The sequence below is a fragment of the Limanda limanda genome, chromosome 8 (assembly GCF_963576545.1).
Source record: "Limanda limanda chromosome 8, fLimLim1.1, whole genome shotgun sequence".
Taxonomy (NCBI): domain Eukaryota; kingdom Metazoa; phylum Chordata; class Actinopteri; order Pleuronectiformes; family Pleuronectidae; genus Limanda; species Limanda limanda.
Genome location: NC_083643.1, coordinates 25,845,927 through 25,967,427, shown reverse-complemented (window position 1 = coordinate 25,967,427; position 121,501 = coordinate 25,845,927). Strand labels below are relative to the sequence as shown.

The window sequence follows — 121,501 nt, the reverse complement described above, 5'->3', positions numbered from 1 at the left end:
CCTTCCCTTTTCCTTCTGTAAGCTACTTTTCAAAGAAATAATTGTAACATAGGCTTCTCATAACATAAAAAACAAGGATGCTGCTGACCCTTATTACCATCACAGCCAGTGTGTTTGTGTGTGTGTTTGTGTGTGTGTGTGTGTCTCTTGAATAATCTCTAGCCATGAGCACTCACTCCTTCGGGCCGTCACCCTGCAAATCAGCTGATAAACAGCAGTTGTTTCCAAAGTGTCATCACTCACCTCATTCAGAATTTGATGATTTAAATCACAGGTCTTCACATTTCGTATCTCTGTATCTGATGAGGCTGATTATCCGCTGTCCTCTGCTCTCCATGTTCCATTACTTCTAATAGCTACAGTTTATGATCATCTGCAGGTTCTGTGTCTTTACTTGCAGTATAATCTTGCTACCCACACTTTTGTACAATATAAACTGATAAGCCACACATTAGCTCTGACCTTTGTATTGTCCTGTCCACTGTTTCTGGAGCTTTGAGCTGGATCCTACTGTTTTCAGAGCTGTTTCAAGAGACTATGAGGGTCCCAGGCAAAAGGGATAGGGGCAACATCCTAGTGTATGTTAAGGTTTCGGATACTTACCATTCATATACAATTGCTTACATGCATAACCACAAAAGGTTAATTAAATGTTCAATAAAAAGTTGTGATTGCTAGTATAAGTCACAATAAACACACTCAAAAACATGCATACACACTCTTAAGGCTCCAGTATGCTTCTACGTATCCGTTTCTCGGAGAGGGCTCCACGGAGGGGGAGAAGAGTCTTTTTTATTTTTACCTCTCCGTCCACTGTACGTCGAAAAAAATTCACCGCCAAACCCATAGGTGGCGCAACGGAAGACGAGCTCAGAGAAGCCTACCCCATTTGGGAAGAAGAAGTCCACGTGTGTCTGTTTACCTCTGTTAGCTTGCCTCCCACACACTGAACCATGGCAACTAACAGAACTAAATAAAGTGACGCTCTCGTTTCTTAGCGCAGCGGTTCCCCGGTCTTGTTTCCGAACTGTGTTGCTGATTCCACAGCTTGAAGCTCCGTGTAGCTTGAAGCTTGCTCCCCCCCAGCTTCCACACACAGTCAGCAGGGACTCCCGGCACTAACTACTACTATCCAGTGTTTGCTTCTAACCTGGCGGTATTATAGAAACAGTGTCATAATAGAAGTGGAATTAAAGTCGTGACAGCGGGTTTTTGCTCTGTTACCACCGCAGTTAGCATGGTGGCTAGCCCGCTAGCCTAGCCCGCTAGCGCCGTTTTGAAAGCTCGTTATAACCGTATGTGACCGTGCACGCATGCCGTCAGTGCTCTAACGAGCCACCGTCAGCCGGACAACTCCGCTGGCTTAACACACACGTCACATTAATCGTAGAATCTTAGTTGTGTTTGGGTTTATTGTCAAGCAGGACGTTTAAGGTCCGGAAATGTGAAATCCAGAAATTACGTCGTAGGGAAATGATGTCGTTCGCGGACCAATCACAGCCAAGGTCTGTCCGTGGGCTCTCCAACATAAACACGGACAGTTAGAAAAATCAGAGGTGTACGAAAAGCTCTCCGAGGCGCTCGGAGAGGGCGTTCCACGACGGATAGGGCGGTCTTATCTGTCCGTAATAGAAAAGACGTAGAAGCATAAATTGGCCTTCAGTGGGTGAGGAGTGGTGGCTCTATGTTAAAGTTATGGTACAATACCATAGTTTTTGATAATAATCCAAAAGCAGTTACACTTTTCATATGTGAAGTCAGTGTCCTTTCCATGCTCAAAGCAGATTAGAAACTCATTCAAACAGGGACACAGTTTAAATTAGGGATGCACCGAATATTCGGCCACCGAATACATTCGGCCGAATATTGCAAAAAAGGCCACATTCGGCCACATTCGGTATCCGGTAAAATGAGTGAAAAACAAGGCCGAATATTAGCGGCGCGTTTTAATGACGCAAGCAAACAGCATCTAGTGACGCGGTAAACGTAAACAAAGTCCGCGGTGTGGTCATGTTTTAAAGTGTCGGAGAGCGACACAAGAATTGCAGTTTGAAAGCAGTGTTTAGCCGAAATATCTAGACCTTTGGCACTACTGCCTTAATTAACCACCTTAAAGCCAAACACCCCGAGCAGCATGCTCAGTTTGAGCGAGCGACGGCTACAGTAGCATCAAAGAGGAAAGCTCCGAGCAGCACCCACACTCCGTCCGTGGCGGCGGTCTTTGAAAAGACAAAAAAGTTCGCAAAGCACATCGCACAGGATTGATGTGGAGAAAAAACAGAGGGTTAGGGAAATGGTCCAGGCTGAATTGGACTTATTAAAGCCACTTGGAGACAGTGAAGTGACGCACAGAGAGGGGGGAGAGGGTGCAGAGAAAAAAAGAATCCGCACCACGGAGGCAGTACGTGTGCCCTCACTCTCTGACATGTTTGAAGAGATCCTCCAGGAAAACAACCCAGATGCCAGGCAGACAACGAGTGCCACTGCTCAACAGCTGGACTCTTACTTGTCAGAAGTCCCCATCCCCAGGAGTGACAATCCTCTAACATATTGGAGGACCAATCAAGGCCGCTTTCCTGACTTAGCACAGATGGCACGCAGGTAATAACAGTCAATAATTTTTACAGCACCTTTCAAAACATACTTACAAAGTGGTTTACAGTGGTAAAACAAAATGTATAATGTAATTAATGCAACAGAAAACAATATAGGAATACTACAATGCAAGTGCACAAGAGTAATGGTGATGTACAGTAACATTTAAAACAATAAGCTAAAAGTATGGGAAAGGATTGGTTTTCTTTTTCTCTTTATTACTATTTTTTTATTGCTTGATAACAATGAACTGAACCTACAATGTTGTTTCCATTCCAAGGTACCTGGCTGCTCCATGCACAAGCACTGATAGTGAGAGGCTGTTTAGTGCTGCATCACATGTCCTTGATGAGAAGAGGAACAGACTGACATGTGATAAAGCAGAGAAGCTTCTCTTCATAAAGAAGAACCTGCCACTGTTCCTGTAGGAGTAGGCTAAGTAGACCTATGGCTTGATACAGGCACAGTTGTTTTGTTTTAATGTTTTTGTCTGTAAAGCAATTTGGGTTGTCTTGTCTCAGATGTCAGTTTCTTTCTGATGACAAATCTGTTCTGGTCAGGGATATGTTATGTACCTGTAAGTGTTTGATGTTACAAGCACACTTGCTATTTACCTCAGCCATTACATTATTGTTTACATTATAGCCTACTGTTACTTAGTAGACTTGTGCCAACTTTTGCACTTTTTTGCACTACATGTCAGAAATGTTAAATAAACATTTACTTTCTTTGAAAATCATGTCTATGTATTTTATTTTTGCAAATTAAAAAAAAAAAAAAATGAAAAACTTAACAACCACATTCGGTATTCGGTATTCGGCCAAGCGTTTGATTATTATTCGGCTTCGGCTTCGGCCACAAATTCTCTATTCGGTGCATCCCTAGTTTAAATAAATGCATGGATATAACTCTTAAATAATTTGTGTGTAATCACGGCAGAGAAGAAACTCAGTGTGAAATGTAGTTCCCTTAATCGCCTATTGATAAAAGGCTGTATGTGTGTTCTGTTGTCAGACATGAGAGTTTCCTCTGACAGGGTTCCCGCTGCTCCTTAAAAAAGTCTTAAAGAGTCTTAAATTACAATCTAGGAAATTAAAGTCTTTAATTTTTTATAAATTGACTGCAAAGTATTACATTTTCATGTGTTTAATATTCATGTTTCTAACCACCAACAGTGATGATTTACTCTATGCTCAATGTTAAGTATTCATGTGGGCAGGACAACACATTGCCACACAATTTCCAGTCTTTTAAATCAGTGGTCAGCTATGGAACTGCAATGTCATGCATGACAGTAATGTCTATCCATTCAGGTGTAGTGTGTTAACCATTTAACAGCAGAGTTTCTTAACACACGACTACAAATTTAAGAAAGAAGCCGTGTGAAGCAGTCAGACACAGCGATGTATCATTTATATTTCTTTAGACTGCACTGTGGTTTTAGAGCGAAAACAACCATTACACAGGAGGAAAAGATCTGTGTGGCAAGCAGCGCAGATGCTAAAGAAATAGTTAAAAATCATACTTTAAATGTCCTCATATTTTAGCACTCCTTAAGGAAGTGTTACAATTTTACTTTAATTGCAATTTCTTAAATTGGATAAGAAAAAGCAAAAGAATAAAAAATCTAAATCAAAAAGCCAGAGTAAATCTTACACAGGGAATAGGTCTATTACCAGGCAGCCGTCACATTTCTATGAAATTTATTTTTCCATTTTTGCAAACAAAAGGCAAAGGCGTCTGCTGTTAAAAAAAATAGGAACTTCTCCCGGTATCTGGCTGCTCATGCCCCTCTAACCCTAATAACCCCTGGTGCTCAGAACCTTAAAAAAAAAAAGCATAAACTACCAAAACTAACTAAAAATAGCTACAACAATGTTACTATTGTTTTTTATTAATATTATTTTCAGAGCATAATCTACCTAGTTATATTAAACAAAACAAAAAGCTAAAAAAACAAATGTTTACCTTACCCTCACTAAATGTTATTAATCTTTTATCCTATTAAGCTTATTAATAGGTTTAAATTAATTATCTTCTCTATCAACGAAAATGTTTTTTTGGGGTCTTAAATTACAACGATAAGTGAGTGAATGAGTTTTTAAAAAGGTCTTAAAAAGCATTAAATTTGACTTTACTTATGGTGCAGAAACCCTGTCTGAGCGTCTGAGAGCTGACGGGCAGCGTCCTGCATCACAAAACCAAACCACCTTCTCTCCTCTCCTGCGTTCTGGCTGACGGGTTTGAGACAAGTCAGTCTGCTCCCTGAAAAACGGCTGTGTCTGGTCTGTGGGTTTTCTCCTCTTTCGGGAACTCGTTCTGCAGCTGGACAGCAGAATGAACAGCTGCTCTCTGATCGCTGGAGCGTCGCTTCACGGCCGCTCGACGACACAGAGGGACGAAGAAACACAACTGTAACTACAGCACATCTCAGAGGAGGGACATGTTTGAGGAGTTAGTCTTTCCTTCATCTGCGACTTTTTCATTCTGCCCTGACTGAAACATAAAATCATTTGTTCTGCCTGTTTCTATTTGTTTAGTCACTATCTTTTAACGTGTTAATGTTTCATTGTTTTATTTTATGGCACTGAATTGATGTAGATTTAAAGGGGTTTTGAAGGCAGAAATATCCTTGTAAATAACGTAATTAAGAATATTAAAGGGATCAAATATTATATTATTTGATTCTACAATGTGCATTTTCACATTTTGATAATTCTGTAATTTAAACCGAAGTGATTTGTGAAAGAAATCACTTCATTTACATGTAACCCTGCATGTGTCCATGAATTAATCTTCTAAAAGCTCACACTTTTTGTAACTGAATAATTTATGTTAATTTAATGAGGACATTAAGAACATTTTAGGCATAAATAACCCTAAACCAGGCCTGACAAGTGGTTTGTGATTTAACTGTGTTCCTAAACCTGTACCATGATTCCGACCCCTAGACTACGTCTCCCCGGGCTCCGACACACAACACTGCTCTCCTCTCTCGTCTTCTTTCCGTTGAAAGATAGCGGCACACTGTTGCGTCTCCTGCTTCTGGCTCCCAGACAAAAGAATCTCCCTTTTTTTAAAGGAGCTTCACACAAACAAGCTCCACTGCTAATGAAGGACAGCGGATCTGATTGCCTCGCTGTAAGGCAAATTAAATTACAGAGAGACGCAGCGCTGAGTGGGCGGACCGACACGATGCTCTACTGTGTTTACACGAGGAGAGGAGCCAGCGTTCATTAAAACTCAGAAAGCGAGATCAGAGGAACAAATGACGTTCAATTAGCCCTGAGGAGGTAGTAGAGATAGAGTAGAGGATGAATCTGGTGATAATGAGTGTGGATGAGGGTTTGCTCCTTCACACAGTCTTTACCGACTCATCACTGGAGAAGCAGCTGTTGTGTATTGATCCACTTTTCAACATTGGGAACATTGAGAGTTGTGAGAGAAACGCATGAGTCTGAAATGTGGCCAGCGAATACCTCCTTCACAACAAAACTAGAAGGCAAACATACATACAAACAGAATTTCTCCGTTTTCAATGACAGACATGAAGGTAGACTACACAATAGTGTACCGGTTCTTTTAATTCTGGACCAGAAGTTTGTTTTTAATATTTGAGTTAAATGTTAAATTTGAATTTAGAATGGTAGTCTGCTGTCAAGTCAAATGGCCAAGTATGAACATGAATTAACCAGTGGGATTTGGTTGAAGCATTTGCTTCAACCACAATGTTTGCAGTTGTTTCAAAAGTAGTAAAGTAATGAGTAATGTAACATATTTCTTTGACTGTAGAGTAATAAGTAATATACTTACTCTTTCAAAGAGCATTATATACCCAGAGAGTGATTACATTAGAAAGGTGACAAATCTACAAACAACCGCATCTGTGAGGCCAGAGAGCAAGAGGTTTTGGACCCTGCGTCACAAGTTTTATTCTCGATGTAACAGAGAGAAGACTCAAAGAAGAGCTGAAGTCTACACACCCTAAAACCTCTCCTGCTCTGCGGACTGTGATTCCTCAGGAGCATTTTAAACATCCGTAGACTGGAGTAAATCAAAAATAGGTTCATGGCTCCCTTTAATGTTTTTAAGAAGCCGCAGCTTTGCAATATTCATGAGGTGATTTCTGGCTTGTTTTTGCTTTGGATGTGAAATAAATAGGAACAGAGAGCATTGTTTCTCATCACCAGCCACTATTCATCATAAAGCAATTATTCTGGAAACAAGGACGCCTGCTTCCCACTTTACTCCCAGCTGCAGTGTTTATCATAAGATGAGCAAATAACACACACAGCTCTGATAACTGGGTCTGTGTTTGCCTTTGTACAGCAGTAATGTGATTTGAACTGATATGGTACTAACAACATGGTGAAGCTCACGTCATCTGATTGTTTATGCCACAGATTTAATTTATTTTTAATATTTTCTCTCTCTGTAAACATGGTTTACTCTCTTCCGAGACGCTGGTGTTATCTGATTCTGTTTCATCCGCCTTCTGTTAATCTGTTTAAAGTTTTGAAAACTAAATATTTTGAAATCAACTGTTGCTGTTCTTTTATTAACGCCGGACTTCTTACTTTGTGATCCTTTGTCTTTATGTCTGGCAATCAGGTGTTTTCTTTACCATCCAATACAGACTCTTGGCTTTTTCAACATCTGAGTGTTTGTAAAATATAAGCCAAATAACAAGTGGTTCTGAAGTAATTTGACGGTTCACCCTCTAAAATATCTTTGGGCAGTTTTGTGTCATCTATACTTTTTCCAGTAATCTCTGTGTTTGGCTCTGTTATCTCCAGAACTGTTCATCTTATCAGCTGCACACTGTGTATTGCTAAGGGCCCAGTGCAGTTTCAAATTTGGTGTGATACTGTATGTCAAATCAACTTTGAATAATACCAGTGCTCTTAGCAGCCACAGCTCATCATGACAACAGTGTGTTCATGAAATGGCAAAGACAGCTGATTTCCAGTCCACGGCTCTGCTTGCTTTGTTAAGCTTCACTAATACATCCTTTTAAAGGTTCAGAAAAAAAGCTGCAACCAGCATCAACATAAGTAAAACAAACAGCCCATTCACGACTGGCAGGTTTAGAGCATGCAAAAACCTGACCTATAGTTGACAGAGTCTGTGAGTTCAAATAAATATTAAGAAGCTAAAAGAGTTACACTTTAACGAAGACATTTTTTACTTGCATTTTCACAAATCAGCATTTGCCTCATAGGGCTTAACAGGCGGAAACAAAGCAGAAACCCCAGATACCAAAATATGTCAGAGGTAGCTAATCAACAGTTTCTAAAATAAAGCAGGAAAACTAGGAAGTTGAGGAAAATCCCATTGAATAGATTCCTATGCTGAAAATCTGAAGAGCTAAAATTGTGTAACTGTCCAAATATTTAAAGTTTTAAATATAAAATCTAACTCAGTTATTTAAGTATTTTTTACCTCCAAAAATCTGTTACAGAAATGCCGTGTGTGTGTGTAAAAAATGTCCTGTGTCTATCTCTCTGTCGTTTTGAAATTATAAAAATATATCACTCAGCAGAGCAAGTAGCTGCACCTGCCCAACAGTTGCCTAAAATTCAATCAAGCTGCAAAAAATTACACACTCTACAAATGAAATATTTTCTTGGAAGTAAGTAAAATACTGTATAATGCACAATGTTTGTCCGTATGCCTGCAAAAATTGATTGGGTTATTCTTGTCCCATGTTCCATCCTTCCACAAAGGAAATCCATTCTGCAGTTTCTGTGCACTCCTACTGACAAACCAGAAAACAAACAAACACTCAAAACATAACCACCAAGGCGGAGGTGATGAAACTGTATGCTGTTGCATTAAGATTTCTCTTTCTTAGAACAAATGGGCTTAGACCAAACCATTTCGAAAACAAGACTAGTGGATGAGCAGTGAACCTCTGGTTGTTTCCTCTGATCACCCTCAGCTCTAAATATAATAAACTTGCCAGCAGCTTCTGCATGGCAGCTCAGCTCTCTCTCTCATGTCTCTCTTCAGGTCTCTTTGTGTTTTTGTCCTCTCGTCGCTGGCTCTTCAACCTGAGGAATACTCAGCCAGCAGCCCTCAGCCACCCTCTTTACTCCCCAGGTCCAGGAGGAGGTGCTCACTGGGCCTCCTTCATGCCCACAGTGGCCCTATCATAGGGGCAAAGGAGAATACAATGCATGACAGGTGCTGGTTTCCCATCCTCTTCCTGTAATTGATCCCATTGGGCCATCAGGCTTTAACAAGAGCCAATCGAGCAGAGTATAACTGTGTGGCCGCAGCTGTTGGTGTGAAGTCGACAAGAGGTGACAGGGAATGTCTGAAGATGACCGCACTCACCACAGAGGTGCGGAGTGAGGCCCAGATCTGTCAGGTCAGTCCTGCTGATGACAAGATCACCTGCTGACATCCAGCGGTTCTGAACATCTGGGGCTCTACTTTAACAATGTGAGCACATGGAACAGGAGCATTTAGGGTGCTGTTACTTTAATAGAGGGTCACTGCTGCATGGATTAAAAGATCTGTAGTACTCATAGTTTTGGCAGGTAGAGATAAAACTTGGTTTCACTTTTTACATGAGCAGATCATTTTTATTTGTGTAAGAAACAGAGTGCATGTTTGTGCACCTGCTGCTGTCGGGACACACTGTATAACGTGTCCCAAAATAACAGGGAAATACTGACTCCAGACCAGGTTTTTGTTGTTCATTTGCTCTCCACTGCCTCAAGAACGCAATGCACCAACACTGCACCTGACAACACCACATTTCAAGAGCAGGTCAGCGCAAGTACATTTGCTACTTAGACACCACTAGTGCAAACCTTCCTGTTTTGAATGGGCTGTATGCTTTAGCCTGTGCTACTCCTGCAGAGCTGCTCCTTGTCATTTGTGAATCCTCCTCAAAGAGTTCCACAATATACTGTCACTTTTTCTTCTTTGTTTGCTGGACGTTGTTTGGAAAATATTTATAAACAGTCTATGGTTCAGAGGGAAGTAACAAAACTTTGCGTTCATCCTCTTTGTTTTATCTGCAATGAATCCGTTATGCATCCATGATCAACCGGACTCAAATGAAGTTCAGTTTGTATGATTCACTGAACTGCTTTTATTTTCTTTATTAAGCAAACAACACAATCTTAAAATAAAATAAAAGCTTCAATAGAGTATTTACAGCAACCGAATATCCTTTTCTTTGAAGAATAATTCCTAAAGAATGTTGTTGCCATGACATAGATCAGTACCACATTTGAATGTCTGTCTCAGTCCACTATATATTGATAGAAATAATGTAATTATGACCTATGAATTACGTTGGGGCCCACAGGTTGCCAGTTGCCAACCACTGCTGTGGGGTGGGCGAGGACGTTGAAAAGGACACGTTCAGCTCGGCTCACTAACTGAAGGCACACTGCCATGCCGCCACTGAAAGGGGCGGTTCATCTGTTTCACCAGTTTCTATTAATAACTAACATATCCAATGTCCATATCGCCCTAATTCGACACTGCAGTTTCTTGGGCCATTAACAAAACACAGGCAAAGTGTGAAGCCTATAAGATGAATGGTTCCCGAGATATAAGTTCCATATACAGACAGACAGATGTAGATTTGTGGAATTAAATGGCTTGTAATTGGTTAATGGTCTGTATCTGCATAGTCTTGATGACCACTCAAAGCACTTTACAGTACAGTTTTAAATTCACCCATTCACACACACAGTCATTTCAATCAGACAACTCATGTTCAAACGTTTATTGCAGCAGTAGAACAGGTTTAGTGTTTGGCGTCTAGGCTCCGACTTAATCACTCCCCCATATGATTACACAGGAATGATGGGAGTGATGAGCAAGTACTTGTGGTTACTAAGTACTTGCTCATCACTCCCATCGGAGTCTACAGGTAGATGTTGGGGTGGTGGAGAGGCTGAAGCAACTGGTGGCAAAACTGCAGCAGCAGTGCGAGCAAAGGGGATGATGGAAAATGTCTCTCTGCTAAAATAGACCACCTGATAAGGTGGGTGTGTATTATAGATTGTTGTGGAGAGTGAGGTATGTCACATGATGTATGTCACGTGATTGGACCAGCACAGCTCGAGTTGGCTGCCTGAACTAGCTCGCAGGTGTCGCTCCCTTTATGTGCAGCAAAAAGCCTGCAACAAACCTGAGATATATTCAAATTGGGGGAAAGATCCAGCGTGTACATCATGTAGAGACTCACCCAAGAAGACTGGAGGATGCTGCCATTGCAGTTTTATGTACTGAATAAAATGTCTGAATGTTTTTGTAAATGAGAGATTTAATTGTCTGATTCTCTTTGTCATTATGGGTCACTGAGTGTAGGTTGATAGGCAAAAGTGGCAATTTGATCCATTTCAAATAAATTTGACAACACAAGAGAGCGTGAAAAAGGCTCTGAAGGTTTTCTGAATCAACTCTATATAATTCACATCCTCCAGCCCATTTGCACTTCTGCACATACGGCAGCATAAATGGACCAGAACAATAAGTGGGGAGGGTTATGCAGTGTGTGTACCCATCATTTTCAAGATCATAAAGAGTTTTAGGTTCATATTTAATATGTACACCCCGTCTGTGTAAAAATCTCTGGGATATTGAACAACATCAGTCTGTTATGATGACAGTGTTTTCAGGTGGAGGAGAAGAGGTTAAAACTGCAGAATACTGTTCATCTCTTTAAGAAAAGAAGAAATTATTTCAGAGAAGTTGAAAGTTGTTTTCATTTCATTTCCAGCGCTCCTACGTGATCATTATAGTGTGTGGAGCCAGGGTGTAATTTTCTGTCGCAAAGGTGTAATCAGGCGTAGTAAGCAGAAAGCAGAACTCATTTGTGGCTCGCCGCATCGACTCCCCCTGGAGTTTTTCTTTTCTTTTTTCTCGCACATAACTGTCCTTGAAAAAAGAGTGTCTGACCTTCCTGTACGTTTTTGTGTGGAAGCCTCCTGTGTGGTCCAAACCTGCAGAGGTCCATTTATTTCCGGGTCACACCAGGAGAAAAGGCAGGGGCAGATCACAGGCTGCTCATTCAGGCAGGAATGCAACGCTCCCTGGAGAAGGAGAACAACGATTTACTTTCTCAGGCAGAAACTCTTGGGGGTTAGTAAGACTGAAACCTGCATTAAACACTCAAATAGTTTGAGGAGGTGATGGAGCAGTCACATTACGTCCTCAGTCAGCGCTTTGGTGAGGTGCTAACATAAAGGTAGCATAACAATCCAAATGCATAAAGTAAATAATTCAAGTCATTTTTATGTTTGGGTTGCCTTTTGGTTCATTTGACAAACATCAGCAGCTGCAGATGAAATCGTTATTCATGTTATGTCTGCAATGTTCTCTCTGCAGTCTCTGCCTGTGAACACAGATTTGTTACAAGGCAAAGGAAACATCATCATCTTTTCTGTTGTTCATATTATCCATGATCCAGCTGTGATCCATCTCACAATTGTGAACTAGGACTTCAAGCACTTGGATCAAGAAGCTGGCGATGAGTCGGTCGGCTGCAGCAGTTTTCAGGTGCATCAGTTACATCATGGGTTGGAGACATATTTAATCTCCTGCTGCTCAGCTCATTTTCACGTTGGAGTCACAGGTTGTCATAAATGAATTATAATGACACCTTGACAACATCCAGTAAGGTTCAAATGCATTTGCATGGACTGTGGGAACTGTGATTCGAACTGGGAACCCTTGAAGTGACAGTGCTTACCTTTGCATCACAGTGAATCAGTGTGTCTAATAATGTATTGATGAGAAACTTAAATCTGAAAGGTAGTTGTAGTTTTTGTTTTGAGTGGTTATTGCATTGTTCACTCTGCAGCGAGAAAGACAGCAGCAGTGAAAACTCTGAGTGTTACCTCCTGTTCCTTCAGAGACATTTCATGTGTGCGCTGACTGCAGGAGTTTAAGCGACACATCTGAAATGTTACTAACACACCTTCACCTCCGTGTTTAATCGTCTGCGAGCGGAGCGTTTAGGGACGGTCTGAATGTTGATGCTGTTTCAGAGTGATGTATGGTTCTCAGTGTAATCCAAGTCGTCCTTGTCTGACTCCTCCGGCTCTTTTAGGATTCCAGCTGCAGTCAAACACGATGGACATGAATAATTCAGAGGTGAGCGGCTCAGAGGTGCCGCCACGGCTGCTGTTTCTTCTTCTTCTTCTCCATGTGAGTCTTCACCTGGAAGCAATTACAGAGAGCTCTGCCTCCGCCAAGGGGACAGAAATGAAGTGTCCTTTCTCGTCCCCAGAGTTTGGTGTTTTTAATCAGAGTCTCAGAGCCGTCAGCGGGACATGTCCACACGCTGTGAGAGTCAGACTCTACATGCTGAGTGCAGCCACCATCTCATGAATGTGCAGCATAGTTTAGCATCAAAAACCCCGAACTTGTGTTGCATTTCACAAAGCAAAAGTAAGCATCTTTAACATTTAAATGTTAAATCAACTACAGCTTCATTCCTTGATGAATAATATATAAACTATTATGAGGACTTATTTCCTGTCTCCATTACTTAAAGAATGAAATTTAAGTTGAAGACCTGTTTTAAGGTTTATGGTTAAGGTTAGGTTATGGGTATCTGTGAGACAAATGATATATATACGCTGTGAGAGTTGTGATGTTATTTGATGTTATTTCAGGTTAGAAAACGTGTTAGAAAAAAAACAGGCATCAATGTAATGTGTGTGTGTGTGCGTAATGTGCGTAATGTGTCTAATTATTTCCGACCTAAAGAGCTTCATGTTGCCCAGAAACTATTAAAACACACTAATGAGCCACACCGTTGCACTGGGTGACATTTCCGTTCATCAAATTGAACACACACAGTTTATTTTGACTCAATCACACACACATTGTCCTGCTGCAAGGATAACTCAAATGCAGTGGTCAACTAATGCAAGTCTGTTTGTAAACAAAGAAACAATATATGTGTGACATTTTGTTGTGAGGAAGTCAAATGGACAAAGACATTGGTTGATTGTTCTTTTTAATCAGGGAAGGTTGTTTGAGATGTGACTCTGTGTCTTTGCTTTGTAGTGAGTTGTACTTTAACTCTGTTCCTGTTAATGTTTCGGATTCTTTTGAGTCAATATTTCAGCGCCTCATTTACCTTGCTTGTTCCCTGCTCCTGCTGTGTCTCCAACATGCAGAGACGTGTAGTTGTATGAATTCTCATCCTGTCAGATGTGGCTCTGGGCTCAGTTTGAGTTCCAGCTCAGCTGCTTTAATTGGACAAAGGACTGCGTGGGTTTCTAATTCTGCCGTCTGCGTGCAGCTCATTTCCTCTAATGAAGCCCAGCCGAGTCGCTCGAGTCTCTGGAAGAACTCGCAGACACCACCAGCTGGGAGGAAAATATTTTGTAATGGGACAGAATGAGCGTCGCCAATGCTTTTTGTATGAATTATTTGTACCTATTTTATTTATAGAAGCTTAATTCACGGTACATAATGATTTGATGCACTGATTTAAAATGCAATATTTTCTAATCCTATTCACACACACACACACACACACACATATATATACATATTTACATAAACATATATTCATATATATACACATGCTTGGCTGCTGAGCGTATAATTCACTATTGTTCACTTTTTTTAGATATTTGTATTCACTGTTGATTTATCTAAACATTTGTGGTTTTGGGTGCTGTTGAATCAACACCTCTCTTTCTACAACTAAATGTTATAAGCTAAATGTTTTTAAATTCTAAGTTTTTATTCTAATTTTCTACTTTAATTTATAAAATGTTATTGAAACAGTTTTAGAGTGGTGTTGATTTAATAATACCAAACCTTTAGTTAAATCGTCGCCTCTTTAAAACTTTCTACATCAACATTTCTACATTTTCTTACATGTTGATTCTAATTCCTCAACTTAATCTTGGTTTATGTAGAGGATTTTCAACCATTTTATTTATGTGGAAGACCACAAGGAAGATAAGACTTTAGAGTGGCTGTGGCTCAGCTCTCGATCCCCGGCCAGACACTGAACCCCAAATTGCCCCAGACTGTGCTGGCAGTGTCAGAATGATGTTTCAAAGAAAATCACTATTTATACAAGTGCTGTATGTGTGTGATTGGGTGAATATGACTTGAGAGTTGTCAAGACTTAATAGGGCAAAATAAATACAGATCATTTAGATAAGAACAGACAGAGATAACCAATTTTTAACAGTAATAATTCAGTTAAGACATAGAACCCCACAGTGAACTAAATCATTAATACTAAACTATTTTAAAGTGGTGATTCCAGGGACTAGAAACGCCACATCTTCAAAAATAACTATGTTTGCTGTGTGTTGAAAACCAAAACCAAATACAAGAAACAAACTGTGGACGAAGTCATAGCATAGAAGATGCAGCGTATTATTTCATATTTAATCAAATGTTTTGTTGTTAGGATGTAAAATCTGGTTGATGAAGCTTCCCAGTCAGCTCGCTGTCACTGGCTATTGGCAGGTTTCTGCTCAATATTCCATTGCTGTTCATTTTACCCTTCAGGATTGTTTAATATTTATGATTCCAAACATTCAGAGCATGTCTTGAGACTCCTCTCACTACTACCCATTTCCTCCAGTGTGGGGTCAGCATTCTTCCATAAAGCAACATGACCTCATCTGGCTCATGTAGCAAAATATTTTTTGATGCTGGTCTCAGACCAGCAGACACTCTGACTCCCAATGATTTGTCTAACGCTGCTTATTTCTGTCCTCCAGGTCTCCTGACAGCGGCGGCAATGACAGACGCTCCCCATATAAGATTGGATTCCATCGTCCATCACCCATTGTCCCTGAGCGGAGCATTGGCTGCTGCTGACGTCCAATCGTCAGCCACTATCAGGGCGTCTGCGCATGTTGCTACATTCATGGCTGAACTGTGGAAACTTCTGGCTGAAGTTCTTTCTGAGGAACTTGACTCACTTTATTTTCAAAGAGATTTGACTAATAGAGCATGGAGAAGCTGCTGGATCGATTCCCTCTGTTTGGAACCAAACTCTGTTTCGTTTTTACAGACCAAAGATGAACAGAGCTACAACAATAAGACGTTTTATGGGGAAGGGACTCTCAGAACTCCCCGGCAACACATTATTCATGTAAAGAAATGAACACATTGTGATATATAAATAACTGAATTGAGAAATATTATTGTACACAAGTTGATAAAAGATGTATCTGTGTGAAGAACGGCTGTTGATGTTTCTGTTGGCACTGTCCATCTGCTTATGTGTGGAACATCAGGCTGGTGGAGAAGGTAAAAATTCATATCACGCATTTTTGTGATAAGAACATATAAATGTGTGCACTTTTAGCAGATGCCCGAGGACATATTTCAAAATGTCATTAAACCAGAGTCATTAAATCAGATCTCTGAGGAACAACGTCCTAACTAGGTGAATGTACTTTATAGAAAGTATGTAAACCGATACAGATAGAAAGAGTTTGGGCCCAGTTTGATTTTATTATACACATGAAAATGTTTCTGTTTTCCATAGTTTCACTACGGTTTTATTTAACCAATATAGCTGATGAAAGAGCCACTGATGAACACTCAGTGTTGATTTGATCACAATATACACTATATACACTATATAAGAGATAAATCAATCCTGTAGAAGATAGCAAGGCTGCACATGACTCTAGTCCCAGGCAGGGTGCACGTAGGCAGGTCGGTTAGTGACAGACAGGTAGGCCATTCCTACACACTGGACCTTTAACCATGGTGAAGCTTGTGTTGCGTCACCTGCAGACCAACATTAGTTTAGCAGCACAACAAAGTCTATCACCGACAAATGAGACTGGCTGACCAACATAGACTTTACAAAGTATCCAACTTCTCTGGCTGTTCACCACCACTGGAGGTGTAACACGGACAAAATAACGCAACAACCCTTTTAATTCAAACAAGAAGAGGCCTGTAAGAAATAAACTTTAAATAAAGCTTCAATAAAAATATCTGCACACTGTTGAACACATGTCCTATTTTTTTCTGCAAGTCAGTAATCATCCTTACTGATGTATGTCACCTCTGATGAGTTCATACACTGTAGACAAAGCATTTTTTTCAAGTGCAGTGCCTCCAAGTGGACAGATGATGCACACTATTTTTGTGCTTGAAATATTCTTCAAGATGTTTGATATTGGTGTGCAAAGTTTCCATTTCTTATCATAAAAACTGCAGAATATCTGACTCTTCTCCACCAGACCACATTACGCTTTACATCGTATTTCACATTTTCCAGTGTCAAACATCATGCAGTCGGCATGGCAGGTTATAATGAAACGACAAGCAAACCATTTCACCCTTTGAAGCCAAGATGTTTTGTCTGTTTGGGGGGAAGAAGCATTAAATGTATTTTCAAAAGCCTAAAGTTCTATATTTAACTATTTCATATGTTGTATCTTTGTAGAAACTCTTATTTAACGTTAATGTTGCTCATTATACACTGGATTCACAGCAGTCTGCATCAGATGGAGCCTTGTTGCTGCTCAAAGTTCACTTATGATTTCTCAGCAGGGATATTATTCCACTTTTTACAAAAGATACCCTGACCAAATAAAGATCAGTCCGATTTCTAAACTTAATAAATATATATCATATCTAATAAAGACATTAGTTACAAATATTAAAGCATTTTATGAGGATGGGCCACAGAGTTTTCCTTCAGTTTTTTTGGGTAGTGTACGACAAATCCCAAAATGCAGTGTGTCTGTAGGTGATCGCCTTAGTTATGTTAGTCTCGATCAGCTGGAGATTAACAGCTTCTCTGTTTTGATGCTCTGCCATTATGCACCATGTTTTTTATTAAAGAGAAGACACAAGTTCAACCATTTTGATCTCAAAGTTTTAGAGTTTTTGTGAAAGAAAAAGGCAATGAAATGAATCAAAGTGATAATGCATAACCATTGAATTGAGGCTAATACATATCCGCTATATATACTACAGTTGTTCAACCAGTTTCATAAAGCTACCTTTTTCACAACATCAAAGATCTCTATCTTAGTGTTTTGTGACATTGCTTCATTGCACAATAAAAATGTGGAGCTTATCAATTACAGGGTTTGGGACACAACCTCACAAACACACACACACACACACACACACACACACACACACACACACACAGATTAGCAGCACCAGATGGAATAATGCCCATGTCAGTGGCCTGTTAAGACATCCATAAAGTTTTCACAATCTTGGTAGGTATTGCTTTCTCTGTGAACGCAGGCGTATAGTTCTCAGCAGGTATGCAGACCTCATCTTAACATTGACCCTGTGATAGTGTGCTGTGTGTGTGTGTGTGTGTGTGTGTGTGTGTGTGTGTGTGTGTGTGTGTGTGTGTGTGTGTGTGTGTGTGTGTGTGTGTGTGTGTGTGTGTGTGTGTGTGTGTGTGTGTGTGTGTGTGTGTGTGTGTCCCAAACCAGTCAGTTGATCAGCTCCAAAGGTTCATCATCTGGAGATACCCTCTCAAGTGATATTGCCAACAAGTTTGGTGAAATTCTTTCCTCACACTTTAGAAATATTTTGCACACACAAACATGTTAAGGTGTGTGTGGCTGTTAAATAACTGTGATTAGGATTCTGACAATTGAAATATTTTGCCATACAATTTTGCAACAGTTAACAATGCCGTCGTATGTTGGGGTCTGAAACTCTTTTGCTCCACCCTCGGTCACCCCTTGTACGAAGGCAGCGTGTAGTTGGTCACATTTCCACAGAGGAGAAATATACTTTCTAAAGTTCTTTTCAGTTTACTTCTCTTGTGGAAAATTCAAGCGTTTTCTTGTTAGTATTTATCTGAATTATTCAAGTATCCACTGAGCTGAAAGTGCCAAGTAGAACGTTAAAGGTCACTTGAATTTTAACACTTGGAAGGTGTTGAAATGTCAGTTGAAAAATAAGTGAAAAAGGAGCTGAATGTGTCACTGATGTGTTTATTGAAAATATGGCCTGTAAAATGTGCTGAAAGGACTTTAATTTTAAATTAAAACTGAACCACTGAAGAATAAGTGAAATGGGGATGACTGTAGAAGTGTAACTGTTGACTAAAGTTGAAGTGACAGATTTAGCCCCTTCACCACTGAAAGAAGATGAAGTCTAAATCAAATCGCTTCGTGCCCAGTTAACTTTAATATCAGTTGAAGAGTATCTGATAAAATCTGTGTTGGCAGTTTCAATGTAAGAACTAAGTGCTGATTAAAAAACCCAAGGTAATGAGAAAATGGTGAAGTGTCAGCTGATGAACACACAATAAAAGTCGATATTTAAAATTAAGTGTGACTGGTGTCTGATGTTGAAAGATCACTTAAAAGAGCTTAACGCAGTTGAAGTTACAGTGAAGTTCATGAAAGGAGATTTTGATAAATAAATGATTGCAAGGCTTAGAGGTTTAAGATGTTGTAAAATGAAGTGTTGGCTTTGGTTTAACCACAAGAGCTGTCGCTTATTTTTTTAAATGTGAACTTGACTTTGTAACGACCAGTTCAAAATGACACAAGGTGGGGTCAGAACCTGTATGGCTGGACCCTACGTTCATAGTTCAAAGGTTTTGAGGCACTGCGCTACAGTAATTACCATATACATGAAACTTTACATGTCTGCATAATGCTTAAGGTTAGCTGGTTTCAGGCATTTATATGTGTGTTCCTGCTACTCTCTGTCAACCAGAGGAGTCACTGCAAGCGAGTAGGTGTGTTGATAACGTATCTAACACGCGACAAATTACAAAAGCACAAAAAGAATACACAAATCGGAAAAATATATGAATATATGAAAAAGCTGTGACATACACGAAGAAGACACCAACGGAGATGTCAAGAGTTGTCAGTGACAACACTCCGGAGATTAGTGGAGAATCACATGCTGTGTTGTTTGTGTGTAAAGTCGTGTCTAAAAGCTGCTTATTTTAACAATCTAAGCAGACAGTCAATAAATGCATTTAGGGCGTGTCGAAATCCACTTTTGCAAGTTGAACACCTGAAAAAAGGTCAAAGCACCAGGAAAATGGCTTAAAAGGGTTTCACTTTCCAGATTATATGAAAGAATGCTTCCCTGCACAGAAAACGGATTTGCTTGAGAAAGTAAAATCTCTCAAGCATATGATCTGTGTCTGTAACACGCAGAATGTACAAATGTGTGCACCCGCCTCAGCATAAATGTCTATCTTGATAATGCACCAGGTGGCCAGTCACAAAATTGTTTTCTGCTGTCTCGAGATAGCAAAGCAGCAACAATCCAACGGATTTAAGAGGAGCACACCCATGGCTGCTCTCACAGGTGCAAGTGCACTGGCCATTCAACAATGTGGGAGCTCTGTGAAATGTCAAATGTGTGAAAGTTGCATCAGTCTTTCAAGGAGCTTGGCACTGATTTCTCCAGGTTTAAGAGAGGGTCCTAAATGTTAACCAGCAGGGTTAAGTCATTTCCAAGCTGCAGCTCCGCTCTGCTTAAATCCTGATTTTTATAATCGTGTCATCAGCTGGCAAGATGAGTAGACACAAAAATCAAAATCACAGGCTATGATTTGGGCTGTATATATGTTAACGTAAAATGATCCATCAGAGAGAAATTTAGGATCAACATTACTTATTTTCACTGTCACGCAGAGTTTACCTTCTATCTGGGTAATAAACTTGTATTTGTCTGGTAGTCCTGGAGAGGGTGCTTTGAAAAAAATCACTTTTAACTTGACTCACCATTAGGTTAACAAACATATTTCTTTTTAAATTGCATTCATAAAACTTGCATTCATTAAAACTGATGCAAAAATTGCAGTTTTCAAATGAAATGTTTGAATAGTGGTAAAAGGAGCTGACCTTATGAAAGGAGAGGAAGTGGCAGTTCAACAGTCAAAATTCACAATCTTTAACATTTTTTGCACAATTTGTTAATAAATGATGAAGTTGTGAACTGTTGATATCTCTACATAATGAGCCGATTAATAAGCAGATGATGATTTGTTTTACTATTTGTTTAATCAAGTGATTACATCCAGAAAACACAGAAAAGCACAAATCATAGTCTGTAAATCCTGGTTTTCAGCAGTGCAGTGATAGTTTATGAAAACACTATATGAATAAAGTAGATACATATTCAAAGCTGGTTCCCCAGGTCCTCAGACTGACGGCTGATACACAGTCAGTCTTTTTCCCGCTGAGTTCACCGAGTGAACGTGTCAGTTTTCAGGCTTCACATGAACTAAAAATACTAAGCAGAATGTGGGCAGATCTCTCTGTGGCTTCGCTGTTTTTACATTATCCTCTTTTATTTATTAACTTTCTATCCTGGCCTACTTCTTCTCCTCGGCTCTATTAGCCCACTTCTTACACACAGAAGAGGAAATCACCCCAGTTCTGCCCCCCTCCAACTTTCTTGATTTTTGAAATCAGGATCAGTTCCCTGCACCTTCAGACGTGTGGACTTGATGAGTACAGTCCTGGGAAGTTTAATTCATAATTCATCAAGTCATGAAGGAGCCTCAAGACCTCTCTCATGTGGACATTCACATGTGTCAGACTTCACCACACTTCATTTGGATAATTAGCCATAAGTAATTATGTGACATTATTAAAGAAAGAAATAGCCATGGGTCTGCTCGTCTTAAACGAAAAACAGCATCGATGACACTGAAAAGATGCATGAAGTGAATTTTTCCACCTAATGTACTTACTTAGTTTAACCTTATTTCTAACTGTTTGTTTTAATAGTAAAGCTCTTAACATAACACCTTACTTTCAAAACTTGATTAGTTTCATCTAACCAGTTTTTCCTGTTTTAACCAAAATACTTTCAGTCAAACACATTCAATTACTTTCACCTGATTTGATAAGGATTATATTAGTTAAAGCCATTCATTTTTCCCTTGGCTACATTATAATAGTAAACAATAATATGTTATCTTATGTATTAACATATTGAAGACACAAAACTCATAAACATAATACTATCAGGTTGTAATTTGCTGTTGCTGTGGTGTTATCACAAGCAAGCGTTGCATGATCATAATAATCAAGTTAATAACGTTTCAGAAAACATGTTTGAGGCAGATCATGGTGTCATGGTCACAGCTCAGCATTTGTCAGTGATTGGTTGCCAAGCGTCAAGAAATGTGGTTTCAGCCAACGTGAGTGTGTCGGAGAGTAGTGGGAGGAAAAGGAAGACGGCGTCCTGCCGACAGTGAAGAATTATTTCCGTTAAGACTGTGATGAGCAATGAATGATAACCCTCATACCTGAAGAGTTTCAGTTTGGTTTATGTTTGGCAACCTTAATTACATGACCTGCATCCTTTGTTGTTGGAAACCAAATGCGTTTAACATCTGTTGTGGCCTGTGAGCAGCTTGTACAGCCTAAACCCCTTGAAGTGCGCTCACACAAAATACACCGATGTCCTGGGCCATCAGCCTCTGACTGAACTCAGGAGAACCTCCACAGCCTTTGTCACTGCCCTTCACTCGCTCTCCTTGTCAATCTCTTCTCTGTGTGATCGGAAAGCTCGGAAAAAGCAAACGTTTTTCTCAAGTTGAAACATTCTCAACTTTTGCAGACATCTTTCAATTGGCCATGTGTAGAGTTGTGCCTCCTCTAAAATTCAAGTTTTAAAGAATATGAAAATTAATGAAAAAAGTCTCATCTGATGGCACATTTTATTCCCTTGTATAACTTGATGTGACGCTGCTGAGAAAATCTAAAAAAAATCCATGTGCGTCCAATTGACCTGTCTGTGACATTTGGAATAAAACAGACAGCAATTGATTTAAATCATTTATTTGATCATCAGTCGGCCAACCAACAGGACACATGCTCTTCATGTCACTTATTTATCAAGTGAAGCTCGAAAAAATGCTCTGGTTTTATCTTCACACATTAGAGGTTATGCTGCTTTTCTTTGTTTCATGTTCTTGTAAACTGAACATCAAAACTCACTAAAATGATGATTAACAGTATTTTCTGATGTTTTATGGATCAAACACTGTATGTATAAGATGAGGGACAGATTAGTCAATAATGGAAATAATTGTTAGTTACAACCTTGGAAGGAAGAGAAATTTAGTTGCTTTTTAAGTTGCTCCAAGATAATAACAGATTTCTGTCTGCAGATTAATGCAAACCAAAAGTAAGAGAGTTGACTGGACTGGTTGCTCTTGTTTCTGTAGCTAACTGACTTCTTCTTCAACAGTGTGTGTGTGTGTGTGTGTGTGTGTGTGTGTGTGTGTGTGTGTGTGTGTGTGTGTGTGTGTGTGTGTGTGTGTGTGTGTGTGTTTGTGTGGATATTCCACTAGTTTTGGCTTTGAGCTGCTCATAAGGACTCTTACTCTGAAAATCAGATCCACTGTGACATTCAAGAGCAGTGAGGAGATCTTACAGACTAAAATATCCACAAGTTTATGCATGGCGGTCCACCACTTTTGTTACATTGTTTAGTAAAATTCACGCCCCGGATAAATTGTGATAACTTTGTCGATCTTCTCAATTTTCATCTAACCTGCAACCTTCCTCAGAACTGCTACGACACAACTATTAAACTGTGCCTCGAAGCATCACTGTGATGTCATGTCTCCGCCACAGAACAGCCACAGCCTCTGAACGCTCATCTGACACATTAATGAGAATAATGAGCAGCTCTGCCAGCTCCTTTAAAAGCTCATTTCCATCCCGTCAGCTCTTATTAAAACACAGAGCAGGGATGTGACACTGTTCTGCCCCGCCCACTAACTAGGACCTCATTGACTCCTGTAACAAAACACACTTTCGTATATAGTGGATCTGCTTTGCTGCTTTACTTATAATGACCCTTGTGTCCACTGGATATGTCAGAGTCTCCTCTCTGCTGTGGCTCCAACATCGATTATTTGAAAAGCGCCAATATAAAAGGATTTCAGAGGTAAAAAGTATCTCCTTGAGACACGAATGTTGTTGCACCGAGTTGTTCGAATGAAGAGCGACAGAGGTGATCGTGTAAGTAAAATGAAAAGAGACCGCAGAGGCGTTCACACTCTGCCCACTTTTTATATCCCCACATACCCCAAGGATCTGGGACGTACTATGTGTCTGTCATGTTCAGAGTTTTAGTAGCAGCTGTGTGCAGCCATGTGAAGCTCAGGAAGCAGAGGGTTAAAGATTCAGCGTATCTGAATTAACTGTGTTGACGTGAACCCTGATCGGTGTTTCGGAAAGCCTCTGCACTCGCAACTGAGATGCAGAGAAGCACGTGTACATTTGTCCTTCGAGAGACAATGACTTGATCCAGGTTCGCTTGTGAACTGGTCGTCAGTAGGTGGCTGTCACATGCTGTCGTCTTTTCGGCTTCCAACAAAGGTCCTCCTCAACCTCACTTCAAAATCAATAAAAAATACTCCTTAGAAATCCAGAATGGAATACCTTACTGACAGGTTGGTTTATATTTCCTCTACCTTTTAATGCAAAAACTTTAGGCTTTGTTTTATTTGGTTCTGAAACTGACTCTCCATGTAGAGTCATCATCCGAGGGAAAAACCAATTCTTTTTTAGTCCACCAAATAAAAGTGTCAAGACCATATAGCATACGTGTGGTGCTATTTATTGATTTAGAATATTTTCTGAGTTTTAATGGCATTGCTGTTTTTACACTGATAAAAGCTTAACCCAGGTTTAAGAGATGTAATACTGAGTCACGTATCTTATTTGATCAACTGATGTTGTATATGAGAGGAGCATCATCTCCTCGTTGCACCCACTGAAAAGCAAGATCAGGGAATTTGAAGCAAACGCATCTTTAAAAACCTTTAATATGGTTTATGACAATTTATGCCTGAACAAAGTTATGTCTCTGGGCCTCTGCAGGAATCCTTAGGATCAGGATGTATTTAGGTTGAAATACCCATCGTGTCCCTGGCATTGGGATAAGATGATTTAAAAGTGGAAGTGGAATTAAAAGGATGAAATTGTTTGATTATCTGTAGCAGCTATATTATTGACTCTGTCCCTCTTTTGAATTTGTTAATCCTAATAATATATTAATATAACAAATTGCTCTAATTCAGTGTGTTTCTCTTGAAGTCACTGCATGTGTCTGTGTCTAAGTTTGCTGTGTATATAGCTGTATAATTATTTTCAGTAATCTATGACACATTGTTAATATGTCTTGTAGATATTTAGGTCTGACCATGGATTGAACTTTATTACAACGAATATTAAACTGTTAATAGAGACTTGATGGTATGACGCTGTAAGTCTGAGAGATGGTCAGCTTCTCAGGCATCCATTTATCTTTCACTATGGAACTAGACAATAGTCGTGAAATGTACAAATATGAGCTGGTAGCTCAATCAATGTGAGGAACGATACTTTCCACCCACCACAGCAAACAGCATGGCATAGCTGCGAGAATATAAAGAAAGCAAACTGGTCTCAGGTCAGTGTCCGGACTAACAGAACGACTCCGTTGAAAACACCGGCAGGCTGGTACAGCACACTAACTCTTGTTTGTTCTCATCCTGTCGCTCTGCAGCCTCAGCAGCTGCTGCTGGTCACATTGAGTCTGCAGGACGAAGCCGAGGCTCCTCGCCACAGAAGATAAACGACCACTGAATCAGCCTCAGAGCGGAGAGCGGAGAGCGGGGATGGAGGCAGGAGGCATGAAAAATGCAGCAGTTTCCCCTAAAACTCTCATCCTATATGTAACATTAGCATGATGAGATACTCTCTCACACACACACACATGCCCCCAGGCATGCATGCACAGACACACACACAAGCACACACACATATTCTTGTATTCTTATACTACCTTGTGAGGACACTATAGACATAATGCATTCCCTAGCCCATTCCCCCGACCTTAACCTAATTCTAACCTGAACCCTTACTGGTCCTGACAAAGATAGAAGTACAACAACACACACACACATACTCATACACGAACAATTCAAATAACATGTAGGCTTTTCACAGCAGGTTAATGCCACCTCCCATTAGCCTGAGTCATGTTACTGTATACATTACATACATAACATGTTTGTGTGTGTGTGTCGCAGGATTTGAATAATTGAAAGGTTGCAGGATGTGATGCACATACTATATTTTTACATTATGTTAACACACACACAGTATCTTGACAGTGTATATCTGTGGAAGTGCATTTTCATGTTGAAACTCTTTTTCAAGTCATTCATGTGTAACATGCGACTTGAAATGTCGGATGCTGCGATTATTCCACACAATAATAAAATATTTTTTAACCCTCTCAAGTCTGAGTCTTCCTGGTTTTCGTTTGGGACTCTAAGAAACAAATAATTGGATTATTCAATACTTTCTGACATTTAACAAACAAACATTATTGTTAGATTAATCAGCAGTTAAAACTAGAACGACACAATGGAGTGCATATCTTGACTTCCATAGGAAAGTTTTAAAAAGATTCCCGCATCCGCCTGCTGATCTGAATCAGAGGCAAATTAAATGGGTTATTTTGTGACCCATAATGCACCCTTCCAACAAGGTTACTGGGGATACACCTGGTAATTCTGCCAACTAATAGACAGACAAACAAACAAACAAAGACAAACCCACCCTGATGAAGGTCAGGTGCAGCCCTGCTAGTCAATCAGGATGTTCTCATCCAGGTTTCGTGGGAAATTACGCTAAGTCAATTTTTGTTTGATGCTGAGTCTACACAGTAAAATAAAAGGAAAGTCAGTGTTGGTTAAAGTGTCTCGCACAAAACACTTATTTTTTTATTAACTACTTGATCCAAATTTGAAAGGGAGGCTGATTTTCTTAATGGAAAAAGACAGTAAGTAGGTATGGTGTTTATACACTCTCAGTGGACAGCTGAATTGAAAATCTGAACCTCCCAGTGGCATTTGTAACATAACTAAAAACTTACATACAAAGTCTGTAAACAGGATGTTGAGAGGCTCATGTTTAAGTTTGTTGATTTGTTTTCGTGTTTTTTGTTGATGAGCTTTAAGAAGATGGACACGATATGATAGTGTCTCTTCTGTTCCTTTGACTAATTTATTTTTCTCTCTTTCTACAAATACATATGTCAATGTGTGTTTTGCTTTTATTCTGGAAAGGACTTTGTTTTACATTGTTTGAATGAAAAAGTCTATGAATGAAGTCTGATTGATTGAATGATTGAAGACATTAGTAGTTTAAAGTTTCTGTTCCTCCTGTGCTCACATTTAAATCATTGTTTGACTTGATGCTGCAGTTGGAGTTTTGTCACACTGAGTGTGCTATATTGAAAGTAAACAACAGGCGCGAGCTTACATTTTCCAGAAACACATATGATAAATGGTGAACAGTCCATATTTATATAGTGAGGACCACTCAAAGCACTTTACAGTACAATTTTGCCATTCACACACACACGTTCATACAGTGCATCTATGTGCAGCACTTTCTCCTTTACACGTTACTTGCACACTGCTGGCTCAGCCATCAGAGGGAAATGTGAGTTCAGTGTCTTGCCTTAAGACACTTCAGCCCATAGAAAGGGATCAAACCTTGTTAGTGAATAACTAACTAGAGCAACAACCATATTGAGTTACAGCAGCTGATGGGTTCGGCCTGACGTAACACCATGACTGTGCTTGTCTGTTGCGTGTTAAAGAGTGGAGCATCTTCCCAACAAACAATCTTTGGCAGAACTTAGTGGCCACGCTGAATGGTGGCCAGTTGATGATAGCTGCTGTGATGTGTTCACCCGGTGACAGTGATGGTTGTGTTTTGTGCATGCAGAAACAGTAGATTCACTGATAGATCTGTTTGCAAAGGAGCCTAACAGATCTGTTCATATTATCAACCTGAGTGTGAGACTGACTCAGAAACACTTGTTCCCTCTCACAATATACTGTTCACTTGCATACAACATATGCAACTCAATGTTGGTGCTGTGTATGAAGGTTGAACAGTGTCAATGTAAATGTCCCTGTGATGTTCAGTGAATCAGAGGGGAAGGTGACATTCAGGAGTCTCCACTCGGATGTGAATCAATCAGTTTTGGTCTCAGGCGCTCTGGAACAACCTACTTCACTTGCCATCTCCACCCTGATGTTGTAATCCTGTTACTATACCTCTGCTGTATTGTCCCTCCAACACCCAGAGCGAAGGAAGGGGGGTTTACTATCCGTACAGGATGGAAGGTCACAGGGACTTCCTGAGAAAATGGGTTTGTATTGTCAGACAGGAGCTGAGGTGTCAGTGTGTCGCTCTATCGGCTTCACCTCATATTAACAACAAGATGAACCATCTAAGCGTTATGTACACACACACACACACACACACACACACACACACACCTCTCACTTTTCCTATCCAAACCCATTATTAATTGTGTCATGGTACACTTGAAGGTGACGATTGTGTAGACACACTGGACCGTGGAAAAGGTCATAAAAAGGAATTCATTCAATAGGTGGAAGGTAACAAAATGTGTGTGTGTGTGTGTATGTGTGTATTTGTTTGTTGAGGGGGGGTTAAACGATGTAATCATGTCGTTCATATTCCGAAAATCTCATCATATGTTTTAGTAATGCATTGGTTATTGCAATTGTCTCAAGTTTTGCAAGTCATTAATACAATATAAAAAGTTATCACTGCATGAGTGGGGTATTTGCAGTGCCTGCACCCCTCTGTGCATGTCTGAGAGGGGCACAAACAGACAATTGCTCCAGGAAAATCGCTTTTCATGTATTCAAAACAAGATGGTAAACGGAATGAGAGTAATGTGTTTGTTTCTCCCGTGTTGCTGTTATAATGTTGGTTGATAACAGTTGTTAGTTGATATTGTATATCACTGTAATAATGTTGGTTGGCTGCTGATGACGTAGTGAGTGGTGTCCCAATTCCAAGAGGACGATTTTGTTGCCCGCCTCCGAGGAGCTCTGTTTGAAGGGAGACGCTCCCAGCAGGGGCACTTCATATGTAGGGGTCGGGCCAAGGGAGAGGAATTGGGACAGGGCATGGTGAAGCAATAACAGCTCTATTAGTGTCTAAGCCGCTTGTATCTGATGCTCGCTGTATATGTCACATACTAGACAGAACCCAAAAGACGGACCAGCAACCAGGTACGATTATTTCAAATATTTTTATGAAAAAGTCAGATTTTGTTGGCTGGCAGATGCAGTTCTAGTAAGTTGCTGACTGGTAGATTGAACGACTTACAGGGCTGGTCTTCTGAATCCTGTAAACTGACCAGTATGAGCTGTCAAGCAAGGTAGTTGCCATGAACTCCTCACAGTGTCCTCACAATAGGCTCCAGAGTTTGAGCTCCGGAGCCTTTCATACAGGGCAGGAGATGCACTACTTTCACAACAACACAAAAATCTTCAGAGTGTTGGGGTAAGGGGTGGTGCATCCTCGAGAGGCAGGATGCAACTTATAAATTCTACATTATCCAGAGTTTTTTTGCAGGAGGCTGGCAAGAGAAAAGAGGAAAGGATAGTTATTCTTTACCTTCTTATAAAGGCTGTCAACACATAGAGCCACTGACACTCACTTTGATTTGACAGGGAGACATAGTGAGCATAAAGGAAGGATGATTGGTCAAACATGTGAGGAACAGTGATCTGGTAACATGGGACCTCTGCTAATTTTCATGTCAAAACATTTCTGTCATTACCCATCTGTCTAAAGGAAGGCTGAATACGCGTGGACGCAAACAGGTCATATGACAGCCTTATGGTGTCAGGTTGGGTGAGGTCAGTAGAATTGAACAGAGGGATCCTGAAGGACGAGGAGGATCGGGGAACACTAACAGAAGAATAAGGCAAGCTACTGGGAGGAGGAGGAGGAGGATAGGTACGACAGGGCCGGCTCGAGTCTCGGAGGAGGTTACGACAGCGGGGGTTGGCCCCTCTGAGGTATGTCAAGGGAAACAGAGAGACACCACCGCCTGCAGATGATTAATGTCGGGATCACAGTGGTTTGTTGAAGGTTAGATGAGGACTGAGGCGGGTGAACCAGTCCCAGCTTGCCGCCATGACATCTATGGACGGGCACAGGGAGGCGACTCGTTCGCTGGACTCCCAGCAGGCCGCCGCCAAAGCTTCACATGTATCCCCTGAGCTTTCCTTGCCTCAGTTTTCCCTCCACTATACACACTAAATTACATCCCAGACACATTTATCATCGGTAGAACTGTCTCGTTTCCTAATTTAAACCTTCTTTGACATCGGTGGATTTTTTAAAAAGCTGATGTAATTTTTCTTGCGGTCTTGTCCAAAGTCAGGGAAGAATCAAACAAGACAAAGAATCATCAGACTTCTTGAAATGTGTTGTATTCATTACAGACTTATGTTATCTAAACTCAGTGTTACCACAGATACCATAACTTACGATGTAGTGTGAGGACCAAGAAGAGAAAAAATCCTGAAATAACAAGAATGAAGTCGTAATATTACGAGAAGACAGTTGTAAATTTATAATAAATTTGTATTACATAATCCTAATTATTGGGACTTTGAAAAGACCGTGCACCAAACTCAGTCCATTCCACACAGACTTGAAGGAATTTGGCTCCTCTGTGGAGGAGTAAATGTTTGGTCATGGTCGATTGTATAACGTTGGTTTTAAACTCTGTCGAACAAGTTCTTCTTGCTGCTTATTTTCTACAATATATTGTTACTTTATATTGTAATATAATGTCTATTTTTCACATTAGATCACAACTTTATTCTTGAAATATATGACTTTATTCTTGTAAAAGGTTTTTCTAAATTCACAACTTTACAATGTATTTGTACTATTACGTCTTGAATCTCAAAATATAAAAAAAATTCCCCTATAACTGGCCCCATCGTAAGACCTTAACAGTGGAGCTTTGGAAAAATACAATGTCTAAATCATGCAACTGATATGTAAAGTAGTTTCCCTATCAGTCTTCCATCATTATTTGGCAATCCTTGCTTTCTTCATTAACTTAATTTATTCCACCTTTCCTTTCTTCCTATTCCTGCCTTCCTTCCTTCCATTGATTTCTCCCTTCTTCTTGTCCATCCCCTTTTTCAGTTTTAAATGTCACCTCTATTTTTCTTTCATTTTTTTTTCATTTGTTTGTTTTATTTGCAACTCTTTTTTTGTTACATTCCCTCTTTCTTTTCGTTTTCATGGAATCATTCTCTCCCTTCCCACCTTGTGTCTTTCATTTCATTTTGTTATTTTGTTAAAGTCTACCTTTTTCTTTCTTGACTGCATATCAATCCTCATTCCCTTCCTTACCTTTTGTTCCCTTATTTTTTTGATTCGTTCCTTCCTTAAATAATGAAGGATAAAGAAGGAAGGTGGGAGAGAATGAAGGAAGGCAAGAAAATGTGCTTCAAGGAATAGAAAAGAGAAGGAATGAAAAGAGGGACATCAGTAAAGAAAGAAGGACAAATAAATGAATAAGCAAGAAATGGGAAGTAGAAGATGGAGGAATGGAGGGAAGGAAGGAAGACTAAATAAAATGAAAGAAGACAGTAATACTACAGATAGTGTAAAGGGGGAAGACATTAATGGAGGGAGAGAATAGGCTACTCCAAGCAACAGAAAAAGGAGAGAATAGGAAGGCAATTGAAAAATGGGAGGAATACAGAGAAGTAAGAAATTAATTAAAGTGAGAAATGTAGGCAGTGAGAAAGGAAGGTAGGAATGAGGATGGAATGAAGGAGTGAATTAAAGAAAGGACGGATTAATGGGGAAAGAAATGAAAACAATAATGAGGCTTCGAAAGAAAAGGAATTAAGAAATTCAAAGAATAGAAAAGGGGAAAAAGGAGATTAAATTAATGAACAGAGTAAAGGAATGAATAGATGGAGGGAAAGAAGGAAGATAGAAAGAAAGGAAAGAAAGCAACAAAGAGGAAAGTAACTGAACGTGAAGGGTTCTTGTAAAAAGTACGATAAACTTCGGTGAACAGTTAGATGTGAAACGCTTCCATCCTTTAACAGCTGTTTCTTCCTTCTGCTGCAGCGTGGCTGTGAAAATGTGCAGATGGACCAGAAATCAACATGAATGATTCATCCCTCCTCTTTGCAGATGCTTAGCGAGGAGGCGAGCTGACCGTCAGTTCGTTTCACTGCCGACCACGAGTGACGAGCGGCCGGCTTTAAAAGGGAAAATATGTTTCCTTCATTGGCCCATAGGGTAACGTGAACTGATGTCAAGCCATGTCACGGCACATGTGGAAATAATCCCCATAAATAAATAAAGTGCAGGTGTCCAAGAGCTGTCGGAATCGTTCAGTCAGAAGGAAGACATGATTTTTTTGTTTTACTGCTCTGGGATCAACACAAGTTTTGCTCCGTGAGCTATTTACCTTGATTTCAGTATTTTCCACACTTTTCTGCTTCTGGTTTCTACATTTGAGTTGTAATTAATCATACACGTTTTTGTTTTAAATATCCAGGGCATCAAAACAACTTATACATTTTCAGAGATGAAAGGAGTATCTAAAAAGGTTATTTATCTGAATCGGATGAATAAAAGTAAAGATACACAGATACAGTTTTTGATTGGATCTGAATAGTGCTATCCCATCTTGTCCATCTGTGTTTCTCTGCAGAGACTTTTTAAATTATGCCCCAACCTGAGATCGGTTCAATAGTTTTTTTGTAATCCAGCAAATAAACAAACAGGAACACATAATAAACTCTGTGGACCGTCCAGATTTAGAACACTGGGACATTAACATCTGATATTCGTTGAGATTAAGACCTGGCTATGCAGAGATCCCCCCCGCTGATGTCTCCTGCTGGCTAATTCTCTGTAGTATCATTTAAATACCTTACTGTGGCATAAAGAAGAATGACACGTGGAAACAGATCACTGAGACGGTTTATAATAGCATTACTTAAACAGGTTTTTAGACACATATCTAAATATGGACCAAATCTAAATTTTGACCAGGTGACTCTGAATGAAAAGCTCAGGAATCCAAGTGATCAAATGTTAATTCATCTACAAAGTTTTTGTTCACAACCTCAAACCTGAGAAGAGCAGACGTTCGCTATCAGAAATACAACAAAGGAACACAACAAACACTTTATCAAAACCAGGACAGGAATCATGAGAAAAATCTGATAACAAAGATTTAAAATGTAAGATACCACTTGTTTTCAGATTACTTTCTTTCAGAGTAAAGGTCCACATTCTGCAGTAAAATGACCTGAATGACAAATCATTCTGTTCGACATTATTGGATTATTGACACTGATGCAAATGCTTCAGCAGCATTTTACTGTTAAAGCTGCAGAGGTTGAGCATTTTTCAACTACTACACATGATGTTTCCTGTTTGGACACTCAAATGTTGAATGTTCCATTTTATGCAGGTATTTCCAAAAGAATTTCGGTTATTTGTGTTGTTATTATACTTTATACTTCCATTTAAAGTAAGAAAATGATTCAATTGAGAGAAAGGAAGGAATTAAAGACAGGAGGGTACAATGAGAAAAGAAATAAAAACAACAACGGAAGAAAGGAAAGAAGAAACCACAAGAATAGTTAAATATTTAAATTAAATTAAGCAGAATGAAGTAATAGATGATGGGAGAGAAGTTGCATAGAAAGACAATAAAGATAGGAAACAACAAAGAGGAGACAGAAAAAAGAATACACTTTGATGAATATTTGAATAGGAACTTATTGACGTTTATTGTTGTGTCATTGATATTGTACAAACTGCTTCTTTTTCAGATTTTTATCTGAACTGTCAGACATCAGACATTTGTTCCAGCTCTGTAGTGAGTGCTGTTTAACCTGCACTGAGACGCTAGGCCTCCTGGGAAACGTGTCCTCCTCTTCTCCTACATCATCCATCATGGCCGCCGAGGGAGGCAGTGGGCTGTCGGGTCCCTGGAGGAATGCGTCCGGCTCTGCAGGTCTCCGTTTTAAATCCACACAGAGCAGAAGGACACTAGTTCCTGAGATAAATAAACGTTTTGTGTGAAATAAATCAGCGCGGGGAGTTTCATCGTTCAGTGTTGCAGCTCAAAGGACCCAGACGCTGGACCTGTTCTGATTCTATCATCTGGGAAAACACCCAAACCAGGTTTAATCCAATGACATTAATCATTGCAGAGAAAAAACTGTTTCCTTGTACTCAAGTTAGTTGTTTATACATAAATGTAAATATTTTTGTCGAATGAATTATTCAGTCAAACAGCATTTTATTAAGCATATACTGCGTTTTATGAATGTGAATCTTTTCTTTATTTTGAATTATTTGTATTATGGCTATTTTATTCTGGCTTTATACTGTCAGTTCTATTTAATTCACATATTAAATTTAATTACATAAATAATATGATTCTGTAATAGGAGTTTTAGCTGTTTCTCTAAATTTCAGTAGAAAAATATGATTTGCAACATTTTCTTTAGGTTTCACCATGTGCTTCTGAAAACTTTAAATATAAAACATGATTTAAAACACAACACACTAACACAACAACTAAACAAAATTAATCTTTACATTACATTTCATTTAGCTGACGCTTTTATCCAAAGCAACCTACCCTTTAGGCGAAGAATTATACAGAATTGTGACTAATCTCTCCAAATGTAGCAGCCACATCTTCTCCAAACTTCTGGATGAAGTATTACTCAATGTGCAACAGATAAATAATATATAACAAGAGTTTAGAAAACCTTTCTGGTGTCTCAACACATCCCGGAGCTAAGGCTTTGCATTACAATATGGAAGTGTGAAGTATCAAGGGAATCCAGGGGGGAAATGCAGTGCCTCTGATACATTCTAATACTACTATCCCTGCTGATTTTAATGATTGTATTTTTTATGCGTTTTCCCTGATTGTAAGGTAAAATAGGAATAAATTAAGAATGATCATTCACCTTGTTTCACACAAACCAGGAGGAAATCCCCCAGAGACAAGATAGAGACAGAGACATGATTTCAGAGGATATGCAGAGGCAGACGTACTTTAACTGACCAAAAATAAACCAGAGTTCTCAGTAAGTGATTAAGATGAAGCAAAGTGATAACACCATGTCAGTGTTACATTTACTTAGTAATAACATTGATCCTTGAAGGTTTTCACGTGCATGCAAATGTAAGGTCAGCCATAGAACGGTAGTCACTAATGATAGCTTGCTTAGCCAACTACCCACACATTGTAATTTGTGTTTTAAGACACAAAACCAGCCCGAGTGAAAGGTGAACAAAATAAAATTGGTCTAAAATGCTGCTTTTGATTAGCCTGGGTGCCAGACGAACTTAGCCCCGCCCACAACATTTGTTGTTCGGGAAGTTCGGTCTGGAGTCGCTCCGTTGGGGAGAAACTATGGCCGATCAGGAGCTGATTGGACCAATCAAATCGTCAGGGCGGGCTTTATACGATGATTGACAGATGATCTACAGTGACGTAATCAACCACGTCACCAGAGAGCGCTGCCTGCAGAGCTGAGAAGTGTCAATGCTGCCATCGAGTCTGTTCCAGCAGACATCGACAGCGCATTCATTTTGAAAGAGGAAGAGAGGAACGTGATCAAGGCATTTGTAGATCGAAAAGATGTTTTCGCCGTCCTCCTACGGGATTCATAAAAAGTTTAATGTATCAGCTGGCCCCGATGCTGCGGCCACACAAGCAGTCATATAAATAAAAAGAGAGTGGGGGGGCGGGTCGGCCCGGTCACGGTCCCGGGCCGGTCGCGAGGCTCTGAGAGAGATCCGTAGCGGGCTTCTTCACGCCGCCGCCGGCCGGGGCTCTCACAAGCAGCCCTGGTCACCAGCTGCTTCCTGGGGGCTTTGCCTCCGGTGGATATACGAGCGGCATTAGCAGCATTTCCATTGATTTATTTAGAGAGTAAATAAACTCGTGAAACAGACAACTCACAACAACTATGCGTCGCTTGACATACGTCACATACTACGTTGCTCTGATTGGTTGTAGGTCTATCCAATTGAGCGAAGAGGCATTTTGTTTCCTGGTTCTGTTGAAACACGCCCCATAATCACAGCCCAATGGAGCGGTCTCAGACTCATATTCTGACTAGAATAATGAGTATGACAACGTCAGGCTAGCTTTTGAAACAATGTCAGAAAAAGTTAATTATGTGAGTATGAGAGGAGAAAAGAGCGTCTGAAAACTTCTAATTCATTTGAAATGAGTAGGGGGTGGGCGTGGCATTTCATAGACACCAAAACTTCAGTTTTTGTATTAACTCTGAGAGAGTTCATGTACTTTGACTCTGTGTAGTTTATACCTGAAGAGTACCACATATTTTAACTCTGAATATTTTCATTAAAACATCTTACTCTTGCTGTTGTTTTAACTCTGAAAGAGTCAATACTTCGACAAAGCATATTTAACACTGGGAAATTTATAACAGCAGAATTTTCCAGGTCATCTATATGCTAACATTAATTTGAATCGCTTCAGTATTTCCGAGTCATATTACATTAGTCTAAACTCTCTGTTGCGCTCTGAACATCCGCCCTGCAGCTGTGAGAGTATTTTCTGAAGACAATTCCCTCACCTTCCTCTCACGGTCAGGAGGAGAAAAAAAAAAAAAAAAGAACTGACGAAGTCGGTGTAGCGTCGTGGTGACACTGAGAACAATGACACTGAGCAGACCTGGCTCCCATAATGCATCAGCTGTCCTCAAATATCAATTTTGCACTTGACTACACACGGCTGGCTCCCCATCAAGTGCTCCTCCGGCTCGTTCTATCCATTTGTCATTAGTAGATCAGCAGCGGGGCCGATACTGTATTAACACTGCAGGCAGTCCTCTATACAGCACGATTTGAGTCTGGATTCACAGAGATGTTTGCAAAGAAGTGACCAAACAAGAGGTGGAATATAGACACAATGCAGTTTCTATTGATACCAGGCAACACCAGCGTCACAACCACTGACATCAGTGTCTCCACTTTATATCATGACAAGCAGCTCATCAACTGAAGTGTCAAGATAAGCATGTCAGGCTATTGTATTAAAATGACAAGCATGACACTTTTCTCTTTGACTTTTCTGTTATCTATTAAATCACATGCATGTTTCAGCTTCTCTAGTCTTGATCACCACTCAAAGCATTTTAACAGAGATCTGCCAATCACCCATTCGTATGCAGATTCATTCAGTGCATCTATCACATTTTACTCACACAGCAGTCTGATAACAATTTGTAAATTATTTGATGATCAACAAAATAAAATCTCATGGTTTTAGATGCCATATTTGGTTGAATGAAATATGAGGATTTCCTTATTTCTGGAAATTTGACATGACAATTTTTCATTGTTTTCAGATTTATAAGTCTCCGTGGCTGCTAGCAATTAAAAGAAATGCTAAAACCCCAACCAACTCCAAGCTCACATCTACACACAGTAAACTATATCAAAGACAATAATACTATCATAATACTAATAATAATATCTGAAATATCTGAAATTCACAACAGTAGCACAGATGTCCATTTTGCAAAACTAAGAAGACTTCATGTGATGGGTAAATTAAAAACAATTATTTTATTCTGCCTCCGTCAGGACTGAGACAGCACATCAGCAGGACTGGTCAATTCCCAGTGGGGGGGACATTGCTTGTTGGGAATCGGGGGCCAGTGACAGGTTTGGTAAGCACAATATGTTTTTAGACGATCATATATCTGCTTTAAGTCGTAGGTTAAAATAACCACAATTACCACCACTTGGCTGTATGTGCCGTGAACTCCTGCACTAAAGTGTTACGATGTTGGCTGTCCCGAGCATAAGAGAATAGAAAGAGAAAAGGACTAGAGATAAAAATGCAAAGCTTTACAAGCACATGCAGCACTTGTGCCTAACTCAGCATTTAGTTTAAAACAAGATCACAGCTCAGTCAAGTTACAGAACAAGAATGAGAAGTAGATGTTAATTGGTTGGCAAAAGCGTAAACGAGACTGGTATGGTAAAGTTTCACAATACAAGTATAAACATAAGTGCTTTGTGAAATACAACATGGTGTGTTGTGACACCAACAGAGTATGTGAGTTTATCTTTTGTCTCCACGCAGCAGCCAGTTCACTCCAGTTTGCTGAAGAAGGGGCAGAACCAAGCACCATGCCAAGACTGCATAGTGGAGGGGTAGGATTGGAAAGACCATCAGATGACTTATGCTAGAGCGCTGATTATCTTCAGTTATTCATTGGCATGGAAAATAGATTCAGTTGATCTAAACATCAGCTGTTTTCAGACATGAACGCCACATCCAGATTTTCGAGAGTTTGCCTTTCACACATGAACAACGCAGCAGGAGAATGTTTCAGTCTCTAGAGAGGTAAGGCGAGGGGTGGCACCTGAGTAGAGCATGCAGGGGGCAGGACATTGTGTTTTAATTCTGCTGCGGAATTCACGTTTTATGTTTACAGCACATTGAAACTGGCCTCTGCCCTTTTCACCAAAAGCTCTCTATTATCATTGTTTTTCCATGTTTGTCTGGGTTTTCAACATGTGTGGCTCCTCTTTTTCATCCTGAGATATTTGTAATCTTTTTTATATTTTTTTTTCGTCCATTGCGTGTTATAAAACACAGATAAATGCAGGGTGTATCAGTGAATGTTTGAAACAGCTATTGAAAGGTGGTAGATAACAGTGCAATTCATATCTAAGTTGTTGTAAAGCTACACCGTTTTGCACTGAAGGAGAAATTATGATGTTCTAAGATGCTGCAGCATACTTGCATATTAAATATGTAATCATACACATATTGCTAATCATGGTCAAGGTGAAGGCTACAAGATCGTCTCTAAGCAGCTTGTTGTTTCTGCCAGTCTCAGCAACAAGAGTTTATAGACGGGGAAAGTTTAAATGATGAAAAAGGTATCAAGGAAAATGAACAGGGAAACATCTTGACCTCTGTGATCAAGTACAATGTGTCCTGTTGCCCCATGTATAGCTTTCTTAATTCAAGTGGGCTCCACGTCAGAAGACCCAGGAACACACCAAGGAAGGAGAAAAATTAAAAAGGCAGACTGGAGTTTGACAAGACACAATGCTTCTGCAAGACTGTCGTGTGGACACAAGGAGCCGAATGGGAGCTTTTGATAAGTAACTTCAGCTGCATGCTCACAGAAGAAAAAATCATGGGAGCACTCAGGAACAGATCTCATTTCCAAACTAACATGCACCACCATTCTCAATAATCTTCAATCTGTACTTCAACATTTTTTCTCCCTTTGCTCACAGGATTTAAGCTACAAATTGGTTTATTCTGTATGAAAATAATGAATAATAATAAAGTGCCTATGCAGTTGATTAGTGTTAACCATCTTTGCTTGGATTAAAAAGTATAAAGTCCTTCCAGTTTTACGTTTCACGTCTTTGTTTTACCTAATTTCTTTCTAAAAGGCCTGTTATGAGTCCTGATCTTAATCTAATTCAATCTTAATCTAACATTTATTGGGCAGAAAGTTAAAATTTGAGAAAACACCCATCACACTGGAGAGAACCATAGCAGATTGCTCAAGAGAAGCTTGGTCAGCTGAGGAGTGTCAAAGTCTCCTACAACATAACAGCTAAAGAGTCTTGAGGTTTTAGTCCATGCTATTTTTATTCACCTTATTATTTGTGTTACATTAAAAGTCACTTCTGCTCCCATGTTTTTGGTTTTGAAAAAGGAGATGATAAGATATGATACCCCCAAACTATTAGGAATCGTTGGTGTACCATACAAAGTTACTGCTATAACTTGACTTCTACACTGTGTCTCATGATAGTCAGTTGTTACAAAAACACCAATAGCTGATGGTTGCTTACACCAACACCTCTCTTGACCTTACATTGGCTATTAGCTTCCTATGTTAATCCTTTGAGTTATCACTGATCTGACCCACTTTTAAAGTTAAACAGAACTGTCAGCCAACATGAACCAAACTGCTCTCTCGGCTAAACTGAATGTTGAGCTGACCTGACTCGACTGCTCAACAGTTTTAGATGTTGCACTGAATTTTGGGCTTTGGGGTTGGTGGAGATCATCCTTTAGCCAACTTTTCTTTCTGAAGACTGACAAAATACTTGCTAAGCTAGGTTAAACATCTACCTAGCTGACATGGAAGACCTCTTGGAGAAATCCGGCAGTAGTTTGGTGATTAAGAAAGAATCATATTACAAAATCACAATGAACAATTGTAACATGCATTTTATGATCCAAACCTTAGAGAAGCCAACCTAAAGTGTTTCGGATTTTCAGGTAGAGGTCCTAAAACTGTGGCCATGTGGCCAACGCAACTGAAGCTCAGCATGTTCAACTTGAGGTGCCTGAAAAAAGTTGAAACAAAGAGAAAACAAAGTTTTATTAGACTTTCGCTATGCAAACGTTCTCTCCTGCAGCGACGGCAAAGCGCCACGATCTGTTGTACAAACGGGAGAAAAATTACTTTTGTTCATGAAGCCAAATAGCCCCGACGCTTTCATCGAGTCATCTAATTATTCCTCTGGAGGTCCAATTAGCCCGGTGGTGGCTGGACATGAAGCAAATCGCTTGTCCAGCAAGGATCCGATGGATTGGCGGTCTTTACACAGGATACAAAAGAAACTAAAAAAAGACTGCTTTAGATTCCTCATTCAAATTTGGAGCTAATGGTATGATTCAATAAAGAGTAAAAGTTTCTAAGTAAACTTTTAGCCGTCATGAGGGTGGCACACAAATGTGACGACTTTTTCACGTGACATGAAATTGGAACAACATGCTAAAGACAACACAGCTTGTCTTGTTTTAGCAGGTGACTGAAGGCTGTTCTGTCATTTAGCACAGACGGCAAAACAATAAACAATTCGAGAACATTCCGAATATAGCTCAATATTGTTAGGTAGTACCAGAGCCTAACTAAAGTTTTAGAGTTCAAAAAGCGAAGGGAATTATAACAAAAGCAAAGACAACATGTAAATATCAATTTAAATTAGTGTAAAGCAAAGGTTTAAATGAATAAACTGGGATAAGATAGAGCAGTAAAGCTGGTGCAGGACGCCTGGGCTCAGTTCGTATTCAGCACAGAATATGAGATTTCAGACTGGAACCAAATGGCTGAGGGAAAAAAATAACACTAGAACTCAAACATTTCATAGATCATAAGGGCTACATGCACCAGCATATTGCATGTAAGCATGACGCATACAAAAATTAACATTGAGAGGAAATACAATGCAAATCCATCAAAGTTACACATCAACAGGTATGAAGGAGCGCTACTGCATAAGCATAGTTGTAAAAAATATTTTGTGGCAGCCTCAGGAATTTCTAGCAACCTAGGTCATTGTTAATTTTGTGTGCAATGGGAGATAAGGTAATGGAAAAACTTGGACGGATGTATGTGTGCTCAGGAAACACTGCGACAACAATGCAACACTACATGACAAGGCCACTGTCTCAGTGTTAAAATTCTCCTGGAAAATGAAAGAAAATGCAAAAAAAATCGTCTGAATCATTTTCCACATCAGTGATTTTGTCAGCTATTCAAATCAGGTCTAATGTTTGAGTATTTGTCTGTAATTGGAGAAACAGCCGAGCCAATCGGAGCATTGGGTGGTGATCTTGCTACATCTACCTAGTTTCATCCAATTGAAGAGAACCTCAAAACATTATGATTCACTGGGAGTGGTGTTTGTGTCCACCTGATGAGTCTGAGTCCATGCATCACTCCTCTTTTATCTCTGTTTTTGGTCTCCTCCACTTCCTAAAGGAAAAGTGTGTCTCAGGAACTTGCTGTTGTGTTTGAAAACAGCTGTGTGGTGTGACTGAGAACAGCACTATGTGAGTAGTGAGAGAGAACCAAAACAGTTAAGCTTTGGGGGCGAATGGATAAACAATGAGCTGAAACTACAAAGCTCTGTAAAACCGTCAGAGGGTGCAGCTTCCCCTGATCATTTCCTCTGGGTTCATTACAAAGTTTTTTCCAACATGGCTTTAACTCTGCGAAAGTATTCCTTTTTAAAATAAATTGAACAGTTTCCTTTTAACAGATCTAATCTAGACAGATTTCTAACTATTCATAGGAGATTATCATGACAAATTCAAGCTTTTTGAAATCTCCTGTGAGTCTCTGACGCCTTTAATAAACAACATTTTCTCAGGAGAATTATAAATACTACAAATCAGCATTCCCTAATTTCTCCCCAACTCAAATGAACATCCATCTTATCTCCTTTCTTTCTTTGTCTCCTCCTCCTCCTCCTTGCTGTGCTGTGACCGGCCAACATTCAGGACTGCATGTTAAGCAAAGTTTCTTTTACAATTGATCCCGGCGAGTCTAAAGCACAGACAAATGGGCCTGGATGTGCATCATCCATCACACCAAGAGAAGACTTATTGTTTGCAGATTTTAACCTAGAGAAGTTCCTCCCGTTCCTCTCCTGTGAGACCCACAAATCACGAGCTGACAAGGAGTGCCGAGCTGGGCCAAGCTGAGCTGGGCTGGGCCTGGAGAGGGAGCTTGTACAGGAAAGATTCCTTAGTTCTGGCTGTTTGATCAGGAATCTGCCATACCTACCCCAGCAGCTTGCTAACAGCAATTTGTTTAATCAAGAAAGTTTCACTTTGAGTCTTTTTATTTCTTTTTGTCCGTCTCTTAGTTTGAAGAGGTAGTGAAGGTTTAAAAACACACTCTCTGCCAAGCAAACTGGAAATCTAAAGTCACTGCATGCAACATTTACCTTAAAACCCTAACAGCAGTGTGACTGAGTGAATGAACGAAAACACAATAAAAGCTCCCAACAGCGAAAGCTTCACACGGAGTGTGGGTTCGATGTCTTTGGACTTGTCTCGGCCGGGGTGTTTTGCAGATGTTGATGGAGCAGCAGTGGTGATGTAACCAACTTGGAAATTTCCACGGGGATGGTGAATCTTCGGGACAGCTGGAGAACAGAGAGCTGGTGAACATGAGCCAAAACCTGAGAGCTTTCTCCAGAGATCAGAGATTGATGAAGCTGCTGCAGGACCAGCAGAGTTTGGGAAGTTTGAATTATTCCGCAGCAATCCAACTATCTCTTTTTCACTTTCTTCATTCAATTACTTCCTATCTATTCATGTCTATTTTTATGACCGAGAGAATAAGGTGAAATACTTTATAAGAACGAAGTGGTGCTTTTCTGCAAAGGATGTTTTAAAACTGGTTTCACTTAAAAGTAATGAAAGTGGTTTGAATTTTATTACACTAGTGCCTGTTTTAAACCTGCCTGCTTAGAATGGGCTGTTTGCTTTTCCTGTGGAGATGCTGAGTGGAGCTTTCTTTCTGAAACTGTAAAAGTGACCTGCAGTAATTAAGCCAAAGCAAGTCAAGACTGCAAAACTCTATTCACCTGTTTATTCAACGTTTACTGAAGCTCGACTCAGTACTCGAGAATCAATTATTGTTCCTGTTGTCGTGAACGCACCCTCCCTCATCCCTCACAAGTTTATTCAAAGTGTCATGTGACCAAATCTCACTGGATTGTCTGACAACCCTTTTCTAATGAATGAGCACCTGGTTGAGTCAATCTCTTTTTTCATTGTTCACACAAACACCTCTGTGACTCATCACGTGAACACTGAATACAATATTTTGAATGATTTTGAGGACAGACTGAAAGAATCAGCCATTATCCACATTATCCACATCCTCCACATATGTTGCCTTTTTGTGTAGACATCTAGAAACACTCAAGAGAACTTTTGCAAACTTTATTTTAAGCAACTGTTCTTTTATAAACAACGCTCAACACCTGACACACTAGAGACAGATAACCTTAGTCTCTAATGTGTCAGTTGTCATCCACAACTGGCTTTTATTACATTTAAATAAACATATTGTATCTTAAAAATTGTTCTGTATTTTCAAAGAACCTTCATCGAGGTCTGTGATTGTCTCAACTTAACCAGAGTAAAATGAATAATGCTGACACAAATTCATTACCATTTCCTCGCTGTGTCAAATGAAGTATGATTTGATCGTGATTGTGCTTCCCTCAAAGTGTATTTGCTGCTGCAAATGAGATTTACATAAATGAAATGTCTGGGTGACAGCTTCTGTTTCAAGGCACAAAACATAGGAGGAGGAAATAGAAATTTATACAAATGCCTAATGCACCTGATTTATCACAATTGACCACTGTGTCGGAGGAAACTGGGCATGGAATTCAATGTCTGAGAAAAGCAGATGTAAAAATATGCTGCACTGTAGCAAACAACAGCGAGAGAGAGAGAGAGAGAGAGAGAGAGAGAGAGAGAGAGAGAGAGAGAGAGAGAGAGAGAGAGAGAGAGAGAGAGAGAGAGAGAGAGAGAGAGAGAGAGAGCGAGAGAGCAACATTCTCATCAGCAAGTAATTCCAAGTTCAGCAGCTCCATTGATCTCTAAACATGAGTCACATGCTTCAAAACAGTCTGCCATCAGGTATCATTTTGCAGAACTTTATTCAAATCACATGACCTGTACTCTTAGTTAATACCTCGCCAATGAAAGTAAATTGTGTCATGCAAATGTTTTGCCTCAAATGGTTATTTGCAAATTTTTTTTATAAATCTCTCTCTTTGACTTTAAATGTATCATTTTGTGGAAAATTCCTCTCAGCAGACCAGTGATTGACAGGGTTATGTCTTTGTTGGTTTCCACATTGATGTCTTAAGTGGTTCTGATCTGGTGCAGCTATTTTGAAAACCATCTGAACGATGTCATGCACTTAACTCCAGCTAATCTCCTGACATTCTCTGCAGGTGCAGTATGTGATAACACAAACGTCAGAGTGAGACGCTATGGACTTAGTCCAGAGTTTCTCCTGCCTGACCCCTGGTAAAAGCTGCAGAGAATGTCTGAATGAGGCCATGTGAGAAAATAGCCAGGATCCTTTGCAGGATTCACCCCGAGTGAGTGCACAAGTTGAGGAAGTTTCTAACATGCACCACACAACTGAAAATAAAGACTACAAATATCTCAGGAAGGAAAAGTGGTGTCCTGCACGTAGAACATGTGGACACAAGAGAGAGAGCTTCTGCTGCAGGAAACAAAAACCTGTGATCCTGTTATACGTTATGTCCTGCCTCTGCCTGCTGCTCAAACCCTCTTGATTGCTCCAGAAATGTCTGTGTTGCTGTGAACGTGTCTGAGCGCAGTATCTCCTGCTGCTCATATGTGAAAGGAAACCTCCACAGAAAGCCAAGACCCAATTGTGGGGAGGTTCTGGACGGTTCATGTCTGAAAATGGCCTTTCGTAGGCGTAGCTTTAACTTCAGAGGTCGTCTTCAACCACTTGTATAAACAAACATGGGTTGTGTGCACCGTAACCTGCAGCCGTCTCCCTCCATCACCTGATGTGATGTCAGAACAGAGGTGCTGTAATATTACTAAAGACTTCCTTAAAGAGCGGCGCCGTGGCAGCGGTCTGGTTAATATTCCCAGAGAGACGTCCTTTAAAGACGTGATAAATGATCGAGAACACTGCGTCTGACACCTGCGATTAGCCAACATTCATCAACAGGAACTAACCACTCCCCTAGAAATGGCTTCCAGGAAACACAGCCCCCTGTTATAATGAATGTACTCATCCCTGATAATAATTCACAGGAGAAAAAAAAGGAAAAGAAAAATGAGAGTGTAAATGAGTGGCTGGAAGCAGAGTTGTGAGTCTGCTAATAGGAACAAATGATGGAGTGGAAGATTTGTCCTGATGGGAAAATATGAATCTCTTCACAGTCAGACAGGATGCAATAACAACAAAAAAATAAAACAACTTTATAAATAAGAAGAAGGTCATGTAATTCTGCAGGAATCTTACGTCCACAAAGTCAATTTTGTTCTGTACTACATTACAGAGTAGTGAGGTTGAAGTGCTGGAGAGAAAAAAACATATACATAGCACCCTATAACTTAATGCACATTTGAGCTGTTCCGATAGCATGAAAAATGACTCTGTTACTGACGAAAATGTCCAGTGCTCAGGCATTGGCGAGTACACAAATCCATCTGCCGATCCAGCCACGTTTTAAAATGTCACCCAAACAAAAACAGCAATTTCCTTTTCCTTGAATTCCTTCTTCTTCCCTTGAAAATAACTGTTGTACTGTGCTACAACTGGTAAATACTGTTTTTAGAGCGGCCGGCAGAAAAGGATTTCTTAGCTAAACTATCAGCAATTTGGCAATGTTTCACTCTGGAAAGTTCCATAAAGATAAACAGAGATATGAACCTTATGCAAGACATCGGTTTCAAAGGGTGGCACTGGTGTTGCCAATGATAATACTAGCCATCTAATAAAAAAACATTAAGTACAAGGTAAAGGGGAATAATTCTTTTTTTTGTTTATTTATGTTCTTGACTGTCACTAGATATTAAAATAAATTTTCATTTCAAAGGATTTAACCTGAGCCTGTCCATACAACAATGCTAGTTATCCTAACAAACTGTAACCATACAGCATATAGCTTTAAAATATGTGATACAAGTTGGAATTGGAAAAATGGAGGAAACATCATCTAAATATATAGCTCCAACAAGCTGTGAGTAATAAAATATCCTTTCTTGATTTAAAGGCTTGCATTGCGCGGAGGTGATCAAGTAAAGTACTTCAAACAGCTCCTTTGAAATATGGGATGATCGATGTACAAGAAATCCCATCCCACTGTAAATGTTCTTTTTTGCATATTTCTATACACCAAAACTAGATATGGTCCACGTATAAGCTACAGAGAGAGGAAAGTTGATGATTCAGTTGGATGTTCAGAATTGAAGGAATTGGAGTTGTTGAACAAGATATTATTAATTCTGATTCTAGGTGTTACCTTTAAGATGAGACGCAACCACAAGGCTGCAGAGAGTGAGGGAGAGCATGCTGAGCATCTGGAGACACATCAGACAGGAACATATGAGGGTGGAAATGGCTGAGGGAGTGAGTTTATATATTATTTATACATAAAACAAAGAGAGATGCTGAGAACATGATACTGTATACTATTCTCTTGAAGGTACACTATAAAACCTATGCACGGTTATAGAGAGTAAAAGAATAATGTAACTTATATATATAATATATATATATATATATATATATATAAATATATATAATAAAGTTTAGATTTAAAGTTACAAAAGTACACAATCCAATACACCAGTCCGACCACTGCAGGTCATTCCCTCCTGCTGCTACACTGTTTAGATTTGGTGTGTTTATTAAATATAAAAAAAAAGTTATGTTGCCTTGTGTATAAATATTATTTTCACTTATTTATTAATTTAACTGGGTCTATGTTTGCTTTCCCCTTTGCTGTTGAATGTGACAGCAACAGGCCCTCGAAGGTGGATGAATCTGCCTGTAGAAAAGTATTTTTTTTAACATGCTAATCTTTAGTAGATGTCAAACTGTGTAGTATGTTGAAAGAGGCAAAACTCAACATACACTCAGTTTACAGATTATTAAAGGAGCCCTATTATTCTTTTTCAGTCTTTCCAGGCCTCTAGTAGGTTTCCTTATAATTTAGAACAATACACTTCCAATCATAGCCTGAAGTTTATATCTGACTTATTTAGAACTTCTTCAACTGTTTGTCCTAACCAGGCTTTATCTTCTTCCACCTAGTGCCAGACCTGTACAGAACACAACCATTAGTGGTGTACATTTTTATATCAGAATGTGTGTGTGTGTGTGTGTGTGTGTGTGTGTGTGTGTGTGTGTGTGTGTGTGTGTGTGTGTGTGTGTGTGTGTGTGTGTGTGTGTGTGAGTGTATGTGTGTGTGTTTTTGTGTGTGTGTGTGGGGGGGGGGTGTATGAGAGGATGGGGGGAGGAAGTGAGGCAGTTTTCCTGGAGGAGACAAGACAATCATCCAGTGGGGAATTGAAGCCACAGAGAACATTTCAGGTCTTTAAGTTTAACCTATAATAAAACTGCCAGTCTTCTCTCAGTCTTATCGACCCTGTTGTGTCAGTGGGTCAAATGAATTTTTTCACTAGAGAACACGAGCAGGTGTTTATCTATACTTGAAGGGGATCAACCCTTGACAGCACCATTTATGATTGTGACGACAAGTTGTTTGCAAGGACACATAGGTACCAAGGCTGTTGTTTGAGAGGACACTGGTAGTAAGTGTTTATTGTGACAATATAGTCCTGATGACATTTTTGTAGAGAGGACATTGTGGTTGAACCAACATGTAAGAGTTGAGGACATTTTGGCTGTGATGAGAATATGTGTCACAAAATCATGTTTGTATGACATTTCGTGTTGAGGACAAATTTTGCCATAGAATCAAAGTAAGACTTGCTATTTTAGACAGTTTGTTTTAAGAAAGACATGTTGTTTGCAAGGACATTTTGGCTGTGATGACATATCAGCTACCATGATGTTGTTTGCAAGGTAATGGTGATTGTTTTGCAAGGACACATTTTTTCACATAAATAATGAAAGTGAGAAGGACGTTTTCGTGACTTGATTGGAATGACATGTGGCTTGTGAGGACATTTTGGTAGAAAAAAAACGAGTGTGAAGACATTCTGCTTGAAATGACATGATGTAAAGAAAGACGTGGCTTATGAGGACATTTTGAAATGACCTAAGGTAAAGAAAAATTGTGGCTAAGGAGGACAAAATGTAAATTTGGCAATGTGGGGTAATTGTGACTGGTTAAAAGAGCTCTAACCAGTGTAATCAAGAAAACTCCCAACAATGCCAGGGAATATGAATTACCTCAGACCAACACTAATAACCATAAAGCAATCAGGTTCAGAATACTAAGGGAGCAGGAGACGTGCTTCCATTCAAAAATCATACTTTATTAAAAAGGATCATATTTAAACCATTAAAAGAGTAGTCACACACCATTCACACATAGGGGGGGGATCGTGGGCCGAGGCTAACCAGTGGAGAGGTAGACTAATTAGGAGGTCAAAAAGTTCAGAAATAAAAAAAAATTATTTTTTCATTACAATTTTTAGTTGAGATTTCCAACCTGCATTTTTTCCCGCCAACCGTGTGTGAGTGAACACAGAGCTCTGCTTCTCTTCTGTTCCACAGATTCAAAAGGTCTTTTTGAATTTTAATGCCACGGAGAATCCTCCCTGAGGCTTAACGAGTGGCTGTAATTAGTGTTTGTTAAGATGAATGCAGGCGCATCCTTATTAGCATAGCAGCATTTAATGAGTAGCACAATCACAGAGCTCTAATCACCAGGATAAACAAATGAGAGGAGGAAAAATCATTACCTGCTGAATGAAACCATGTCTCATCCGTGCTGACTGTGATGGTTTACAGCCCGACGGACACATGAGAAGAGACACAGCAGAAACACATCCTGTATTTACAGCTTGCTCATTGCTTTCCCCCTCTTTTTCTTCTTCCCTCCTCTTGCCCCAATTTCTGTCTTTACGATAAACTTATTTTTCCTTTTGTTTTCTTTTAGTTCTGTAATGTGACAATATCTGTTTCAGGATGAAAGTCGATATATTTTGAAAAGAAAGAGATACGAAAATTGGAATGAAAAAAATCTACATCCCTGCAGAAATGTAATTAAGATTTCATTTTGAACGAGTAAGACCACAAGCCAAAACAAACAGAGGGGAGCAATAAACTCATTAGAAAATGTATTTTAATAACTGATGGATTTTTAGTTTCATAAGAGGTAGTTAGAAACCTTTCCTAAAGTGTTTACACAAATTATCCACAATGTTTAAATCAATTATCACAATTGTTCAAATTCTGCTACAGTGTCTTCAATAGACAATTTACCTTCCTGATCTAAGCCGTAAACTTTGGTGCAATACAATTTGTATGTAACTTACAGCATCCATGTATCAGTTAGTACACTGTTCCCACTGGGAAGTATGAAGAGAGACAGCCTGGTGGACAGTGGTCAGAATGTATTAAATTAAGCAAAAACTTTAAGAAAGGAGAACATCTTGGATTCCGTGATTTGGAGGAGGCCATTACGTTGATGAAGCATCACACACATAACCTGTGTATTTCCAGTAAACCTCTTGCTTGTGTATTGTCCAACACCCATCAATCCATTTTCAACTGGGTCATGGCTAAACTTTTATTGTGTACAGTGCTTATAGTGTGATGATTCTGTTGCGTGTGTGGCAGGGGGCGTGGTTGGTTCCTGGCTGCAGCGGACGAGGCACACCTGCTCCCAATTCACCTCATCATCCCCTCAATAAAAGCTTAGTCTGCTCACTACGGCGCCATATTATTCCATCTTGTCCGGCAGATCTTGTGCAGTAGTTATTCTCGGCCCTCCCGTCAAACCGTATGCCTACTAACTATTGTGTTTTCATTCATCTACTCAGAATCTCCTAGTGCCTCGCCGCTCACCTTTTTCATCCTCGTCTCATCCCGGATCTCCGAGCCAGCCAGCACCCTGCCGCTCCCAGCCTGCTCCTGCTTTTCATCCCAATAAACTCTGTTACTGCTCCGAAATTACCAGTCCGCGTTCTGCTTTGGGGTCCAGTATTATCACTAACCTTAACATATAGTTTATATTGAGCTGCTCTGTCATACGTTTCTTCCTCATACTGAAGGCACAGTAATCTGGGGCATGTTGGGGTTGATTGCATTGCTTGACACTTAGATGTGCGGACAGGGGTAGCCAGCAATCATTGTAAGATACGATACAGATACATTTATTTGTCCCAAACACATGCACAGACATGCACAAGCACAGTCATGCAAGGAGGGAAATTTAACCTCTGCTTTTAACCCATCTGGTGCAGGACACACAGAGCAGTGGGCAGCCGTGTACGGCGCCCCGGGGAGCAGATGTTAGGGGAGTAAGGTGCCTTGCTCAGGGGCACTAGACAGGGTAGGGAGAATCCTCTTGGATTTTTGGACAGATCAATCCAGGTTTGTCTTTTTGTTGTTTCTCCGTGGAGACTAACCAGAGACCTTTTCTGCCCATAGTCAAAGTTTCTGTCACTAGTCCACCACCTCTCCGCCTCTTGTACCTCGTGAAGAAGAACCCAACATACTTGAACTCATTCACTTGGGGCAGAAACTCATTCCTAACCCTAAGGGAGCCATTGACAGTATTTTAACGGAAAACAAAGGTCGTGGACTAATGGTAAGTTCAACCCATCCAATTCTCTTCCAATAACGAGGAGAGGAGGACTGGTTGAAATGTGTTTCCACACACAGAGAAGTCACTGCCGTCGTGTGGGTCCACGAGACAATCCGGAATGGGCACACAGCTTCTCCAGGAGCTTCGTCTGTATGACTGCCGTTCCTGAGGCTACCTGAAGATGATCAACGGCCAGTTTGATGACCTGCTAGCTGAGGTCAGTGCCAGGATACGTCTCTTTATATCATTTAACTTTCATTATTTTATTTTATCTTCATGTCAGGATGACTTTGTAGAAGTTTTTGGGTTCTCCTGCACATGTGTATTTGCTAATTTGAATGTGCTAGTTTAATCGTACAAACAGATAAACTTAATACAACTTGCGTTTTGTTTGCCTACGTTTGGTCATTTTCATACAAACAAACTATAAATATGAATTAAAACATATTGAGCTCCCCTTTTACTTCAGTCTGGTCTCAAATACAAACATAGATTTATATGTTTTATTGACCAAATCTGACAGAACACCCTGCAGTCAAAGAGATTCAAATGTTTCAACTTCCTTTTCACAAGTGTTTAGAATTAATGGAAACAGTTTGAGCCGAAAACATTCACATTGTCACACATCAGCAAACTAATTAAAATACTGTCATATCCCACAGCATACAGATACTCCCACTCACTAACACAGCTCCCTCTGGTCTTCTTTTGACCCTTGACCCCAGCGAGCTGCGCTGATGACACTGATTTCATTACTCTTCAGCGCACTCTGATGTAATTAACGAGCCAGCGAAGCGGCTGGAGGTGAATATCAATCACCGCGGTGCTGAGGATGTGGGCGGCGGCTCCTCCGTCCTCCCACATGTTCAGACGTGTCCATCAACCGGAGAGCAGCAGCGAGGGCGTGGGGGGTGTTAATATTAACGCCACCGCAGACTCTCAGGAAACCGATGTACTGTCAACAGACTCTTTAACTTTAATTATTCGTGAGCCATTTCAGCGGCGCGTGTCCTCTGTTCCACTTATGATGACAAACGAGTCGAGAGTGATTTCATTTTTTAAGTGATTTTAATATTTAGTTTTTCTGAAATGAGGAGCAGAATAGGTGAATACTAGATCAGTGTGAGAGAGCAAAAACAGCAGCAGGGAAAAAGAACAGATTATTTTCTGTCGGTGTATTTGACACTAAAACATACTGTCTACTCCTGTTGAAGACACTTAGGGACATTTTTTTCAGGTACATTTTAAAATTAATTAGATTTTGCCTGTAGCTCCAGTTTGATTTAGCTCAGTGAGCATGAAGCTGTAATAAGCGTAATACAGAGGGTTTGGTGGGTGTGTCCTTTTTTATTTTAACTAAGTATATGACAAGACATATCTACCTACATTAGTACCATGGATTGTATATATAGACAACACACCTCCACTCCAGATACAGGTACAACCATCTTGCACTTTCGAGCCAGAGTCTTTGGTGAGTGGGGTGTGGAGCCACAGTACTGAGGGTCCTGCTGATACATGTGTTCATCCAATCATTAAGCCTGTCGGGATAATTACTATATGGACTCGTCGTACGAAATTTGTTGACCTTCATAAATTGCTCTTTGTGTATACATGCATGTTTGTTAACACTAACAATTGAGGGAGTTCTGTCACTTCTCGCATCTCATCTTCTCTGTATCTGGAAAGTTTACACTCACACACACAACCACATGACCAGTCTGGACCCTCCCACACTCACCGACACAGAGACAGACAGTGAACCAGTCAGAGATGAAGTGAAAACACTGAGTTTAAGAGAGCCCATCAACATGATGGAGGCAGTACATCGATTTTGTTTAAGAACAGTGAGAATAAAAAGCGTGAATAAGGGTTTCCACAATGTTAATTTTAACGGTGGCCCGCCGCCCAACATTATTTTTTACCTCTGATATATGTCCATCGCCTATTTCTAATCTACAACCCCGTTCGTTTTTCTGTATAGGAACTGTTAACTTAATGAATACAAACATTTTTTATAAGACTTGAAAAGTGCTATATTAATAAAAATGTATTGAGCTTAAATTAATTTGATTTAGGTCCACGTCCCATCTGACGACCTGGAGGGGGCATGGCTTATGACCTATACCACACCCAGGGGTTTTCAAGATGAGTTGACTTCACTTCTAGGAGTGGTAATGTACTCCAGAATGAAGTCTGACTTTACATTACATTCACTCAGATTACACAACCACAACCTCCAGATTATTTTACAGATTAACAGACCTGTCTTCAATGGTTAGTTTTGTCCAAGAATACAGAAAATGTATTCCAACAAGATCCTCTCAACAAAAATAAGGTTGCGTTACTTTGTGAAATTCTGCTATGCACTGAAGTTGATGAAGGATTAGATTTGTTTTATTTCAGCCCTCTCAGTCAAGTCATCTGTAAAATACTGTATATGCTCCAATCATAAATTAACTTCATGTTGCAAACAAGTTCAAAAACTGATTACATTTTGTCTAAAATTTGTTTAAAACTAATATTTGGGGTCTAAATTAATCTGATCAGTCTCTGCCTCTGTCTCTGTGGCTACAGAAAGGTACCTTGGATTAAATTGGTCACATTTTAGTTTTTAGTCTCTGCTACAGGTCGAATGATCATTCGACGTGATGTATGGTTTGTGAAGGTGTTCTATCTTGTCACTCTTAAGGGCAATGGAGAAGTCATGACCTTAAACTCACCCTCAAACATTACTCACTTCAATGAGCTAGATGACCTAAATGCCTGTGGATCTTCCATGGTGTGGCATGGGACCGCTGCTGCTTTACCTGCAGTCTCCCTTCAATGTACATTGTGTGTGTTCTTTTCTAGCAGGAGAAACTAAAAAGGGGATCTCTGAAACTTGATGTTAACATGTACATTAGCCATTCTTCTTATGTTGTTTAGTTGTGGTGGTCGATGTAAATAGTGATCAACAGGAATGTGGAGGGTTTGTGTCTTGGTTGAATGGAGTTTAGTGTTTCAGCTCGAGTCTGTACAGCGCTGTCTCACCTTTAAATCGTCTCCACATCGACTTTAACAGACATGAAAGTGATGTTTTGACGGATTCTGAATGCAGCCCAGCTCGGTTCGGCCTCAGAGGAAAATGACTACAGCTTCATCTGACTTCATGCAGCTCTGCGTGTTGAAAAAAGATGAATCCTCTGCTTTATCTCTTGCTCTCTATTTCCTCTAATTACCCATCGGCACGGTACCACTCTTTGTTTCTCTGTGGTCGAGCGGCGGCACATGCTTTTCTCCTGGTACCTTTTGGGGAATTAATTCATGTTTTGCTAAAGTGTCTTAATAATTACAGTGACATTGAGGTTAATTGCCTAATCTCTATTGCCATGGAGGCATCCGGTTGAAATCCCCACACAATCTGTTCCAGAAACAGCAGCCAGAAGATCCTCTCTTACCAGAGGGGACGCTCTGACCTAAATAAAGTTCCCTTTTTTTTTTCTTTTTTGAAACATCCAGCAGGTAGCGGACAGGGAGCTCAGGTACACTGTCGAGTGTCATTAATTTCCCAATTTGATTTAACACTGGAAACTTGTTCTGGAGCAGAGGGGGGAGCTGTCTGAGCTCTCTAAAATATAGAGGTCCAGTGTAACAATGTCAGCCAAGGACTCCTGTTATTACCTTTTAAAATACAAAGGCCACAAAAATCTTGAAGCCCTGAATTATGATGAGGAATCACTTTCTGTTCATAGTGGATGTTTTGTTTAATGGTCGAAGTCGTCCTTCACACTTTGAGCACACACACACACACACACACACACACAAATGAAAAAACTAACTTAGGTTTAGAATATAATAGAATATATCTTTATTGTCCACCATGTTAGAAATTTGTCTTGTGCTCAACAACACAGGGAACAACCAGATAAGAAACACAAGACAAACAGTGATGGGCACAGTGTTCTTGGATTACAGTTATGTTAGGATGGAGGTTTGATTTTACAAGTGTAGAGGGTACAATGAAGATTAGGAAAATAATTAGTAGGTATACGAAATAAAATTGTCAGTGGTTAACACTGTCGCCTCTCAGCAAGATGGTTTAAGGTTCAAACCTGCTGGCCCTCGTCTTTCTGTGCCCAATATGTTATGGGGGATCAGGTTAATCCATCCATCTATCTATTATCTGTACTGCTTTTCCTTTGTGGGTCACAGGTGAGCTGGAGCGAATCCCAGCTGACACTAGACGAAATGTGCGGGACACCCTGGACAGGTCACCAATGTATCTCAGGGCTCCATACATAAAAGCTTTGACCAAAATGGGATTTAAACCGATCACCTTCTTGTTGTAGGGCAATAGTGCTAATGACTGTACCACAGTTATAAATATATACATTAAATAATAATTATTATATGAGATGGAAACACTGAATTGACCTTGAAAACCAAACAAATGCTGTAAATATACACCAGAGCATTTATGACTGTCTTTTAAGGTTATCAGTGAAACTTTTGCTTTCCCTGCTGTCTCCTGCTTCTGACTCGGTCAAGCATTTGGTGTTTGCCCTCTGATGACCCTAAGTGCTGCTTTCTACTGTTTACTAACCCTGTTTTCTGCTGTATTTTTTATGTAGAATTTGAGGCATCAAAAGAAAACATGAGGGCATACTCATTAGTGGCATTTCTGGTACAGGAGTCAATCCCATTTTGAGTTAATTGACATGCTTTTAACAAAAGCTATTTTTGATGTAAAAGAGATTCATGAGTTTAAACGATTGGAATGTGAAACCTCTTCTCTTTCCTGTTTCCATTGATCTGTATTTTTTTGTGTGATTGCACTGTTATTGATCCCCCGGCCTGCAGCAACCCTGCATGATGGTCTGTTTGTGTTTGAGCACATTAAAACCTGTACTATTGTATCATAAAAGTCGACATAAACCTGCAACATTAACAATGAAAAGGCCTAAACACTGTCACTCAACAATCTATTGATTGATCTATTGATTATGTGGTTCATCAGTTAGTCTTGCACAACCAGCTCAGTTTTCCTCAGAACTCATTTAGACCTTTGTTTGTCATTTCTTCCTTTGTGTTTTTTCCTGTCTTATCAAGGATGTTTCTTTATATCCCATAATTCATGGATATCATTTACAAATTAGATTCCCTAGCTTATGCCAAATAACATCCTCACTCTGAAATGTCCTTGTTTTCTTTCCAAAAATTCTGTCACATTTTCTCCCTGGTTTAAATGTGAAACTGTATCTGGAATGGAGACATATTCTTCGGATCCTCTTTGAAATTCATATGATAGGTCTATAAACACACACACACACACACACACACACACACAATCACACACACACAAACACCTACAAAAAGGGGGTGGAGCAGGGCTGGCCTGTCGCTGCGGAGTTGAACATTGATGGATGTCGACCTGCACCCAGAGGTGATGGATGGTGGTGTCACGGGAAGAAGCAGACCCAGGGTGGATAAGAATCCACAAGCCTTACCCACCCAGAGTCCATCCATTGGGTGTGTGCCTGACCAGAGTGAAAGGTCAGTTATCTGTGATTAATATCACAGTGAATAAATACAAACACATTATGCATTTTCGCCGCAACTAACCTTCACATTTCCAAAATTTCATAAAAATAAAGAAAAGTACCCTTCATTGCAAAAAAATAGGTTGTACCTTCTCTCTACCTCTCTTCGATTCTGTAAAGTGATCACACCATCAAAATGCCTCTGCTTACCAAGCTCACCCTTTTTCAAAACAAATTTTTAATTCACTACATTTATTTGACATCTTGTAGTTCACTTACTGGAAAAGTTAGAAAGTACAACAAACAACTGACACATCTCACCACCTCCCATCAACCCTCTCTTCAAAGCTCCGACCCAAACCACATGAACGTGCACTGACTGACAACTGCTGGAAGACGACCTTTCAGTGACTTGCTCGCTAACCTCTGATAATCGCTCAGCCTCAGTTGTGATGTCTCGCCAGACGAAGACTCTGGGCAGTTTGAGCACAGGCAGGGTGGAGCAGGCCGGTTGGTTAATGACAGACAGGTACACCAGCCTATCATGTCAGTAGTGTTAATTACAGTCCTGTGAGAGCCACAGACAAACCCACTTTTCCTCTTTTTTTGGATGTGAAGATGATTTTAACAAATCAGATAAAAAGTGTGTCCGAAACAACTTACTATACCTTAAGCTCTCAGTTGAATTTAAAGATGAAATGATTTTAATTATTTTAATTAATTGATTTAATACATTCATGTATTCTTTTTTATCATTTATCTGTAAATTGTCAGCCAACAGTGGAATAGATGTCCAATGCTGTTGCCTTAAACACAGCAAAAGCTTACTGAAGGTCACATTGACAGTTTCAGATAAAAGTTGCAACCAGCATCACCACAGGCCAAAAAATCAGCCCGTTCGTAACAGTTTTAGAACAAACACTGCTCTGGAACACAAAATATTAATATTCATAGCAGTATGCCCTCCCTCAGCGGACTGTCATGTGGTCAAACAAAAATGAATGTCGCTGACAGCCGGAGCGTGATGCCATCAACAGCGAAAAGTGGTTACAACCAGTTGCATTTCATTGTCACAGCCAATCATGCGCAAACACTAGGCATTCTGGGTAATCTGGGTAACTCACGCTGTCCACGCCCGTGCTGATGAGCCACTTATCTCTTGTTTGAAACGTGGCGGTGTCAGCCCTTTCCGCAGCAAGAGGAGGGAAACAAACGGCCTTTTTAGAATGGAATTGTCAAACATTTGGCAAAAACGTCCTGCGTCCTCGGGGGCAAATAACACATTTAATTCAGTGTTTAATAGGTTGTCATAACATGGCAGACGGGCCCAGAGAGTGACTGAATAAACCATTACCTCCCCTCCTGCACCGAGGTGTTAGAGGGTGTGGGGGGGCAATAAATGAAAATGAAAACAGCTATGTTCACGGTGGAAGGGGCAGCTATGAATACTACATAAATTAAATAACCTGCCACTTAAATAGCAGAATGAAGCAATAACAAGAGTGCAGTTGTTCTCCTCTGGAGAGTGTTACATCCATCAGTGACTTGACTGGGTTGTTTACCTGTTTCAAAGACTTTCTGTGTCCTCTGCTCTGCTATGAAAATATGACCGGAGCACTTTGCCACTTTGTCCCCCTGCACCCTCAGTTTAAAAAATGCATTCATTTTCCGCTGAATGAGCACTCGGCAGGGATTCTCACAAACAGCATCGTTTCTGCGTGTGTGTGTATGAGGTCAACGCTGAGGGAATCTCAGACGGAACATAAGCTTGACCCAAAATGCACCTGTTTGTCATTCAGTCTTATCAGCTATAATCTGTTGACAAATAAGCCTCTGGGGGCAACTGCCAATATTTTGGGGTTTCCAGTGTAGACGGCAGATATAGACTCCCTCTTTCGCTCGCACCGTTTACGGTCGTTTCTCTGAAGAAAACACAAACACTGATACTTTTTGCAGGTGTTTTAGGTCCAGACTACATTTTGCTTATCTAACAGTTTTGATCTTGTTATTGTTTAACCGCGGGCCAAAGCTGCTCAAACGTGATTGGGCTAACTAGAAACGGAAACCAGAAGATAGGTAAGGCTTAAAAATCTTGTCCCTCGCCTACAGATTCCAATGTAGAATCTGTTTTGTTTTAGAGACATTTCATCATGTGTGTTACACCAACACCCAATCACCCTTCCATTTCACTGCAGTGCCTGTGCAAGTTTCGATGTTGCATCCCTGGAGTGACCACACCCTCACACCCCCTGACACTGATTTAAGGTTCGGCGAGGGCTTGAGACCCCTGGTTTGACATCTGGAGAATTGAAAATACTCGTGCAGAAAATTCAAAATGCAGTTTAAGTTATAAAATTCACTCAAGCACAAGACATAAGAGACAGGTACAAATAAATCAACATAACAGAATCGTTGGTACCTTGTTTCTACATGCATTTTGGTTTAAAAATGCATAAACTCTGCTATGGATACGGCTGGTGTTCACACTACTCCACATAAGTAGCTGTAGCCTTAGTCTACAATCTATTCAGCTCCTCATCACCCTTAACCTCTGAACTCACTGAAACCATTGCTTTCCTTGGTCTGGTCATCAGTGTTCAGCAAACTTTGTTTAAGCACTGTGCAGAAGCAGGAAACCATTTCTCTGACGCCTGTAGTTGACCGATCTCAAGCCGCCGCTCGCTCTCTCACCCCCTCCCACCAGTTAGCAGTGACCCCTGGGGTTGGCTAACAAGGTCGCCTGCGATGGATTGCTCTCATATTTGCTGACATAACCTGATCATGAGCTTAGATGATTAATTAAGCCACAAAGTATTTCAGACAAGCCTGCTGGATATTCATTTTGAAGCTTTCATTCATATATTTATAACTGTTAGTTATTAGGCTGCTTTGGAGAACAAGAGGAAGATGAAAGAAGGATAATTAAAAACTGGAGCAATGAGGGAAGAGGTCATGAGGTGACCACAGGCCTGAGATAACCTTGACTTTTCAGTCCTACCAAGCTGGTGCACTTCTTAAATCCCCATGGTAACTCTGAACCGCTAATCTACAGTCATTGATCTATAGGATGCTGACAAGGACAAAAGAGTTAGGCTTCATTGTAGTAAGAAATCATCATATTTTGTAATAAAGAATCATCAGACCTTGTCCACTCTGGTTTTGAAACAGAGCTTCTAACAAGTTGAGTTTGTCACAATATTAAATTCATTATGTTTATTTTAGCTTGATTTGAATTTTGCATTTGTTTTATTCAGAAAGAATTCCTACTACTTGATGCTTCTACCAACACAGATCAGAGCTACATGATGAGAAATCCAAAATAAAACCTCTGGTGTGTTTTGGTAGAAAGTTAATTTTCACACTGTTATTTCTCATGATTATAAATGGACATTTCATTCAGTCCGAGCTCATCACATATTAACTACTTCCCTTCTTATTGTTACTATTTCTTTATTGTTCTTTATTATGTCTCATACTCTCTGGACTTTCTGTCAGAGTTAGGGTTTACGGGGGGTTGAGCTGTGTTGGAGGACCCAAAAATGCAGAAGCTAAAGTAGATCACAAAACAAAAGGTGTCCTTTTAGAAAAAAGCAGAGTACTTACAATGCAAACTAAATTCCACAAACAGAAAAACACTTGGATCAAAATAACTAAAAAAGGCTAAACTGAAAAAAACATGGAAAACTGTAGGAAACCAGAGAACTCACGAGTGCAGGCTAAAGGTGGATGACATGAATGTTATGGTGTATGACATGAGATGAAAAGGTGAAAGGGAACCACGTAAGACAGCAGACTGACAAAGACAAAGGGAGGCACAGAGACTTATAAACACAGGAGAGCAGGGATGATTGGACACAGGTGAAACACACAAGGAACTGGTGCAGACAATCACAGGGGACGGGGAAAAAGGACAAAGACAAGGATACTTAAGGCAGAGATACACGAGGAGTAGAGACTTCAAAATAAAACAGGAAACACAGAACTCAGAATGAAACAACTGAACCTAAACTCAGGGAAAACAGCAAAAGTAATAAACAGAGAGTCCATTATCCAAACTAAAATGCTCCTCATCTACGAGTCCACATCCAGAGAGTCATGACAGAATTCTTTGTGTTAATGATGCTCTAACACACGACAGACACTAAAAAAAACAACAACAAACTGAATCCAAGGAGCCAAAAGATTTTACTACAGCAACAAAAATATATGCAACCCGTTACTTCCACCCTTTGTAGCGCCTGTCTGCTCAGCACACACCTTATTCATTTTTTAATGCACTGACTTCATATGAAACCCCAGACTGAAATTCACTTCAGAGCCCAGTGTCAGGGTCCAGTGGTGGAGAATAGAAGTATTGGCTCCTCGTCCCTCCATCTCTCCTCCTCTAATAGATTTATCTCCAGTGGGAGTTTGATTCTGATCTCTGGCCTCATCCTCTCCCTGCTCTGTCTGTTGGAGCTGATGGACTGTATCCCTCCTTCACCTGACCTCTGACCTCAGCAGCCCTCCCACTAAATCACCAATGTCTTCAGACAGAGAGGAGAGGGTGGAGGTTTGTAGGTTATAAAAGCATTTATCTGTCAGTGTACAGGACTGCAGACACAGATACACTCACTTTGTCTTTATTATTCAATTATTCTCAGACCAATATGGCTGTTGGATCCTCACAATAAGAGTTTTATGTTCTTATCCTCTCTAGGAGTTTATGTTTCCGTCCCTGTCCATTGGTTTGTTTGTTTGTGAGTAATTTACACAAAAACTACGGAACAGATTTCCATGAAACCTGGTGGACGGATGGGTTTTGATTCATTGAACCATTGAAACCCATACATTAGCAAAAATCTTTACAAAGCAATGGATCTGAGTCTCCTTTAACATTGTGAGTTAGGGGGTTATTTGACATTTTCACCATTTTCCTAGGAAATAACTCATGGATCTTATTGAAAAAAAGCTTTTCACTTTACTCAGTGCCATTCTAGTTTATTTGATTGTCTTGTATTCATAAGGCTGAGCAATATGACCGAAATGCAAAATTAAAATATGAATGTAACAACATTTTCTAGGATGAAGAAGTTATCTACAGTTGAACTTATACAGCTACGGACTGCCAATACTACAAGATTGAAAGACTTTAAAGCTGCTTCAGACATGCACTAAATAATCGGAGGGGCTGTATTGGAGAATGCAAATTTCTGAGTTTGTTTCCTCTGCCCCAAACTAAAACTCTGTCAAAAAGAACAGACAATGAGATTTGAGAGCTTTTGCTGATAAGGACCATTGCCGGTGTTGATGTGCTGTTAACAAAAGCATAACGGATTTTTTATGTTATGTCCTGCATGCTGCGCCATCCCCTGCCGACATGTCTGACCTGGACAAATGCCACTTTTCAGTCCTTGTTGAGGACGGTAAAAACTTCAAGTATGTTTTAACTGGCCACTAATGCATGCAGGATTTCTGCCAGTGCTGCTGAGGGTCAGTGTGACTTTGACAGACAGAGAATGTGTTTGTAAAAGAGACAGAGAGAGAGAGAGGGCAAAGAACGCTGCACACAGATCTACAATTAAACCGCATTTAAACATTAAGTTCAAAATATTTTATTCTATTTTCTAGTTTTTTAATCGTCCCTCCATGAGATGGCAAAACCCAGCTAATGCTGACCTTCTGAAGACCAAATACTCCTGTGGACAGCAGTGTGAGCTAACTAATTGACTATTGTGAACCATTCCCTTCAGTTTACTGCATTGCTGGTAGTCAATAAAATAAAGACTGCTTTCATCTTCTCATTCTCATTCTTGTCTTGACAACTTTATTAATTCACACTTTAAATAAAAAAAGAAAACAAAGGCACAGTGTGGATCACAATGAGATCTGAGAGTGCCATCTTCCATTACCTTAGGATTCCTAAGGTAATGAACGGATTTATGAGGTGGTGGTTATTTACTCCTCAGGTTAGGGGAAGCAGACGAACATTTGCAGCGGTTGAAAGGAGATGATGAACAGAGGGTTGGAAGAGGAGGAGGGAAGAGGTAAAGGATGGAGAATGAACAGAGTGAGTGTTGCACAAATAATAATCAGTGAAGGTCAGTCTGAGGCCGAGCAGCTGACAGCACCTTTTTAAATGATGAAAGAAATGAAAAATTGGAAATGAGGCCATTTGATTATCCTCTCGTCAGCAGTCTCAGTGATGCATTGAAGACGACTGGCCTGTTTGCTCTTCATTTCATTACAGAGTGTAAAAAATGAAAAGAGATAGAGTGAGTGGGTCACGGATTGAATATCGAAAAGATGACAGCAGTCACTGCTCCACTCAGTGACGGGCGGCGTCCTCTCTGGAAGATGTGGTCTGACCTCAAGGTCGAAGTACTTCAGTGAGAAGGGGTAGAAAAGAAGTGAAACATTTTGATAGTGAAACAATGAATTAAGGTATTTATTGGCAGAAATTTAACATATTGTATGTTTTCATTAGTGTTTATTCACTCATTGTGTTTTTCTAATCTAAGAGCAAGCCTTTCATTTGAACATAGGAAACAAATCCTTTTCTACGGAGTCTGTCATGTTGTACCGCCATATTTCTACACTAGCTAGAATGGACAAACCAAGCTCCTACTCTATGAGGCCTTTCATGTTTAAATGTTATCTAAAGGCCACTGTAGAATTTCCTACATGCTTGTAAGGGGAGCGTGAGGTGAGTTTTATTCAGTTAGCTGCACAACCTCAACACTAGATACCATTAAATCCTACACACTGAGCATTTCAATTTGAACCTCACAAGATCAAAGTTTAAAGAGATAAAAAATAAGGAAATATGACATGACTGTAATGTGACAAACAATTTGCTGAGGGAAAAAAACACATCCTCTTGCAATAAGACTCTGTTCTGATGTTTCCCAGAGAATTGTCCATGGAGTTTACCCAGAGCTTGTCTTTCACACATGCACAACACAGCTGGAGGTTCTATGCACAGACGCGTCTACAACAGCAACAAATCCTCCGCATTATTCAGGCGAGAGGTGGAGCAGCTGGGTGCAGCAGACAGAGACTCTGCTGCAGAGATCAGCTCTTATCAACACAAACTCTCTTGACATCTTCATCGGTGACTGGACATCTTATTCTGTATATTCTACACTCTTCTACTCTTTTTTTTATTTTATTTTTATTTTTTGTTGGCATCTGTCGTATCATCAAAATATGGAGGAACTATGGAGTCCAGTACATGTCTGAAAGCAGGTAAGGTTGGGTGGGGACCAGATAAATTATTTTTTATCACTATTGTGAGATTTTTCAACATGAATCTGGTCTTTTAAGGGGATGGATATTTATGAGTGTGTGTTATTTGGTGCCAACCCATATAAAAGGATTTGGTGAATTATGGTTTCATTAGAGGACTGTGTGGCCTTAGCAGAGGTATAGGCTAAGAGACTGCCCCTCGCCTTGCATTGATGGTAGAATTAGGATTACAGTTATAGAATCTATTTCGTCAGTGGAGGTCCCTACATGTCTGTGTTAAGTTGAGTCAGAATTTGTCCCTGTAAATAAACGACAAGTAAACAGTGTTAGCCTCCCAGCATAAGTCCTCCTCCCCTCCCTCCCTCCCTCCCCTTCCTCTCTGCGCTTCTTTTTTTTATGTGGCAGCAGCAGTGAAGATGCTATCATGCTTTCAGCATTTCACCTTGCAGTCATATGTCACCCATAGGTGTCAAGGTATATTATGGGACTGTGGATGGGGGTTCTTGGTTATCAGCCTGTTGACAGCTCCATTTGTGGCTGCAGGGATAGATTTCTCTGCTCGGGATGAATGTCAACACCAGCAGCCAGATGTTGTTGTTGTGACGCAGTGGTCGACACTTAGATAGAAACTGACTATTTGGTTGGTATCGGCCATTGCTTTGGACAGAATTCCCTTGTAACAGATTTAAGAGCCCTAATATATAAAACACTGGTACCTTGAGGGGAAGTCAAGATTTGCTTTATAGCTAGATATTCTCATATGCTGGGAACAAACAAAGGTTTAATGGATTTTTTTAATTTAAACAATCTTTTTTCAATAATTCATCCTGTGATTAGCTACAATGATAACTACTAAGAAGCAGAATCAGGGCCACTCAAAGGAAGAACATTACTAGACAGAATATAAATTAATTAAAAGAAAATTAATGAAGTTAAAAATTAAGAGAATAAATTGGTCATTTATGAGAATAAACTTGGAATAATACAATTTTACAAAAGGTGTCATGTTGGAGGGGGAATATCAGAAGATCAGCCTGTCACATGTGTTAAAATGAGGAATGTGCAGCATCCTTTTAACTTTTCATAAATAACAAAGCAATTTCGATCGATTTTGACAAATCAGCATCTCTTTATCATAACTGTCAAGACTTTGAAAAGGTTTTGTAAGAAACGGGGTCAATTACTTAGAAAGAACCACACAGACTTGGAGGAAACTGTTTCTTGTGGAGGAGGAAATGTTTGGAAGTGGTCGACTGTGAAATCATTGTTACGTCTGTGTTAGTCAAGATTCAAGATCCAGAAGGAGTGAAACTCTTGTTGCTGAAGATTTTGTAAATGTATTTATTTTTCTGGAAATATTATGACTTATAATTAAGTTATTAAATTATTCTCATAATAATATTCTCAATTCTCAATTGTCAATATTATCATTGTAATATTAGGACTCTATTCTCAGAATCTTTGAATTTAATTTCTTCAATGTGGCCGTAATACTTGTAGATAGTAAACCCTGTCTCCTTTCATTCCCTTTCATTTCTTAACCGTCTAAATTATATAAAAGTTTAAAGATTAAAGTTCTTTTTAAACTGTCAAAGTTCCTCTCAGTTTGTTTCACCATTTGTCATGTTCTCATTGAATCTGCTGCTTTACATGTTACCTGCTTACACTGCGGTTTGTAAACACACATACAAACGGCCAATGACCTTAAAAATTTATTTTGTGCAAACTCAGTAGCCGATCATGTCAGAACTAATTAAAGATGTGAAGTGTGTAAATGAGAGAGTGTGTATGGGCTGACTGATATTCAATGTGGTGCAGCTGAATACTTTCCCGCTGTGTTTATGAATCAGCTGATCAATAAGTCACTTGGCTTGCAGCAGCCTGTGTGTGTGCGTGTGTGTGTGTGTGTGTGTGTGTGTGTGTGTGTGTGTGTGTGTGTGTGTGTGTGTGTGTGTGTGTGTGTGTGTGTGTGTGTGTGTGTGTGTGTGTGTGTGTGTGTGTGTGTGTGTGTGTGTGTGAGATTCACAGCTCTGTGTAAAGATGACTTTGGCTGCAACACAAACTGGTACAGAGGATGGACCGGCCCCCATCTAATGCTCATGTAACAGCACTGAATCCTTATCGGATCATGTTGTTTGATTGATGACCAATTGATTGGTTTGGCATATGGTTATGCAGCTGCTACAGTGGACAAAGAGAAACTAGATCTGAGGCACCATTTCACTACTTATGATCACTACGTGAGCCTTCATAAAGTTTTAAGTTTCATGTTCGAGTTCTGCTCTGGGAAAAAAATTATTATGGACGGACAGACATATGAATAGATGGATGGACATACTGGTGCCCTACATTATATGCTGCGATATAATGACAATTCTTTCCATCATATCTTCAGACACTTTTATAAGAATCCAGTTGATATTTGAACAAAAATGTTGTCAAAGAGAAAGTTTTATCAGGCATGACCACACACAAATACTGTGCTTTACATCCTGTCTAGACTTTAGGTCAAGCTTTGGGGGAGAAAAGGTTTTGGCTTGTATGATTTTTACACACACACACACACACACACACAGTCTGCAGAATCTTGCCCTTTCACTCTGCATTTTTCGGGTTAAGTCCCTCACAAATGCTGGCTGAACCAATTAGGCCTTTCCGCTGTAGGGCATTGCGCGTATGCCTGTCAGCTGATGATAGTAAAAACTTCATGGATGTTTTGATGATGCACTTGGACCAAAGACTGACCCCTGGGCCATTACAGATGAGTAGACAGAGAAAGTGAGAATGTGAGAGAGAGCAACAATGGGGCAAAGATTGCCGCCCACAGTTCTACAGTGAAGCAACAACACAAAACACATAGAGACCTTTTATGTTGTTTTAAGAAATGTAAAAACATTGTCATTATGAAACTGTGGTGGGACAAATGAGACCATGGCGAGCCACCACTGTCTAGACAGCCTAATTAACCACAGTGAGGTCTATTGGTCTGTTATATTGAGTTTTTTCTTTGCTGACTGCAGCTGCAGGTGCGTGATGAAGACTGAATCATCATCTTCTGTTGTTTAAGCTGCTATTTTCATATGTAAATTGTAAAGTTAGAGTGAGAGAGGAGAATATTTGTAATGGGGAAACAGCGCAACTTTTAATTTGGGAATCTGTGACAAAAAACTGTACAGAGCTTTACAGATGAGAGAAAATCATATATCCAATCAAAATTTAATAAAGACTAATTTAATTATGCTGCTGTGTTTTTTTCCATCATAAAAGCCGAGCTGTGATTGTTATGGAAATAATACAGCTGACGTTTCTTCAGGAAATAGGTCCCTGCGTGCCCACTGATGATGCAAATCTCATCTCATAAATCATCGAGGTGAGTGGCTTCAGGGTAATTCAGTTTAGAGTTAAAAATACTCACTGATTCTCAGCTCCCATGGAAACGTTTCAGAAAGTTTCTCGCCAAACAGCAGCAGCTCGAGTTTCTGAGCGGACTCTGTTCAGACTTGGCATCATCACCAAATCCACCGCTACAATGTTTGTTTTTTTCATGATTGCAGATAAGGCAAAACACACAGATTTCAGGGGGCTCATTATGAAACAGCAGCAATGTTACTGGAGGATTCTTTGACTGATATAAAGCTCGACTGATTGATTTTAAATGTATCAAGAGAATGAGACTAAACTAAAGAATGAATAAACATTTCCTGCCGAGATCAAGAACTGAAAGTAACTGAGATTCAACATTTGTGCAAACGCAACAACAACCACAGAGAGACTCAGGACAACATTATAATCTGCTTTCAGACATGCACTGAACTCCCTAATACCTTCTGAAATTGTCCATGGGTCTGTATGTTAGAATGTAAATGTACTCATGTCCAAATGAGCCAATTATCATCTGGAGGATTCACCACAAGCAAGTAAATGATGACAATGGATTCAATATTTAAAAAACAACTAGATGTAAAGCAATCATTGACATACACAACCTTGTTTTCACGCAGACGTTTATCGAAATGGAGTTATGAAGAGTTGAAATGTTGGAATATATAACTATTAATAACTATTAATATATACTATAAATTATTTAATTTAATGGTCAGTTAAAGTTCGTGGGCGGCTGTGGTTGAGGGGTAGAGTGGTTGTCCTCCAACCTGAAGGTCAGCAGTTCGATCCCCAGTCTTCCCCATCTGCATGCCGAAGTGTCCTTGGGCAAGATGCTGAATCCTGAATTGCCCCCATAGAATAACAAAGAGCTGCGAAATAGGTGCACTGTATGAATGTGTGTGTGAATGGGTGAATGTAAAACTGTACTGTAAAGAGCTTTGAGTGGTCATCAAGACTAGAAAAGCGCTATATAAATACAAAACCAAACCATTTACCATACACGTAATATTAAAATAATATCATCAACAAAGTTTTGTTTTGTGACCATAAACATTAACCATGCCGTTGAATGAAAATTTGTCATTGGCTGTAAAAAAAATAAAAAGTGCAGCGAGTAGATTTGCAGAATTGGTGCAGGAGCAGCCTCAATGCTGACAAAAGTAAAATCTCTGCCGGGCTGCTTTTCTGGTGAGAACAGTGAAACCACTTTTTGTTGTATTGAAGTTGACCTAAGAGGAGATAAGAGGTCAACAACCGGTGATTTTGAGGGGGGCAGAAACATATCGCATCATCGCTGGTCATGTCTTATCAAAGTTAATGGTCGCTGCAGTCGGCTGTCAGTTAGCTTCGGGGTACAGGTTATTGTCAGAGCCTTACCACAATCCACCAGTCCAGAAATAGCCAACAAACAATTGAATCAAAATGAAGTTTTCTTTTTTCCCCCTTCCCCGCTTCTGCTGCTTGCTGTGTGATGGCCCTCCATCCCTTCTTGTTTTGAATTGGTTAACCTTTCTTTTTAGGGCGGCACGGCAGGGTCCTGCTCCACAGATTAGCCACTGACGTATTTATCGAGGGATGACAAATGAGCTGTCCTTCCAGATGCCTGATTACTTGACCTTTATTCCACGGGAGCTGGGCTGTTAGCTGAGAGGTCCTGATGAAGCTAAGTGGTGCCAGTCTGGTATTCGCCAGCCCGTTGTGAGGAAACGCCTGAATGCAATGTCTCGAGGCAGACGTGAGCACGAATTAAGAAAGAAGTTATTAAGATTGGCTGTCGCTGAGGCGAGGTAATTGAAATTCTCACATTCCCCCGAAACAGGCAGAGAGCAGGCCCATCAGTTTCTATTTGAGGCCAGGAGGCTGATGAGTATCACACATTACGGCCTGAGGGGGGAAATAGTCCATTTAGTGGCCTCTGATTCAAGCTCATTACATGAGTGAGACGGCATCGGCCCCTGAATGTGGCATTTTTTTTCTTTTTGTCTTCTGCCAGCTCATTTCTGGTTTTGTCGGGCAGCAGATTGGCATTTACACCTCTAAGTGTCTGTTTTCCCAGTTGTCCCTGAGTCTGCACACACTGAGCAGGCCTGCTTGTTATCACACACCACATTACCACACCACATGTAAGTCTGCATCCACATGAACAGACTGCTGTTACTGCTGTCCTCCCTATTAGGAGGGCGTTCAGATGTAGCATCTAAAAAAACGTGCATAAACCCAGCCATGCAGTTTTCATCATTTTATCCAAGGCACTTGAGACTTGTGCTAATGTTGACCTACAGCCAACCTTCCAAAAACTTCTTGTTTAGTCGGTAGTGAACCTCATTGACTGAACTAACTCAACTCTAAGAAGAAAGTCATAACAAAGAGTCAAGGATTTCCATTTCAGTAAAATTATTTTCTCAGCAGCTTTACTGCTCAATGTGTTTGTAGAAAAGAATAAAACTTTGCTCTGTCTGGGTGAATCTCAAGCTTGATGAGATTTTGCAACTGATCCAGGAACTTTGTCTTGGCGCTGGGAGGTTCAAGGCTTCTCTCAGAGGATAAAAGCCAGTTTAAACCTTTTCTCAGAAAAGCTGGCCCAAGCCTAAAAAAACAGAGCTTCTCCCTCAAAATTATATTCAAAGCTGTGCATTAGTATGAAGTTATCATTAGTCATGTGACCTGCGATGCGCTTAATGCATTTGAAAAAGTGGGGATCGTTCCGTCTCTGAGCACTGAGGATACACTTGAAAAAAACAGACATGTTGCAATAAATGTACAATATATCTCAGCTTCTTATATTTGGTAAGTGTGTCCGCAGTGAAAATAATGAACTTCTGCACTAAGGATTTGCTAAATCTGAACTTAGCCTACACTCTGACCCTACAGAACATGAAGAAACAACTTCTTATCTCAACTTTCTGCTGCCTCCATCTTACACTGCTGTGAATTCTGGTTCTTTCAAGTTTCTGAGGTTTCCAAAGATACCAATTCAGTGTTACTTTCAATAAACCTTTTTTTCCTTAGTCCCCGTCAGAACTATAAAAAATGGTTCATCCTAAGGTAATAAAATGCAACAATTATTCATTTCAGGTGATTACACACAGTAATGAAAACATGATGAAAATTACATTTTATATCTGATCCCCAAACGTCCTGCACACATTCAAGGAGCTGTATGAACAACCGCGACGGCTGCAATGGAGTCGTCTTGTTATATTTTGTTATGATGACAATACATATATTAAATACATTTGATAAGTCTCAGTTTGAGACTATACACACGTGGATTTTCCAAATCAACACCAGCCATTATCCTAGTGAATAAGCTGTTTGACCTCTTTCAATTTAATGGTCTCATCGTCAACACCATGGACAGACAATATATTTTCTTTGGAAATGAAGGAAGATCATTTAAAGCACTTTTTGTCATTGATAACAAACACAGACACTGACCGTCGATATGAGGAAGGACAGCGCTTTGCATTTCAATTGTGTAATGTGTTCACTATCTATACATAATCTTGCTTTTACAAAATGATGGATATTGATGTACACCGGCAAAAAGTTTGAGATTTCCTACCTCAAGTGAACAAAGAGACTTTTCAGGGGAATTTTTTTCCGAGAGTCGATAGAAGAAGAAAAGTAGAGAGGACAGGCGCTAGTCATCATCCTGTCAGACAGCTGGTGACAGTTAACTAAAGCCCTGACAACGACTTGACAACTTCAAATTGTTTTTTTTGTCGTCTTCCATGGTTAAAGATTGAGATCACACAATTATAAAAGGGATCGTAGAAGGCAGACGCATATTTCTCCCTGTCTCTGTGAGGTTAACTGTGTGCTGCTGCAGACTTTTTGTTCATCTCACAGTATTCACATCTCTCAGATTAGCACGCATGGGTGCATTCAACTGGCTGTTGAGGTTCTGGAGTTTTGGTGCATTTCTGGTCACTTCTTGCTCCTGGAATGGTTTTCTGTGTTTTTTGCTTGTCCAGACTCTGCCTGTTTGCCCTGACAAGCTGTTTTATTAAACAACACAGAATCCTCTAGACTAGAGCGTTCAGGTGAATAGGGATGCAGAAGGCAGATGCACGACCTAATATAGTCTATGGCCGTAACATATAAATTCTGCTGCAAAAATCACGTGTTCTTGTTTACAGCACATCCACACCGGCGTGGGCCCTTATCACCAGAAGCTCTCTTGACATCTTCGCCTGTGTCTTCCATGGCAACGCTCTTTCATCCATAGGTATTTGTATTCTTCTCGTGTCTTACATTTGTGCGTCCTTCACATGTTCAAACTCGCTCGCTGGCCGGTGAATCCTGTGGAGGATATACTGGTGGAGTAAAGCTGCGGTTGCACTTCCTCCTCTGTCCACTAATCACTTACAGTCGGTCACATTTAGTAATATTGGTCTTTAAAGATTATTTAATGAGGCCAAAATATCACCTTCCTCAACTAATCGTGTGTTGATAATTTTAAAAAATCGGATTTTGAAATTTCCATTATTTGCTTTAAATATATTGAACATATAGTAAAATTCATTGTCTGAAGTCAGACTTCAGAGTCACTTTTTCATCGCACCTCTAATGTTGGAATAAAACTTTCCAATTTGTCCGTTGACTAGCTTTAGCAGCCGTCTTCACTTTAAGCAGGAGGAGTATTTCTTACGTTTTTTTTTGTTTTTTTTAAAGCCTGAGTTTTGGAGAGCGAGGTCAGGACTTCATCAGGGGCCTCCGGGGCCCTCGGAGCCCCTCTCTCATGTCTGCAGCAGATGAGGGGATCAGCAGGGTGTGAAATGGCCATGGTGATTGCTCCGAGGCCACAGGGCCTCCAGCCCATTCACAGCCCTGTCAGCTCCGTAATAGAGCTGGTGGAGATTGGAGACAACCCCACAGTTACCAGCCCCCCCTCCCCCAGTCACACTGTTAAAGGTACATAAAGAAAAGAAAAACTATAGTGAAAACGCTGTTTCTTCAATGTGTTGCTTTTCTGATGCTCTTTACTGACTAAAATTAACAACATGTTTTTGAATGGTCTTGCATTAAATGATTAAACATAGCTGTCTCATATTGTCTTGTCCTTCCAGAAAGAAATAACAAGGTCGATTTATATTTTATGGTTTGATTTCATGACATCAAACACTGTCTGTGCATCAGTGTCAACAAATCAATCTAATTCAATCAAAATGCTGCTTACTAAGATAAGCATTACACTAACCCTCACTGCCCTTCATTACCTGTGAGTTATGTATAATATAAAATATATATTATAGATTAATGAAAAGCCAGGCTCTCTGACTTGGTAGCCCCCCTACATTCTGCTGCTGCCTGCGATCCTCCAACAGGGACCTGCTAACAGTTCCAAAATCTCAACTGATCACTTGAGGTGACTGGGCCATTACTATCCAGGTCCCAAATATTTGGAACCCCTTGCCTGGAGATTACAGGCAAAATCTCCTTATAAGACTTACTTTTAAAATGGCTTATTTTTTACTGGTAGTATTTTATTTTTTTAAATCATCTTATCTTCCTTATTATGTTGAAATGAAATTTCAGTTCTTGAAATTCTGCTTTATTTTAAAGGACTTTGTAACTTTTTGAGAGGTGCTGTATAAATAAGCATTATTATTATCTTAATTATTATTTGTATTGCCCATTTTCACAAATCATTTTGCCTCATAAGGCAGAACCAACTAAATAAACTCTTTTAACAAAACTCAGAAACCTCAGAGTCACAAGTGAGGGATCATTCTCTTAGGCCAGACAGAAGTGGAATACATGTTGCGTGTAACAGAGAAAGTCAACAAAATAACATTATCTATCACACTGATGAGAAAAGACAGTGTCTCACATGGATTAATGGAGAGGAGCATCAAAGTTTTAAGTATCTGTACAACAAAAATGAGCCAGAGTGTTGGCCTCCTTTTCAAAACTCAGTTTTTTTAACTTAAACATGTCCCAAATTAAGAATAGGTCTCAGAAGAGGGCCTTCTATTATATTGTTTTTATAATAATGATTTTTGGTATTACTGTTACAAAGCAGTCCTTCATAGATAGGAAGTGAGCTGTGCATGGTGGACATTGAAGTGGGCCAGGCAGGTTTTTGATGTGTGCAGTGTAAATATAGCCCTCCACCCCCCTCCCTCTAATTGTAGCTGTGTTGTTTTCATATTGTTAACTCCCAGAGATGTATAATTCATCACGCAAATAATGTGGAACAAAACAAACTCTCCTCTGAGCCCCTGAGAGGCCGAGCGTCTAATGAGTTCACTCCATAAAATATTTATACCTCCTGCAAAATATACTGTCACTTTCCCTGCAACACACACACAGAGTCCTATATTACGTTAGATATAATAGCATGGTGTTCAACTGTAACTCCCCGTTGATCATTGTCACCTAAAAACACTGTAGACTGTGTGTGTGTGTTTGTGTGTGTGTGTGTGTGTGTGTTTGTGTGTGTGTGTGTGTGTGTGTGTGTGTGTGTGTGTGTGTGTGTGTGCGTGTGTGTGTGTGTGTGTGTGTGTGTGTGTGTGTGTGTGTGTGTGTGTGTGTGTGTGTGTATGTATGTGTGCATGCATTACCCAGGTGTGGTAAAGTTAGCCCAAAATGTAAGAGCAGTTTCACAACAGAATGCTGGATAAAAAAAAGGTGGTCAAGTCCAAACCTCTGTAGCACCATTCTAATGCTGTGATTGATGACTTAAAAGATCAGATAAACCAGTTAACTCGCTCTCTCTTGCATATCTGTCTGTGCCTTCAATGTCTGTGACATTTGCATTATTTTAGTTTTTTTCCATTTTTGCGTCTTTCGAGTGTTACAAGAGTCATCAACACACCGACTCGCTTGTGGTGAATCCTGCAGAGGATCTCATGCTGGGTTCTCACATATCATTCAGGGATTATACGAGTTGTTACTGGAGCTATTTTTCAGGAACTACATATTCTCACACTTGGGTTAGGGTACAACAAATAAATGGCTTTGCCTGTGTGGCTCCTTATCCCAAATGATCAAGATGGCAAAATATATCCTCTGCTCAGAGGGCCTTACAAATTACTTTTGAAGAGAGAGAAGCTTTGGAAGATGACGAAGAGAAGCATTTTGAGAAAATAAGGATTACTTTTCTGTCAATTCAGAGGCTGACAGTGAGTTTGAAGTAGAGGATGAGATTGATCATCAGCCAGCGTCAAATAAAGCCTGTCAGCAGCCAGCCACAGGACCAGCCCATCAGCTGCCAGAAGGTGGAGAAATATGGATGTCAAAAAATAGTGACATTGGTCTTTTAGCTGAAGGAATGAGCCACTCGACATGGCTGCCTATGTGATAAGGATGCCACCAGGGCCCATACTAAATGTCGGCCACTCATGTGCCAGACATCAAGTCTTCTTTTGAACTTTTCATCCTGTATGCCATACAGAAAATCGTTCTGGATTGCATTAATGTGGAGGGGCTGCATGATTCTGAATACAGTTGGAAGGAGATGGACCAAGTCCACTTGCATGCATACTTTGAGGTTCTTATCCTTGCTATAGTTGTCAGATCCAAAGGGCAATCCACAGAATCCCTGTGGGACGCAGAATCTAGCAGACAACTTATTCTTAAAACAATGTCCCTGTAAAACTTTTAGATTATTTCCAGGAGTATCTGTTTTGAAAGCAAAGATGACAGATAAGCTCGGACGAGCTACTGCCATCAGGACAGTGTGGGTTTCAAAAAGATGAACTCCACACAAGAGTTCAATTACAGGAGGACCAGTGATTTTGCCAAACAACAGAAGTTAAGTAAAGCTATAAATGTTATTGAATGTTATCAACTTTTTTTCGTTGTGCAGTTATACTGACTAGGGCAGGTAAAGTTAAAATCATGAAGATAGAAGTCTATCCCAGTAGGACTTAACTTATTTTTGTACTTTCAACTTAATGGACCGGATTTGGCCATTATGGACCTATGACGTTTCCCCTGGTGTGAAGCTGTCACCGAGCATCACGACAGACAGGTGGACCTGGCAGCTTCATCCAATCACATCCAATAATGACCTGGGGATCGAGAGATGAGAGGGGCAGCAGGTTTTTCATTTTGCGCCGAGAGGACATCGTCCTTCGCCAACTCATTTCTCCTTCCGAGGAGAGAATTAAGTCCAGCGGGCTCTTCAGGATATAATCTCTACTCTTCAATATTCCCCAACACCACGTGGCTTCACAGGTAGCTGAGGTGATGAAAGGTTGAGAACTGGCTTCATGATCAGCGGCTGCATCGCGGTGGCAGCGAGGAGGCAGGGCTGCGCTGATTTTCATTAAGATGGACTCTGGAACGCTTGTCTGATTAGCGGGTCATTAGGCTCTCCATGGCCGACAGATTGGTTGAACAGGAAGCAGGGGAGTAGGCAGACGGTAATTGCAGTCGGAGTGACCACACAGGTGCCTGCTATAGTCCTGCTATCCTTGATTGGTTAATGAGTGCGTTGTCAATCAGCCCCCTCCAGCAGCACGCTCTCACAGTAGTTAAAAGGTGTGTGTGTGGGGGGGTTCTAATGAAGACTGAAACTTTCTCTTTCAGCTAATTATGGCTCCAATTAAAATAACGGTTGGACTAAATAGAGTGAAGACCAACACACACACACACACACACACACACACACACACACACACACACAGGATGTTGTTACAGGATGTGCAAGATGGCGACATGAACATCAAGTGTCTGACTATTTTTGCTGCCCCTTATTTTAATTTTAGAAAAGCAAGTGTAGTCATAGCTTGTAAAAAAAAGTAAGTGGAAAACCTGCACATCTAATGATGATTCATGCCTGAAGTAGGGCTCTCACTTTTGATTTGAAATTCAAAAAGATGTATCCAACCTGTTCAAATACAAAATATACATTCCATCTGGCTTTTATAATACAGTAATATAGCCTATGATTTGTATGTGTGCACGTATATCATTTTAATTGTTTAATGTAATTATATATATGTATAATTAACATTTGTGTTAAACATCACACACATTTAAAACATGCGAACTACACATTTGCATTTAATGTTAGATTTCGATTGAATAATTTAAATTTAGATACAAAATAAACTATTCAGAACTCAAACCATCCCAAACTGATTATAGAACATGCTGTGCAATATAACAAACAAAAAATAAATTATGTGCAAAACAGGAGAAGTAAACCATTTGAACAGGGAACAGTATTTGGGCATGAACCAGCTGCCAGCACCTGTTGAAAGCAGCTGTCAGAGCAATCATCAAGGTAACCTCGCTGAGAGAGTGTTCAAAATTATAGTCTCTCTGTCATTTCATTTTGGTAGTTGGCTCTTAGACAGGAGCCGTCTCCCATTGTTCACAAAAGGAAGCCAGTTCATAGAGCTGAACCGAAACACATGATGAGAAAGTGTGTTAGATGTTAAATTGTTCTGAAAAAAAAATTCTTGTTTATTTTTGCCAAAGAAATACATTATACATGACTCCTAGCTCCTAAAGGGCTTGAAACTAAAACGCACAGCTAGAAGTTTGGGTCAGTTCCGATTGCTTTCAGTAAAAATACATAAATTCAGTAATTATCATGTTTGTTTCCAAATTCAACAGCAAACTTTTCTGAATTCACAAAAATGCTGAGTCATACCTCCGACTGGATTCTGTTCCACATGGACAGCAGATGATTATCAGTATTATGGTATTTACAAGCATGTTCAAAACTGCCAAACAAAACATGACAAATTTGAAACAATTTTAACTGGGGATTATAACAGAAACCGATGGGGTCATCAAATAACTGCTGAGAGTCCCATGTTTCACTGTTATCACGAAATGGAGAAAAAGACTTCTGTAAACAAAGCACAGTGCTGTAGGGGGGGATTAAGAATGATTGAGGTTTTTCAAAGAGTTAAAGTAAAGAAATTTTAGTTTTTAAGAAAATTATGAAATCTACCTCAGATTTTGTCGATGATCGGATTTTGTTTTGTTCGAATTCTGTCAGCCATTCATAGGATCACAATGTGAATTTATTTTGAGCCTTGGTATGTTTTGTTCACATTGTGTCTTTAACTGTTGGTCTGAGTCCACAAATCAAGAACATTTGAACCCTCACACAGCCCTGAACAATACAAACACTGAAGCTTTTACCACGGTCACTGCAGCCCCTGAGTTAGCCAACGCTCCTGCTGTCAGACCAAAAATCTTTTCGTTTACTCCGTCCAATCAACAGCAACAGAACTTGACCTGAGAACACTGGGTGTCTATTGATTGCAAAGCCATAATTGCTGTGGAATTACTCCACATGTAGCGTTTTCAGCATAGAGAGCTCTGTTGCTAACAGCGTTAAAACTTCAAAGGTGACCAGCCACCATGCATTAATATTCATGAGGACAGATGTGAGAGATTTTCCCAAACTCAGCAACCACTTGTTTATATTTTCGGAGAGATGTTTTGTTTTGATGTCGGACTGCAGCTCTGCACTCAAATATGTTTATTAGAGCACTTGTTTTGTCCCACAAGCAGCGTGGAGTTGACAGATTTATGTAACAGGCTGCTATTGCCGCAGCTTTTTTCTGCAGATGCTTCACTCAGGTGAGGGATATCCAAACTTCTGTTTCTTGGATTATGTGACTGCCAGTGTGTCGCCTGATAGGAACAGATTTAATTTCAGCTGAACTCATTAACCTTGGCAGCCCACATGTACAAGTTTATGTTTAGTGTTGATAAGCTATGTCTTCAGCTGCTTTAAGATTTGCACTGACATTATTAGGAGGGGCTGCATGTGAGAACGCAAAATTCCAAGTGAGAAACTCAGGACTTTCTCAGGAGTTTCATCTGTCAGCCCCCTAATAAAAACTCTAGATAATGTCTGAATGAGCCAATGTGAGAAAAAAGCATGAGCTCCTCCAGAGGAGTCATTGCGAGCCAGTGGTCTGAAATAACAAAAAGAAAACAAATATCTCAGGATGAATAAGTGGTGCCAGGTGAAGTCTATTTGGAGAGACAACACAATTTGGTCGGTAAGTTTATGGTTTCGTTATTTTCAATGTAAAGAAATGTGGACAGCGACACTCCCACACACAAATTGAGGAATGGAAACTCTGGACACTTTGGACCATTGAAGTGTCCCAGGAATTCCCTACTTGACTCTTACTTAAAAGCAAATTGTGTCTTAAGTATTTATGACCTTCAACAATGCAGAACAATAAAAAATAGCAACAAACACAACTTATTAATGAATGCTTATTGTTTTATTGACAGTTTGATCACTTAGTCTTATTGAACAACTGTTATATTGTCTTTTTCATTTTGCCAGATTCAAATTTCAAGTAGCATTAATATGTTGTCACACTAACCAAATTTAACAGAAGAGAACGATCCCATTATTTTGGCTGTTTCTATTCATTATTGTGTTGACGCAGACAAACCAGGTGCTATGTGAAGGAACCTCCTTTGTGCTTGTGCTGCTTCTTCTCTTCCTACTACAGTTTCAACCGTCAGTCTCAACCTGATGCAGCAGGAACACTAGGATTCAAACATACTGTGCCATACAGCTTGACTTTTCTTTTCTTCAGACATCGACATTGTCCAACAGCCAATTTCAAACATTACTGCTACCTCTGATAACAATAATAATATTTCCTTTCCATCATGCTCTTCTATTTTTACTTGATCACTGGTAAGATGAGACAATCATGGTTCAATATTCTGCATCACATCTCTGTAATGAAGCGGCTCCTGCCTGATATGTCACGTGTCCTGAAATATTACTTTAGTTGTTCTGTATTGTTTTTCAGAACCTGCATTGACATTAATCCTCAGAGACGCACAAAAGCAAGCCAGGAGACGGTGCAAAGCAAGAAGAGTGGGAAGATGGGAAAAACACAAGTATTCATTTACTCAATGTCAAAAAACAATACATTTTCAAACAGGTGGAATTCCAATTTTGCATCTTTCAACATTTATTTTGCATAATTGCATTGTTATGAAACTTTGCTGTGATACAGTTGTTTAAACTGAACTAATGCTATTCTTCAGCATGTTAAAATAAAAAAAAAAAAACAGTTTGATGTTCCTTTCTCACAAAACAAAGTTAAATCTGTAAATTAGGATATGTAAAGAAAAGACGGTTTCAGTTCAAGTTTAGCTTGTGTTGCACTGGTTACTTATTGTTGTTTTTAGTTATAAAATGAATAATAGTAATTAAAGATACAATTTTTAGATTAAAATACATACTGTAAATATGCAGCAAGTTACAGGAGAAACGTTGACTGATATTATGTTGTAAATGTACAAGAATAGAGTGAAGTATTGCACATTTAATTCCAGTAATTCACCTTAATTCTAAAATCCTGTAAGAAGCTGTTAAAAAGACAGTACTTTAAAAAATGAGCTGCTGCGGGTTAAATACAGTGAAGCACAGTTTTCAAAAAATTTATAATTTCTTAGAATTTTGAAATACTTTTCATCTGTGCAAATGTTTTTAACTCAACGTATGTTGCTGGCACTCTGATCTCAGATCTCTTGACAGACTCAAATTGAATTTCTTAATACCCCCTCCTCACTTTGGTGCTATTCTGTTCAGTACTTTTCATGTAATCCTGCTGACAAATGAAGAAACAAACCAAGACACAAGACATATATCTACATTTATAATTATATGAAATAATCCAAATATTAACTTTCAAAACATTACAATAATAATCACATTTTAAATGCATTTCCATCGGGGCCCATCAGTGTTGACCTGAAACAGAACTGAACCCGACTGAGCCCATCTGATTCAATCGGACTCTGCTGACACCTCCAGCTGTTTTTCCACTTTTTACAGAAACACGCGGTTCCAGTGGTGTCGGCTGCATTACTGGTGTGTGTGCAGAGGAAATGTGTTTGTTTATGAGCTGGACACTGTTAATTACCCACTAGCATGGATAATTATCTCCAACTTCAAAGACACTTTAACCCGCAGGGACCCAGAGAGAGTGTGTGTGGATGAGCTGGACGACGAGGGCAGGAGACCCAGAATATGTGCTGCTAATTAGAAGATAATGATGAGTCTAGAGTCGGCTTGATACAAACATTTAGGAGTCTGATACCTGCCTGGATGTACTGATACTGCTTCGGGAATAATTCCATATGTCTGTTCTCTTTCATTTTGAGCTTTACTTTGACTAAATAGAAGACTAGAAAATGTGCAGACCTCCATCAGGGAGATGTATCTCTTTGCTCAGAGTGTGTTTAGTGCACTAGTGTTCTGCTGATCACACATGTGAAAGCCTGGTCTTTGTAGCCTTTTGCAAGTTACATGATAATACAACGATAAGTTACATAAAAGGATATATTCAAAGTAAACAGTTCTCATTGACCTGACCTGCCTCATTAAAATCTACTACTGCAGTAGATGAATCAGACTTGTCTTTTCTTGAAGGTCATGATCATCATGTATTGACGCTCTCTATCACATTTACCAACCTGTCTATCTTTGTGCAGGTCGGCATGACTGTCAGTGAGATGCTTGTTGGCTTTATTATGACATCCAGAATGATAAATAATGCTATATTTCACTTTGTGCATCTGCTTTGTCGAAGATTTGTCACTGCGAATCTGCAAGAGAAAAGGTTTGGCATGTTCCACTGCACCTGCAGCACACACACACACACACACACAAACACACACACACACACACACACACACACACACACACACACACACACACACACACCACCTCACTGTCTTACAACAATGTAGAACACTGTCTTTCTTAAAGTACCAATTCTAATAAAGTGAAGTGTAGTAATATTTTGAATGGCAGGGTATTGTGAAACCTTTACAGGATCATTATTATCGTTAGTCATTATTATCGTATCATCACCATAATTGAACATCTGTCTTGTGCTTAAGTCGCCTATTTCATGTAAATCTCCATTTATTCAACACGTCTGTTTGCACTTACTGATCTAACCCCCTCAAACAGGTGTTTAGTTTGCTCCCGCCTCGGCGACTCTGGGCTGCTTGATGATTGGCTCCAGGCTCTGGCTTACCTCCAACCTGATAAAGTAGATGTTCTGTGGATTGAATACTGTCAGTGGCTGTCTGAGAATCCACTGTCCATGTCAGAAACAAATAAAAATCACCTTTATTGTTTTTACCTTCAAATGTCTAATAATAATCAAATGTAAGCTTTATTTATACAGCAGTTTATCTAACAAAGGTACCAAGTGCTTCACACAAGCACACACTAAAGTGTGTTTTACTTATGCGCAAACACTCCACCGCAAATTTATTGTAAACCTACTGGACAGTTAGCCAAAATTCTGATTTTTTTGTTGCAATAACATTTAATTAAAGTAAATTCAGATACAAGTACAGATAAAGTTTATATTTTAATGAACATTTTAAGCAAGGATTTAAACGTAGTAACAGATTAAGCATCTCAGGTGGTTAAGTCGTTCAAGAGTTTGGGGCCTGGACTGTAAATCACGTCCGTCTTTCGAGTTCTGGACCACCAGGAGATAGCAGCTGTTGTAAGATGGCTGAGAAGAACTTCACTAGGTTTAAATGCTCAGACTCTAAATTTCTTTTGAGAGAATCTGCCAATTTTTGCATATTCATTTCTTTCATTTTGATGCCATTAACACAAGGTGTAGTATAGGTTTTCAATATCCAATTTTAACTTGAAACACATTTTATTAATATTTGCACATTTCACATTTACAACCGCAGTTGTTAAAAAGTACAGTTAAACACACAGAAGAATACACTGACGTGAATGCAGAGAAAATTAATCCAAGACAAAAAAAAGATGGATGTCATCTAATTTCGACAGCTCTGTATTATTGTGGTAGTTTTAAATATCCGGTTAAACCTTTCCAAAAATACATCAGTCCTTAAATACAGTTTTGCTGTTATTTTTTCCATCTGGTACATATTCTGTATTAGCTCCTTATTAACTCATTCTTAAAGAAATATGTCTTTAAGAACAACTTTTTCACTTTATATTGTTATTGTCAGGTTTATAGTTTTCAGCATTATACGTTGTTGTCGTCATTGCATTCTCTGGTATATATGTAAAGAAAGCGAAGCAGGAGGAAGATTCACATTTTACTCAGGTAAAATAATCATAATAGATAATGTCTGAAATTGTATTCAACACAAATAAATAATTAAATGAGATTATTATTAAATTGGATTTTCAGGGATAGAAAGATAGATAGATAGATGGATAGATAGATCTATCTGATCTGACTGATAAAATAAGTAAATATTTAAAAAATTATAAATATAAATAGTGAAGTGCAATGACAAAAGTCCTTAAACTTTTGCACAAAACTGTAATTGTTATTGTGTATGTGAGTCATGAGCCACAGCCAGAGGAAGGAGCAGTCTAACTGCTCTAGGGACAAATTACCTCCTAAACCACTCAGTCCTGCAGCGTAGCCGAGTCGTCTGCTCATCTTGAACATGTTCATAATATGGAGAGAAAAAAAATATATACATTTTCCATCGTAAAGAAAAGTGTAGGCAGGAGAAAATGTGACACTCATAAACACAGATTAGTGATGGGTGTCCGTGTAGAAAATGAAGATCCAGAGCAGCAGAGGAGTCAGGCTGCAGGAGAGCTGAAGATCCAGAGCAGCACAGGACAGACGGTCCTTAGCTTTGTGTTTATCATTCACAATATCTATCAATTGTTATGTTAACAAACAAAAACTGTGACCCAATGAACCAAACCTTAAAAATCACTGTGAAGGAAAGAGCATGTTATGATCACAGCTTCACGTGGTGTTTCTCAGGGAGTGTTGTGGTTAACACTTAACAGACACGAAAAGGTCTCGTTAGACAACATCATATTGTATCCTCTGTATTTGTGACCCCACTGCAGAGATAGACTGACTTGCATGGTACTGACACAAGTCTCATCTGCTTTTATCTCCCAGTGCAGTGTTACAGCCAACAGGGAAGAGTTACATTTTGGTGTGGATTTGGATCACATGTTGGATCCAGGATTTTTTTTCACTTTCTTCAATATTGCGATGTTGATTTAAAATAGTTTAGGGGACTGATAATTATCAATGTGTGCCATTTGGTGCAGATCCAAATAAAAATCTAGGTCTAGTGGAGGTATACACACTCTCTCTCTTTCTATATATATATATCAGTCCTATATATTCTCCCCGGGCAAGTACCTGATCTCCTCCCAGTCCTCCCATCCTAATCAGACACTGAACCGTACAGTGGGTCTTCTCTCAAAGCCTCATTCTGCTTTTTGTATCAGACTTGTTACCCTCTCCTCTCTGTCTCCATATTCAGCCTCAACACTGTAAATATCAATCCAGAACAAATTTACCATGTTTTTAAACTGCAGTGTTCCCTAACGTTCTACAGGAGGGGGGTGGTTTGTTTTATTTTAAGTATTTATTTTCAGTTAATTTCTTCTTACTGTGTTATATAGTTATCATAGTTGTGTACCGTATGTACAATATATCTCAACAGAAATACTCAGTTTTAAATTAAAAAGGAATCAAAGAAAATAAAAACTGAAATAACAAATAAAGAAATATATTAATTGATCAATTATAATGATGAAAAACTCTGGGCTCATCTTCTCAGCTGTACGTTCATGGGAAGGACTTGTGCTGGCATAATCAAAACCATAAATGAAGTAATAAGAAAATAAAAGTAAAAACAAAAGGGATGAAGATGAAATGAAGCTGTTATAAAGACTGTTGTGTGAAGAGGTATCAGTTGTTTTTATAACAGGAAATATTGATCAGTTTGTTGTTTTAGCAATTTTTTTAAACCCTTGTGTTATTAAGAGCAGAGGAGCTAAAATAAAAGTAATTAACGCCGTCAGGAATCCCGAGTTTTTCTCTTTTTCATAAACTGAGCTTCAGCTGATGAGGAACACTAGTGTCTGCTCAGACAGGACAACAGCGCCACTTTGGGGTAGATAATTGAAATGCAGGAAAATTGCTGTATTTCTGTGAGTTTATTGTTGTGTTCATTGAAATTTGCTGGTATATTATTTTCTCTGAACTTGACATGGTTAATTGGTCCCTACCTGATTCATGTTAATACACAAGTAACATACATTTTTTCCTTATGAGAATAATTCAATAAATCATTATAAAGTATAATTGATTCTGATCTAAAAGTTTTTATAGTTTCATATGTAAATCAAGAAAAACACAGAATACAAAAATTTGTCGGAAAATAAAAGTAAATGAAATGAAACCAGAATAATTAAAATCTTTTATCAAACTGAATGATAACATTTCTAAAAGCAAGACTGTAAACTAAAAAAATACATTAAATAAAAATGTACAAAATCAAAAATCTATAATAAGAATGCTAATTAATTAAGATCAGAGGTAAAAACCAATTAAAATAGATTTTAAAGTCATGACTTTAAAATAATAACAAGGACACATTCAGTCAGTGATTCAATAACATATTTTAATTTTTCAGTGTTTTAGTATAAAAATCCCACCGGCCTGCTGTCGGCTGGTTTCCACTCCCATTGGCTATAACTGTGGTTTTTCCCAGAGAATCAGCTAAAGTACCAAATCTATATACACACACAACATCCACATCCAGAGGAAGTGTCCCCGTCACTACCCTGCCAAAACAAAACATCAAACACTATCACCTCACCGCTCAGATTTAATGCTATTAATCCAAAAGTTAAAATTAAAAAAAAACAACAGAGGAAGAGCAGGGAGCCTCTACACGTGGCTCCTAGTGTGCCCATAGTATTTTATTACAATACTCTCTCTATAAAGTAATGCATATACATTTTCTGTTTTACAATAAATTAGTACAGGCACATTCTCTTCTCTCCTAGCTGACTGGAGGTCAGTTCAGGTGGGGGAAGATGATTACAGAAGACTTGAACTCATCACAGCACACAAACAAAAAGGCAAAAAACCTAAAAAAAAAAACAACTAAACTGTGTGGGGGGAACACAAACACACTCACACACACATTAGTGGGAACCTTGAGGGTAGCAGATTATTTTTTTTGGTTTCGGTGTGAATGATGCACTTTAGGCATTTTAAACTGTGAGAGCTCCTATATAGATTTTATATAAATATGTACAAACAAAAAAAAAGGAAAAAGAATAAGTAGTCCAGTAAAAACATTCAGGTAAAAAAATAAAAAGATGCACACACAAAATGAATGCCAAATACAAGAGAACTTGAAGCTTGAGAACACAATAAGTTACAAAAACTGTAAAAAAGGGTCTGAAATAAAAATGTTCAGTACAGTATGCATGTTTGTTTTTCTCTATGTAGAGATAGCACCAGCAGAAACACCAACACCGGCAGTGTCAGCGACGACATGGATCATCACCTCTGACTGTATAAATGTGTGACTGCGTACCATAACAACTGAGGGTGTGAATAAATTAGTGTCAGACCTTGTACAGGATATTTACAGGAACTGCTGCCATCACTCACTCACTCACTCACACTCGCTCACTCTCTCACACACACACACTGATGGACCTTTTCATGGCAGTGAGATTGTTGCAGCAGTCTTGCAGCACATTTAAGGAGGTCAGGTCACACTCCGACACATTCAACAGGTTTAGACCCGTGATTTTTCGGTCCTCACAGCCAAAGTTAGATTTTTTTACCCCAACCTTTTTGCGCCTGCTAAACGGGTCGCTCTCATTGCATAGCTCTTTGACAAAACAGGACAGCCGTCACAAGCTACAGTATTTCAGAAAGGAAGAGGCAGATGTGCGGGGAGACATGAAAACAATCCAGTTGTAGGGAATGGCAAACATGTTGCGAGTGTGCGAATGTGTACGTGTGTGTGTGTGTGTTTAGGTGTTGTGCGTATGAGACAGGAACAGAGTCTCTCTGCAGGGGGCGATGTTCTTGCCGGGGTGGGGAGGAGCTTCAATCTGTGACCACGAGGCCGGCACTGGGCTCCGGTTCGACGCTACCACGGTTCAGGTGCTTCATGGCTCGGTCGAAGGCAAACCGTACAGCTTTGCGGATGTGGCCAGAGCGAGCCTCCGTCAGCTTGATTCTATCGAGTGTCTCGTTGATCCCGAAGGGCACCATCTTGGATCTAGGAAGCCATTGCCTGAGAGGGAAGACGGAGGTCAGTGCGTGATCTTGCTCCACACTGAATCAGGTCGTGCTGTGTATGTTCCTAATTAATCACTGTTCTGCCAACTCGAAGTAACTGATCTTCAGTTCTCATGTCTGTGGTGATGCTGATTACTGGAGCCAGTCTCACTGTGGAGTCTGAGAAGTATTAAAAACTTCTGTTAGACACTGTTTCAATTGGGACTGGCCCCAAAATTATACGTATTGGCAAGACATTGCCAAAAAAAGGAGACATTTTTTTGAAAAACTATCCCTCGGCAAAATCCTGGATACTGATGCTATCCTTATCCTATGGTACTCCTGTCCCAAGATTATGTTTTTATAAAAGAAAATTTTTATTGCGAGCAAGGAAGTCATCACAGGTTGATGGCTACGTGCAAACCTGCCATCAAAAGACGACTGGATCGCTGGATAGGATGGATTCACTGTGTGGAAAAACTGACCATTTCCTAAAACCACTCAAAACAGGTCAATCTGAGGAGGGCTGCTTTAGACAGGGTAAAAAGGTGCTGTTTTAAATGATCCTTGTGGTGTTTTGACCAAAATATGTTACAGACATTTCATTAAGACCCCAAGAAACAATATCAACTGTGGTAAAATGGGCATAATATGTCACCTTTAAGTTCTACTGCAAAATTTTGTTCTTTAAAAAGCTTTAAATATCTAAATCTGAAAGTGTGGGGGTCAGGTGCGTTCGATTTTTCTGTTCCAACTCTTAGGTGGATGGTAATTTGGTTGATCTGTTGGATGGTGATGGTAGTACATGATGATTTAAAAAAAAATCTGGCTTGGGTCTGGTCCTTCTCATTGGACTCAAATTAAGACATTCTAATCATTAACCCTCGGTTTCTTTATATTCAGAAAAATAACTAAATTCAATCTCATCAACAAATATAGATGGAGTAAGAGGCCTCTTCACCAGAGGAAGTCTTTTCTCAGGTGTAAAAAATAAAGTTTGGTCCCTTAAATGTTTCCTAAATTTAACTTACAGGAATTTAACAGAGACAAAGAAGAACCACAGAAGTCCCAAAGCACATGGTTATTTTAAAGACCAGCTCTAGGTGTGAGGGATTTAGAAAAGAACAGGGTTAGGGTTACTTGTTTAATGGCACAGAGTAATGCTGCCTGGGGAGAGCACCCTGATACAGAGAGCGTTTAATCAGAGATCTCCTACCATTCTAAGGCTGAGATGCAGCACACAAGCCTAAACTGAATGAAGGTCAAATCAATGTGTAGAGTTTAAAACTAGCTAAATCACTCCACTTGTCTATTATGAAGAACTGAGAAGAAACAATGATATTCTTGGTTTATTTCAAGCTTTTTCAGGGAAATGATTTGACCTTTTTTCCTTTGTTTTCCTCTCTGACGGTGACTTTGCTAACAGTGAAGTGACTCTGCAAGTTCCTCACCAGCTGCGCTTGCTGTCGAAGAAGTGGACGAGGAAGAGTTTCTCTGCGGACCTGAACTGCATCCGCTCTCCGGCTCTGAGAACGTCCAGCGGCGGCTGGGGAAGCACCACCCCTTTGTGCTGAGACACCGTCCTCCGGACTTTGGGCTCCATGATCTGTTAAGACAGACAGGGGTTGAGACTGAGTGAGCAGCCTGGCAACAACAATAGTGAGGAGTAAATCCTGGTGGTGGCAGTCGCAAAGGGGAAGCCTGCACTCATAAGACACAAGCATGCAAAGCCGAGTCAAGCCGCAAACGCTCTGAGCGAAAGCGGCCGACTCCACACACACCAAACAGTCAACGACTGGCCAGCCGGAAGCTGCCGCATGGCTGTGAGCACAAATCACGAGCTACGGCACGTACGATGGCAGTGGGGTAGATGGGTAATGAGACACAGAGTGGACTAACACTCACTCACCAGGGCAGGGTAGGAGGGAAATCCACTACATTTAGCCCAAACTAGTTTAAGAGGCTCCAGAACAAATGGAGAAGCAGCGGTGGGCTTCCACACCTCTACAGGAACAACGACAAGCAAGTTATGAAGGATTCACTGCAACAGACACAGAGCACAACCAGTCTGAACAAACAGCCACACACACAGGACTGGAACACACGTAGCTTTTTTTAAAGATAACCTTTAAAAAACATTTGAAAAGATTCCTAATGACTTGTCAATACATTTAAGGCTGGTAAAATGAAGTTAATGAAGTTAAAACATGTATATATGGGGGTAGATTCTTAAGGATCCACAGATGTAGGTGAAGGTGTTAGTGAGAAGTCCTCATCAACAGAGAGCAGGGTGTAGACATATCTTCCATGTTGAGCACAATGGGCTACTGTAAACACCAACCAATCTCCATGACAATTCCCATGATAGCTTCATGTTTTTCCCAGACACTCAGGTTACAACACACAGATGCATCTGAAACTTGATCAGGATATCCTTACAAATAAGTGCAATGTTCTATATGGTATTCGTAGGAGTAGCTGTGAACACTTGATCACAGTGTTTACACTGCAGGTTCTTGTTCTATATGTATTTACTGTACTTATGTATATACATATGTAGATGCAAGTGATATTTTAACTTGCATTTAAATTCTTTGTAGTTTTCAGAGGTGATAGTGATTTTAACAGATTAACAAAAAAGACAACCAGCACAAACACTGGGCCATGCATACAGGAGACACGCACTCACACACACACTATCCATCAATGAAGCCAAAATATCATGGGTACGAAAGCTGCCATTTTGTACCAATGTTTGTATTTGTAGAGGACTTTTTAGTTTGGTCCCTGTCCAATCCACTAACATGGATTGATTGAATTTATAACCTATATTGCAGACAGCCACCAGTTGGCGATCAAGACACTTTGGCTTCACTTTTGGGGAGCTGTCATTCCATCCATCTTTATATGCAGTGTATGACACACACACACACACACACACACACACACACACACACACACACACACACACACACACACACACACACACACACACACACACACACACACACACACACACACACACACACACACACACACACACACACACACACACACACGATATCATTTGACATTTCAATATACGAGTGCAGATACAGTACCTGTGCTGAGTCTCACGGCTGGTAACATACTAAAGCACTGCTCACCTGAAGTCTTCTTGACAACATAACTAATGACTAAATACTGAATTCGTTGGATATCCAAGTATTAGTTTAGGGTTTTCGAAGGCAGGAATTTACAGAACTATGTAATGTTTGCAATTTGGCTTTGGAGGCTTCTTCCTAGTTTCACCTTTTGATTCTAGATATGTTAAAAATGTAATATCAGCTACTCTATTTCTCTGATTACTAATATAATTTTCATATATAAAAAAGGGTTTGGCCATGAATATGATATGGTTATTGTTTGTTGAGTGACCATGTTATGAGAGTGTAATTAACTGAACCCACAAAATACAAACATCAGTTCCAGCTTGTCAATCCTAATTTTGGTTTCCTTCTTCTGTTTTCCCTGTTCGTTAAGCACTTAAACCATCATTGGGCTAACACTTTACGATTTGTGTTTCTGTGGATTTCATCCAGAACCTCAACCTCAGTTTGAGAACCAGTGAGGTAAAGTCCATTAGTGTGGCGATGTGTGATGACCTGCTGGATTTGTAAAATCTTATTACACAATTGTCTTATATTTGACATTTACAGCAGAACCCTGGATCCTCAAATTAACAATCCAATTCACTTCAAGTGAAAGACAAGAAGTGACGCAAGAGTCAAATAACAAAATAAGCATGCAGGGACATTAATAGTATTAGTATATGTGCAAAAAGGGATTGATTGATACGTTAAGTATAATTCTTCAGCAGTCGGAGGACAGAACTGAGCAGTCAACATGCTGCCATGCTCTTTAATGCACATTTATATCTGAGAGGACCGACGCTGCTCTGCTCACCTGAGGAGATCTTGGCAGCTTTGGTGATCTCTCCGTTTTTGATACAGGTCCTCAGAGAGTTTTTGTCATCCACAGTGCTCCTTCGAGCTGCTGCCGGCCGCCCTTTACCACCTTTAGATACAATGACGGTGCTGAAAGAGATGAGGTGGGCCAGAGACGGAAACTGTTTAAAAACTTGTACAGTCTAAGTGTGCATAAGACTATCTGAAGTAGTTTGTCTCTTGATCCAGCAGAGGGTGATCACTCTCAGCTTGATCCCAGTACCTGCCGTAAGTCAGTAATATTACAAAGTTTTATGAAAATGGAGGAAGCTAGCAAGCAAAGCAATCCTGAGTGGACAATCATGACACCAGAGCATCTGAGGCGTGTGGAAGTATTTTGGCTTGATGTTTTGACAAACTGAGAGCCATAATGCTGATCAATAATTATCATTATATACCAAATATTTAATTAATTGAGTTAATGCATAAAACAGTGGCATCTGATTTTTAATCTAATCAATCAACAGCCCCCAAACTTCAAATTTACTATATAATGTAGGAAGGCTTATTGGTTTTCTCCATGATTCTCATCATGTCACTCTGTTTCAAGATCATGTTTTCATTACTGATGGAAATGAAGAAACAAGACTCATTTCAGTAAACTCTTGACAACTCTGGCTGTATCACATTTCCCCGTTAGCCCTTCCCCTTTGTAGGGCGTTCACGTGTAGGATTGTCCCAATACCTGTTCCGACAGAGGGGAAGGGCTTTATAGACCCTCAGTTCGAATCTAGGGGTACCCAGAATGCCTTGCAAATCACCGGTAAGCTGGGAGAGACCCATAAATGTAGTATTTTCTCTGAGGATTTATAAATTACGATAATGATTGTTATATCTTAGTTTACTATCATTTAAATGTATTATGGTTGTTTTTCTCAACAACCATTAAAAAAAGATGGTGCGTGCTCGCATGCTAACGATCCTTTTCCCCCCCCACGATAGTCCCATATTTTGACAAAATGTCATATTGCACACAAGATTTGAGCACTTACAATGTGCTTAATTGAACCCGTGTATAGCAGCGATGTTGCTGAACTTAAATGCTCCTCTCATAACAAAGCATCCTGGCAGGGTTGCCAACAGACCACTGCTAGCAGCCTGTGTGCTTCTGTTCATACGTGAAATAATGCAGAGTATTAGGGCTTTCAGATTTCAAATGTCATTGATTCACCTGCATGTTATTTGGATATTATAGGTTTGTCAATTTAGTAACAGCAACAATAGTATTGGCATATTTAAGATCTCAACAACGTTATTACAATGATATCCTCGGCAACCTTTGTCTCGTCTGTTTAAATCAACGACTACTGATGACGTGTCGGGTTTTCGTGACGACTATTGATGATGTAACATCTTCTTGAAGGGCTGTCGCACTTGTTGGGAAAGGTTTCAACCATTCCCCTTTGTGAATCCATTTCAGGGGGCACAATTACATTTAAAAACATGGGGTAGGTGTAGTGCCAAGGGTGTAATGGGATTGGGATCAGTCAACAGTAGGTCACTGGCTGTTTCCACTTGGACTCACCTCGTGCCACAGAGAACGCTTCCACTGGAGGAGATGCTCGACTCCGACGCACAGCGACGGCGAGGCTCCAACAGCCGAGGAGACGGCGAGATTTCTTCCTCATCTACCACAAATCCATTTGCAATTCCTTAGGATTATAAAAAAAGGTCACTGTAAAGTCAAATATATTTCACTAAGACTTCTTTGACAATTTTAGTTAATGTTTTGGAGGATTATTTAGAGGGACTATTATGAGTGAGTACCTGTGCCGAGGCGTTTTATTGGTGACTCGTCGTCGTCCTCTCCATCAGCACTGCTGCTGCGGGTTCTTTTCTTCGGCAAGAGGAGCGTCTCCAGTCGAGGGATCACTACAGACAGGAAGGTTTTGGCGCCTAGAGACGGAGGCGATACAGCAGATGCGTCTTGGGTCTTGGGTGGTTTCTGTGGGCTGACACTCTTGGACTTGCGGAAGAGGACATTGGTCCGTCGGTTGCAGGGAACAGAGACCTCGGGGCTGAGGTTGCCGTTGTGGAGTGGTTGGTCTGGGATGTGCCTTGTGGGAGTGTCAAGGGGTAGTGAGGTAGACGTGTCACTGTCGAGCTTCGGGGGAGTCTGGTCCGTGCTGGGTTTGAGAGGGGGCAGCTCCAAGTTGCTGGGCGAGGCGTCAAGCTCTGATTGTAATGTCAAAGGGCTTAACGTTGGCGGAGGTAAATACTTCTCCTCTTCCGAGCAGGGCTTTGCTGTGGGTTCAGGTAGTGGTTCCTCATCTGACTCTGTGGAGATTGAGCCGAGCTCTGAGGCAGCGGCTGGTGGCGGTCGGAGAGACTTCTTCAAGCTCATCTCACTGCGGACCTCCATGATGGTCTTTTTTAAAAGCTTGAGCCTCTTGCTGCGGGATGGGCCGTGCTTCATGGCTGTGCTCAGGTCCAACTTCTCCAGCAGCTCCTTCAGCTGATCCTCCAGAGGAGTCAGCTGTCGGTAGGCGGGGCTCAGCAGGCGGTCCACTGACAGAGACAGAGAGACAGTCAGTAAGAATCATGTGCAATCGTCACTATCAAACTATCACTCCAGCCCTTCCATTTCAGCTGCAGTCAATGCTTAACACAAACGGGTACCTCCTTTTAAATAGAAGCAGGTATACATGTTTTTCTTTTAAAACGCAGGTAAACCCACCTAAAAGAGGAGTTCCCCCTTCTGTCCTGTTTAATGACACAAACAAACCGGCCCGCCTCAAAAACATTCATTTCTCAACCTATGTCTCTAAGAAGTTAGAGACAGGAAATGCAAATATTTGAAATATTATTTGGCTTTCGTAGTAAACCATTGCAGTTTCCCATAACTTTGTGACCACAACAGCAGAATTGCAGTGATCCCCCCTTCATCCGCCTCCAGAATAATGTGTCTCGTACAGATTTTGACTTTCCCACAAGTATTTCAGTTAATCAAAATTGATTTCATCAGTCACCTGTCTGGAATACAACGTAATAAATAGATTTTCATTTTCGCAACTTACCGTCCTCCCAGGAGAAGGGGGTTGGCGCCTCAAGTTTGGGGACCGTGGACAGATGCAAGCCACTTGGGAAGTCAAAGCCAATCCTCTCGGATTCACGACGGGCCCTGCGTAAGATGGCTCCTCCGTGATCCTGCATCCTCTGAGCTGCCTTGTAGAAGAAGGTGTCCTTAGAATTGTAGGACATGCAGTTGGCGATGAGGAGGTTGAAGTCCGCCTCAAACTCCTCCAGGCTCCTGTAGTCATGGGCGTCGATGCGTTTCCTCATCGTGGAAAAGTCCATGGGGTTTTTGATGTGGTCCACGTAGTCAGGAACCTGCAGGGGACAGAGAGGTCATGTCAGGGCTGGAGACCCACAGGAATAAAAGACATTGTTGTTCTTTCTTATTGCATTAAATATCTCTGAAAGCTAATGAGTGGACCTTTGGATTTAGTTTATTGTGTGTTGTTATAATGTTTCCAAAGGCCCCAAATTTACTTCGTTACTCATTTTCTGGACATTTGCACCAGAAAAGCAAGTGGATAACCTGAGGATCATTTTTTGGACTGAGAAAGGGTTGCAGACCTCCTTGATGTTGACAGGCTGAGCGAAGATGCTGTACTGGTCCTTTTCCTGTAGCTGACTGAGCACGGCTCTCAGCAGGATGTTGAAGGGGGTCAGCTGGACCTCCAGCACTGACTGCTGCAGCTTCATCTGACAAAAGAACACACAGGGTCAACACAGGTGAACAAGAGTTTAGAGTCTTGTTTTTTAAACTTCTACATGGAGGGGTATTCACCACAATAACATATATCATTGCAGTTTTTTCCAACAGGGGAGTTTTCCCTGTTAACACACACAGTAAGCTATCATGCGCACCTCATGCACAGAGAGGACAGGCCTGTCTGTTAAGAGCACTGTGCTTAATGTGACAACATGCACAGTGAAGGTATTATCTGCTCAGTTTAAGCTGAATTATATTTGCCTGCAGAGGTTAAAAATGTTCAGCTCATTAAGAAACATCCAATGATCACTACAAAGGGTGCAAATTGGAAAAAAAAAGTACCTAAAAAGTGGTCAAATATGTTGGCATAACAAGAGGCAAAAATATTATCACTTTTCTGTCTCACAAAAAAGATTCTGAATCACAACCACGTCAATAAATAACATAATCCTTGATTGTAATTGATAAATTAAAAATCAAACCTTATCAAAGATGTACTGGAAGCTTTGTATTGATAAATAAAGGGAAACATGAGGTTAATCTGTCATCCTGGGCATTTTGTGACTGGCTGTTTTTTGGTATGTAGTTGTGAGTCATAAATCCACACAGGAAACTTGTTGCCATTCTCTACAGATATACAATAAATCTTGAGTCAACTACCTCCTCCCTCTTCAGCTTTTCTCTCTTCCTGATGAGCTCTAGCAGCAGACGAGCTCGCTCGAGGTCGTGGCGGAGGCGGTGCCACTCCTTCAACTGCTCCTTCAGAGCCTGGTTTGTCTCCTTGCGGTCCTGGAGAAAATACAAAAAATCCTGTTTAGTAAGATGAACTACATTAGAGGTTAATGCTAAACTGTCTGTAGCTAATGTGTTGCGGCAGCATTTACCATCTGTTTGACTTTGGGTGGCTGAGGGTTGGCCTGCAGCCGGCGGATTAGCTGCACGTTGTTCCTTGACTGTCTCTTCAGCACCCAGTAGCTCAGCACACTCTCGACAAACAGCCGCTTCCTCTGAACCGCCACCTGGTTCAGGATAGTGTCAAAACTAAACCACAGGGAAACAGAGGAGATATTAGTCAATAAATACTCATCACATCTTTCACTAAATGTTCAGAAAGGAAATGACATGAGCTGTAATACAACAAGCTTTATATTTATGGTCAGTGTCTGTTTATCTATAATGGATCATGATAGGGCTGGGTTAGGGTTAAAACATGCCCTAAAACCAATCTTGCGATATTTTAAGGCTACATCGGGATACTCAATATATATATTGATATTTTGGAATCTCCTCTTAATCACTGTACAAATGTTAAATTCATAAAAGTCCACAGGAAAAGGCATTGCTCGCGGATGTTAGCATTTCTGAAGGTCCCTGAATGCACCTCGTTAGAAGATATCAGGACATTTGGGTTTAAAACACGGTGTCAAGTCAAATGATGGACAAGATTACTAAAATTAAGACCCAAGCCTAAACAGAAAGCTAAATTCTTCATTATTCTTACTTTGGCAAAGTTATTCTACAGTCAAGTTTTTCTCTCTTAAACTAGACTGGTTGTAATTTTGTAATACTAATGTGCATCAAAATTGTGACTCTGATCACACACAGACTTGTCCTGGGAGAGGAATGTCTCACTTGTGACTCCCTCTGAAGTTTCTGTGATTGTTCCCCTGTTAAAAGAGGCTTTTGATAGTTTTTTTCTTACTTGAGTGACTGAGTATTGATCAATAATGAAATGCATTCTTAGAGTCCTGGATGCCTGCATACCTTGAGGCGGTTATACTGGGACCAGGGTTGGTGGGAGTCTCAGGTTCTTGTTCTGGTTCAGGCTCTGCTCTCTTACTCTTCTTCTTATGCCAGCCCTTGGAACGGGCCTTCCCCCTTTTCTCAACCCTCTTTTGGCAGGCTCCATTTTTTTGATGCTGCTCCTCATAGATGTTATGGGGCCGGCGGTCACAGCCGCTGGGTGTGTGGCTGCAGCAGTAAGCGGTCTTTTGCACAGAGAAGGTGGTAGCACCGGACCCAGTCACCTCTTTGACTGGTTCCATTCTCATGTAGAGGCCAGCCTTCTGGGCGCAGCTGACATGGAAGGCTGTGTAACAGTTGATCTTGTCACACTGGATGCATGCTCCTGCACCCTTCTCCTTACACAGGTAGCAAGTCAACTTCCAGCGTGCTGGCGGAATGTTGCGGACGCCATCAATTGGCTCAATGAAAACAGTGTCGGAGAAGCCAACTTCAGGGACCCACAGAGCACACGCTACGTGACCCCAGCGGCCATCATCAGTCTTCTTCAGGGCTCCACCTCGGTTGGGGCAGAAGACGCACTCAGCGGGCCGCGACGGACACTGCAGACAGTGGCGGCACAGCCACTGGCCCTCTGGGATGTACGGCACACCGTAGCACTCCTGGTGCACAGCGATATTGCAGGAGTCGCAGAAGAGGATAACATTACTGTCAGCACCGTCTCCATCCATACAGATGCAGCAGACGGCGTCCTCATCCACCAGCGACTGCATGTCACTCTGACCCTGCGTGGATGAGTACGACTCCTTCTCGAAGCGGTCCATTAAGAACTCAAAGAGGTTGTGGGACACCTGGCTGATGCCCTCGCTCTTTCTTTTCTCATTGATGAGCTCCAACCAGGCATAGTCTTCCTCGTCCATGTCGTACTCCACCTCCTCATCCAGCTCCTCTGCTGTCCTTTCTGTGTATTTGTAATATGCTGCTGGCCTCTTCGGCACCACTGGCAGGTTGTATTCAACTGTTCTAACCTTTGCCTCCAACAGCCCGCTGGTACTGCTGTGGGTGCCACTGGTGCCATGTGAAGCTGTGAGTGCTGCATTCTTCTTCTGCTGGTTGTTTTTGAGGCGCACAGAGCGCACCAGGACCTGCTGGGGCTTCTCATTGTTCTCCTTGTTGCTGTTGCACTCCATGATTTCCTGGGCCATTGGATCATCGTCAGCGATGACATCCAGCTTGTCGTAGACGCTGAGCCGATGCACACGGCCGTCCAGCTCCAGCTCCACAATTCGCTGAGCTTGCGCATATGTCAGTGTCTCCCGGTTGGGTGACGGCTTGATGGGTGACGACTCCCTCTTCAGCACAGATGGGCGGTGATTTCGACCTTTTTTCTTCATGTTGATTCCTTTAAGACCCTGAGAACGAGAGAAATTAAAAACAACAGTGTCAATGACAGACTGTTGTGATGCTGTGGAAGCAACTGCAAGAGCAACCATTGTTTTCATGTCATTAACTTGTTCTGTGAAGCAACAACCTGCACACAGAGCCGTGTGTGTTGGATGTGACACAAACCAGCACCAATGATTAACAGCTTTAACCATCCAGTTACCTTCCAGACAAAATGTTGGGCAGTTAATGTATTTAAACAAGGACAGCTCCACCTCTTCAAGCTTCAATCATAAAAACATATATAAAAATTAAACACTCAACTTTACGTTTCAGGTTAAGTTACAGTCTCTTATACTTGTTATGCAGGTCCATGTGTTAAGGATTTCTATGATGCTGTAAAACTCATTCTGCAACCAGCAACAGTGTTGAGCAACAGATTTTAAATTCAGATTTGCAAATGCAACATAAAACAAGCAATTAATTTATTACAAATAAATAGGGTGCTCCTCATGGTACAGCCGAGTCTAATCTGCTGCAGGTCTTGCCGCTTGTCAACTTCTACTGAGTGCAGATTCTGCAAATGTCCTGGCTACATTATGGCTGCGCTTGTTTGAAAATGTCTCTGCAACATGTAACATCAGCACTAATACAAAAGCTTATTTCCAGCACCTTAGCTTGGGGAATAAAAACATACTTTGTATGAATAAATTTAGAAAAGCTTCCTTATTTGTTTCAGGAAAAGTTCAAAAAAAATTGTCAAGACAGTTTAACTTAGATATCAAAGTTTGATGCTTGACATTTTAAACATTTGGTGCCACAGAATAAAAAAGCTGTCAGTTTTCCAGTCGAGGTTTGAAATTCTCAATATTAATCCAGCATTTTCTAAATTTAGACCTGTAGATTACTTTCTTAAATAATGACTTGGGATTGTGAGATAATAGTGAATAGTTTTCAAGAGCCCCAGCAGACAAAACTAAACTTTTAGTTTTGACCAACATTGCTAAAGATGATAATTGTGTCAAGAATCATATATGATGAAATCAATTTACAAACCCTGATCCTAAAGAAATGGCTTAAAGAGTTAGTGATAAATAAACAGATTTTTTAATTGATTAATAATTGAGTGATTTTAATTATGCAAACAAAATCAAGAATTTGAGGTGTTTACTTCTTCAAATGCAATAGGTCAATGTATATATTTTGTTTCAGTCAGTTTGTGCCTGTTGGTCAACAGTAAAAGTAAAATACATATAAATATGCAGAATTAGGACAATGGAAATTGAAGTAGGAGGCAGGTCTACATAACAATTGAATCTTTACAAGCCTCCACAACACAAATGGAGTGCAGCTGAGTTTTGCATTTAAAGCTCACGTGTTTGAGCAGCTGAACATTCTGAAATCCAGTGTCGAGACCAGGTTCATAAACAGACTGACTGTAAAAAAAAACTATGTTTCGTTCTCAGATTGGCAGTGCTTTTGAAAACGGTTACCTTTAAGACGTGTAGCTACATCTAAGCAACCAGTCACCACATTCGTTCCATTACAGTTGCCTACAGAGGAGTTGGCCGCTGCCCTCTCTGTAAGAGGCCCCAGGATGTGTTTGTGCACCATTCATTTCTGAGATCAACGTGGTTCAGTTGGTGTGTAGTGAGACAACAGGGGGCGGACACACACTGGATGTGACAACATCCACTGGATGAATGAAAGAGAGACACAGGGCAGCCAGACGCCTCTACACCGACCCCTTGGAGCCCTGGGTCGGCGGCCTGGAGCCGCTGAGAGTCGGTTGTTGTTGTTTGAAATCAACATCTAACAACAACAGCTCGGTCGGGTTCTCTCCAACTGAAGCTGTGTCTGCTAACCACGGCTAACACCAGCCAAACTCAGTCGAAACACAACCATGATCTATGAGTGCAATCGAGCCTGTTTAAACATTATCCGCTAAACACGGGCCTCTCTTGACAAAAGACGACCCGGCGGTGTGGTCCAATGAGGCGGCGGCCCCTCCGCTCGCCCTACAAACGCATTAGGACACTCCGTCCACAAACCGGGCTAATGTTAGCCTGCTAGCATTACAGTTACTGAGTGGGGGAGGAAATATGGCGACCAGCACAACAAGAAGCTGGCTCGACAGAAAAAGTTGGCTTGTCCTCATAGCAGCACAGGTTGGTTCTGGGTTCGAACCAGCCCAGGCAACTGGGGGCGGGTATTAAAGGGGCTAGCACAGAGTTAGAGGGAACCTACCTCGGCTTTTTTTACCAATTCAGCTCGCAAAGACAACAGCAATGGCGGCGCGGCCTGCGGGGCGAAGCTGCAGCTAAATCCACATTCAGTCCGCTCATCCACCGGCGGCCGCGGCTCGAGCTGAACCGAGTAGAACTTGAGAGAGACCGGCAGGTATCCAGGGCGAAGAGCCGGTCCCGGGCGTGCTACTGTGGTCCGGGTAGACACCAGGGGACAGGAGTGTAGAGAGACAGGTGGCAGAGCTCCACCGCTGCCCGAGCTCCTGCTTCTCTTCCCCCAACAACAATGCGGGACGTTGTGTGAGTCTTTACGGCGTGACGTCACCGCGTACACAACGTACAAATGAAAACCAGCTTTTCTGACTCGATTGTAGGATTATATATTATTTAGATTATATTCAACCTAAATATTGTATAGGGTTAACCCTAACACTATAAATTATGTAGAAATTATATATTGTATGAGTGATACACAAATAATATATTGTATAAATGATATACAAATGATATATACATTATATATTAATGATATATTGTATAGGGTTAACCATTACACTATAAATTATGTGGAAATTATGTATTGTAAAAATTATACTCAAATTATATACTGTATAAATTATATACAAATTTTAAATTGTATAAATGATATACAAATTATATATTGTATGAATGATATATCAATGATGTACGAATTATATTTTGTATAAAACGATATACAAATTATATATTGTAACCAGGGCCGCGAGCAGCACTGTGCGGGCCCGATTCGGGAGCTGATTCGGCCGCGGAGGAGGGCGAACAGGGACCGGGCGACACGGCTCCGTGTTGCGTGCGTTCTGTGAACCGGTGGAAGGATAAACACGTCCCTCACGGGGCGCTGGACCACGCCCACTACTCACGCGGTCCGCGCCATCAAGTGTAGACCACACAGTGAAAGTTTAATGTAAATCGAATAAAAGTTGTAAAGAGGCTTACCTACACTTGGCAGAAGGTGGTGGTACCGCTATCACTACAGGTCAAAAACACTCTGGTTCCTCTTCAGATCGTATAAACCTGTCATCTTTGCAACATCAAAGACATCAAAGGAATCTATGACGCCATCAGTCGCACATCAATGGTTACATGGTATAAATTGTATACAAATTATATATTGCATAAATGATATACAAATCATATATTGTATACCATATGTACAAATAATGTATCGGATAAATGGTATTCAAATTATATATTGTATAAATGATATACAAATTATGGATTATATTCAAAAGATATACAAATTATATATTGTATAAATGATGTACAAATTATATATTGTATAAATAATGTACAACTTTATTATGTACAGCCTCTATTATAATTTCACATCCATTCTGATATGACGCATGTATGTTATGTTTTATTTTTTCTAATATCTTTTTATCTACAGGTCTGTTTGTCTATTTGTACGGTCACTTTAGCAGATTGTTTTCTGTGTTGAGCACAGTAGGTTAAGACAGGTTGTTCAACTCAAGAGGAATTTAGGGACCATACAGAGAATTAATAGGCTAAGTAAACTCTTCACTTCACTTTTACATTTACAAGAATTAAAAGAATAATAGAGTGTTTCATGTCAGCAGGTTTCAATATTGAAGAAACAGTGTCTTTCCAGGTAGGAGTAAAAAAAATGAAGCAGATGACAACAGATCATCTAGAGTCCTCTCACCAAGGAAGTCTTCAAATCACTGCACTAGTAACCCATGTCAAAGGATTCATTTGAAAATCCTATTACTGGTCTTAAATGTCCTCGGGCTTAAATACATCTGTGATCTATTTGTAGCATCAGACCCCTCCGTTCACCTAAGACAGGTTTATTCAATGTTCCCAGAATCCAAGAGTTCCCAGTGTCAATCAGTTTCCCGTTGCTGTTTTCCCAACCTGTGGAACTGAGGTCAGCTGAAACTCTCAGTTCACATATATCAGGGCTTGCTCTCGGCTGCAGCTTTCCAATAAATAACATACACAACCATGTAATCTTCATTTCTTTTGTTGTCGTTGCTTATTTTCATGTCTTTTAAATGCAATTTTGTAAGTATCTTATGTCTGTGTTAAGCACTTGTTTAAGTGGTGCAATAAACATAAACGTATCTTGTGTAAGGGCAACCCATTCATACATTTAAAGCTCTTTAAAGCTCAGAAGAAGTACCTTAATGTGAACTTTGGTGAGTTATTTTGTAGACTTCAAGTATCTAGAGAAAAAGTGTTTACTTTTACGGTTTCCTTATTTTAATTAGGCTTAAAATGGTCAATAGCACCAAAAATGTCAGCACAAATATCATTTTTTACCTTTTTAATGCACTCAATATAAAAACACAGTTATGGTTATCAGACAGGTAGAGTTGCTGTTGACAAGGTAAAGACTGGTTTGCTTGTAAGAATGATGAAGGTCTAAAGACCAGACCTGTTAGGTTATTTTTGTTGGCGAGTAAGGAGGACTTGATCATAACCAATATTGTGTTATGATCACTATAATGTGTTATAGAGACAATACATTATTCAGAATTTCGTCAATATTAAAATGAATGTAACTTTGAACATAAAATGTTTACAATTAGTCAGCCCGATGGATGATGGACCTGTCACGAAGAGATCTGCATAAAACCAGAGGAAACAATAAGAACTAACTCTTGTGATTGAGCCGGTACAGAGACCCACAGCATGTTGAGCCTCTCACAGCACACAGAGGGAAAGTAGGAAGATATACTGCAGCGGCTGACAGTTTCTGCACAGCATTGTACTGAACACATTATTTAAACTGAAGTCCATCAGCCGGAAGCTCGGTCTCGTCTCGACTCTGGTTGGGACCGACGGACGGAGCGTCCTCTTTGGAAAGCATGTTGTTTTTGCGGAGGTGGCAGGCCTGCTGGTAGGGGGGGCAGATGGGCGGCTGAGTGGGGGGCGTGTACTGGTACTGTTTATCAGAATCCAGCTGAAGAAAGAAGACATGCGAGTGTGAAAATAAAAACAAATTTTTACATAAAATACGACGTCACGTACACATTTCACTGAACAGGAATCCGTAACATTATCCTTAATTCATCCTTAACTGACTCCTTCAAACTCTCCTGTAGGCAGAGGTCCCTTCATTTCTCTGTTGATTTGAAAAACTAAGCTCCTTAAGATCATCGTCATTTCAAAAGGCTGTACAGCCTCATTTTAATGAGTGCATGACTTAAACAAGTCCACTCATGATTGGAATATGTTGTTATTTTAATTAGAAATCTTGTTTGTTTAAGAGCTTTGACAAACAATTCAGCAAAAGATAATGTCAATTTCATGGATGTTTAATTCCACATTCACTTTAACTACTGGACGCAACCTTTTTTATTAACTAAACTGTAAAATTAATTTGAAATGCATTTTAATTGGGCAGCCGATGGAACAGCAGAAATGCTTTAAGTGGAAATTTAAATGGCCTGTAGGTGTGAATGTGAGTGTGAATGCTTATTTCTCAGCCCTGTCATACACGGCGACCTGTCCAGTTTGCAACCTTCATCCCACCTAATGTCAGCTTAAATTAGATGTTCTTAAGAGGTAAAATTCTCTGAATAACAATGCAGGCAATTCCTCATTTTGCACCTGAAAATATCTTTATATTTTAATTTAAATACAAAAATCAGGGCTTCATCTCTACATCAAATCCTGTAAATCCCTGTAATTTTTTCTCCTTAACTGACATTTTTTAGTTTTTACCTAAAATATATTTTAACAAATTAGAAAAAAACATCAGTTCATTTATCCATTCATTATCACATGAAAATCCACACAACTACATAATTGGTCATGAGTAAATTAATTATACTAATAAGTAATAATAAAAACAAGATCCTTTAAATTATTATAATATGTATTATTATTATAATTAAACACTTAAAATCACACAGAAACTGCAATAACAACTGTTACAATATGAATGAAATGTGTGAATCTTGCTCCATGATCCAGTTGTTCAGCATGACTCATGCGTGAACATGCAGGTTAAAGCTGCGTCTCCTCACCTGCAGAGGATAGGTTCTGTCTGAGTCAAAGGCGCTGAGGTCACCACATGCCAGGAAGGGAACAATGACACGGTTTGGACCCTCTAACTGGTTAAAGTCCACATCTGATGGACAGAGAACAGAACCCAGAGTTAGAAGCGGCACGAGTCTTTTGGCTCCCGTCAGTTTCAATCCCCTTACATGCTAACACACCTGAAAAAATGCTAATCACGTGCCATTTCACATAGCCTGGACATGAAAATGCCAACGTACGCAGGAATTGCTTGAAAAGTAGCTTGTCTCTTCCACATGTAAACAGGTGTATCATTGTTAAATGCTGAATTTAACTGCACAACAGCTGTTAACAGAGACATAAGGGTCAGCAATGCTTGTGTTCTTCACTGGTAGTCGAGGCTAATGCCGGTTGTTTTCTTCCGGAAGTATGTATGCAGAAGAAGACCTAATATGAAAAAGGGCTCATCGTTACCGTAGGAGTGATCCAGCAGAGGGTTGGACATGTTGGGGACGTAACCTTCAGGAGGAGAGTAATTCTGACAAACTACGAACGCCTCTGCACACAGAGACAGAGATAGACAGATTTCATGCAAACATCATGGGTTTATGAATAAGGAAAATGCCGTTTTTTACTTGGGTTTGTTCAACAGTGGCGGTGGCTCACCAATGCTGGAATTCCTGCTGCTGCGAGGCTTAGCGCAGGTCACACCACTGAAGAAGATCTTCAGCTGAGAGTACAGCAGCGTCACATCTTTACCTCTGAAGATCTGAGACACACAGCACAGGATGGGGTTAATAGTCTCATTTAAAAGGAGATATGATGTCCACAGCACACAATGCACCACTGCACCAACCTGTTTCTCAGGCTACATCCATAATAAACTTTTCGTTTGAAAATGCATCAACTCTGCCCCTGAGACACCAGGCATCTACACTACTCTGAAATCCAAAATTGAGAAGTTTGGAAACACTGCTGGGCCCGTTTAAGTTGGAAAACTGGCAAAACCAGTAACATCGACTACCAAAGCAACACTAGTGTCATCGACTGTGTGCTATGAGTCACAAAAGCCAGAAAAGCACAAATCAGACACAGAAAGACTTTACAATTTTCATGAGAAAATTAGACATGACATTTATGTGTTGTTGTGAACGTGTAACAGCTAAGAATATCCTGCTGTGTTGTTAATGTGTGAAAAGAAAACTCAGAAAGTCTGGTCCCGATTCTCTGTACATCCTCTAGATGTCTTAAGCATGGCTAAATATATATATAAACATAAAGCTTACACATTAAATTAATGTTTAATAAATCATGAATAAAAGTTGGACTCACTTTAGCCACAAATGTTCCTCCAGGTTTCAGGACGTGAGTGGTGATATTCAGAGCCTGAAACACAAGCAGATGTCAGCAGGATGCCACACAATGACAGGTTAATACAAACACACCTCTATACTCACAGCCAATAGGAGCTGAGCCTGGATGTACTCATCGACATCGTGGAGACCCGTTACTGTGGAAACACAAAGGAAATCATTCTTGAGAGTTTGATAACAACCATACAACAGGGAGACACAGGAGACTTGAGACCAGGTGAGGACAAGTGGGAGGGTCGCACCGTCTGGGGCTCCGTCACACACCACGAGGTCGGCCGGCTGACCTTCAAAGTGACGGATTATCTCCTGAGCTGTCGACACCTGAGAGGAAGAAGACGACACAGTTCATGTGGCAGCTCTGCAGAGAGTTCCCCTTCTGTTTTACAAACTGGGACATTTCAGAATTCAGACATTCAAAAATGTTATCATGCATTTTTATCACATTCACTCTGAATCCATGTCCCTGCTTGAGCCAAGTAGCCAACAAAAGCTCAAATCACTGTGCAACAAGTCAAACCACTTTTTCAATTTGCTCCACTGCAGAATTTTGATTCTTTACTTTTCAATTATGACAGAGTTTAAAATATTCCAATTAAATTATACACTTAATTGTAAATGTTGCGTCAAAGATCAACTCTTTTAATGTCTTGTTTCTGCAAACTGAGGTAGTGTGTGAAAGTGCCCAAAACAGCTACATTCAATTAGCACAAAGCCGTTTTCAGACTTGGTTGGGGTCATCTCACATGAATGACACCTCTTTTTCATTCAGATATTTTTGTATACCTGCTCACTGTGAATCCTCTGGAAAGCTCCTGCTGATGTGTCACAAGGAGTCATTCAACCATTAGCCTAAGTTTTTACTTGGAGGCTGGCAGAAGAGACTCCACAGAAACTGAGCTGAAACTGTTTGAATTGACTCTTCAGTCCTGTTGTAAAATGGGCCTTTCCTAACATCAGCCTTTATTTCATGAATTTTTGCCAGTGGTTAAACATTGGACATATTCATAGCGGCCAGTGAAGCACTGCACAGAGGGAAGAATAGATTCCACAAAGAAAAAAAACCTCCTGAAATTATCCAGAGGAGTGGTGTGGGAGAACACAAATGTCCATGTGAAAAGCTATGGACTTTGGCTATGGCCCATAGAAATGAGCCCATGTGAGAAACAACATTCTCCAGAGGCTTCAATGTGGGCAGTGGGTGTGTTGATACATGCAACAACCTAAAAAAAGATTACAGACATCTCAGGATAAAAAGCAGTTCCATACACAAAGAAGACACCAACGAAGATGTCAAGAAAGCATTTGGTGATACGGGCCGAAGCCGGTGTGGAAATTGTCCATTTCCAAACATATGGTCAAAACTGTACCACCTCAACCTTTTCAGCATCCACTACAACAGTATGAACAGATCAAAGAACCAATCAAAAATGACAACGAACCCTAAAACTATCTCTGAAAAATGAGCAGTGGAAACACATGAAGAGCAAATAACAATCGGGACACATATTTCATGATGTTGCTGAAGTGGAAAATGACTCTCAGACTCATCTCCTCACCTTGGTGATGTCTCCCTGGATCTGAGTGACTCCTGAGAGAGGAGCCATGGCCTGCAGGTCCACCGCCACGATCTTCACCTCCTCATCCTTCTCCTCCCGACCTCTGAGTAGAAAAACAAGTACGTGTAATTTGGTTAATTTTTTTTGTTAAGATCAATTGAATTTCATCAACTCTTTCATTTCACTGTTTCATTAAAATCCATTCAACGAAATTGTCGGCACATAGAGGATTTCTGCCCAGGTTCTAAGGATGTTCATTGGGTAAGAACCTGAGTTTCCGACTGAGGACCTGACTCCAGCTGCCAGGAGCTGCACACAGATCCACTGCTCTGTTCACACCTGACAGAGAAAGAGACAAACAAAATCGATCAGACATTTGTTAAAAGAGAGCGGTACATACAGGCAGGGACAGACACTTGTCCGAGTCAACCCATGTTGGACACTTCATTTAGACACTGACAGCTGTCATTCTGGTTCGCACTGTTTGCTGGAACTCCAGTTTTGAGTGTACATCATAAACTTTACTAATAAGCCAGATATGTATTCTCAATTACATCAAATAATACCAGAAAGAAAGTTATGGTTTAGTTTCAGCGATGTTTCTATCAATAAATATGCTTTGACTCTCGTTCTCTCTCTATTTTTCTCTGTCACATTCTTTTCATGATTAAGATTTCTTTAATGTGTGAAATTTAAGGTATTGTTGGCTTCCAGCTACTAGAAGTACTTGGATGATTTGCAGAAGGAAGGTTCACTGGGAATAGGACCTATCACTTGTATCGTCTTTACTTACAAAGTTTACATATGTATTTTATTAAAGCCTGAGTCTGAGCCAAACTTTTGATGTCCACATCAGAGTTTTCAAGCAAACACAACAAAAACAAGGACATGAACTTCAACTGGAACTGCAGCAAATTTCACGCAAAAACATGTCACCTAACCCTAACCCTAACCCTTTATATTTTGAAAAATACCCTGCACCAGGATCTAAAAATAGCCATAGAGGTAAAAATATACTGCAGTCGAGACTCAGCACAGGAATCAGGCTATTGAACGACAGATCTTCAGTCTGTTTAGTTTTTTATCCACTAAAAGAAGACAAGTAAGAGCAGACTTAACTGTTCAGGCATTTCTCTGTAAGATTTAATTTCTGCACATATAAGCAGCATTTTCAAATCTTTCTGTAGGACCCTTGGTTCCAGTGGTCTGTACTGACAGCGGTACGGGGTGCAGCTGTGTGTTAGGACAGGGATCTGTTGGTCTCTGGGTCTCACCTGTGAACAGGTTGAATTCGTTGTCAAGCTGCAGTAGCTTGAAGGCGCTCCTCGCCCTCCAGCCCTCCTCTTTGGCCAAACGGTAGTAAATGTCCCGCTTATCTTTTGAGGAGCGACCCATCGTCACCTCCAACTCCTCTGACGGAAAACACACAACACCTGTTACACACCTGCCTCCCTTCCTCCTGTGTCTTCTCTCAGAGGTCTTACAGCTATGACATAATATATAATGTGAAACACCACTCTGCCATCTGGAGCTTTTTATGGCTCCAGCTCATGATTGTACTAAAACCTGACTAATGTCTCATCTGTTTGTATTTATTCAGACTTAATGTGAAAATGGTCTAAAATAATAAACAGAAAGAAAATGAGTAATAATGACATAAAACTGTTTTTTCATGTAAAAAAAGTCATGTTATTACGACAAAGAAAAACTTTCACGTTCTAACAACACACTTTAACTGTAATAAAAATATAACACTTATTTAATTATAACGTGAAAATGACCACTTCCTCATTCGCTTGTTGTAGGGTTGCATAGATTAACAGAGTAAACCAACTCGAGTCAATATTTTACACAAACAAGCGATGCTTGCCTTAATTGTTTATCGGCCGAATTGAAGAACACACTTTTCTGAATGTAAACATGTATTGAGTTAGGATTCACTGAACACATGCCGTGCCTCAGACTTGTGAACCATGTCTTAGTTAAATGTTTCAACAGAGTTTGGTTTGGAGTGCACAAGAAACGACAGATGTCCTTGCTGTCTGAGCTTTTTGCCTGCTGTTAGGTCAAGGCACGACTCTTTAAAATTCATAAATACATAATTGTAATAAACGACACTGACCGAACAATAACATTATTTCTCATTTGCAGAGACTTTAAGAGACATTTCCACTAACCGTTCACGTGCTGGCCTGGTGTTGATAATGGAAGGACCTGCAGTGGAGGGTGTTCCTGATGCGCCTGTTCAAAATGACGCAAACACACGAACCCACCACTCTGCGTGAAAAAGAATGTTTAACTTTATTTGAAATATTATTTAAACATTAAGATGACACCAAGACTATCATTGTATCTATATGTGTATTTTAAGCCGCAATTTCTTTCTATACATAACGTGGTGTATTAATATAGTTTCTCAGATTAGCCACACGGTGTCGCTGGAAGTTTTACTATGTTTTTTATGTCTCCGTATTAAAGTGACAAACGAGAGACACGCCAGAATCATTTTATGTTAAATGAAAATACTTGCAGACAAAAAAAAACGATAAACTCTATATGGATTGTTATTTTAATACAAAGCCAAATTATTTTGTTAAAATGCTATTTGGTCGCTTTCTTTTTGTGGAATTTTGCACTTCCCCTATATTTATTTAAGAGACTTCGATTGTGAAAGCAATAAATAAATCAACAAATAATTTATGATGTAATGACAAACAAAATACTGAATACTTAACCTTTACCAGCTGTAACATTTAAACAAATGCATCCATAGTTCATTAAATTATTTGATATTATTGGGAAAAATACCTATTTGCATATTGACTCCTGTTAATGTTAATACAGCAGTAAATACTTAGTAACATGTTTAATATTTAGGAGTCACATATTTCTAAACGGTTTGTTTTACCACTGGTTGTTTCTACCAAAACTATTGTTTAGAAACTTTCCAAAGTCTACTCAAGTCTAAACCCAATAATTGAGAGTACTTCCTTATTTTTACAATTCAAAGATTCTGACAGATTATTTTAATGGCCATCTTCTCTGTATTTTTCCAGTTCTTTTTATTTCAAACACAACATAAAGTTCTCCAGATGTTTGTATTTTCATCTTTATCAGTGTCTCTCGAAGCTCACATTTATTCTGAGGCTATTTTTATTGTCATGTGGTTGGTGCAGAGTTTAGAGACTGAGAAGAGTGGAGACATCACACAGAAAATCAATTATATACAAAAGGTTTAATTTGACAAAATTCCATGAAAAAATACTTTTTCCCTGTCAAAATTTTACAATCAAAACATCAACAAACACATGAAATGAGAATCAGCTCAAACCTTTAAACCTGACATGAGAACCCTCAAACCTGACCCAGACTTTATCCTCGTTTTGTAGCTCAAAAACATGTAATAAAAAACTGAAGATAAATAAATAAACACATTATGAGGAATGTCTCAGTAAATAAATAAAAAAGCACAAAATGTACAAAATATGCATATAAAAAAAACCTATATTTAAAATTAAAAAAAATAAACTGAGTATTTGCATTGACTGTGCATTTACACCCCGAGACAAAGGGTGAGAGAGAAGATGGAGCCTTGTGAAAAGTGTGAAAATAGTTTAACAGAAAAACACGTCTCCGCTGTGGCAATGACACCAAAAACATCTTAAACTTTCTAATTGTATCGATACCTCCTTGACTGAAATAAAACAAAACAGAGAACACAATCAAATCTGTTTAGATGAAGTCTTGCCCCCTTCTTAAGCTTGAAGCTAACCTGAAGAGCAGCAGGAGGTGAAGACTGGGTCAGAATTATTTCTTTTAAATCAGACATTTCCTGTATATTTCACACTGATGTTCTCGCCTGCTTCTGTTCAGACAGAGTAAACATGAAAGGATGTTTATTACATGAAGAAAATGTTAGTATCAAAAATCATATTTTGGTATCAAAATGTAGTCAACGAGTCCCAGCCTTCCAGAGGCACGTGTGTGTGATCAAGGATTCCAGCACATCAGCAGGAGAGGACTGTTTTCCCAGTACACCTCGGTGGTGTGAAGTGGGTGGACAGAAATATTCTTGGAAACCTTGGAAAGGTTTTTTTGGGGATATATGCTTGTTCACTTTCTTATAATAGACGACTGATGTGCCAAGTGTGAGGCTACCACCAGCAGCTGGTTGTCTGGAAATGGAGGGGAAACCGCTCAACGATACAGGTAACATGTTACAACCAGCACCTCCTAGACTTGAAGATGAACTCATTATCGGCTCTAGTTTAACAACCTAAGCAACCAAATAGAACAATTGCATTTAGCACACGTCCAAAATCCCCTTCAGCAATTTAACAACAGAAGAATAGGTTTCTGTCGTCATTTTACGAGGGGGTTATGAGGCACAACATTTCTTGTTCAGGACCTGCCTGGAAACTGCTGACAGCCAAGTAATAGTCAAGCAAATAGCTCCCTGTAGAACTACCAACTGTTTGGACGGTTTGGTTCTGGCTGCTCGCAATAGATTCATGTTTTCTGCACGAACATGACGGTTACATCAATCCTCTCACTTTGCAAAAAGCAAAATAATCACATTTTCCAAACTGTCAAACTATTCCTCCAAGCCCGCTTTGGACTTGAAATGCAACAAATAACTAGGGCTGAAACAATAAAGTCAATTGATTGATTAGTCCATACAAAATGATCAGTCACAATGTGGATGTGATTTATTATTGAGGTAAAGTTTCAAGCAAGAGTCCATGTTAACTCTTGAGCTTCAGCTTCTCCCAAGGGAGGAGTTTCTGCTTTGCTTATATCACTGCACAGTAAAATTTCAAAATTTGGACTCTTGAGACTCATTGTGATGAAAATGTGTTCAGCATTTTTTGGGGATATTTTATAGACTAATCAATCAATGATTACAACATTTCAGGTGTGTTCACCTTTGTCCTGTTGTTGCAATAAGACCCCACATTGTAGTTATAGAATTACTGAGTCAAGTTTCTTTCAGTGGAAAAATAATCTGACTAAATTCTTCTGTGAATTCACATTCTAACCATGAAAACTCTTTGGAACACTTCCCTCACTATTCCACCCGCAGCAGCTTCTGAAGTCAAGGCACTCAAACAGCATCACTGGACAGAAAAAAAGGATCTATAGTAGCTGCTTTGTAGTTTGATCAGGAGGGGGTGCTGTGGAGCAGCAAACAGTCAACTGGAACCTGAACTGAGACCATGAGTGGCTCCATCTATACACACCACTTCCTTGGAGCAGCAACGCCACAATCACGAGGTAACTGAAACTGAAAACAGGTGTTGATCAAGTCCAAGTCCCGCCCCTTGGAAGCGTCCCCCTGACCAATCAGGAGCTCTGCTGGCTCAAGGAAGAGGCTGTGGGAGATGAGGAATCAGCTGCAACGGTGTGAAACGAGATGATGCCGTCTGTCTGCTGACCATCGCTGCTGGTAACCCAGGGGTGGAGGAGGATCTGCTCCAGGGTTGGCCGGTCAGATGGTTGCTGGCTAAGACACCAGCCAATCAGCTGCTGGCACTCTGTGACAGAAAAACAAGGAGGTGAAGAAAAATAGCAGGAAACACACTGCAGCACTGAAGAAAAAACAAGCAATACTTTGTACCATGTAGTGTTTCGGTTAGTTATAGAGAATAGAAATAGTGACAGCCACATACAGTTTCAATCTAAAACCAGAACCAGTCAAAGACTACGACTGACCTGTGGAGATTTTGCGTCTGAAGAAGATCTGTCCTCTCAAGATCTCGTCGTCCTGTTCGAAGGGGATATCCCCACAAACCATGTCGTACAGCAGCACGCCAAGCGACCACACGGTGGCCGAGCGGCCATGGTACCGGCGGAAACGGATCCACTCCGGAGGACTGTAAACCCGTGTTCCTGAAGGGAGGAGTCATCAGCTATTTTAGATAATATGAAACACTGTTATATTGTTTTCTACATTTCTACAGTAAGCGGTCCTGATGATGAGTGTTTATCAGGCCTGTTATAGCAGAGCAGTTCAACACAATGATTAGGCCGGTCAGTCTAGATGATCAGACTCACCATCAAAGTCGGTGTAGGCGGTTTCTTTGAGCAGGGCCCCAGAGCCGAAGTCGATAAGTTTGATCTGTCCGGTCCTGAGGTCCACCAGCAGATTTTCATCCTTGATGTCTCGGTGGACGACACTGCAGGTGTAGCAGTGACGCACCGCCTCCACCACCTGCAGGAAGAAGCCACAGGCCTCCGCCTCATCCAGCGCTCCACGCTCCGTGATGTAATCAAAAAGGTCCTGTGCTGACTCGGGACGCTCCATCACCATCAACCAGCTGTCGACCCGCTCCCACCAGTCCAGCAGACGCACAACGCCGCCAAAGGCACCACCCACTTTCTGCATCAGCACAATCTCCAGGGGAACCACAGCGCCACACTGAGAACATATGAGAAAGAAACCATTTGTTATCTCAATTCTTGGAATGCAATTTACAGTAGATAATCATAGTAGAAGTCAACAATTTCAAAGTGCTCTCAAAATGAGTAAAGATTATTTTAGTTCCTCTTTCAATTCAATGCAAGTAAAATCTGCCACTTGTCACTGATTCTTCTAATAATCTGTCTATTAAAGCCTAGACTAAGTTCTATTTAACATAAGCTTATTTGACATTTTCAAGGACATTGAAGAGAATCCTACTGTATGAGCTCTGCTGGTTGATTATAAATATGAAATACGCAGAGCCAGAGTTAAAATGTGTTCATCAGGAACTAATTTGGCGATGCAAATAGTTTAAACTGTGTCCATAATGTTTACTGAACATGATTTCAGGGAGATTAATAAAGGACTAACAAACTAAGCTTTTTTATAAATTTACAGAAAATTACTATAAGACTGCTGATTTGTATATAAAGACAAGTAAAGCTCACCAAGCTGCCCCATTCTGTAACTCTGTCCCTGCACACATGTTTTACCGCCACCTGCATGGAAACACAAAATTACTGCACAGCCTACATACAATGAAATACAACAGGGTACAATTTTGTTGCTATACAAAAACACAGAATTAACAGCAGCTATAAAGCATAACAGAAGCTGGAATTCAATATTTGTGTGAACAGTAACGTGAAACTTTGAGTTAGCTGCCTCAGTCTTTAAATTTGATTCTTTATTTATGAATAAATATGGTTTCCCAACCACCCTAATGGTATTCAAATTACTACTTCCTGCTCCTGAAGGGCGAAAAACCTCGGTGAAAAGGTATTTCAGTATGTGTAGACAGGAGAGATGAAGAGATCATTACTTTCTTTTTGAAAACAAAGACCACATGCCAGACAGCATGGCCTCAAGCTGCTCAGCTGACAACAATGAAACAGGAGGTACAGGGAATTGGAAAGGCCTTCAAAATAAAAGCACAACTTATAACGAGATGACTAATTATTATTAACAGCATCTATGATTTGAGATTGTTACAGTTCCCTTAGTCTGGATAAAGACCAGCAGTTTTAATAACAGAAAGAAATCCCAGTACTTCATTGACAACCTAAAAAAACAAAACAATATGTCAATTGTGAAAACAATAACAGTGGAGATTTTGATGATATGGCCTGAGTTACATTAGTGGACTGAAGACAGATGTTACATGTTACAGTAACCTGTATAAAGCGCATTCCTGGGGGTGACACTCCACTGATGTTCGGCAATTCAGTTTCAGTAAATATTCAGCATCAACACACATTTCTGAGTGATGATTGTTAAGACTTTACTGGTTACAGGTCAGAAAAATGATATGTGAGGGAATCTCGATGATCTGTTGTGATTCATTTGTGATGGGAATTCTTTATTCATCAACTATTCCTTCACAACTAATCCATTAAATAATAGATTAATTTACGTTGAAAATAGTTATTGGTTGCATTCTTAAGAAATTTAAAGAATAATGCCGTGGTTGGACTGATAGCTAGTGTTTCCAGAGTCGATAATGATTATTTTTTTATGCTCTCAGAAAACTGAATATTTAAACATTTGACCGATGACTATATCTTTTGAAAATGTAAGCGCTAGTTTTATCTTGAAGGCTGAAGCCGGATATGCGGCGGCACTCTTTCGTGTGAGCTGACGTTGTGAACCGCGGCCATGTGCCGGGACCAAAACAAAGCGGCTCCCCGCTCTTACCGGCAGCCCGTCGGCCAGGCGGACAGCAGAGTAGACGGTGCCGAACCCCCCGGTACCGAGCACCGAGTCCAGTCGGTACAGCTTCTCGAATGGCTGCTTCTCCGCTTTGGCTACAAAACACAGGAAAACAATTAGGATGAATCAGATTGAAAGGTTGTGGAGACGCTGCGTAGTGTTGCACCTGAATGTGTAACCCCTCAAATCCAGTGTCTGCCGTGTGCTCAGCAGAGGACCAAACACAGCGGCCAACAGACACTGGATTTGAGGGGTTACACATTCAGGTGCAACACCTAAACACGTTTAAAAAGAAATACTGAAGAACACATAAGTCACCAACACGAGTCCATGTCCTCAGATGACTCCCGCTGTTATTGTGTCGGCCGTTTAAACATGGCGACCATCAGCTCTTCAGTTAAATAAGGATTAACAACAGCAACCGTTTTAAAAAACGTTATTTAACAGATAACACATTATTACATTATTATTAAGACCCCCGGCTCTCAAAATGGCCCCACGCGGTGTTATTTAAAGGTCACACACCAACATCGAACACTTCACTGAAAATGTGTTCATTCAAGAGTTGTTATCATTTATCTGGTTAAAAACACCAATGCGACACAGTGCACGCTGTTCTACAGTGAAGATGTGACACTGCACATGTTATCGGCTGAACTGATTTGAGCAGACGTGTTTTCAGCTAATTACCTTGAAGAAATGCCCATTAGCGGAATAATAAAGACGTGAAAATGGCGCTTGATTTGCCACTGCGTGTGTTATGTGACCCTTGGGGTTCTGTGGCCTGGTTCTGACCGGCAACCGGTAGCAGTGCACGTCTAGTGAGGTCCACGGTAAAAGTCACCAGATCGTAGAAAAACAGGGGACCACGGTGCACCACGAGGGCTGGTGTTGTGGTTCGCATCGTTACCTTGCTGCAGGTGGAGCTTCGCCGGTAGATCCATGCTGTGGGAGAGGGAGAGCAGCATCGTGCCCCTGACCTCTGCGACTTGAATGAAAGCACACGCAAGGGAAATGTCCGCGTGACGATCCACGGAGCCCAGCGGGGCCGCCACGCCCTTCTTCTCACGGGCGGAACGCGAAAACGGCGCGGTTTAAATCCACCGAGAGCTCATCCATTTCGGGCTGAACAAAAGACGAGAGCCGCTGTGTGGTCACCGATCCACGGGGGCGCGCAACTCTACTGCCGCGCTGCGCCGCCGCCGCCTCACATGTTTACAATCACCACACAGATCCTTCCGCCAGACATCAAATAACACCACAGAGCCGGTCGCTGCATTCTGACACCAGCACGTCCCGGTGAAGTGTGACGTGTAGACAAGTAACGGGTTCTCCTGAAGTCTGAACCGACGAGCCGTAAATAACGGTAAAACACGCGGGCTACTTTTTCGTAGTAGCACAGGCGGAGGGATTCAGAGAGGGTCACTCTGGTTGTGCTGAGGTAGAGGAGATGATTCTATATATATCCTTGATATTATTATTAGCAGTAGTAGTAATAGTAATAGTAGTAATATCCAGAACTACACCAACATGCCTCAAAATTCAAATGATCAGTCCAGTTTTTTTATCATGTCTGAAATCGAGGTGTGCAGAGAAACTGTGATATACTCAAATACTGTGTAATTTTTGATGGTTTTACTCCACTACAATTCACAACAACGTGATTTTGTGTAAGCGTGTTTATTATAAGATGACGTTTTAGGCATTTCAATTTGGTTCAATTGTTGAGTTACAAGGTGCAAGATATTCTATTCAAAATAGTTTGTACAGTATCACTAGACATTAGTAGTGATACTGTACAAACTATTTTGCAGCATCATTGTTTCCAAAAATATATCAAGGGAAATGCTGCTTATTCCTGCTCTTTGTCTCCTAACTCAGTCTCTGCTCAGAATCAGTGAGATCACCTCAGGAATGTGTATAGGTCTGTGATTCACTAATGTAACGCAATCATTTAAATTTCCATTTGACTGTTGGCTCATCCAGAGCCACAGCTGGACTACATATTGAGTCACCGCTAAGTCACGACACTAATTCATCGCCACTTTAGGAACAGAAACGAACTTGAATCTTAAATACCATTTCTCACAGAAAGAACACATACATCACACACATTGATTGTGTTTGCCCCAGGTTCCCCTAATGAAACACAGGAAACTAAACAGCCCTACTCATCACTGATCCAGTGTGTGGGTAAGATCCTTCTGCCCAAACTGGCTCACAAATACAGACCTATGATTTCATGTTCTCAAAAGTCAAATTACTTAAGCTCAATTTAGGCAAAACTGTGATTAGTAGTTCCAGCAGCAGGGTGGTGCATGTGGAAGTCAAAGCGTCCACATAGGAGAGTCCAAATACATTACAGTAGATTGTATAAAAGAATATGTCAAAAATCGATCTGTAAGTTAACCAACCACAACTCAGATCTATTATTTTAAATGTGAAATGCAGTAAAGTAATTGTGGACTGACAAGATGAGGCAATTATTCAGATATTTGAGTTTGAGCTTTGACTTTGTACCATAATATATATTTGATACAGTTTTTTAAAACATTCAAATGAACATGAACTACTCTGGTGAGTTTTCTGTTCTAAACCTAGACGATTTCTTAGTTTTTTTTAGCCATGTTGGTTGGGTCTATGAATTGCAATAGATACCAGAAGGGAAAACAACTTTATTAAAAACCCTTTGATAGTTGTACCTATGGCGAACAAAAAATACAGAACTAAGAACTAATTTAGTTGTGTTGTAAATGTTTTTTTAAATCCTCTTTGGTTGTTATTCGTAATATATTTATGTAACACAGTAGGCTCTGGATATACCATATTATGGGTTAATGCTGCATTGACTCAGTCTCAGAAGAATAACAGCAAAGATCCAGTGTTGACACGTTATTTCGGGACAATAGCTCATGTGCTAAGTTATGAGTCACACTAGATGAATGGATCGATGTATTACTTTTATTTATTCATATCAGTATGAATGCTTTTTTCTTTTTTACCATGGTGGCTACAGAGTAGTATAATAAAACATTGGACATATTATTAGCCTGTAAAGAAGTGTTGGCAAACAGCTGACTACACTGTCACATCCAACAGACTGGAGTTGTGTGTGTGAGTCCACCTTATAATGTACATAAGTCTCTTTTTAGCTCTGCTAAATTTTGTCTGAGTTGATGACTGCTTAATATTTCAGTATTTTCACCAACTATTCTCTAGCTGTGTCTGTCCATTGTCTGGTGTTGGGCAGGTCCCTGGGGCTTCTGGAAACACTGAACCCCTGAACCCAGTAAATGTGCCACAAAGCCACAGATTGTAAAAAAAATAAAAAACATTTTAGTTACCTCTATTCTACCCTTATTCATTTTATTTCCATTTCTGCTCAACATACATTGCCTGCAATACAACCTATTTGTCTGTGTCATGATATAATTGAATCCCTTGGCACTTTTCCTCCTCTAGACTTCTTCCAGTCCTGTGTTATTACCATGTTGGACCGATCAAAACAGCACTCCTACTGTCCCACAATCCCCTCTGTCTACTCACACATTCTGCTGGAGCCGCTGGATTTGTTTTTACTGAGGGCTGATCACATGACCTGCTGTGTTATGTCTGCCCCAGTGATCTCAAATGTAGGTCAGCCCCTCCTCCTTCACTGTAAGTTCATGTAAAGACAAGGTTGACAGAAAACAGATTTAAAGATGCAAACAGGGAACATGCTTTTGTTCTCTGGACAAAAACATCTTCAAACTGATCCCCGCTCACATCCACAAACTCACACGGACGATAATCACATCTCTGTTTTGTTTTTTTGGATGTTTACATCACAACTCCAGCTCTGAACCAGCAGCAATACAATAACAGAATGATTCAATGATACTCTGAACAGCAGGAGACCCTGCACTGTTGTTTGTAGAGGAATTAAAGGAAAGACAGGACTCAGGGGAAGCTAGCAAGATTTTTACAACTTTACCGTCTTCATTTATACAAAATTTAAATTAAATTAAACACCTTGGTCCAATTCACCAGCAGTGACCACTGATGTCTGGATCTTATAATAGTTAATTAAATGCCTTTCATGATTTTTATTATAATTTGCAAATGTGTGCTATTTCCCTTCATTTGACTGTGAAAAGCTGTGTCTCATTTGCAGTTATATGGGGAGACCAGACTGTTTTCATTGGAGTTAGTTCTTGCCGAAAAAACACAGTGGGGTCCAAAGGTTGGAGCCCCTTTTTCCATCCTCACACTTTTAGAAACCACTGTAGTAAACAGTTACAAAGACGTTTTGCAACAAAGTCTGTTCCCAAAACCTCTGTATCAATCCAGGGGGTGCATCTCTCAAACGACATTTGTTGGCCACATTTGAAGGAGCCTTTGAAATAGGACAGCCTAGTTGCACTGCTGTGATGCAATCAGTATAAAAGGAGCCTTTTGAATTGAGATACAGCTATAATTTAGTCTCTGGATGATCCTCATTTAGACATGTTGCAAGGGTTTGTCCAAGTTTATTTTGGCAGAACAAACTACATTTTCTTTACCTCTCTTGTGGGCTTCAGCAAATGTCTAACCTTTGGACATCTCAAATCCCCCTACCACTCAAACCAAATCAGGAAGATCGACCAACGCATAGATAAGTCAGAAAAAGTTTTTTTATGATTTGGGAGAACTGACCCTTTAAGTCTGCAGCAGAATTAACAGCAGATCACTAATCCTGCATTTGCTGATTGCTCTTCCCTCTACTATATGAATGTGACACATGGTCATTTGTTCTCTTCTATGTTTAGCTGGTTCTATTTTGAAAGCTATGAAACAACTGATCCTCCCAGAAGAGTGAGGCAGCTTCCTGCTGCATTGGTCACTTTTTTTCATCTGTTCTTCAAGACTTTTGGAAATGTTTCAGCTTCTCATTGCATTTTAATCGAGGATATTTTTCTTGAGTGTCACTGTCAGAGAACAGTTATGTCAGCACACAGCAGTGAATCAGCTGTCTGCCGCAGCGGTGACCTTGCAGACAGTGGAGGTTATCTGCCGTGTTCTGTCCCAGGGCTCGTTTCAGCTAAATTAACCGTGGTGGTCGGAGACACTCACTTCTGCGAGGAGAAGAAGTTACTCGTCCAGAGTTGCGACTACTTTCGAGCTCTGTATCGATCTGGGATGAAGGAGTGTCGGCAACAAGAAATCCATCTCAAGTCCCTGCGTGCTCGAGGCTTCCTTATCGCCTTGGCAGTTTTACGAGGTGAAATGCCAGTCCTAGATGCTGATGACATTGTTGAGGCCATTGAATGTGCTGCTTTCCTGCAGGTGGCACTGCTTGCTAAACACCTAATCAACCTCATTGACTCTGACAATTGCTTGTTGATGTATCACACAGCTGCAACCTTCGGCCTCATGGATCTTTACCATGCTGCTGCACTGTTCATACGAGACATGTATGTCGACCTAGAGGTGGAGGTCAGGAAAACCTTGCCATCAGAGCTGATCTCCTATGTGGACTCTTTGACCCCAAGTGTTTTTGTGGCTGTAGGGGCCCATGCGACCTGTGGTGTGGATGAAACTGTACATGCTTCTGCCAGGACAGTCTGCTTCCTGGACGAAACCGCCAATAAGTGGAAAGTCTTAACAGATCTTCCACTGGAGGCCAGCACCTCCATGGCTGGAGTGACCGTTTTAGACAACAACCTCTACATCGTCGGAGGAATTATTGGAGTCCATAGACAAGTTGTGGACTCTTGTTTCTGCTACAGTGTTGAAAACAACAGCTGGAGCAGGATCACCAGTCCGGCACAGCTTCGCTACAATCTCAGCCTTGTGGGTGCAGACGGTCGTCTTTACGCCATTGGAGGGGAATATGAGGGTACAGTGATGTCATCTGTGGAAACATATGATGTAGAGAGTGGGAGGTGGACATTTGCTGCTCACTTACCTCGGCCAGCGGTGGGAGTGGCATGCACAAAAGCCATGAGAAGAGTATTTGTATGTTTATGGAGGCCGATGGAGACCACAGAGATCTATGAGTACGTGTCAGCGAAAGACCAATGGCTGCTTGTTACCACGCTGATCAGGCATCAGAGCTATGGCCACTGCATTGTCGGCCACAGGGACAATTTATACGTCATGAGAAACGGGCCATCTGATGACTTCCTAAGATGTATGATGGACTGTTACAATATAAGCTCGGGCCAGTGGTCAGCCCTACCGGGACACTTTGCCAACAGCAGAGGTTCACTGTTCACTGCTGTGGTCAGAGGTGACTCTGTCTTCACTCTCAACAGGAGCGAGACTTTGGAGTACGCCATTGATGCTAAAAACTGGAAGCCACGGCGGCAAATGAAGGGTTTTCCCAGAAGTGGATCCATGTGGACATTTCTGCTGCACCTGCCAGACTCGCTCATGTTGCACCAGTGACTTCATTTAGTCTGGGGTTCATTGGAAAATCTAAATGTTTAAACTCAGACATTTGTTTGATACAGACCCGTGCTTAAATAGATGAATAGTTATTGTTTAATATATATCCACATTCATAGGTTTCTCCACCATTTCTATTGACCATTGATTATCAGCCATTATATTATAACAATCCCATGTAGACTAACCACAAGCTATGGGACTGTGAAATGATAGGCTCTTGTAGAAGCCATATGTCCGTATTACATCAACTGTTTTTTAAGAAAAACGGAAAGTTGTGAACTTTCTTTGTGAAGTCAAAGAGAAGTACCAAAATACCCCTAATCCTCAGGTGTAATAGCATTGTGTTCTAAAGGGGGAGCTCTTTGTTACCATGGAAATGATATCAACATCAGCAAAAACATATTATTAGGCTACAATCAGATTGTTCAGCATTACAACATACACGTTACACTATTTGAAATGCTATCAATATACATTCAAAGCTCAAACTACAATATAATAGTTATAACACTATGGTTTATGGGATGTGAAATTCCTTTAGTTTTTTTGCTCCAAATCAAATGTTTTGTTATCTTGATTCATTTTGTAGCTGGTCGACCTGGCTCCAGTTTCCAGGTTTTAACTTTTGTAGAAGGATTTTCTGAAACATCAGTGGGAAAATAAATGGAACCAGGGACTCTAAAAGTGGGTGGTCACTGTTCCGCTCCATGCATGTTGGGAACTATGGGAGCAAGGTTACATTCCTGATAAGTCCAACAGGGTCTGCAAATAGTATTTCCTGCAGTGCTGCCCTTTGTGGTTGGGGTGAGGGAAAGGCTAGGTTTTAAATGTGGCAGGTGAAGCACAAATTAGGGAAACAGATAGGCTCTATAACAGAGGCTCCATTTATTCTTCTTGAGAGACTCGTATCCGCACAAAATCAAGATGCGAGCTCATCATTGACACAGCATTTAATAGTTATTAATAATAATAATAATAATAATAATAATACAGTTCAGTACGTCATGCCCTTCAGATGACAGTTACTCTATAAATTCACTTTTGTGGTGTCATACAACAGCACCGTTCTTATCCTGAAACCAATAAAATACTTTCCCTCTCAATGTTTTTTGTCACACTTGAATAACA

The 121,501-nt window shown here is 40.3% G+C and overlaps 5 protein-coding genes across 6 annotated transcripts; 2 read left to right on the top strand and 3 right to left on the bottom strand.

The window, feature by feature from the left end:
* Positions 1-2,280: 2,280 nt before the first annotated feature.
* Positions 2,281-3,287, top strand: LOC133009582 (zinc finger BED domain-containing protein 4-like). The gene is made up of 2 exons (XM_061077105.1): positions 2,281-2,601; positions 2,876-3,287. Exons 1-2 carry the CDS (start codon positions 2,294-2,296, stop codon positions 3,021-3,023), a joined length of 456 nt encoding a protein of 151 aa, XP_060933088.1. The 5' UTR covers positions 2,281-2,293; the 3' UTR covers positions 3,024-3,287.
* An 80,825-nt stretch (positions 3,288-84,112) lies between these two features.
* Positions 84,113-99,101, bottom strand: LOC133009120 (bromodomain-containing protein 1-like). 2 transcript variants are annotated; one of them, XM_061076526.1, is made up of 12 exons: positions 98,836-99,101; positions 95,227-96,617; positions 94,347-94,503; positions 94,123-94,251; positions 93,324-93,452; positions 92,762-93,074; positions 91,512-92,252; positions 91,270-91,396; positions 89,704-89,834; positions 87,668-87,762; positions 87,210-87,364; positions 84,113-85,774 (listed from the first exon to the last, which is right to left on the bottom strand). In XM_061076526.1, the coding sequence occupies exons 2-12, from the start codon at positions 96,597-96,599 to the stop codon at positions 85,585-85,587; spliced, it is 3,540 nt and encodes a 1,179-aa protein (XP_060932509.1). In that variant the 5' UTR covers positions 96,600-96,617; positions 98,836-99,101; the 3' UTR covers positions 84,113-85,584. The 2 variants fall into 2 exon arrangements, with proteins under 2 accessions (XP_060932509.1, XP_060932510.1); XM_061076527.1 differs by lacking the exon at positions 87,668-87,762 and having other exon boundaries at positions 85,700-85,774.
* Positions 99,102-101,148: 2,047 nt separating this feature from the next.
* ftsj1 (FtsJ RNA 2'-O-methyltransferase 1) lies at positions 101,149-108,019 on the bottom strand. The gene is made up of 11 exons (XM_061076316.1): positions 107,970-108,019; positions 107,067-107,204; positions 106,062-106,131; positions 105,793-105,895; positions 104,479-104,557; positions 104,321-104,373; positions 104,196-104,249; positions 103,530-103,632; positions 103,338-103,421; positions 102,872-102,975; positions 101,149-101,802 (listed from the first exon to the last, which is right to left on the bottom strand). The coding sequence occupies exons 2-11, from the start codon at positions 107,185-107,187 to the stop codon at positions 101,620-101,622; spliced, it is 954 nt and encodes a 317-aa protein (XP_060932299.1). The 5' UTR covers positions 107,188-107,204; positions 107,970-108,019; the 3' UTR covers positions 101,149-101,619.
* A 3,116-nt stretch (positions 108,020-111,135) lies between these two features.
* On the bottom strand, positions 111,136-114,936 carry LOC133009747 (serine/threonine-protein kinase pim-3-like). The gene is made up of 6 exons (XM_061077281.1): positions 114,873-114,936; positions 113,948-114,057; positions 112,702-112,752; positions 111,847-112,210; positions 111,505-111,681; positions 111,136-111,326 (listed from the first exon to the last, which is right to left on the bottom strand). Exons 1-6 carry the CDS (start codon positions 114,928-114,930, stop codon positions 111,136-111,138), a joined length of 951 nt encoding a protein of 316 aa, XP_060933264.1. The 5' UTR covers positions 114,931-114,936.
* Positions 114,937-118,924: 3,988 nt separating this feature from the next.
* Positions 118,925-120,370, top strand: kbtbd13b (kelch repeat and BTB domain containing 13b). The gene has a single exon (XM_061077280.1). The coding sequence runs from the start codon at positions 118,925-118,927 to the stop codon at positions 120,368-120,370; it is 1,446 nt and encodes a 481-aa protein (XP_060933263.1).
* The last annotated feature ends 1,131 nt before the right edge of the window (positions 120,371-121,501 follow it).

Bases quoted from the DNA above. Each gene is read 5' to 3' on its own strand.
- LOC133009582 (XM_061077105.1), top strand. From the start codon at position 2,294: ATGGTCCAGGCTGAATTGGACTTATTAAAGCCACTTGGAGACAGTGAA. The intron at 2,602-2,875 runs GTAATAACAGTC...TTCCATTCCAAG, and splicing joins TTAGCACAGATGGCACGCAG to GTACCTGGCTGCTCCATGCA.
- LOC133009120 (XM_061076526.1), bottom strand. From the start codon at position 96,599: ATGAAGAAAAAAGGTCGAAATCACCGCCCATCTGTGCTGAAGAGGGAG. The intron at 94,252-94,346 runs GTAAATGCTGCC...TATTTTCTCCAG, and splicing joins CACCCAAAGTCAAACAGATG to GACCGCAAGGAGACAAACCA. The intron at 87,763-89,703 runs GTGAGCAGAGCA...TTGTTCCTGTAG, and splicing joins AGCTGCCAAGATCTCCTCAG to AGGTGTGGAAGCCCACCGCT.
- ftsj1 (XM_061076316.1), bottom strand. From the start codon at position 107,187: ATGGGTCGCTCCTCAAAAGATAAGCGGGACATTTACTACCGTTTGGCC. The intron at 104,374-104,478 runs GTGCGACCCTCC...GTGTTTCCACAG, and splicing joins GTGTGACGGAGCCCCAGACG to TAACGGGTCTCCACGATGTC. The intron at 101,803-102,871 runs GTGAGGAGACGC...TTCTTTCTTCAG, and splicing joins ACAGAACCTATCCTCTGCAG to CTGGATTCTGATAAACAGTA.
- LOC133009747 (XM_061077281.1), bottom strand. From the start codon at position 114,930: ATGCTGCTCTCCCTCTCCCACAGCATGGATCTACCGGCGAAGCTCCAC. The intron at 111,682-111,846 runs GTGAGTCTGATC...TCCTCCCTTCAG, and splicing joins CGCCTACACCGACTTTGATG to GAACACGGGTTTACAGTCCT. The intron at 111,327-111,504 runs GTCAGTCGTAGT...TTTCTGTCACAG, and splicing joins CAGACGCAAAATCTCCACAG to AGTGCCAGCAGCTGATTGGC.
- kbtbd13b (XM_061077280.1), top strand. From the start codon at position 118,925: ATGTCAGCACACAGCAGTGAATCAGCTGTCTGCCGCAGCGGTGACCTT.